The sequence below is a fragment of the Carica papaya genome, chromosome 6, assembly GCF_054855325.1.
Source record: "Carica papaya isolate Zhongbai chromosome 6, ASM5485532v1, whole genome shotgun sequence".
NCBI lineage: Eukaryota > Viridiplantae > Streptophyta > Magnoliopsida > Brassicales > Caricaceae > Carica > Carica papaya.
In genome coordinates, this window is record NC_142314.1 from 25,378,848 (window position 1) to 25,523,026 (window position 144,179).

Sequence of the window (144,179 nt, forward strand, 5' to 3'; positions counted from 1 at the left end):
GTCACATGTCTTCATCTCTTTTTACTCTCATTCCCTAGAAAGGAATTAAGAAAAAAATTATTAGTAAACAAAAAGAGAAAATGAAGAGAAAAAAAAAGGCAGAGAAACGTGAGGAAGAGGGAAAAAAAAATTAAGAAGAATTAGTAGTTTGAAAGAAGAGAATTTTAAAAAAATTATGGAAGAATTTTGGAGAGATATTTTTAGAGATACTTTGAAAAGAATAAGAATTATGACATAAGAAGGAAAGAATGAAGATATCCCAGATCAAATAGTAAAAAAAATAAGATTAAATCAGAAGAGTTTGGCAGGTACAAGTTTTAAAATTTTTATAAATTATGAAGTTTTAATTTTAGAATTAATTTGAGAATATAATTAAAATATAATTAGAATATTATTTAAATAATAAATGTATATATAAAATAATTTGAGATTTTGTTTAAAATTATGAATAAAAATAGAAAAAATGATTGGGGGTTAAATTTTCAGATTTAGAATGGAATCGTGCTACGTTTGAGGTAAGAGCGGTAATACTCCCTTGTACACTCTTGATGTCATTTTTAGATGCATTTAAAAAATAAATTTTATTGCTAAAATGTAAGCGTGTTATTTTAATCAAATATAGACTGTGTGTGCGCGCGCGCGCATGAGGTTTGCTGAAATTTATGAACGTTTTTCTTAATTGATCTTGTTAATTGATGTTGTTATATATGTTGATGTTTTTTTTTTTTTTTGTAATTTAATATTAGATTTTGGATTTAACCATCACAAATGAGGAAAATGAATTTTATCAAAATTAATTATAAATAATCTAATTTAGGGGGAAAGGAAATTTAGAAAGAAATAAAACAAAAGAAATAAGTTAGGTAAATTGGAATATCTAAAGAGAAGAAACAATAGAATTAAACTAGGCCTAAAAAAATATATAATAACATCTAAATTAAATAAAATAGGTTAAAAACATACAAAAGGAAGTTTAGAAATAAGAAAGAAAAATAAAAATAAACAAAATATAGAAATGAAATTTTAGATAAAAATAAATTAAAGGTAAAATTACTTTAGATAGAACTGGAATAAAATACCGTAGGAAACAGGAAACTAAAACAAATAACAAATTAATAAAAGAAATTGGTTGAGATAAATAAATTAATTATCATTAGAAATTTAAATGGAAAATTTAGAGAAGAATTTAATTGAACTAAAATATAATATTATGGAAATTAAATATTAATAAAATAGGTTAAAATCACCTAAATAAATTTAGGGTCAATTGAAAAGGATTTTTGTTATTTATGTTGTCATAATTTTATGTACATTGTTTGTGTTAATTGAATTGAAAGATTATTCTTGTTAAAAGATTGAAATGGAAATGGAATGCATGAATTGTAACAGAAAATTGTAAAGTAATTTTCAATGATACGGTGAGAGATAGCTACGTTATGGAAAAAATATGAGAAGGAAAAAATGGAGAAAATAGTAGAGTTAAGTTGAATTAGATTTATGATATGTAACGACCCCGAAAATTTGAAAGAAAATATATATATTAAAAATTTTAGGTGCGGAAGCGAAATAAAAATTCTAATTAACATCTCTTACACAATAACCAAAAACGTATTCAACGTGTGAAGGAATAAACTAACTAAGGTAAATACTAGTAATGAATGCTATAAATAAAACTATGAAATCCTTAGGCGTCTACTCGCCGTCTTCCTGCGGGACGGGCTCAGGAACCAAATCCTCCTGATCTGAAATAGTTAAATAAGGAATAAGCTACACTAGCCCAGTAAAAACATCACACTATCTCACTGTCACAGAAGTAAAGGTTGGTAGAAAACAAAAACAACCAATGGAGCATAATTTATGATAAATTCATTTATCAATGATAAAACCCTTTACTGTCCACTTACCTCGGTGAGCTTCATGAAAACAACATAAGAAAATAATAACATTATAATACCATGGAATCAGACACGCTTTATAACATAACACATATCATACATTTGCATTTCAATCATCAGACAACAGATTTTCCTCTTTTATCAGCCTACTAGTATCCATTGAGATCCATAGGGGTCCCCGCTACACGTGAACCATTCATATTGATAACTTGATTCAGGGCCGTCCCCATACCCCGTCCGGTATGGGCGCCAAAGACCATAAACCTCAATACCCCGTCCGGTATGAGGGTGAAACGGGTCGTCCCCACACCCTGTCCGGTATGGGCGCCAAAACACATAAGGTCTCCATACCCATCCGATATTAGAGACCACATTCCCGGTAGGGTTTCCTACGGACCTGGTCCGTCCACCATCTCCCAGGATATCTAGTTAGGCTGTCGAATTATTCATTTATCAATTCACATACCTTTTTTCATTTTTTCTCGGCCTCAATTTTTCAATCAAATATAAACACGTAAACCAGCAATGAACACCAAACAAGACAACAACGGATTCCCAATCATTCAAACCATAATAAACAAAACCGTGATTCATGCATACGAAACCATAAAATAAATATATCAGATACCATGCTGCATTCTAAACTGTAAAATAAATCAAACAACAACTGACCGAAAAATACATCAAATTCGGGCTCCATTAGCAACCTTAATTAGTTATACACAATTCATGAAATACCGTTTTATCATTTATTGAGCTTTAATACTATGATAGAAAATATGGTGAGAAATCCTTACTTGTTTCGGGGTCTGAAATCGGGTTCTCACTGCGCCTACGGGCTGTCCCTAAATTTCCTAAATTTTTTTTGAAAAACTGAAACACACTTCCGATACCTACACGTGTCCCAAAAAATCCCAAATCAGACCCAGACCCCTTTTCGGCCAATATCGAAATTCCGGCACAGCGGCTCCGCCGCGCTCCGGTGACGACATCGCCACCCGCGGCGGCGATCTACCTCAGGTTAGCTGTTTTTTTGCCATTTTTGACCAAATTCGGCCAAACTTGCATTGGTTCCTGCGATAAAACAACCCTAGGGCCCTCGGTGGGCCAAGAAATCACGAAAAACTGAGACTAACCGGTGACGGAGCTCTCGAGTGCGCCTGCTTCTCCGGCGCGAGTCACGATTTGATGTTTTTACTCCAGTCAACTTGTAGAAAAAAGGACAGTGTTCACAATGATGTAAAAATTGCATCGAACGGGAACCGGGAAGGGCCTCATCGGAGGCAAAAATCGAGGGAAGCCGCAGCGGCGTCGCTGGACTTCGGCGGTATTTTTCGGGTGATTGGCCGGTGGTTTGACTTCAATTTGGCCATAGGCGAATTCAGCATCGAAAAACAAGCCAAGGGGAGAAAATTTACCTCGTTTGGCGGTCGAAAAATCCTCAAGTGCGACGGCGGGTGGCGGCGGTCGGCTCCTCAGGTGACTAGTTCTTCTTCTCCAGTGAGGGTACTGGCGGCTAGGGTTTGGGGTTGGGTGTGGGTGAGGTTATTTATAACCTTCCCTTTTTAATCTCAGCCGTCCATCACGATTTAATCTAGGTCGTCCGATCGCGATTAAAATGGGAATAAATCTGGGCCGTCCATCGCGATACGATCTGGGTCGTCCGTGCATGAATCAATCTGGACCGTCCGTACGCGTGAGATATGAGCCATCCGTGCGCATGAGATCTGGGCCATCTGTACGCATGAGATCTGGACCGTTTGATCACGTGCACGTGGATCGAACACGTGGCTCCATCCCGCGTGGCCTCCCGCGTCAGCTTCCTTGCCACGCGGTGTGTTCTGGTTGGTCGGGGCTGCAGACTGGGCTGCTGACGTGGCTGCTGATGTGGCACAACTTTCTAAATTGCGTTTTGACCCCCAGTTTTTAATTTTTTTTTCAAAAATATCCCCAGAATCTAAATTTTCACCCCTTTTTCCCAAAATCAATTTTAATTAAATCCCAAAAATAATTTTACCCTATTTGATTATTATTTTTATTTTTATTTCTATTAAATTAAATTAAATTAAATTAAAACCTTATAAATTAAATATTAAAATAGAATAAAATTAAACAAAAATTCTAATAAAAATTAAAATAAATTAAATAATAAAAATACAAATTTTTGGTGTTACAACTCTCTTCCCTTTAAAGAAATTTGGTCCCCCAAATTTGCCTCTTACTCTTGGTCGAATAAATGGGAATACTGGGCTCTAAAGTCTGATTCTAGCTCCCAGGTAGCCTCCCTTGGCATGTGGTTCTGCCACACGACCTTTACAAATTATATTTTCCGGTTGCAGAGTATCCTGCTCTTTCGGTCTGTGATACCGACTGGTACTTCTTCATAAGATAAGTTCTCTTGGAGTGGAAGCGGTTCATGAGTCAAGACATGAGAGGGGTCCGGGCTGTACTTACTTAGTATGGATAAGTGGAACACATTGTGGACCTTGGAGAGCTCTGGAGGCAGCGCTAGTCTGTAGGCAGCAGTACCAATCCTGTCTAAGATTTCAAAAGGTCCAATAAATCGGGGGTCCAGTTTTTTCCTCCTCCCGAACCTACTAATTCCCTTGAAATGAGTGACCTTAAGGAACACCCGATCGCCTTTCTCAAACACTAGATCTCTCTTCCGGGTGTCCGCATAACTCTTCTGCCTACTCTGAGCCGTCTGAATGTTCTTTATGATTTTAACTATTTTAGACGTGGTCTCCTCTACCAACTCCGGGCCGAACAATCTTCTATCGCCCACTTCTTCCCAACAAATCGGTGATGTGCATGGGCGCCCATATAATGCCTCATATAAAGCCATGCCAATGCTCGTTTAGTAGCTGTTGTTGTAGGCAAATTTGACTATGTCTCTCTTCATCCCATTCCACCAAAACTGAGGTCGTATGCTTTGGTACATTTTGGTGCTTCCGAGATGCATGACAAACTTCGAGCTGTGGGACTCTATCATGATGTCTCTCTTCAACTCACTGTCGTCTGGAACACACACTCTGTCTTGGAACCGGAGTAACCCATCGACAGATACTCAAAATTCTGAGCTCGCTCCCTATTCTGTATCAATCTTGCGGGCTACTAGGACGGGGTCGACTGACTGGGCTTCTCTTATTCTCTAGATTAACTCGGGCTGGACTGTCAGGCGGCCCAAACATGGGACTCTCCTCAGGTCTTGAAGTCAAACCTGTTGTGTGGCCCCAATTTACCTGCATTCTGAAACCATCAAATGGGTTAAGATACCTGCACTTTTCCTGCTGAGAGCGTCTGCTACCACGTTGCCCTTATCCGGATGGTATAAGATATCATAATCATAGTCTTTAAGGAGTTCCATCTACCTTCTCTAACGCATATTAATATTCTTCTGAGTGAATATGTGTTTCAAACTCTTATGATCGGTATATATCTGAAAGGTCTCTCCGTATAAGTAATGGCGTCAGGTTTTCAAGGTGTGTATGATTGCGGCGAGCTCCAAGTCATGGGTGGGATAATTCTTCTAATGATTCTTTAACTGTCTGGATCCATATGCTATGACTTTCCCATGCTGCATCAGGACACAACCTAAGCCTAGATAGGAGGCATCACTATAAACTGTATATCCCCCCAATCTACTTGGTGAAGCCAGCACAGCTGCAGTCGTCAGCCGCTTCTTTAATTCTGAAAAACTTCTTTCACAGTCCTCATTTCACTCAAACTTGGCATTCTTCTTTTTGAGTTGGGTTAGAGGAGCTGCTAGACTGGAGAATCCTTCAACGAACCTGCAGTAATAACCTGTCATCCCCAGAAAGCTCCGGATTTCCTTAACTGATGTCAACTTCTCCCAGCCAAGTACCGCTTCAACCTTTTTGGGATTCACTGATACTCCTTCCTTCGATATGATGTGTCCTAGGAAGGCGGTCTGCTCAAGCCAGAATCCACACTTACTCAACTTTGCATATAACTTCTTTTTTTCTGAAGACCTGTAAAACTTAGGCAAGATGGTGAGCATGTTCTTCTCTGCTTTTTGAGTAGACTAAGATATCATCGATGAACACGATAACAAATTGATCCAAGAACTCTCTGAAGACCCCGTTCATCATATCCATAAAGATTGTCGGGGCGTTGGTTAGCCCAAATGGCATGACCAGGAACTTATAGTGTCCGTACCTGATTCGAAAGTCCGTCTTGGGGATGTCTTCTATTCTTATCTTCACCTGATGGTAACCTGATCGCAGGTCTATTTTAGAGAAGACCGGTGGACCCTGCAGCTGATCGAAGAGGTCATCAATCCTGGGAAGGGGATATTTGTTCTTAATTGTAACCTTGTTCAATCCTCTGTAATCAATACACAATCTCAATGTTCCATCTCCCTTTCTAGCAAAAGTAACTCCGGCACCCCAAGGGGACACACTGTGTCTAATAAAACCACTGTCTTACAATTCAATGATCTGTTTCCTCAGCTCTTCCATCTCAATGCGGCTCATGCAGTAAGGAGCAACCGAAATGGGCTGGGTGTCTGGCTGTAGGTCTATAGTGAACTCGATTTTTCTGTCCACTAGCAGTCTAGGTAGTTCGTCCAGAAACACATCTGGAAAGTCTCGGACTACCAGAATCTCTTGAATACAAATTTCTTTCTTGGGCTTGCCTAATTAGAGAAAACAGCAAGATTAAGGTACTAGAAAATTAAGGAAACTTGTCATCAAGGAATAAGTACTAAATGATTTTATTAATTTTTAAATGGTTCCTCATTGGGAGGATTAAATACAACCTTTTTGTTAAAGCAATCTATGGTGGCGTGATGCGCTGCTAGCCAATCCATTCCTAAGATTACATCACAATCCCCCGTGTCTAACCCTATCAGGTCTATACTTAGTTTCCTATTTGCTATCTCCACGGCACAAGCCCTATAGAAAACTTCCCCTAATAGTGTTTCACCCCCAGCAATAGACACAAATAATATTGAATCAAGTTTATCAGGTGATACATTAAGTTTGGATGCAAAAACATGTGAAACAAATGAATGCGATGCACCAGTGTCAAATAAAACATGAGTAATATGGTCACAGATAGTGTACATACCATGTACCACGTCCGGGTCGACGTTGGCATCCTGCTGGGTGAGGTTGTAAACCCTGCCCTGAAAAGGAGGTCTTCATTGGTTCTGGTTCATCGAGCACTCTCTCGCATAGTCCTGGGCACTACCACATATGCGACAGGTGTTGTTGAGGCGGTAGCATGGTCGGTCCCCGTGATCCCTGTCACAGCGCTGGCAGATCTTTACACGTGCTGCCCCTAGAGCCTGATGAGGGGCCTGGATCACTAGTCTGGGCCTCTTATTTGGTTGGACTGGTGCAGTAGGTGCTGGTCTGCGGAGTGGAACTGAGGGTCGGTGACTCCCTGCTGACTGAGGACAGGTGTTGAAAATCCTCTCCACAATCTGTGCCTTTGCTAGAACGGTTGAGTATGTCTTGAGCTCCAGTACCAATACGTGTTGCTTGATCTCTAGGCGGAGGCCCCACTGGAATCTCCTGGCTTTCCTGCTCTTATCCATCAATGTCTCTGGGGAGTATCGGCCCAGCTCTAGGAACTTACTAGCATATTCCGATACCATCATGTTTTCCTGGACCAACTGAACAAACTCCATCTCCTTCAGGTATCGGATGTGCTCAGGGAGATACTCCGCATGGAATGCCGGTAAGAACTGCTCCCAAGTGGCTGGTGTAGGCAGGGTGGTCTGCTTGAGCTCCCACCAACAACCTGCTTCCCCTACCAGCATGTAAGAAGCAAGGGCAACTCTCTACTCGGGAACCACTCCCAAGGTCTTGAAGGCTCTCTCAGTCTCCGCCAACTAGTACTGGCATCTTCGAAAGAGGATCCCCCTGCAAAAGTGGAAGGGTTCAGTCTCCTGTACCTCTCTATGTAGCCTGGGTTGATCAAGGAATGAGCTAGGTCCCATGGAAGAGGGACTGGGTCTGGCTGGGGATAGACTGGGGGTCCCTGTGGTGGCACCTGATGATATAGTGGGGGCACCGGATTGTACTGTGGTCGTGTCGGGCAGTACGGTGGCTGGGGCACCGGTTCACACTGCGGCAGTGGTGCCGGGTGGTACTGTGGTGGAGCAGGCTCATGCTGGGGTGGCTGGGATCCGCTTGCTGTAGCGGTGGCTCAACCTGTGGTAGTGGGGGAGGTTCGGGTAACTCCCTTCTCTCCTCTCAACCTTGCTGGGCGACCATGATCCTTTCCAGTATCTCAAATATTTTGTCCACATCTTCCTGAAGCGAATCATCCCGGGCTGCTCTGTTTAGTGGGAGTCTTCCTCTCCTCATTTCTCTGTACCTGCATTTCACAAGAAAGAGTTGAGTAACGATTTATCGGTGGGTATTTCTCTAAGTATTATTGTGTAAGGGATGAGTCTGAGGAACGCGGCTCTGATACCAACTATAACGATCCCAAAAATTTAAAAAAAATGTATGTATTAAAAATTCTAGATGCGGAAGAGAAATAAAAATTATGATTAACATGCCTTACACAATAACCAAAAACGTATTCAACGTGTGAAAGAATAAACTAACTAAGGTAAATACTAGTAATGAATGCTATAAATAAAACTATGAAATCCTTAGGTGTCTACTCGCCGTCTTCCTGCGGGACGGACTTAGGAACCAAATCCTCCTTATCTGAAATAGTTAAATAAGGAATGAGCTACACTAGCCTAGTAAAGACATCACACTATCTCACTATCACAGAAGTAAAGGTTAGTAGAAAATAAAAACAACCAATAGAGCATAATTCATGATAAATTCATTTATCAATGATAAAATCCTTTACTGTCCACTTACCTTGGTGAGCTTCGTGAAAACAACATAAGAAAACAATAACATTATAATACCATGAAATCATACACACTTTATAACATAACACATATCATACTTTTGCATTTCAATCATCAGACAACAGATTTTCCTCTTTTATCAGCCTACTAGTATCCATGGGGATCCATAGGGGTCCCCGCTACACGTGAACCATTCACATTGATAACTTGATTCAAGGCCGTCTCCATACCCCGTCCGGTATGGGCGCAAAAAACCATAAACATCAATACCCCGTCCGGTATGAGGGTGAAACGGGCCGTTCCCACACCCCGTCCGGTATGGGCACCAAAACACATAAGGTCTCCATACCCCGTCCGTTATGAGAGACCACGTTCCCGGTAGGGTTCCCTACGGACCCGATCTGCCCTCCATCTCCCAGGATATCTAGTTAGGCTGTCGATACCATCCATTTATCAATTGACATACCTTTTTTCCATTTTTTCTCGGTCTCAATTTTCAAATCAAACATAAATACATAAACCAGTAATGAACACCAAACAAGACAACAACGGGTTCCCAATGATTCAAACCATAATAAACAAAACTGTGATTCATGCATACAAAACCATAAAATAAATACATCAGATACCATGCTGCATTCTAAACTGTAAAATAGATCAAACAACAACTGACCGAAAAATACATCAGATTCGGGCTCCATTAGCAACCTTAATTAATTATACTTAATTCATAAAATACTGTTTTATCATTTATTAAGCTTTAATACCGTGATAGAAAATAGAGTGAGAAATCTTTACTTATTTTGGGGTCTAAAATCGGGTTCTCACTGCACCTATGGGCTGTCCCTAAATTCCCTAAATTTTTTTCGGCAAACTGAAACACACTTCCAGTACCTACACGTATCCCAAAAAACTCCAAATCAGACCCAGGCCCCTTTTATGCCAATATCAGAATTTCGGGATGGCAGCTCCGCAGTGCTCCGATACGGCACCGCCGCCCGCGGCGACGATCTGCCTCGGGTTGGCCGTTTTCGGCCGAATTCGGTCAAATTTGTATTGGTTCCTGCAATAAAACAACCCTAAGGCCCTCGGTGGGCCAAAAAATTGCGAAAAACTAAGACTTACTGGTGGCGGAGCTCTCGGGTGCGGTGGCTTCTTCGACGCGAGTCGCGATTTGATGTTTTGCTCCGGTCAACCTGTAGAGAAAAGGACGGTGATCACAGTGGTGTAAAAACTGCATCGAACGGAAACCGGAAAGGGCCTCATCGGAGGCAAAAATCGAGGGAAGCCACGGCGGCGCCGCTGGACTTTGGCAGTATTTTTCGGCTGATTAGCCGGTGGTTTGGCTCAGATTTGGCCATAGGCGGATTCAGCATCGAAAAACGAGTCAATTGGAGAAAATTTACCTCGTTTGGCGATCAAAAAATCCTCCGGTGCGGCGGCGGGTGGTGGCGGCCGACTCCTCCGGTGACTGGTTCTTCTTCTACGGCGAGGGTACTGGCGGCTAGGGTTTGGGGTTAGGTGTGGGTGAGGTTATTTATAACCTTCCCCTTTTAATCTTAGTCGTCCATCACGATTTAATCTGGACCGTCCGATTGTAATTAAAATAGGAATAAATCTGGGTCGTCCACCGCGATGCGATCTGGGCCGTCCGTGCGTGATTCAATCTGTGATGTCCGCACGCGTGAGATCTAGGTCGTCCGTGCGCGTGAGATCTGGGCCGTCCGTACGCGTGAGATCTGGACCGTTCGATCGCATGTATGCGGATCGCCCACGTGGCTCCATCCCGCGTGGCCTCCGCGTTAGCTTCCTTTCCACGCGGCGTGTTCTGGTTGGTCGAGGCTGCTGACGTGGCACAACTTTTTTAAATTGCGTTTTGACCCCCAGAATCCAAATTTTTACCCCTTTTTCCCAAAATCAATTTCAATTAAATCCCAAAAATAATTTTACCTTATCTTATTATTATTATTATTATTATTTCTATTAAATTAAATTAAATTAAATTGAAACCTTATAAATTAAATATTAAAATAGAATAAAATTAAACAAAAATTCTAATAAAAATTAAAATAAATTAAATAATAAAAATACAAATTTTGGATGTTACAGGATAGCATTGGGGATTGTCTAAAAAGAAAACGAGTCAAATGTCTAATAAAACTTAATTCACCAAGTTGTCTATACTAAATCTGATTCGTTGATTTTCTTAAAGGGATATTGAGGTTAATAAGGGAGCCACCGGACTTTAGGTGCTGGTCATTAGGTTCAAGTTATGGGACCAGGTTCAGTAGTTGATGATTCTGAAATGATTGATATCCATTGTTCTAGGACCCAAGGACATGGATGATGGTGACCGGTGTAAAAATTGTCTGATGATGTCAGGAGAGAATAAAGTGATTGCATGTTTTACGAGTAATATATTGTTATTGTTATTGATTACGTACCCACCCTTAGTTAGTTGGTGTCCTGGCGCCCTTTTGAAAATAGTGTAAGCGGCTGCACGCATAGGGTTGTAAATAGTGAAATCTAAAATAAGATAATAAATTTGTATTAAAACTATGTTAGAAGAAGAGTCAGCGTCAATCCCTGGTGCATGTGTTAGAGAATTTCATGTGATGTGCTATATTTGTTTGGAATGATATGACTTATTGATTTATGGTAATAGTTATTAGTAAAGGAGTGAAAAGAATGAATATGGAATTAATAATTGAGAATTGTATGTATTGGTAATCTTTTTACAAAGGTTTTTTTAAAAAATATTGTATTCTATTCATTAAAAATGTTTTTTTTCTGAATACATTAAAAAAGACTTTTAAAATTGTGAGACGCTAGTACTGCTCTTCTTACTGAGTTGACTGGAACTCACCCCAATCCAGACTTTCTTTTTAAGTTAGAGAACCCAAATAGGGTCAGCAGCTAGATCAGGTGTGAGGAGAGTTCCTTAGCCTTGGGTAGAACTGAAGTGGTAGATGTTAATATAAGTTTTATTCTAAATTTTTTAGTTTATAATTCTCTCATGTAATATGTTTTCACTTGTGATTTTATTTCAAGGGATGTAGTCCGCTGCATTTGTTAATATTTTCTTGGTCGCTTTGTTGTGATATGAATGGTTGGTACCTTACCCCTTGGTACCGTCACAATTGGTACCACAACATTAAGATGTAGGAACATCCCTTGTACATAAGACCTAGGACTCCTAGACTCTCTAAAATTTTAGGAAAATTAGGACATCCATTTGAGGAATTGAGAGTATCAATCAAAGTTGTTTTTAGAACTGTTTATCCATATCACCTAGGAAGAGTAAAAACTTAGATTTCTGTTTAAGCCATAGGATCATGTAATCTCTATTACAGGTAATAGGAGGGATGAGTTTTGTTATGAAGGTGGTTGGATTTCGTCTCGAAACCAATTAACCTTGATATATAATCGATATTCGTAACTTCCCTTAGCAAATGCTAAGAGAAAAACCCTTGGAGAAAACCTTTTCGAGTGAGAAATTGCTTGATCCTCTCTAGTCCGTTGTGTTCCACATTAATACTTCCTAAGTTTAGCTAAGAATAAAAGGAAATGTAAAATCTAAACAGACAGGTTAGAAGTGTAACCTGGCTTTGATAGGATCCCTTACAAGATGAAATTTCACTATTTGTCCACTAGTAGCCTAATCGAACCCATTAAATCTTCAAATATGCTTATTCAATAGGGAAATGTTACGATATTAGTGATTTTCCTGAAAAATATTAATCGTAATTATCTTCATTATAGGGAAACTCTCATCTGAATAGAAATTTGGGTGGTAATCTTTGAATCCTTAGTTAATGAAATTTGGAAGACTAAATTTCTTAAGGTGGGGAGATTATAATATCCTGATTTTTCTAAGCATTATTTAATTTATTAAATTAGGAGATAAAAAATAAAACAGAAAATATAATAATGAAAATATTAACATACGTAAAAACATAAACAAACCCAGTTAGGGTTTCTGGACAGGGGAAAGATGCTCGACCAAAGGAAAGAGAGAGAGAGAGGGAACCGAGCCATCGCTCGAAAGTAAGAGAGAGGGAGGTTGTCAATTAAAATAAAAAATTGGGGTTAGTAGGAAATCTTAAATCCCCCCGATTGAGGGATAAAGTAATCTTTTAAGTTTAAAGTGCCTCTGATCCATTCGTTGGAACCAAAAGTTCGAAATTTCAAAGATTTTTAGTTAATAATAAAAATAGAAAATGATGGAAAGAAAAAAATATTTTAAATTAATTATACCATAAATTATATAATAAAATATTATTATATATAGGTATATATATTTAATTAATAAAATGATAATTATATATATATTGTTCTAAATTAATTAAATTTATACTAAGATTATAATATATACTTATGGATACGAGGGAAAAGAAAAGAAAGCCACATGAATAATTATGTGAATTAATCAATATTTTAAATATAAAGTATTAATTAATATTAATTAATAGATTAATAAGAATATTAATTGTTGTGAATAATTGATTAACAAAATTAATCAATCTTATAATTAATGTATGAATTAGTTAATTATACATACATATATAAAAGAAGAGAAATAAGTGGCCATTATTTACTGTACGTATTTATATTATTTATTGTCATGTAATATATATATATATATATATATGTATAAGTACATGGTCTAAGTAGGGGATGTACTTGTTTGAGTACAAAATATAAAATTATATGTTATTTTTGTAGATAAATTACTTTAGGTTATTTAATATACATATATATATGTATAAAGAAATGTATTACCATAGCTAGGAAATAAAATAATAGGATGAAGTGGGACATGATGTGTGTAACACCCAACATTTATTTATTTTATATATATATATATATATATAATTATTTGTTAATTGAATTTAATTTGGTTTATTTTATTTTAATTTAATTTAATGAAATAATAATAATAATAATAATAATAAAGAGTAAAAATTAGTTGAGGATTTAATTGAAAATAATTTTGAAAAAATTGGGTGAAAATTTGGGTTATGGGGGTATTTTTGAAAGAAAAATTAAAAATCGGGGGTAAAAACGTAATTTAGAAAAATTTCGCCACGTCAAATGCCCGGTCAGCAGCCCCGACCAACCAGGATGTGCCAGGTGGGAGAGGCGCTGACGCAGAAGGCCACACGGGGGGGAGCCATGTGGGTGATTCGCATGCGCACGATTGAACGGCTGAGATTCGTTCCCGCGCGTACGGATGGCCCAGATTGAATCGTGCACGGACGACCCAAATTGAATTGCGTACGGACGGCCCAGATTGAATCGTGATAAATGATCCAGATTCATACCCTATTTAATCGTGATCGGACGGTCCAGATCAAAAGCGATGGGCGGCCCAAATCAAAAGTGGATGGGTATAAATAACCTCATATGCACCCAAACCCTAGCCGTTAAAGCCCTTCACCGGAGAAGATAGCTCAGCCACCAGGGAGCCGACTGCCGTCACCCGCCGCCGCACCGGAGCAATTTCCAACCGCCAAACGAGGTAAAAATTTCCCCTCTTGCATGAAATTCAATTTTAAACCCACCCCTAGCCAAATCAGAGTGAAAGAACCGGCCAATTGCCCAAAAAATACCGTCGAAGTTCGGCGGCGTCGCTGCGGGGTGTTTCAAAAAGTGCCTCTGATGAGACCCTTCCCGATTCTCGTTCGATGTGATTTTTTCACCGTTGTGATCACCGTTTCCTTCTTTACAGGTTGACTGGAGCAAAACACCCAACCGCAATGTGAGCCGAAGGAGCCGCCGCACCAGAGAGCCCCACCGCCGGTGAGTTTCAGTTTTCTACATTTTTTCAGCCCATCGAAAACCCTAAGTGTGTTTTTTTGCACGAACCGATGCAAATTTGGCTGAATTCGACCGAAAACGGTCAAAAATAACCACCCGAGGCAGATCGTCGGCGCGGGCAGCGGCACCAACGCCGGAGCACGGTGGATCGCCGGTGCGGGCGGTGGCACTGTCGCTGGAGGATGGCAGATCGCCAGCGTGGACAGCGGCACCGCCGCCGGAGCATGGCGGAACCGCCGTGCCAAATTTTTAAAATTGGCCGACTAGGCCCTGGGTCTAATTTTTGGGTTATTTGGGACATTTGTAAGTATTGTAAGTGCGTTTCAGTTCCCGAAGAAAAATTCAAGGAACCTAGGGACCGCCCATAGGCGCAGTAAGCCATTTAGCTTTTCAGCGTCAAATCAAGTAAGGACCCCTCACCCTATTTCCTATTATAGAATTGAAGTTCAAATAAATAATAATACGGTCTTTTGTACAAATTAAATAGTTATGCATAATTAATTACGGATTGCTAATGGAGCCCGAACCAGACATTGTTATCTTTTGATTTCTGTTGATTTATTTTACAGTTTAAAAGCATGATGATATCTGGTTTAGGATTTTAAATGCATGTATTACTGTCTTACTTGACCACTGTGTGATTTTAGAATTTAAGATATGATTGCATTACCGGGTGCATGTTCATTGTTTATGTAATTGTGTTTGATTTGATAACGGAGACTAATAAAAAATAGGAAAGGGGTGTGATCTAATAAACAGGTAAGTTGACAGTCTCACTAGATATCTTAGGAGATGGTGGACGGATCGGGTTCATAGAGAACCCTATCGTGAACATTGTCTCATATCAGATAGGGTATGGAGACTTGGTAATTTGGTGTTCATACCGGACGGGGTATGAGGATGGCTCTGTAATTAAGATTGTCAAAGGAAATGGTTCACGTCTAGTGGGACATCCCTATGGATCCCCATGGATACTAGTAGGCTGGTGAAACAAGAAACGGTTACGAGTTCGTCTATTGTTAATGGATATGGATTTATAATATGTACCGTGATGGTTGATTATGCATGAAATTATGATCTGTATGGTATTATTAATTCTATAATTTGTTTTCATGAATTCACCAATTGTAAGTAAAAGGGTAAATTGTTTTATTTTAAATAAATTTATTAGTTTAAATCTACTGCTCCATTGGTTATTTTGATTTTCTACCAACCTTTACTTCTGTGACAGTGATATAGTGTAATGTCCTTACTGGACCAGTGTAGTTCATTCTTTATTTAACTATTTCAGATCAAGATGAACTAATTTTCGATCCCGATCTGCAAGAAGACTGCGAGTAGATGTTAGATACTTTATATTTTTCTTTGTTTTTCTCATTTCTCGTGTTTCTTTTAAAGCATTCATTCCGTGATGTTTGTTCAGTACTTTTAAGTTATTGTGTAAGGGATGTAAACCTTAACTTTTTATTTCACTTCCGCACTTAAATTATTATATATTTCCATTTGGATTTTCGGAGCTATTATAGTACGTATCAGAGCTTATTTCCTCGGACCCATCCCATACACAATAAATCTTAGAGAAACATCAAACCAATAAATTATAACTCAACCATTCCTTGTGAAATGCAGGTACAGAGAGATGAGAAGAGGAAGACCCCCACTAAACCGAACAGCCCGGGATGGTTCACTTAGTGAAGACGTTGACAGGATATTTGAGATGTTAGAGAGACTCATTGCTGCCCAGCAGGGCCGAGAGGATAGGAGGGAGCTACTTGACCCTCCCCCGCTGCCACAAGTTGAGCCACCACTGTAGCGAGAGGATCCCAAGCCACCCCGGTACGACCCTGTTCCTCCATAGTACCACCTGGCACCACCGCAGTATGATCCGATGCCCCAGCCACAGTACCGTTCGACACCGCCATAGTATAATCTAGTGCCCCCACCCTATCAGCAAGTACCACCACAGGGCTCCCCAGTCTACCCTCAGCCTGGCCCAGTCCCTTTTCCACGGGACCCAGTTCCTCCCACGATTGACTCGGGCTACATAGAGAGGTACAAGAGACTAAACCCATTCACTTTTGCAGGGAGATCCTTTTTTAAAGATGTCGAGTACTAGTTGACAGAGACAAAGAAGGCCTTCAAGACCTTAGGGGTGACTTCTGAGCAGAAGGTCACTCTTGCTACCTACATGCTAGTGGGAAAAGCAGACCGCTGGTGGAAACTCAAATAGACCACCCTGCTTGTTCTCATTACTTAAGAATAGTTCCTAGCAGTCTTTCATGTAGAGTACCTCTCAGAGCATCTCCGACATCTGAAGGAGATGGAGTTCGTCCACTTGGTCCAGGGGAACATGACTGTGTCAGAATATGCTCGTAGGTTCCTAGAGTTGAGCCGATAGTCTCTTGAGAGGTTGTTAGATGAGGGCAGGAAGGCTAGGAGGTTCTAGCGGGGCCTCCGCCCAGAGATCAGGCAGCATTTGTTCGCTGGAGCTCAATACCTATTCGGCAGTTCTGGCCAAGGCACAGTTGGTGGAGAGGAGCTTCTACACCCTCCCTCAGGAAGCAGGAAACCTCATACCCTCAGCTCCACCCCGCAGACCAGCACCTACTATGTTTGTCCAACAAAACAAGAGGCCCAAGCCAGTGATCCAGGCTCCCGCTCAGGCTCCAGTGGTAGGACGTGGTAAGATCTGTCAGCATTGTGACAGGGATCATGGGGACCGACCCTGCTATCACCTCAACAACACCTATCGCATATGTGGTAGTGCTCAGCATTATGCGAGAGAATGCCCAAGGAACCAGAATCAGGGCAGACCTCCTATCCAGGACAAGGCTTACAACCTCACCCAGTAGGATGCCGAAGCCGACCCGAACGTAGTACAGGGTATGTACACTATCTGTAACTATCTTGCTCATGTTTTGATTGACACTGGTGCATCGCATTCATTTGTTTCACTTGTTTTTGCATCCAAATTTAATGTATTACCTTATAAACTTGATTCTATGTTGTTTGTGTCTACTGCTGGGAGTATGACACTATTGAGAGAAGTTGTCCACAGGGCTTGTATCATAGAGATAGCAGATAGGAAATTGAGTATCAACCTAATAGAATTAGACACGGGGGATTTCGATGTAATTTTAGGAATGAATTGGCTAGCGGTGTATCACACCACCATAGATTATTTTAGTAAGAAGGTTATATTCAATCCTTCTAATGAGGAGCCATTTAAAAATTAATAAAATCATTTAGTACTTATTCCTTGATGACAAGTTTTCTTACTCATCGAGTATTTTAACCCTACTATTTTCTCTAACTAGGCAAACCCAAGAAAGAGAATTGTATTCAAGAGATTCTGAGAGTCTGAAACTTCCCAGATGTATTTCCGGATGAACTACCCGGACTGCCAGTGGATAAGGAAGTCGAATTCACTATAGACCTACAGCCAGGCACCCAGCCTATTTCGGTTACTCCTTACCACATGAGCCGCGTCGAGATGGAGGAACTAAGGAAACAAATCACTGAATTGCAAGACAATGGTTTTATCAGACATAGTGTGTCCCCTTGAGGTGCCAGAGTCACTTTTGTCAGAAAGGGAGATGGAATATTGACACTATGTATTGATTACAGATGATTGAACAGAGTCACAATTAAGAACAAGTATCCCCTTCCCAGAATTGATGACCTCTTCGATCAGTTGCAGGGTGCGCAGGTCTTCTCTAAAATAGACCTACGTTCATGTTACCATCAGGTGAAAATCAGGACAGAAGACATCCCCAAGACAGCTTTTCGAACCAAGTACAAACACTATGAGTTCCTGGTCATGCCATTTAGGCTAACTAATGCACCAGCCATCTTTATGGATCTGATGAACAGGGTCTTCAGACAATTCTTAGATCAATTTGTTATCATGTTCATCGATAACATCCTAGTTTATTCAAAAAGTATAGAAGAACATACTCACCATCTAGCTCAGGTTTTGCAGGTTCTTAGAAGAAAGAAGTTGTATGCAAAGTTGAGTAAGTGTGGATTTTGACTTGAGCAAACCACCTTCCTGGGACACATCATATCTAAGGATGGAGTATCAGTGAACCCTGAAAAGATTGAAGTGGTACTCGGCTGGGAGAAATTGACATCAATTAAAGAGATCCATAGTTTTTTGGGAATGGTGGGCTATTACCGCAAGTTTGTTGAAGGATTTTTTAGTCTAGCTGCTCCCCTGACCTGGCTCATAAAAAAGAATGTCAAGTTTGAGTGGAATAAAGACTGTAAAAGAAATTTTTCAGAACTAAAGAAGCGGCTGGCTACTGTACCTGTGCTGACCTTACCGAGTGGATCGGGGGGATATACAATTTATAGTGATGCCTCATATCTAGGTCTGGGTTATGTTTTAATGCAGCATGGAAAGGTCATAGCATATGGGTTCAGACAGTTAAAGAGTCATGAGAAAAACTATCCCACCCATGACTTAGAGCTTGCCGCAATCATACACGCCTTGAAGACTTGGTGCCATTATTTATATAGAGAGACCTTTCAGATCTATACTGATCACAAAAGTTTGAAACACATATTCACTCAAAAAGATATCAACATGCATAAGAGAAGGTAGATAGAACTTCTTAAGGACTATGATTGTGACATCTTGTATCATCCGGGTAAGGGCAACGTGGTAGCTGATACACTCAGCAGAAAAAGTACAGGTATATTAGCCCATTTGATGCTTTCAAAATGTAGCAGATTGAGGCCACACAACAGGTTCGGCTTCAGGACTTGAGAAGAGTCACATGTTTGGGCCATCTGACCGTTTAGCCTGAGTTAATCCAGAGAATAAGAGAAACTCAGTCAGCCGATCCTGCCCTAGTGGCCATCAAGAAAGATGCAGAATAGGGAGTTAGCTCAGAATTCTGAGTCTCCGCCGATGAGTTGCTCCGATTCTAGGACAGGGTGTGTGTTCCAGGTGATAGTGAGTTAAAGAGAGACATCATGACAGAGGTCCATAGCTCAAAGTTTTCATGCATCTCGGAAGCACTAAAATGTACCAAAGTATGCGACCCCGATTTTGGTGAAATAAAATGAAAAAAGATATAGCAGATTTTGTCTCTAAGTGTTTGGTATGTTAGTAGGTAAGAGCATTAATGTCCAAGCGGGCTACTTCAGCCATTACCGATCCTATAATGGAAGTGGGAACATATCACCATGGACTTCGTGACAGGATTACCTAAGGCACCCACAAGACATGATGCCAACTGGGTAATTATCGACCAGTTTACCAAGTCTTCTCACTTCTTTACCATCAGAGTGACTGATCCCTTGGACAAGTTGGCAAAAATGTATATCCGGGAAGTAGTCAGATTACATGGAGTCCCAGTGACAGTGGTATCCGACAGGGACCCTAGGTTCACTTCTCAGTTTTGTAGTAGCTTTCAGCAAGCCATGGGAACGAAGTTATCCCTCAGTATTGCATTCCAGCCTCAGACTGATGGACAGTCAGAAAGGACAATCTGTACATTTGAAGATATGCTCCGAGCTTGTGTCCTTGACTCTGGGGGCCATTGGGACAACCATATGCCCCTAATAGAATTTTCCTATAACAACAGCTACCAAGCGAGTATTGGCATGGCTCCGTATGAGGCGTTATATGGGCGTCCATGCAGATCACTGATTTATTGAGAAGAAGTGGGCGATAGAAAATTGTTCGGTCCAGAGTTGCTACAGGAGACTACATCCAAAATAGTTAATATCAAGAAGAACATTCAAATGGCTCATAGTAGGCAAAAGAGTTATGCAGACACTCGGAGGAGAAATTTAGAATTTAAGGAAGGCGACCGAGTATTACTCAATGTCACTCATTTTAAGGGAATTAGTAGGTTCGGCAGGAAGGGAAAACTGAAATCCCAATTTATTGGACCATGTGAAGTCTTAGACATGATTGGTACCGCCACCTACAGACTAGCACTGCCTCCGAAACTTTTTAAGGTCCACAATGTGTTTCATGTGTCCATGCTACCGCAAGTACAACCCTGATCCCTCTCATGTCCTGGCCCACGAGCCTCTTCCACTCTAGGAGGATTTGTCCTACGAGGAAAAATCAGTCGGCATTTTGGATCGAAAGAGCATATTACTCTGCAACCGGAAAATATCCTTTGTAAAGGTCATATGACAGAACCACAAACCAAGGGAGGCTACATGGGAGCTAGAATCAGACTTTAAAGCCTAGTATCCCCAGTTGTTCGATCGAGAGTAAGAGACAAATTTGAGGGACCAAATTTTTTTTAAGGGGGGAGAGTTACAACATCCAACATTTATTTTATATATATAATTATTTATTTGAATTTAATTTGATTTATTTTATTTTATTTTAATTTAATAAAATAATAATAATAATAATAATAAAAAGAGTAAAAATTAGTTGAGGATTTAATTGAAAATAATTTTGTGAAAAAGGAGTGAAAATTTGGGTTCTAGAGGTATTTTTGAAAGAAAAATCAGAAACCAAGAGTCAAAACGTAATTTAAAAAAATTTTACCACGTCAAATGCCCGATCAGCAGCCCCGATCAACCAGGACGCGCCAGGTAGTAGAGACACTGACACGGTAGGCCACGCAGGGGGAGCCATGTGGGTGATCCACGTGTGCGCGATCGAAGGGCTGAGATCCATTCCCGCACGCACAGACAGCCCAGATTGAGTCGCGCACGGACAGTCCAGATTGAATCGCGATGAACAGTCCAGATTCACTTCCTATTTAATCGCGATCGAACGGTCCAGATCAAAAATGATGGATGGCTCAAATCAAAAGCGGATGGGTATAAATAACCTCATCCGCACCCAAACCCTAACCCTAGCTGCCAAAGCCCCTCGCCGGAGAAGACAGCTCAACTGCTAGGGAGCCGGCCGCCACCACCCGCCGCCGTAACAGAGCAATTTTCGACCGCCAAACGAGGTAAAAAAATTTTCTCTTACACGAACTTTAATTTTAAACCCAACTATGGCCAAATCGAAGTGAAAGAACCGGCCAATTGGCCGAAAAATACCGCCGAAGCTCGGCACCGCCGCCGCGGGGTGTTTCAAAAAATGCCTCCGATGAGACCCTTCCCGATTCCAATTCATGTGATTTTTCCACTATTGTGATCATCGTTTCCTTCTCTACAGGTTGACCAGAATAAAACACCCAACCGCAACGTGAGCCGGAGGAGCTGCCACACTGGAGAGCCCCATCGCCGGTGAATTTTAATTTTCTACATTTTTTTGGCCCACCAAGGGCTCTAAGTGTGCTTTCTCGCAAGAACCGATGCAAATTTGGCTAAATTCAGTCAAAAACAGCCGAAAACAGCCAACCCAAGGAGAATCACCTCTGTCGTTGCCGGAGCACGGCGAAACCGCCATCGCCGGAGCACGGCGGAACCGCTATGCCAGTTTATTAAATTGGCTGAGTAGGCCCTGGGTCTAATTTTTGGGTTATTTGGGACATTTGTAGGTGCCGTGAGCGCATTTTAGTTCCTGAAAAATAATTCAAGGAACCTAGGGACCGCCCATAGGCGCAGTAAGCCATTTAGTTTTTCAGTGTCAAATCAAGTAAGGACCCATCACCCTATTTTCTGTTATAGAATTGAAGTTCAAATAAATAATAATACGGTCTTTTGTACAAATTAAATAGTTATGCATAATTAATTACGGATTGCTAATGGAGCCCGAACCGGACATTGTTATCTGTTGATTTCCGTTGATTTATTTTACAGTTTAAACGCATGATGGTATCTGGTTTAGGGTTTTAAATGCATGTATTACTGTCTTACTTAACCACTGTGTGATTTTGGGATTTAAGATATGATTGCATTACCGGGTTCATGTTCATTATTTATGTGATTGTGTTTGATTTGGTAACGGAGACTAAAGAAAAGGGGTGTGATCTAATAAACAGGTAAGTTGACAGTCTCACTAGATATCCTGAGAGATGGTTGACGGACCGGGTTCATAGTGAACCCTATCGTGAACGTTGTCTCATACCGGACGGGGTATGGAGACTTGGTAATTTGGCACTCATACCGGACGGGGTATGGGGACGGCTCTGTAATTAAGATTGTTAAGAAAAATAGTTCATGTGTAGCGGGGACACCCCTATGGATCTCTATGGATACTAGTAGGCTGGTGAAACGAGAAACGATTACGAGTTCGTCTATTGTTAATGGATATGGATTTATAATATGCACCGTGATGGTTGATTATGCATGAAATTATGATCTATATGGTATTATTGCTTATATAATTTGTTTTCATGAATTTTCCAATGGTAAGTAAAAGGGTAAATGGTTTTATTTTAAATAAATGTATTGGTTTAAATCTACTGTTCCATTTGTTGTTTTTATTTTCTACCAACTTTACTCCTGTAACAGTGATATAGTATGATGTTCTTATTGGGGTAGTGTAACTCATTCTTTATTTAACTATTTCAGATCAAGAGGACCTGATTCCCGAGCCCGATCAGCAAGAAAACTGCGAGTAGATACTAGATACTTTATATTTTTTTTTTATTTTTCTCATTTCTCGTATTTCTTTCAGAAAATTCATTCCGTAATATTTGTTTAGTACTTTTAAATTATTGTATAAGGGATGTAAACCTTAAGTTTTTATTTTGTTTCTGCACTTAAATTATTATATATTTTTATTTGGATTTCTGGAGCTGTTACAATGTGACACTAAATTAATAATAATTATATAATATAAAAAATTAATAAAACAAGGTATTATATATATTATATAAATTAAGATTATATAATATATACACATAAACACGTAGATATGCACGGAGAGGGAAGGAAGGGCCATGAACGAAAAATAGATAAGGATGAAATGAAGCATGAGGTGGCGCGTACATGGCCATGTGGTGTGAGTGAGAGGAAGTGGTTGAGGGAGGTGGCGGAAGGGAGCAGAAAATTATGATGTTGGCAAAGAGTCCGCCGCATGTCTCAATCTCTTTTGCTCATTCCCAACAAATAAGGGAAGGTAATAAAGAGAAAAATCATTGGTAAAAAGAAAGAGAAAATGAGGAGAAAAAAAAGAAAGAGAAACGTGAGGAAGAGCGAAAAAAAAAAAAAAAGAAGAAGAATTAGTGTTTTGAAAGAAGAAAATTTTGAGAAAATTATGCCAGAATTTTGGAGAGATTTTTCTAGAGATACTTTGAAAAGAATAAGAATTATGACATAAGAAAGAAAGAATGGAGATATCAAGGATCAAATAGCAAAGAAAACAAGATTAAATCAGAGGAGTTTCACAGGCATAATTTTTCGAATTTTTGTAAATTATGAAGTTTTAGTTTTAAAATTAATTTGAGAATATAATTAAAATATAATTAGAATATTATTTGAATGATAAATGTATACATTAAATAATTCAAAATTTTACCTAAAATTAGAGACTGCAATGAAAGAAAATAATTCGTGTTAAATCTTTGAATTTAGAATGAAACCGCACTACGGTTGAAATAAGAGCGGCAATATTTCCTTGTATACTCTTGATGCATCTCTAGATGCATTTAGAAAACAAATTTTATTGCAAAAATGTAAAAATATTTTTTAAACCAAATATAGAGTGTGTACGTGTCCACGAGGTTTTCTGAAAATTTATGAACATTTTTCTTAATTTTTTTGTAATTTAATATATTAGATTTTGGATTTAAGCATCACATATAATTAATTTAGGGAAAATTTAAAAAGAAATAAGTTAGGTAATTAAAATAATTGATATTAGAATATCTAGATAGAAAAAACAATAGAATTAAACTAGATCTAAAAAAACATATAATACTATGTAAATTAAATAAAATAGGTTAAAAACATACAAAAGGAAGTTTAGAAATAAGAAGGAAAAATAAAAATAAACAAAACATAGAAATGAAATTTTAGATAAAGATAAATTAAAGGTAAAATTACTTTAGAGAGAATTGGAATAAAATACCTTAGGAAATAGGAAACTAAAACAAATAGCAAATTAATAAAAGAAATTGGTTGAGATAAACAAATTAATTATCATTAGAAATTTAAATGAAAATTTTATAGAAAAATTTAATTAAATTAAAATATAGTGTTATGGAAATTAAATACTAATAAAATAGGTTAAAATCACCTAAATAAATTTAGGATCATTTGAAAAAGATTTTTATTATTTATATTGTTATAATTTGATTTACATCGTTTATGTTAATTGAATTGAAATGCTATTACTATTAAGGGGTTAAAATGGAAATGGAATGCATGAATTGTAAGGGAAAATGTGACATCCCAAATGTCATTCAAGGTAAATGGATGTCAGATATAGAAACAGAAGAATGAGTGCATGATACAAATTTATGCAACAAAACTAATTAATACAAATCTCTTACAAATATATATGAGTTACAATTATTTACATATACTGAGGTTAGAAGTGGCTACAATTACAAAATCAAAACACAAAAGAATGCAACTTCTTTCATTATGCTATTGGACTCATCAGAGTACGAAAAAAGTCATACACTTAAGTTTTGTGTATCCATGGGATCCTCATAGACTTTCAGGGGTAAGTCAGCCTACGGTTCCTTATTTTCTTCCTCATCTAGGGGGGAGGGGCATAGAAAAAGTGAGTTACATATGCTCAATAAGAAAAACAGTATTAAAATAACATCGTAAGATTTTAAAGGTGAATTATTCTAGCATAAATACTTACCATTTGGCTACTTCGTAGATTTATCTTATATTATGAAAAAAAAAGTATTCATTAGAAAAATAGTACGTTAATATAATCAAGCAAACATATATTATACTAAATAATAAAGAAAATTAAATAAATCATGAAATGTTTAGATTTTCGTATCATGCTTCACGAAATCATTACAACTTCTATTGTTGAAGGCAGATATAGATTTTCAACTACCCATATGAAATGATCAGATCAGATAAAGATAACGGTAATTTGCTCATGCACAATTCCAACTGGCCAAACCATTGTATGATTTACGACCACGACCATACCAACCATAGTGGTCCTATCAGATATCTACAGTCACGATAGTACTTAGCCAAATGTGACTCCTAACAGATATTCGAGTCACCACTCTCGTCAGAGAAAACGTTGTCATCCATAGGGAGTGGTCCTCTTACATTTTTCTACACCAGATGTGGGAGAGGGACATAGATACCCTGGATGGGGTTAGGAAAACAGATATTCTTCAAAGATAAAAAGGCTAATAAGACACTTGATGTATTATGCATGTCAGTACAGATATATACTTCAGATCATTCATGCTTCATTCTACTTTTTCTCTTTTTTTGTTTCTTTTATCTTTTCAGATGACAATATCGAGTTCATATTAATTTTTATTACATGCAAAACATCAAGTGTTTATAAATCACATAGCATGCTTGAAAACAAGAACAATTTCACTTATAAGACCTACAAACACATAAGCATGTAAAACGGACAAAGTCATAATTATCATAATTTAATAATTTTTCTAAAAATACTCCTTAAGACGTCAAAAGAAATACTAAATTCCTTATCAAAATCCTGATATTTTTTCCTTCACCGTTCTTATTTTCTTTCTATCCTTCTCTCTCTAAATCACTCTCTCTTTCTTTCTCTCTCTCTAAATCATTCTCTCTTTCTTTCTCTCTCTCTCTAAGTCTTCAAAAATGGAAGAATGAAAGTGTGGGAAAGAGTGGTAAGGGAAGACCTATTTATAAAAATTTAGAACTGTTATATTCATACAAACTAGTGAAATTCGGTGAAGAGAGAGAAAAAAAAGATGCTCCACACGAAAAATGAGGGAGGAAGGCCTCCTCTGTCGCCAGTAGTGGCACATCGCTCGAGGGAATGATGGCACACTACCCTAAGTGGTAGTGGCCCGTCTGGCATGCTGCAGGCTAGCGTGCAGGCGCACAAGCCACCTATCGCACGCACAGGCCTACTATGCACAGGCCTCAGGCGCACAGGGGCCTATCCACTCAGGCCTGGTGCATGGACGGCGTGCACACAGTGTTCGACACCTGTTTGCGTGCGAGGTGATGCATAGATGGGCTACCTGCACGTCGCACGTAGGGTTTGACCCCATGCCGCGCACGCGGATGTGATGTGTGCGTTGTGCGCACATCCTGCGCTTGCTCTGCGTGCGTGTGCAAGCACATAGTGTGCGGCATCCTATACGGGCTGCTGTCCTTCCTCGCGGGATTTTTTCCGTTTCGCCATTTTTTCGAATTTCTAATTTTTTTCTAAATAACATAAATAAAATTAAATTAAAAATAAACAAAAAAAATTAAAATTAAATAAAATCAAAATAATTAAAAATCGAAAAGATTTATGATTTACGATAAATAACATGCGGAGTAAATTAAATAAGTTCAATGTGGCCTAAAGGTTCAAATAAATAAGGTTTTTCAAATTAATTAAGCACAACGATGGGCGGGGTGTCACATCCTCCCCACCTTAGAAAAATTTAGTTGCCAAATTTTTCTCGAATAGGTCTGGATATTTCTTCATCTCACTTTTCAACTCCCACGTTGCTTCTTCCTATGTATGATGCTGCCATCTCACCTTCACCATAGAAATCGTCTTGTTGTGTAAGACCTTATCGGTTCACTCAAGAATCTCCATGAGAACCGCCTCATAAGTCATGTCGGTTTGTACCTGTACCTCATCGCGAGAAATAATATGAGAAGGGTCAGGGTGGTACCTCTCTAGTATCGAGACATGAAAGACGTCATGTAGACCCGTAAATTCTCGGGATAGAGCGAGGTGGTATGTCGCGAGTCCAATGTGCTCAATGATCTGAAAAGGTCTCATGTATCGAGGGCTTAACTTCCCTCTTTTCCCAAACCACATCTTTCCCTTGTAGGAAAAAATCTTGAGGAAAACCTAGTATGCCACGATAAATTCCAAGGGTCGCCTATGATTATCAGCGTAGCTCTTCTGATGGCTCTAGGTAGTGGCCAAGTTCTTGCAGATGGTTGGATCTTCTCAATGGTTTTCTGAATGAAGTCTAGTCACAAATGGCATTGTTTCTCAACTTCACTCCAACAAGTGGGAGAATGACAAGGCCTTCCATGCAGTGCTTCATACGGAGCCATGTCAATGTTAGAATGATAACTATTATTGTAAGAAAATCCACATAGGGGAAGGTACTCATACCAGTTATCGCCAAAGTCAATAACACAAGCACGTAACATGTCTTCCAATGTCTAAATCGTGCAATCCGACTTACCATCCATTTGGGAATGATAAGCGGTACTGAAATACAATCCAAACCCCAGAGCCTCTTAAAAGTCGTCCTAGAAGTGAGAGGTGAATCGAGGATCACGGTCAAACATAATTGATAAGGGAACACCATGAAGTCGAATAATCTCATCAACATATAAGCGGACTAATTTATTGGTGGAATCAATGGTTCTAATAGCCAAAAAGTGGGCGGTCTTGGTTACTCTGTTAACGATGACTCAGATAGCATTTTGACTAGAATAGGTTCTGGGCAATTTTGGGACGAAATCCATAGTTATATACTCCCATTTCCATTAAAGAATCGGAAGACCATGTAACAAACCACTGGGTCTCTGATGTTTTACCTTAACCCTCTAACAAGTAAGGCATCGGGAGACATAATTGGTTATATCCTTCTTCATTTCCAGCCGTCAGTACTAACGCTTCAAGTCTCGGTACATCTTGGTACTCCCGGTATGGATGGATAGCTTAGAAAGATGGGCGGTCTTAAAAACATCCGCCTTAACAACGAAGGGAACCCAAATTCAGTTTTAAAATCTAAATAGTCCATCATCTGAAATTCTGAAATCAGGAGATTCGTCAGAAGTGAACTTACCTAGATTCTTGGTGAGTTTCGGGTTTGTGGACTGAGCTTCCTAGATTTTCATGAAAAGATTTGGCAGGGCTCAGATATGAGCAAGATAGGTGTCTTTGCCATAGTAGCTAAAGCGGAGAGACTGTATAGCATCCATCAATCTCGAACTAGAGGCCATAGTTTGAGCCAACACTGCGAACTCATGTCGGCTTAGTGCATCAATGATTACATTTCCTCTACTGGGGTGATAAATAATCTGGCAGTCATAGTCCTTCAGGAGATCCATCCAGCATCTATGTCTCATATTTAGCTCCCTCTGCAAAAAGATATACTTTAAACTTTTGTGATCGATGTAAATCTCAAAAGTCTGGTCAAACAGGTAGTGGCACCATATTTCAGAGCAAAGATAATGGTTGTTAACTTTAGGTCGCAGGTAGGGTAGTTCTGCTCATAAGGCTTCAGCTGTCGGGACCCATAAGTGACTACTTTACCATGCTGCATTAAGACACACCCCAAGCTAATATGAGATGCATCACAGTAGATCTAAAACCTTTTTGTATTGTTAGGGAGTATCAACACAAGAGCAGATGTAAGATGACGCTTCAATTCCATGAAGCTCTTACTACATTCATAGTTCCAGATAAATGGTACGCCCTTCCTAGTGAGTCGGGTCAATGGAGCAACAATCTTTGTAAATTCATCAATAAATTGCTGGTTACTGTATCCTGCCAAGCCAAAGAAATTACGTACTTCAGCCACATTGGTAGGCAGATTCAAGTTGACTACTGTTTTAACTTTGGACGGATCCATGAAAACTCCTTTACTCAAAATAACATGATCGAGAAAATAAATTCAATTTAACCAGAAGGAGCATTTGCTAAGTTTAGCATATAGTTGGTTCCGACAAAGGGTCTCCAACACTTCAGTTAAGTGCACTATATGTTCCCCCAAACTCTTGAAGTACACTAAGATATTATCAATAAATATGATGACGTATTGATCTAATATATGCCGAAAAACTCTGTTCATGAGGTCCATGAATGATGCAAGAGCATTGGTTAACTCGAACATCATTACCCTGAACTCGTACAAACTGTACCTACATTGGAATGCATTCTTCAAAATATCTTATTATTTGACTCTAAGCTGGTGATATCCTATCTTGAGGTTAATCTTAGAGAAGACCGTGGCTCCTTGTAATTGATCAAAGAGGTCATCGGTCCTAGATAAGGGGTACTTGCTTTTAATTGTTATTCGGTTGAGTTTTCAGTAATCCACATAGAGTATGAGAGAACCATCTTTCTTTTTTACGAACAACACTAGAGCGCTCCAAGAAGAATAACTAGGGCGGATAAACTTCTGGGTAATAAGTTCAGAAAGCTGATGTTCCAGCACTGTTAGCTCAGCTCGACTCATACGATAAACAGACTTCAAAATTGGCTGGGTTTCGGGCAACAACTCAATTAAGAACTCTACTTCTCGTGGGGGAGGCAGACTAGGAAGTTCAATGGGAAAGACATCTAGAAAGTTGCAAACAATTGGTATGGAATACATAGCAAGATTAGCACCCATATGTTTGTTTATTCAGTTGTTAGAAAAAATAATAACAATAATTTTATTCCTTTTTTCGGGGACTGTAAATTTATAATTTTACTTTCACAATCGATTATTACTCTGTACTTCTCTAATCAGTCCATTCCTAATATCACATGAAATCCTACAAAATCTAACAACATTAGATTCACAAATACTTCTATTTCTGAAGCTTTTATTTTACAAGCTATATATACAGTGAACTTTTAATAATCCCCTATAGGGAGTTTGTACTGTCAATGTTTCTGTTAAAGGTTCTGACTTAAAATCAAGATTACCAACAAATACACAGGAAATAAAAGAGTGAGTAGCATCTGTATCGATCAAAGTCTTAACAAAAGTATCGTAGATAGAAAGCATTCCCTGGATGAGAACAAGAGTGAGGAGAGCACCAGGTTCATATAGGTGGTACAGCAACCCTGAGCTACAGGCCTAGCCACATCTTTCGATCGCTAGGGGGCAGTCTTTTATAAGATGTTGGGTGCTTCCACACTGATAGCAAGCATGATTGATACGTTGATAAGGCAGGTCACCATGCAAGCGACCACAATGTTGACAGGATTGGTTAGGTCGTGCCAGTTGAACTGTAGGTGGAGGCAAGGTAGGGGGATGAGTAACTCTATTTCATTTATTGGGGTGGCTGCTTACTAGATCATAAAATCTTCTTCTAAGCTGTTGGGGTTGTTGTTAATTACAGACTCGAGCAATACGTTGGTGTTTAGCCGAGATGAGGTCGTTAGCCAACTGGGCATGTTCTAACATCTCCACATATGAGCTAGGTCTCAACATCGCAATCTAATCATAGATGTTGACACAAAGGCCTTTAGAAACTTCATACCTTTTAGGCTTTTAGGAGTGACCATTTGAGGGGCAAACCTAGATAGTTGGACAAAATGGGCTGCATACCGGGCAATTGTTAGAGTACTTTGGCATAGGTACTAAAATTCCTCATCCTTTTTTTTTCGGACATAGGCAGGGAAGAAGTTATCAAAAAATGCATTCATGAAAACTTTTCAGATGGTAGGGATATGTAGGACTTCCTTCTTAAGTCGTCACCAGTGTTCGGCTTCATCGTTTAATATATAACCTACTAGGAGAATTTTTTGTTCCTCTGTCAAATCTAGGACAGAGAAAAGATTCTCTATCTATAAGATCTAAGCTTCGGTTACTAAGGGGTCAAGGCCACCTTCAAAATATGGCAGGTTGAGTTTCTTAAACTTCTTTATGTTGTGGGAAATGGACCTCTCGACTGTTTGGTATTCGAGGGTATGAGGTGAAAAAAGGTTGGTTTGATTTTATCCTACAGCCGCAGTCAATCCTTAGACGACTCAAAAGAGTTCGATAAATTCAACCTTGTTTGGGTGATCTAGGGCTTCAAGTCGCTCAGTACACTCTACAGATGGTCTTCCTTGCGTCATTCCTACAAAAAAAAGGAAGACACGAGTTGGTGGTATAAAATTTTTTATAAGAGGACTTATTCTTCCTTGTTACTTTTAAGGGTCTTTCTACCTAAGCCTCAATGTAAGGGATTTATTTGGCGTAATTCAAGGTAAATGGTTGTCATATACAAAAATAAAAGAACGAATGCATGATCAAAATTTATGCAGCAGAACCAATTAGTACAAATTCCTTACAAATATATGAGTTCTAGTTACATACATATATTGAGGTTAGAAGTGGCTACAATTACAAAATCAAAACACAAAAGAATGCCACTTTTTTCACTATGTTATTGGACTCATCAGAGTGCGGAAATAATCATGCACTTAAGTTTTATGGATCCACGAAATCCTCATAGACTTCCAGGGGTATGTCAACTTGCGGTTCCTCATTTTTTTTCTTATCTGGGAGAGAACATGAAAAGAGTGAGTTCGATGTGCTCAGTAAGAAAAATAGTATTTAAATAACATTGTAAGGTCTTAAAAGTGAATTATTCTAGCGTAAATACTTACTATTTGGCTCTTCATAAACTTATCTTACATTATGAAAATAATTTATTCATTAGGAAAACAGTATGTTAATATAATTAAACAAACATACATCATGCTAGATAATAGAGAAAATCAAATAAATCATGAAATGCTCAGATTTTCATATCATACTTCACAAAGTCATAATAACTTCTATCTTTGAAGGCAGATATAGATTTCTAACTACCCATGTGGAATGACCAGATCGGATATAGATAACGACAATTTGTTCAGACATAATTTAAGTTGGTCAAACCATGGTATGATCTATAACTACGATCGTACTAACCATAGTGGTTCTATAAGATATCTACAGTCACAAAAGTACTTAGCAAAAGATGATCCTTAAGAGATATTCGCATCACCACTCTCGTTAGAGGGTACACCGTCATCCACAAGGAGCGGTCCTCTTATGTCTTTTTAGACCAGATGGGGGAGGGGGACACAGATACCCTAGATGGGGATAGGGGAACAGATACCCCTCAGAGATAAAAAGACTAACGAGACACTTGATGCATTATGCATGTTAGTACAGATACATACTATGGATCATTCATGCTTCATTCCACTTTTTGTTTTATTTCTTTTATCTTTTCATATAACAATACTGAGTTCATATTAATTTTTATTACATGTAAAACATCAAATGTCTATAAATCATATATCATGCTTAAAAACAAAAACAGTTCACCTTATAAGACCTATAAACACACAATCATGCAAAACGGACAAAGTTTTAATTATTATAATTTAATTATTTTTCTAAAAATACTCCTTAAGATGTCAAAAAAATACTAAATTTCTTACTGAAACCTTGATATTTCGTCCTTAAACGTTCTTCTTTTCTTTCCCTCCTTCTCTCTCTAAATCACTCTCTCTCTAAGTCTTAAAAAATAGAAAAAAATAGAAGTGTGGGAAAAAGTGGGAAGGGAAGACCTATTTATAAAAATTTAAAACCGTTGAATTCGTGCCAAATGGCAAAATCCAGTAAAGAGAGAAAAGAAAAAGATGCTCGGCACGAAAAATGAAGAAGGAAGGCCTCCTCTACCGGCGGCGACAATATGTCACCCGAGGCGATGGCAGCGCACTACGCAAAGTGGCAGTGGCTCTCCCGGTGCTCTACAGACTAGCCTGCAGGCGCATAAGCAACCTGCCGCACTTGCAGGGCCTAGGGACACTAGGCGCTTTGCATGTAGGCCCCAGGCACATAGGGGTCTATCCGTGCAGGCTTGCTGCACGAACGGTGCGTGCACAGTGTGCAGTACCTGTTCGTGTATGAGGTGACGTGCGGATGTCCCGCCTGCACGCGACAGGTCGTGCATAGGGTTTGACCTCGCACCGCGCAGGCTTTGCGCACGTCTCGTACTAGCTATGCACGTGTGTGTGCGCGCACAGTGCAAGGCATCCCACATGGTCTATTATCCTTCCTCATGGGATTTTTTCTGTTTTGCCGTTTTTCTAAATTTTTAATTTTTTTTTCTAAATAAATAAATATCAAAAATGAAACTAAAGTAGAAATAAACAAAAATAATTAAAAATTAAATAAAATTAAATAGAATCAAAATAATTAAAAATCGACAAGATTCACGATTTACGATAAATAACATGAGAAGTAAATTAAATAAGTTCAATGCAGCCTAAATGCCCGAATAAATAATGTTTTCCAAATTAATTAAGCACAACGATGGACGAGATGTTGCAGAAAATGGTAAAGGGATTAGTAGTGATATAGTGAGAGACATGTATGTTATGGAAAGAGTATGAGAAGGGTAAAATGGAAAAATAGTAGATTTAAGTTGAATTAAGTCTAGGATAGTATTGGGGATTGTGTCTAAAAAGAAAACGAGTCAAATGTCCAATAAAACTTAACTCATCAAGTTGTCTAGTGTAAATTCAGTTCATTGATTTCTTTGGAGGGATAGTGAGGTTAATAGGGGAGCCAATAGGCTTTAGGCAGTGGTCATTGGGTTCCAGTTATGGGAGCAGGTTTAGTAGTCGATGATATGAACTTACTGCTATCCATTGTTCTAGGGCTCAAAGACATGATTGATGACGATCAGAGTGAAAATTATCTGGTGATGTCGAGAGAGAACAAAGTGATTGTATGTTTTACAAGTAATATATTGTTATTATTATTGATTGCACACCCACTCTTAGCTAGTTGGTGTCCTGGTACTCTCTTTTAAAATAGTGTAAGCGGCTGCGCAAGTAAGTTTATAAACAGTAAAACTAAAAATAAAATAATAAATTTGTATTAAAACTGTGTCAGAAGAAGAATCAGAGTCAATTCTCAGTTGCGTATTAAAGAATTTGATGTAATGTGATATATTTGTTTGGAATGATATGACTTATTGATTTATGGTAATGGTTATTTGTAAAGGAGTGAAAAGAATAAGTATAAAGTTAATAATTGAGAACTGTATGGTATTGGTAATTTTATTATAAAGGTTTTTTAAAATAGGATTGTATTATATTTATTAAGAATATTTTTCACCGAATGCATTAAAAAGAACTTCAAAGCGTTGATTGTCACAAAGCGTTGATTGTCACATGCTAGTACTGCTCTTCTTATTGAGTCAACTGAAACTCACCACAATCTAGACTTTCTTTTCAGGTTAGGGGACTCAAATAGGGTTAGTAGTCAAATGAGGTGTGAGGACAGTTCCTTAGCCTTGGGTAGAATTAAAGTGGTAGATGTTAATGTAAGTTTTGTAACATCCCAAAAAAAAGGTAAATAAAAAGGGTTAAATCAAAGAAATTTTTAAAGAGAGGAGCAATAGGTAAATAAATGGAAACTACATTATAAGGATTTTAAATAGGGAAGGAAAACTTGGTAATTTTAAAATGATATAAAAAATTAAAATTAATTAGTTAATCAACAGTCTAGATCTATTGTTGGGATCGAACAGCCCCATGACCCCATAGAAATTCCTCTTTTGGTTTTTTTAAAACAGAAGGAACCCTCGAAAGACAAAGGGGCAGCGTGAAAGAGAGGGTGATGAGAAAGAAAGGCCAAGTGAGAGAGTGATAGTGGAAAGGTCGAGCAAAGAAAAGATGGACAGCACGAGTTGAGGAGGATTAGAAGGAAGGATCCTCATCTAGAGTCCGTGGGGATGAGAAGAGTCCGAAGAAGGACCATTGCCGTGGACGAACATTCATTCGGAAGTAAGAGGTAAGACTAATTTGAGTTCTAAACCACTCCAAAATTGAGATTCGTATCTTTGAGTGATTAGTGTGAATATGTTTTTATGCTTCTGTTGGGAGGTTAAAGAGTAGAACGAGTTGAGGTTCCAACGAAGAATGAGCAGTTGTACAATATTAATTAACAGAATGTAGAGATCTTAGGAAACGGGTAAGTCTTAGCCGAATCCCATTTGGGGAAATCATAAAGAGCGAATTCTAGGAGAGGAGAAAATCTACTTGAGTGGAGTGAAAAGTTAGGCAGGGATGGGCCTTCGAAAAGAGACGATCCCGAGGAATAACCTGGGGTTTCCAGTTTAAGTGGAGGGTGAGGTTTTTGAGAACGAAGCAAAAGATAAACTGAGTGAGATGGCTGGCAGGGACATGGGTTATTGGGTCTGATCAGAGGGACCCAGGAGTGCCTTCAGAATTCTAAAGTATCGAATATTTTATAAAATCTAACCTGATGATAGTGTGTGTGCGTGGCCAGTGGGTGGTCGAATATTGCATGATTATTGTGTGCATCCATTTTATATCTTCTTGAATTTCTTTCGTTGGATTTCTGCATATGTTCTCTTATATGACCCACTGATTCGGGTCGAATGAGGTATGACTGTCACTATGGATAGCGGTGAAATAGATGGGTCTATGGGATGACGTTCTCTGGTACGGCCCACTGATTCGGGTCGAATGAGATATGACTGTCACTATGGAGAGCGGTGAAATAGATGGGTCTATGGATGATGTTCATTGTTTTAGTTTCCTTGCCGTGCATCTGTCTGGTCACTTGAGCAAGAATTGAGTGAGAATTTTATTGACGGAGGCTAAGGTGAAGCAAGAGAATCTATGGGATGATGTTTCTGTTTTATTTTTCTTTATTTGCATCTACTTGGGACACTTGAACAATAAATGAATCAGAGTGCTGTTTGGGGAATTAATTAGAAGCAGGTGAATACGTGGCATGATGCTTTGCAATTTCTTTTCATTTTCATTTAATTGATTGATGGGTTGCTTGAACAATGGCTGAATGAGAGTGGTATTGGGTGAGCTAATAGGAGACAGGAAATATATCACATAATGGTATTTTGGGTTCTGTTGAATAATAGCTGAATGGGAGTACCTTTACCTTGGGTAACTAAATTGGAAGCAGGGAGGAAAATCTTGGTAGAATTGATCTAAATTGTACCCAAGGATTTTCAAACGGAGAGAGAGGATATATATATATGTTGGTGAAAACGAAAAAATGCGTACAGGTAATGATGGAAAGGAGAGAGGGAACAACCGGTAGTGTATTAAACAGAGATTTTGGTAGAAGAGAAAACTGATATGGGTAGAGAAGTTAGAGACAAAAAAGAATGGTAGAGGCAGGCTGACGACTGTAGGGATTGTAGTCTTGAGTAGGAGCTGATGAAAAATGTTGGTTAGTGGTCAATTGGGAAAAGAAATATCCTGGATTTGAGGAGACCATAGGGGCCACTACGAAAACAAGGATAATTAAAACAGAGGGTATGAATGAATACAAGAAACTAAGGTAGTAATGGATAGCTTGATGGGAAGTGTTGTGGGTAGATGGGGCTATCTGAGTGAAATAGAAAGGGTGAAGTAGTGGAAATGAGAGCAAGCTGTAAAGAGATGAGCATAGGCGGGTATGAGGGAAAATTTGGAGATGTGGCCTATTTATTTCAATTTGCATGGTTTTAAATTTAAATTTGCTTTACTGGACTCGTGCAATTCATTATTGTTTTATTTCAGATCTGGTGAAGTAGGAACAAGAACAAGACCAAGATGTGCAAGGAAAAGAATCCAATTCCTAGGAGCACCCAAATGAAAATAGTTGGTCTAATTCAGTTGTAGAAATATTACACACACAGAATCATAGATTTATCTGCTGTATATTCACATTTGCATCATTATGTTTATTTTTTTTTTCGGGATGACCAAACTTGAATGTGGAACATTGTAAAGGAATGGCATACGCATATATATGTGCAACGAACAGCTAATCATATATACATGAATACTTATTGTGAGTTGGGATTTTCTCGTCTAGGACTTTAGAAAGGATATTGTATGTGTTGTGTTAGAACTAGAATGGGCGAAGTATGACGCTCTACCCCTTCTGGGCCACGGGGCGTTACAAGTTTTGTTTTAAATTTTTGTAGTTTATAATTGTCTCATGTAATATGATTTCACTTGTTATTTAATTTCAAGGGATGTAGTTCACTGTATTTGTCAATATTTTCCTGATTGCTTTGTTGTGAAAAATGGTTGGTGGCTTACCCCTTGGTACCAGGGTTGGGATGTCACAGCTCAATATCATATTCAATCATAACCTGCACAATTTAATAATGTCAATGGCAATCAATATGATATTGAATCACCTAATGCACGCACACCGGATTAGATTTTATTTTTGAGTTTTATTATATTTATTAAGATTTAATTTAATTACATTGTTTATAATCTCATGCACGTGGCCATTTATATTTATTTTTCAAGGAGGCAATATGAACGTTGACCAAAGTAACGAGTGAGGACGTCAATCAATCAATAAATATATTAATAGGCGTCAAATAATTACAGTTGCTAAACCACTTCGATCGTCATCACTCTGTCTTACTCGATCACCATAACATGAATTCAATGATTTAGTTTTCTATCTTAACGAACATAGGTCCCAAACTTGGAATTCAAGAAGCAGCACCCGCACTCTGATTGAGTTCAAAAATAATACAATCAAACCTTTCAAGCGAAATTAAACAAATCAAATTTTACTAGATTCTGTGTAAATTAAGTCATGAACTCTTAATTTTATATTTCTCTTGATTCTTAATTCTAATCTTAATTTCTAACTTTTAAATTTTAAATAATTTTTTTTCTCCTAAGTTTTATTTAAAGTGTTAATTTTAATAATGTTATTAATTTAATTCATTTTATTAATTTTAATTAATTATTTAAATTTTAGGAAATTTTATTTATTTATTGAATTTTAGTTTTAATTTTAATTTTTAATTATTTATTTGACTTCCCCTGAATCTCAATAATTCCCCAGTTTCTCCATTTTATCCAAAATTCCATTTCTCATTCCGGTTTTACCCAATTTCCCAATTTCCCCAACTTTCCCATTTTCTTGCATTCAAAACACTGTTAGCAATTTCTCTTATTTTTGTACCACAGTGATGCATTTATATTCAAGTAGGTATGTTAGTAAACATTTTACTTCATTCATTAAACATAAAAACACAATTTTAAACGCTAAAGACATGCATGCACACATTCACTCTTCTGCTTTAATTAAAACAGCAAGCATAGCCTTTTTTCACATACTTTTTACCCTCTTTATGCATCTATAAAACCCTAAATTTGTATAAACTAGATTACCGTCCTTCTTACCTCACTAACTTATGAAGCATAATTCAAAACGTACGAATGGAAGATATTTGCAACAAGAAAAATAGTCCGCAACTCGTCTGTGCGGTGGTGCGCAGTCAATAACGATTTTCAGTCGAATTCGTGGGTTCTGGGGTGTTTCTATCATGGGAAATTAATTTATAATCATCTTAAGGCATCATTTTAACTAATCTAGAACTTGAAAATTGCTAGGAATTGAAGCACTAAGTTGCCGTCAAGAAAATAGACACTCACCCAAGCTGCAATGCATGCAGGTGCAGCAGAGGAAGAATGCTTCTGTTTTGGAGTTGTTCCACTATTCTGGGCATCTAAAATGGTTACAGAAGATGATAAGAAGCTGGGGAAGATAGATACGAATCACGAGAAGGGAAATAAACTCACATAGACGTGGAAAAAAGCTGGGTTCTCTTGGCAGAGACGTACGTAACTCACCCTCTATTTTTTTTTTCGTTTTTTCTAGTTCTCTCTCTCTCTTGTTTCACGCTAAGTTGGGCTCTCTCTCTTAGACGAAGTAGGGAAGAGGAAGAACAAATGGGGAAGCCTTTTAAATGGCAATCCCCATCCATTTTCTTCTTTCAGCTCACACGCACATTGTGCGTGTCCTTACTGCCATGGGAGCAGCTAGTTGAAGGAGAAAGACTGGTTGACTGAACAGCTGGCTAGCAAGCTAGCTGCAGCAGCCCTCATTGCCTGGGTTTCCCCCCCAAACGGTGGGATCAGCTTCCACCTCTTCACTCTTAGGAATTTTTTTATTATTTTCAATTGCTTTCCTTTTTTTTTTTTTAAATTAATTTACACATGATTAGTTAAATTAAAATACAATTTAAATTAGAATAAAATAAAATATACAAAATATCTCATTTTTATTAATTTATACAAAATTAATTTACTTAAGTAGATATTACATAATATTATTAATTAAATAGTTAGCGTAATTTTTAATTTTAAAAAAATTCAATTACACAATTAATGCACAAATACAACATATTAATAAAGTGTCATCATTACAAAATAAATTGAAGCAAATATGGTTTGTGGTATTCGATGAATCACTCCTTCATCATCGTAAATATATATAAAAAAAAAAAATTTAAGGCAAATTCATAATTGATAAGTGAGATAAAAAGTACATATTTATGAAACATTTGAAAGTTCCGTTATATTAGGATTTGTTAAAACTCATACCTATTGTAACCTATATACCTTTTATATGAATGCTTGAACTTTTGTAAATTTAATAGAAGATTAAAAATGTACGAGTTTTTATATGATTTGTTAACTTTCTATAAAAAAAATTAACATTAACATTAGGAGATTGTGTAAAATTATGTATATTACGTGTTTTTGTTAGAAGATGTTATTATTATTAGTATGTATGTATCTTACAATATATTAAAATCTGTTAAAAATAAAAAATAAGTTTTTCCTCCTAAAAATTCTGTATTTGCACTTTTTTTTAATATATAAGAAGGTACATTATTAGTTGACTTGATGGTAAATTTAACTAGTGAGACATATGATTAAAATACAAATTTAGCCTATTATTTTTGTTTGACTTGCAATTTGCTTCAATTTATATTAAGTTAGTACCTATACTTCAAAAAAAATATTTGAATAGGTCATTCCCTAATATTAATTTCTAACACCCGTAATACTTGATGCCACGTGTAACCAATAATGACATGTAACATCTTTTGGTTGAACGCTAATTCATGACATGTGCCACGTTAGATGTTTTGTTAATAACATAAATCTTCAGTGTTTTATAAGGAAACAGTAGTGCACGGGTAAAGTTCTTCCTTTGATAATAAGGGAAGAGAGATAAGGGTTCAAAAATTGGGAGTTGAGATTGGTCAAATTATATTTTGTTTTTTTTATTATTTTTAAAATATAAGATTGATATTTATATATAATTTTTTTCACATTAAATATTACGAAATATATAATATATATCAGTGTTCTATAAAATAATATTCCGTATCAAATTAACAATGTTAGAATTAATAATGAAAAGATACTTTCAAATATTTTTAAAAATACAAAAAATAATTTAATACAAAATCAAGAGAAACATTAAATCAAATAAAAATAAATTGCTGATGTGCTAAAATAAATTCACCATATTATCACCATTTGCATGTGCAATTATTAATTTATTATCCACAAATAAAATAAATGCATATTCAATTTCCATTTCTAAGTATGAATTTTGAGCCATAAATATTAAAATATTATATTCTCTATCGGAGTTTCTAGGCAAGCAGGCTGCGATGGTGGGTCCGGCTGGTGCGCGTGCGTCTTTGACCCGCTTCCCTTCTCGACTGCTTTCTACCGTTTTTGCTCGTCTGCCAATCTCACAAAACCAACCCCGTTGAAGAAATTTCTTCTTCCAATACCTGTCTTGTTTAATTTTTAACCTGAATTCTTCTTCCCTGATTTCCTATTTTTGTAGCACAATCTATCTTTGCTTGAATTCCCCTTTGCATTATAGAAAGTCAAATAAATTATTTTCTGGTTTTTAATATCAATCGGTCATCTTGCGAGGGCTTCCGTTTCATTTGCGATTCGGTCAATGGGAAATACACTTCTGGGCTTTCTTTCCTGTTTTCCTGTTTGGATGAGTCCTTGACTGGAAACTCTCTTCACTTGATTTTGTTGTTTCGGGCGGCAATGAAGTAAACTGGGTTTTAGCTAGCAAAAGAAAGGACAAATGATGCAGCGAATGATGTCGGCTTTTTTGTGGTTAGTTTTGGTGTTCGATTTAGCTATGAGAGTCGCTGGTAATGTAGAAGGTACTCACTAATTTTTTCCTCCACTGTATAACAAGTATTTGCCTTATAGTTTTGGCGGTTTGGCTGTGTTGACTTCGAAATCGGAATCAGGTTTCTAAATGGTTTCATGGGGTTACTTTATTTAGGATTAAATGTGCATGAATTTATTCATTCTGTTTGGTATCCGATGTGATATTATTCATATTTCTTATCTTTTTTTTTGGTATGTTTAGAGCTTGTATAGTGCTGTAATTATTGTGTTTATATGAATAATATATTTGAATGGTTGAAGCTACTCGTCTTCCGGGACTCTGGTTAAGGCTTTTGACTCGCCCTTTTACTTAGTTATCAGTCTTGTTTTGTTTTGATTTTCTTTTGTATAGAAAGTGGGAATTTGTTCATTCGATAGTCGAGTATGCCTCCCATTGAGAACCAATGTTTGTGCCTCTTAATGCAATGCAATATAGTTAGCCTCCAAAATCTCAATTCACTCACATGTGAAGGAAAGTCTATAGTTGGTTATCTCATTCTTTCTGTTGTCAATTATGAATGGACATTCTTATTTTGCCCTGGGAAAGAATCTGCATTTCTGATCTTATTTGACCTGCTGTTTCAATTGGTTGGATTATCTGCTGAATGATTGTCAATGCCTATTTATTAAGATAACATACTCTAGTGACCGGTTCAACTGGAGTTTTCTGGACCGGGTGATGGAACGAAAGGGATTTGGATATTGGTGGAAAAAATGGATTACTGGATGTTTGTTTTCATGTTCTTTTACAGTGATAGTCAATGGGAAACCCTGAGATTGGTTTAGAGTCTCAAGAGGACTAAGATAGGCCCTTCCTCTTTACTCTCATCGTGGACATATTAACTAGGATGTTGTCAAGGGCTGCAGAGTGGAACCTAGTAAAGGGTCTTAAAATGGGCATGGAGAATTTGGAGATTTACCACCTTCTACTTGTGGAGAACATGATTCTATTCTTGAAAAAAGATAGTAAATCCATGTCTAATGCTCTTGCCATCCTCCATATGTTTGAACACAACTCTGGACTGAAACAACTCAGAGAAAACAAGACTCATTGGGATTAATGTAGGAGACCAATAACCATCTTGTGGAGTGAATAGATTGTAAGAAATTAGTATGGACCATTGCATATCTTGGAGTTCCATTAGCTGGCAACTGGTGGAGTAGGATTTTCTGGGAAGGGGTAAAAATAAGGTGACTAGGCATCTAGCAAGTTGGAAGGGTGGACTTTTATTACTTGGGGGTAGGGTAATCTTAATCAAAGCTTGTTTGTTTGGTATACCTCTTTACTATCTCTCTCTATTTAGAATTCCTGTAAGGGTGGCAAAAAGGATCGAAGATACGATGAAAAGATTCCTATTGAATGGAGTAGATGAGGAGAGGAGAGATCACCTAGTTAGATTGGTGGTTTGTTGTCAATCTAAACATTTGGGGGTTTGGGCATTGGAATCTCAAATAGGAAGAACTTATCTTTACTCTCAAAATGGCTATGGTACTTTCCTCGTGAACCAACCTCTCTAGGGCACAATGTGATTAGAAGTATCCATGGAGGACAGCAGTGCGGTGAATGTCCTTGCTGGATGATCCACGAATTGCTATAGTCCTTTGAAATCCATTTCCCAAGTCCACCTTTTGTTTTTACCCCCCTCTCCCCCTCACTTGAGTACCTATAGGAAATGGATCTAGAGTTTTGTTTGAGAGGATACATGGTTAGAGGGATCAACCGCTTGCAACAAATTCAATTGGCTTTACCAGTTATCCACCAAATATAAGACCTATGTCTGTAGCTTTCTTGTTAATTCTGGTGGAGGACTATCTTGGAACTTTCACTTTAGAATTCCTGTAAGGGTGGCAAAAAGGATCATTTTTATGGCTTCCCTTTGGGTAGAAACGCATGGCCACTACCCGAGCATAAGTACCTTAGGGCTATACGGTAATTGGGACATTATCATCCACAGGTAAAGGAGACATTTTTTTTTATATTGTTTTCAACTTTTCATTCTTTATTATTTATTTATTTTTTTCTCCTGAGGAGAATGACTTATTCTCCAACTTTGTAATTGTTTCTCTCTATCTATTCTTTTAATTAAGCTTCTTCTTTAATCTTAAAAGAAAAAATTCTAATGCCTCCAGGACGAGACTGTACAGTTAGAGTATGGATTTTGTAAGCTTTAGAGTCTACTCTTGTCGGTCCTTTTTTACTTAGCTCACCCAGCTTGCCACTATAGTAATGTAGCATTGACTAACTTTTGGAAGGTGAAACCTACACTAAGGTCAATGTTCATTTGGACTGCTGTTCTCCATTGAATCATCATAAAATGATCTTTTTTAAGCATACAGACCTAATAGCTTTGTATGTTTGGCTGTTTATATTTTTGGTCTCATGAGTCCAGTCTCATAGTCACTTGTACTATTGTGATACTGCTTGGAGGTGTTGGGCTGGGCTTTTAACTTCTTTGGTATGAGTTGAGTTTACTCTCCTTCCCAGATATTTTCATTTCTTTTTTCTGCATGGTATCTCTTTAGCTATTTCAAAAAACATTGGGTTGTTCGCTTGTTTTGAATTTTTTCTGTTGTTGAGGATCTCTTATCCTCATATATTTTCTTTTTTTCTTATTAATACTTATTATATTATTAAAAAAATTAGGAATGCATACTGATGCCTAATGTCTCTTTATCTTGATAGTTGTTAGATACCTATCTTTGTGGATAAATTTCAATTATTGTTTTCTCAAGACAGGTGATGCATTGAATTCTTTGAAGTCCAAGTTAAATGACCCTGACAATGTGCTACAAAGTTGGGATGCTACCCTTGTCAATCCATGTACATGGTTTCATGTTACATGCAGTGCTGAAAATAGTGTAACACGAGTGTAAGTTTCTCTACTTGAATTACTTCCTGTAGGTGATCTTCCTTTCTATTTGATGTACTATGTATCTTTCTGATGGCAATAAACTTCCATTTATTTCACCTAGTGATCTTGGAAATGCAAATCTATCTGGTCAACTAGTTCCAGACCTTGGGCGGCTTCAAAATTTGCAGTATTTGTAAGTCATTATTTTATTAGGAGTTGTTTGATCTATATGTTTTTTTGCAATTATGGGGATTGTTATATTGAGTTTTTAACTTCTGTGCTTCATCCTCCATTGGTTTGAAGGAGTGAATGCCTTGAACTCATCTTTTTGCTTTGCACTAGTAGTGGCTGAATTAATTCCTCTAACTTTTGGTGAGCTATAAACTCAATTAAAGTGAAAAAATATCTGTAAATAAATGTCCAATACGAAGATGTTTCATTATTAGCATTTCTATGCCCTACATTAAAATGACTTGCGACTCCTAGTATTCACTTTATTCTTTGGTATATGACTCCTAGTATCGACTTTGCTCTTTGGTTTACGACTGCAAATTTTTTAGCACAGTTGTGGGGATGTAGCTATTTTAGATGCCTTTTTAGTTTTATGGGAAATCTTGTAGCATGGAGAAATAATTTTCTTTTTTTTGTTTCTTCTTTCAAAAAAATGTACAATTTTGTTCTTTTTTTCTGTTATTTTGGATGTTAGGTAATAGTGCTGTTTATTGTCGAGATTGCAGGAATTAATATAAATGTAATGAAGGATGAGCCTCTTTAAACTCTTAACATTGTCAACTGGGCTAAGCCTTGATACTAAACTAAGTGTGATCATCTACTAAAAAAATATAGGTTCTCTTTTCTATGGCTATCAAACCTGTTGAAGTAGACTCAACTGGATGTCATTCGATTTTGTCTGCAGAGAATCCTTAATAATTAAGTGGCTCCTGTATTTATTGTAATGCTTCTAAAGAGATATTTTTGTACCTTTTCCAGGAATGTCAGACATAACATCTTCCTCTTCTCCCCAATTATCTTGTAATTGGTTAAATTATGTGCTCGGGGCATCTCTCCTTATTTTAGTTTTTGTCTGTTTTATCATTGCAGTTACTTTAATATCTACCCAAGATATTATTACTAAAATGTTCTGGTTGCATTTGAAGCTATCCCATTAAAGGCTTAAGAACATGTTTTGTAACATTCCAATTGTTTTCTTTTCCACCAAAAAAAAAGCCCTAGGAGCTTAGGACCAACCAGTAGAACTGTGGCAATTGCGGCATCCTTTTGCAGCTATAGTTAATAAGAGCTGTTAGTGGATGAATCACCCTTGGTTAATTTTAGATCACTAGTCTAATATATTTTTTTTTGGAAATTATACAAACACACTGAGGGGTTGCAACCCTTGTACAAAAGCTTTACAAATCTATCAAAATGTCGATCAAATCCCACTAATCCTCACTTGTATAAAATGAATGATTTTTAATTAAAAACTTAGTGTCTAAAACCAAGTGTCATGATTTAATTAGCTAGGGCTATTAGAAGGCTACTCAATTTCTATTAGTTATTTTCCGTTGGTTATTTGTTCTCTTTTGATTTGTATCCTGGATATGCTAGAATATTCATAAGGCCAGTTGGTGTCTGACTGTATCGTATGTTGCCCTTTTCTTACCAATTATTGATTCTATTAGTAGGTAGTTATGCAGCAGTATGGAAATGAGATTTATCGAGAATCCTAAATTTTCTCTCCACTGTGTCCTCTGCTCTTCTCTCTCTTCTGCAATTCTCTGCTTTTCTTCTTTCTCCCTCATTCCTTCTTCTATTCTACTCTCTTACTTTCCATACCCAATCCTCGTAATCCCTAATGAGTCAGGCTCCTAACGCCAAGTATCCTTGATCCTATCAAAAAGAGCATTTTATGCCCTCAAAAGCCCTTCTAGAGACCATTCTATGCCTCAAAACTCTCGTGTCAAAAAGATCACTAGTTTAATATGTGTATATATATATATATATGTTGCTCACCTCCTTCACAGTAAAATCCTATATTAAGTACTGGAAAAGGAACTTGTGTTAGCCTCTTTGTTGTCATTATTAATAGATTGTGTCTTGCTTCTCAGTCCCATGTATTCTTTTACTGTATTTATGTAGCTGAACCTTCGTAGCATTACCTGAGTCAAAATATAAATAGTTTGTCGATGTGTATTTTTAATATTTTCCTTCATATCATCCCATAATACCATCTAATTATTTAAGATTATGAGCAGTGATAGTTTCCATACTATGTCAAACTATAAGCAGTTTGTCCATGTGAAATTTTAATAGTTTCTTTTGTATTTTCTTTCATATTATCCCATAATACCATCTAAATATTTTTAAGATTATGAGCAGCCATAATTTCCATATTATGTCAAAGTATAAGCAGTTTGTCCATGTGAAATTTTGTAGTTTCCTTCACATTATCGGTTGATGCCATCTAAATCTTTAAGATTTTGTGCAATGATGATTTCAATAATAATGTTTTTGAGTTGGAATATGCTTTAATTGAATACTTTTTCAGTCTACAGTATTGAATCAAGGCTTATGACAGGGAACTTTATAGCAATAACATAATTGGAGAAATTCCAGAGGAGCTTGGCAATTTGTCCGAGTTGGTCAGCTTGGATCTTTACTTGAACAAGTTAAATGGTCATATCCCTCCAACTTTGGGAAAGCTTACAAAACTACGCTTCTTGTATGAGCACGTATCTCTTAATTATATTGCTTAATTTTTAGTAATATAACTATTTCTTTTGTTCATCTTGTCCCTTTTTTATTATATAATTTGAAGTTTTATATTCTAGAATGAAGATTTTTGAAGAAAATATTTGCTTTTTATTTTTTGATACACTTTATATTGTTATATTTGGGGTATATATAGAGATTTCCTACCTATAGATAAAGAAATTATTATTTTAGTAGGATTCTAATTAATTACATCATCTCGACTAATTAAGTAACGAAATATTTTAGTCAACATTTCCTCTCAAATTGGTATAAAGATATTACACATGTTCAACTTGTATATCAAGTTTTGAAGATATCTGTTGCAAAATCCTTTAGTTAAGATATGTATCACCTGATCGCTAGAAGGCACATGATATAAATATAAGGAACCATCAGCCACTTTCTCTTTTATGAAATATCGATCAATATTAATGTGTTTTGTTCGGTCATGTTGAAGTAGATTATGGGTAATGCTAATGGCTATTTTGTTGTCACAAAACAATGATAGACTCTCTTCTTTAAACAGTTTTAATTCTCTAATTAGTTTTTGTAATCATAATAATTCACATATTTCTTGACCCATTGTTCTATATTTTGCTTTAGTACTGAAGCAAGTAATTACATTCTGTTTCTTTCTTTTTCATGTAACCAAGTTGCTTCTTATGAGTATGCAGTAACCAGTAGTTGACATTTTATTATCCGGAGATTCAGTTTAATTGGCATTTATAAATACTTCTATCTTAAGGTGGGCATTTTTGGAGAAGAACAAAACTTTTCCTAAAATAGATTTTAGATGTCGTAATATGCGGAAGACAACATGTAAATGAGTCTCGCGAGAATCATGTATGTACTGATTGAACAGGCTAACTGCATATGCTATATCAGGTTTGGTATGTGAGAGATAGATGAGTCTTCCAACCAATCTCTGATTTTTTCTAAGTTAACCGATGTATCATTACCTTTTTGTAGTTTGTGATTGTTTTCAATGGAAAATATAATCGGCTTGCAACTCATCATACTAGTCTCTTCTATTAAGTTTATGAAATACTTTTTTTGAAAAATGAAGATTTTTTTGTTAAATTTGACAACTTTAATTCCCAAAAAATACTGCAGTTTTTCTAAATCTTTTATTTCAAACTCTCGGATAAGAAGTTCTTTCAATCAAGTCATCTCTTTTGTATCATCTTTAGTCACCATAATATTATCTACCTAAACAATGAGAAGAGTGACCCCACTCTCTCAATGCTTGATGATTAGGGTATGATCAACACTATTTTGTTGATATTCAAAAGAGATCATAACTATTTTAAACTTTTCAAACTATACTCTTGAAGACTGTTTCAATTCATGTAAGACTTTCTTTAATTTGCAAAACTTTTCTTGCGTTCTTTTATCTTCAAATTCTTGAGCAATTTCCATATATACCTCTCCCTTTAAGTTTCTATGGAGGAAGAGATTTTTGACATCAAAATATTGTAAGTTCTAATTAAGATTAATTGCACAAAATTATAATATTTTGATTGTGTTCATCTTTGCGACAGAGACAATGTCTCCTAATAGTCAACTCCATAGGTATGAGTAAACTTTTTAGCCACTAGTTTGGATTTATACCTTTCAATCGACTTGTTTGTTTTGTATTTCACAGTAAACACTCATTTGCAACCAACCATCTTCTTTTCCCGTGGAGGTGAAATAAGTTCTCATATTTCCTTTGTTGCCAAAGCTTTCATTTCTTCAATCATGACTTCCTTCTATTTGGGATCTCTTAAAATTTCTCTTCAATCCATTGGAATAGACATAGAATAAACAAACAAGACAAGTGCTCTATAAGAGGGAGATAAAGAGTCATAGGAAACAAAGTTAGACATAAAGTGTTTAGTACAAGCGCTCATTTCTTTTCTAAAAGCAGTGAGTTTATTAGATAAATTACAACATAAAGGTAACTTACCAGTATCTTCGGGAACTGAAGAAGATTATTGACATGGGACAGACTGTATGATGACTTTTTCTGTCTTAACTCTCATTGAATATTTCTTCAAGTCCGATCTATTTAAACATCCAATATTGTCTCTTTGAATAAGATCTTCTAAAATAAAACTCTCCTCTGAATATGACTGTCAATAGTTAACAAGTTGGCATAAGCTCTTCCTTCTCACTCTCTCCTTGAAGAGATGTTGGGTTTGAATTGAAATAAAATTCAAATTCCCTACCAATAACATCCATAGTTATAAAGTATCTTGTAGACGGATGATGATAATACTTGTAATCTTTTTGAGTTGGGAAATATCCAACAAATATACACTTAAGAGTCCTAAGTTCCAACTTGCCCACATTTCTAGCATGGATAAAACAAATACGTCCAAACACTTTTGGGGAAATGGTATATGAATTTTTACCTTGCAAACCCTTTAAAGGACTTTTAAAGTCAAGAGTTTTCGAAAATATTCTGTTGATAAGATAATAAATTAAAAGAACTGTATCTCCCTAGTAACTTTTCAGTAGATTCACGATGAATATAAAAAACTGAGTTACCTTCAATATGTATCTGTTTTTTCTTTCAACGATACCATTTTGTTCACTAGTGTAAACACAACTCATTTGATGGATTATCGCATTAGACTCCAAGTAGGCACAGAATCCACCATCTATATTTTCTATCCTGTTATTCATTATTAAAATCTTAAGTTTAATATCAAAATGTGTACATATCATTTTATGAAATGACTGAAAACATGATGACACATTACTTTTTGCTTTCAACAAATAACTCTATGTTAATCTAATACAACAGTCAATAAAAGTGACAAACTATATATGAACAGATAAATAAGTATTCTGAGTAGGTTTTCAAACATTAGAGTGAATAGTCATTATAGGAGTAAGACTTCTGTGGTTACTCACATGATAGGAACTCTTATGTTTGGTTAGTTAACATGTATCACAAAATAAAGAATTCATAAACATTCTTTTAAACAAGATGGGATATAATTTTTCTAAAATAAAGAATGAAGGATGTCCCAACCGTTGATGCAACTATCGGATTTCCTGATTGACTTCGGTATTCCCAAAGGTGGCTTGATTCCAAATTACTTTTTGACTCTATGTAAGACATAAATCATTCTACAGTTTACAAGTGCTAATCATCTTTCTTGTTTGAAGATCCTGAAGGATACAATGAGGAAAAAATTCACTTTTACAGTTAAAATCTCTAGTAATAACACTGATGGATAAAAGATTGTTAACAAAAGTAGGCACATGAAGGAGTAAAGAAAGAGTAATGGTGAGAGCACAATTATGAAATCTATTCCAGATACAGGAATATATGATCCATCTGCTATACGGACATTTTCACTTTTAGTACAAGGAAAATAGGTTAGGAAGTCTTTCAAAGAGCCTATTATGTTCATAATTTATAATTCAAGTATCATAATTGAAAGTAGCAAGGAGAGGAGCAATACTTGACTATACCATTTTTGGCGTACCTATAGTTAATGAATGGTTAAATTGAGATATGAGACGCTTCAAGATTTGAATTTTCTCATTTGAAAAAGCTCCAATAGTTGATGAAGGGTTACCTGAAATAGGAATACCCAGTTTTTTAGCTTCTGTCATGGTTTAAAGTAAAGAAGGAAAATAACACCTAATAGCTAATCTCACAGGATATGACAAAATTTCTAATCAGCACCGATGGAGCTAGAAACAACAGGATTAGGCCAGAAAGAGAAATATGTTGCGAGTTTGGAGTCAATGATTGGAAACAGACAGGTCCGGCGGCAGGTGCAGCGACACTTAGAAAAATGGAACCAGAGAACTTCAGGCGGCTCGACGTGTAGAGGAAACAGATTTGAACGGTTTTGTGCGTGGTGGGACGTTCAGCAGGGCAGAACGGCGGAATGTTGCCAACTATGTGAATGTAGGTCCAGAGAGGTGGGATTTAAGCCAGTTTGCATGTGACCAGGTCGGATTCGTGTAGATCGGACTTTTCTGGCAGCAATGCAACACAATTCGGGCTGGATCCGTCCGATTCCAGCAGCACGTGTGGCTTACACGCTTATGCTATGGTGGCTTGTGTGGCTCACGCGCTCTGGAGATGGTCACCTGAGTCAGGGGGCAGGTTGGTGGTGAGGCTGCAACTTCGTCTGGGGTAGTAGTGAGATTAGATCTTGATAAGTGAGTACTAATTCAGCCTATTTTGCATTTTTAGAGGTTAAAAAACTCTAAAATTAGAACACTAAGATAGTCTTATTTTGACTATGATATTGTGAAGATTTTTGGAGAAAATGTTTACTTTTTATTTTCTGATACACTTTATGTTGTTACACTTGAAGTATATATAGAGAATTCTTACCTATAGATAAAGAAATTAATATTTTAGTAGAATTTTAATTAATTATATTATCTCAACTAATTAATTAACAAAATATTCTAATCAACATAGAATATACTAAAAATGGTATAAACAAGGCCCCAAGATGGTACTACCTATTTATAAAATAGTTGCTACAAGTTAGTTGGAATATCATGTGCTTAAATCCTTCTCATGGGACAGGGGATGACACTTAACCAAAAACAGTGAGTTTGGAGCCAATGATTCTAATCCTATCAAAAGAGAGTATAGAACCTCAAAAGCTCGTGTTCCTTTCTTTTCAAGTAATGCTAAAATAGCATACAAATGAAGCAATTGGTTTCTTCCGCTTGATAGCCTTAATAACATGTCATGCATAATCCATTGGACTCTCAATCACTCACCTCAAAGTTCCAAAATGTTATAGCAGCATTCCATTTTTTGTAGCATAGATCACCACCAGAGCAGATGATTGGTAGACTTTGCCTCTTTTGTACAAAAAGAAGCCGCTGATAATAGTACCTCACCCTTTTTCTTGGGTCTTCTGTCATTAAAATTTATTTCTTTTGTTAAAATGTGATTTGAGTGGTAACATTTGTTTTCTAAATGTCTCTCTAAGAGAAGAAACCTTTTGTTTTCCAAATGTCTCTCTAAGAAAAGACTCTCTGAATTCAAGAATGGCCACCTTGAGGAAAGAGGACTTAACACTAAAAGTTCGATTTTCTACCCATAATTCATTTTGGTTGACTATCTAGTGAAGCGGATAGTTTGCCTTTAGATAGACGTACTCATAACAAAACTAATCAGTTTGAAATCCTTTTTTTTTTGCTTCTTGATCTTTAGGGATAGGACAGTAAAAGTTGAAATTTAGGCAGGCTACAAATTTTATTGATGAGTAAAATTCCCCGAAAACATCAATATGTATGAGTTTTTCAAATCTCTACATGCTTTGAAAATTTCGATGGAGTAATTATCCAACTTGGGGCCTTTATCCCTACTAAAGTCATTGAGGTCAAGCGTATCTCTCGTTGTAGAAGTTATTTCTACCACAGCCTCCCACACCTTCTCCACTTGATCAAAAGAATCAAAAGTAACAACTTCTTGCTCGGATTTGCATCCAAGTAGTTCCATATAATTCCTATAAAACCCCATAGTTGCCTCAAATTACTCCTTTTACTGTGGTTTATTAAGTTGTTAAGAAACCTAGTATTTTGTTTATCTACATCCAAGGAGCCCTAGATCGTTGTTTCCAGGGAATCTTCTCTATTAGAAGCATGTGAGCCAATAAGCTCTAAACGGGTCCTTTTGATACTTTCATTGTCAATATGTCATAATACCATCTAAATATTTGGGGACCTTTTTCTTATTCTTATTGATATACAAGTACTTTGTATATGGGTTGGCACCCCTTTGGTGTTTGTGGATTAATGATACATATATAATTTTTATTTCAAAAAAATATTTGTCATGAAAAGATATTATAGTATTTAACTTAAAATAAACTATTATGTAGTCAGGAAACATAAGTTAGCTCTAAACTTAAATTTATTCGAACTATTATTTAGTTATTCTTATTTTAAGAAATTATAGTTATATTTAGTTTAGCAATATATTTTTCTAACTAAATAAATTATGAATTTCTCAACTAATTATATTCTCGAATTAATTTTGTAGTTTTACTCTTTATAGACAAAATTTAAATATTAAATATGATAAGAATATGTAATATTAATTAAACATATATGATTTAAAACTATTTATAACTTTAACTTTCACTATTGATTGTCCTTTTAATACACCATAAGAGTATTTGTAATCTTTTAAATATTAAATATTATTTTGTGTTAATAGAACGATATTTGATGTTATGTACATAAACACCATATGTATTGCCATGCGTCAAAATTTACAAACTCCTATAATCCTATGTGGTATTCTTATTTAAAGGTTCCAACCAAACCTTTTATATAGATAGATAGATATCACCAAAGACCTCAGTATTGCAGACTTCCAATTCATCTTCATTAATTTGAGCATCTTCATGAATTTATTAAAGCAAAGCAAGATCACTGTGCTCTGACTTGAAACCAGGCAACTCCAGATGAGAGGCCTGAGGTGACCATCGTGGCTAGTGTCTAGTGGTTTTTTAATATAAGTTTTAGGAAAAGTAAGTGGTGGATTCACATGAAAAAGTGAGTGATAGGGTCCCGGTCTTTGGATGTGGTCAAAAGGCCCACAGGTATGAAATCCTGGAGCAAGCAACCTGCTCGCTTCCTAGTTTTCCAGTGTTGCTTGCTTATGGTGAGACTTGTCTTAGAGAACCTCTGATCCCTTAGAGATAAACTCTTTGGGTTAATAGCTGGATATAATTTTATTTATGATAGGTGTATTTATAGGGAAGCTAACTGAATTACATTCCTATACAATTTTAGGAATCATAATCCTAATTTTATTCCAATCCTAATCTATTTAATTATAGTTCTAGGAATCATAATCTTAGTTTTGTTCCAATTTCATAATCTAAATCTAAATCTAAATAATTAATATAAATCTGTAAAGAATTCCAACTCTTAATAGTTTGATAAAGAAGCCAACTTCCTACTAGACTTAAACTCCTTCCTTTTGCTGCTTCCAAATGGGTCCCACACCCTATTATTTTCTGTGTTGTAGCAGGGAGAGGCATGTTCCCTTAACAACTAGCCTTGGAAGGTTTAATGTTTTAAAGTACCATTACTGGTTCAAAGGTAATATCAGGTTTTGTGAATGTAGTGAAGCGGACCAACCACTTGTGTCAAATATGGTACTACTTTTTCAAATTTAAGACAAGAAACCAGTTGGCTTTTGGTATTCATTCCATATCTTTCCTCCAAACTAAGCTTGCTTAGCTGGGGTTTATGAAGTTTCTGGTCTTAGGAGATGAAACTAAGACCAGATTAGCTTTCTCTTTGGACATGGTGGATGATGGCAAGTGCAATAGTATGTTCCAGTATTTGTGTCGAAAAGGAGGTGAATTATGGACAAAAGATGGATGTAGATAGGACATGAGGTCAACACACTATTGGGGCTTTTCAAAGTAGTGTTTTTCCTACTCTATTTTCGGAAAACTTGATGATATTTTTCTTGTAGGTAGGAACGTAAAAACTAAACGAGAATACAGAAAACCAATGATGATAAGACCATATGATATAATACATTTTTCTTCTAACCATGGTTACAAGTTCATCTTGATAATCAGCGTGATGTTCACCTGCTCTACTTATACTGTGTAAATGCCGATGTTGCTAGCTGTCCTTTTTAAACTTTTGTTTTTCTATCAAGTGTTTCTGATTATCTATTGATGAAGTCTTAATTGATTGTATGAGAATTATTGATGTGGTGCAGTGAACTCACTATGGATTATTGGTGTGTTACCTACCAATTTTATTGATCAGTAATCTGCATATTAATTAGTACTACTTCAACATTGTATGCAACAATATGAAATATGGCGTTTTGTTTCCCGTGACAGGCGTCTCAATAACAACACGTTATCGGGCATTATTCCTGGGTCTTTGACTACTGTTACATCCCTACAAGTCCTGTGAGTTCTTTCTTGATATCAGTTTCCCACTGTTATTATTTGTTTGTCATATCTTTATTTTGCAGAGTGTTATATGTGATAGATAACATATTGTCATGTTAAATTCAGGGATCTCTCAAACAATAATCTCACAGGAGATATTCCTGTCAATGGTTCTTTTTCACTATTTACTCCTATCAGGTTTGCTTCCAGTTTTTCCCCCTCCCATTTCTTTGTTGATCTTGGTTGGAACTTTGGATCTACCAGCGTTTTCTAATTGTTTTATCTTCCCTTTGCAGTTTTGCAAACAATAAACTCAATGCTCTTCCAGCTTCCCCACCTCCTCCTATCTCACCTACTCCATCTTCTTCAGGTGTGTTGTTTGGTGGATCCATGTTATTGGTGTAGGAAGTTTTTATTTTCTGCTGCAACTAATAAATTTGACCTATTTTTCTTTTCCCTTTAGTTTAACTTTTCTTATTACCACTCAATAAAAATACACTTTTCTTTTGCATTTTCTGTGTAAATATATTGTTCATATACAATAATATAGAAAATTGTAAGTTATTATCATAGTTAAACATGCTGCCTCATGCCAAAGGGAGAGTTTAGTTAAGCACATCAATACAAAAACAAAAGGATGTGCAAATCTAACACAACTATGGGCTTCCAGTGAAACTCAGTTGTGGGTTCTCACTGTTTATATGCCGAATCTCTACTCTGATGTCATTTTAAATAAGTTGTTTGCTTGTCAGAATAATAAAATTTTAGACTGATAAAAATGGCGTGATTATATCATCTTATATCCAAATGTTAGCTACTGATGATAGCTTCTTCGGTCCTGTTTTATCTATGCTGAATCAAGAGGTCAACCAATCTTCCTAGGTCTTTAATGTGCGAAGAACATATTTGGTTTGCCAAACTTTCAATGGCGCTATTGTGTGGTGTGACAAGCACAAGCTCCCCCAAAGTTCAAGTGCACAACTATTTTTTGTAAGCAACAATGTAATTGAGATGGCATCTGGTATCTAAATGCTCGAACAACTTTATAGTATTCCTAGTGTTTCACAAAAATAAAAATCACAAATATAAAAACCCACGTTGCCCCCCTCCCCCTCCTCTTCTGTTTGCTTTTTAGCTCTGATCATTTAACACCATTATGATCTAGGTTTCTTGTCTTCTTTTTTGTTCTTCCTATTTCTTCTCCTTTTTTTCCTACCACTATATCGAAATAATCCCGACTAAGATCCAATGTAGTCTCAACTTGCATGTTAATGATTAGAACCTTTTTTTTATAAAAAAGACATTTATTAAGATCAGGGAAGAAAATTTTCAAAAAGAACAGCAGATAAAATATCAAGTTGGAACAAAAGGAATTCAAAACAAAAATATAAACAAAAAGCACTGAGAAAAAAATAAATCATGTTGTAGCAACCCAGCTCCTATGAAGGACAGTTAGGGAAATGTTAGACTATTTCCTATGAGCTTTAGACCAAAGGGTAGCCAGAAATGTCATCTTTTTCCAGATGGGGTCGTCTTGACTGTCACACTAAAGCCACCAAAATTTGTCTTGATGAAACAATCGAAAGGAGTAACTTGTACTAGGTTAAAAGTGTCAAAGAGCTTGCCTGATAATTTCCATGCCACTTCGCAATGTAAAAAGAGATAGAATGTGTTTTCCCACCCTTATGGAACATAAGACACATGTTAGAAGACAAATATTGGTTAGGCCTATGAATTTGCAGCAACTCGTTAAAGTTAGTCGGTTCAGAGTAATCCACACAAAAACTTTCACTTTCAAAAAAAAATCTTGACTTGCCAAAAATTGTTGCTAAAGATATTTTTCTGGGTTCTTTGTTACATGGTTGGAAAAAAATTTACAAGTATATGTATCCGATGAGCCAAGGGTCCATTCCGATAATCAGGTTGCTAGGAAGGTTGAAATGACTGTAACAAGCTTAATATGGTAAGGAGTTAATCGGTTTCTCTATCATCCAAGCTTACAGAACTCCAAGCTTACAGAACAAATAAGTTTCAAGATAGAGAACTACTGGAAAGATAAAAGAACTAGTTGATTGTGGTATTATGGCGGGAAGATATGCGAAAAACACGTGGGAACTGGATAGCCAAGAGACAACATCCCCTCCAAAGATCCTCCCCAAAAAGGATGTTGGAACCGTCCCCCACTTTATACTTGGTAAGAGGCTTATAGATGTTAAAAAAACTTGAAATGGCCTTCCATCGACTTTTCTGATGGTGGATCTCATGGCTATAGCATGCCAACCATTCCACTAATTCCCATGAACGCTTTTAATTACTTTATGCCACAAAGAACTAGGTTATTGCAGAAAACACCATAGCTACTTAACCAATGATGACTAGTTTCCAAGATTTACAATTCCCTATGCCTATCCTAGACCCTACTAATTCCCATGAATGCTTTTAATTACTTTATGCCACAAAGAATTAGGTTATTGCAGAAAACACCATAGCTACTTAACCAATGATGACTAGTTCCCAAGATTTAAATTCCCTATGCCTATCCTCCAAAGGGTCTAGGCCTATAGCATTCTCCCACTTAACTAGATGATCTCTCCTATCCTGGCACCCATAAACAGTTTATTATTGCATCATTTAATCGCTCAATCACACTGGTAAGTACCTTAAATAAGGATATGCAGTAGATAGGTAGAGTAGATAGACATGTTGGTGTAATACTCGGGTTCAGAATTTATACTGGGATTAATTTTAAAGTTTTAAAAAAATATATAAAAATATAATTTTTAAATTTATAAATTTTGTTTATTGTAAAATTAGGAAAAAAAATAGGTTGAGAATGAAATTGAAAACAATTTTGGAAAAAATGGTTAAAAATTTGAGTTCAGATGGTATTTTTGAAAGAAAAATTAGAAACTGGGGATAAAAACACAATTAAGAAAAATTGCGCTGCGTAGGATCGTCTAACCAACAACCTTAACGAACCGGAGTGCGCCGCATTGTAAGGTACGTTGACTCGATGCCACGCGGGTGGCCATGTTGGCAATCCGTGTGCCTGCAATCGGACGGCCCGGATGCATTCCCGCATGCATTGACGGTCTGGATCCGTTCTCTCCTCAGGCGCGATCGGACGGTCGTGATTAAACGCGATAAACGGTTTAGATTCGTTTCTTTTTTAAACGCGATTGTATGATCGAGATCAAACCGCGATGAACGGTTCAGATTCATTTGCTCTTTAAACGCGATCGGACAGTCGAGATCAAACGCGATGAACGACCGAGATTTAAGGGAGACGGACATAAATATCTTGTATCACACCGAACCCTAACTTTAGTCGCCAATCTCCCGCTGGAGAAGAATTAGTCGCCGAAGAAGGAAGCCAACCACCAACTGCCGCCGTGCTGGAGTCACCTCTGACTGCCAAAAAAGATAAAAAATTCTTTTATCCGCTCGTAATTTGATTCCGAACACTTCCATGGCCAAATTCCGGATCCGGATATTACACCGGGACAAAAGTAACGTTACCACCCAGTGAAAAAGGACCATTTTTCCAATTGTCAAAATATGTATACACATTACTAACTTGATGTAGAATGGGCTAGCACTAGATTTCCTAAATAAATTAGAAATTGTAAAACAATTATACTATCTAGGAGTCTATAATTATATCATTTAGGAGTATTATTATAGTTAGTAATTTAGGATTTTTATTCTTATTAATATTCATAAAATTGTTAGTATAAATTTCTTATTCTTACTATGATTAGTGCTACTAGTTTTGTAATGGTCTCAGAAATTTAAAAAGAAAATGTATATAAGAATATAAGTGCGGAAGTGAAATAAAAGATTTTGGTTAATATTCCTTACACAATAATTTAAACGTAATAACAATATCGAAAATAAGTTTTCTAAAAAAAAATAATGGAAATGAAAGAATATAAGAGAAACTAATAAATATCTAGGTAACTACTCGCCGTCTTCTTGTAGATCAGGCTCGGGAACCAAGTTCTCCTGATCTAAAATGGTTAAGTAAGGAATGAGTTATACTAGTCCAGTAAAGACATCACATTATATCACTGTCACAGAAGTAAAGGTTGGTAAAAAACCAAAAACAACCAATGGAGCACAAGTTTTAAGTAAATTTATTTATCAATAATTAAACCATTTACCGTCCACTTACCTCAGTGGGATTTATAAAAACGATCCATGAAAACAATAACATCATAAATATCATGAATTCATACATAATCTGTATCATAATACATGTCATACTTTTATATTTCAATCATCAAACAACAGTTACCTTCTTTTTATCAGCCTATTAGTATCTGTGAGGATCCATAGGGGTCCCCGTTACACGTGAACCATTCCTTTAACAAACTTAATTCCCAGGGTCGTCCCCGTACCCCGTCCGTTATGGGCGCCAAATAATAAAAACTTCAATACCCCGTCCGGCATGAGGGTGAAGCGGGCCATCCCCATACCCCGTCCGATATGAGCGCCAAAACATTGAAAGCCTCCATACCTCGTCCGGTATGAGACAACGTTCCCGGTAGGGTTCTTCATGGACCCAGTCCGTCCACCATCTCCTAGGATATCTAGTGAGGCTGTCAACTTATCCATTTATCAATTCACATACCTTTTCTATTTTTTTCCCTTAGTTTTCCGTTTCCTATATAAACATGAATACTTAAACAAGTAACGAGCATTCAACAAGGCAAACATATCATCGAATTCACAAAATCAAGCCATAATGAAGTAAACAGTGATTCATGCATTCAAAACCATAGAATAAATAAATCAGATACCATACTGCATTTATACTGTAAAATAAATCAAACAGGAACTGACAGAGAAATGTGTCCGGTTCGGGCTCCATTAACAACCGTAATAATTATATATATCTATTTAATTCATACAAATACAGTTTTATTATTTATTAGACTTTAACCCCGTGATAGGAAATAGGGTGAGGGGTCCTTACCTGATTCGAAGTCGAAAATCGGATTTTTTTCACTGGGCCTACGGGCAGTTCCTGAGTTCTCTGAATTTTCTCTCGAGAACTGAAACGCACTTACGGTATCTACACATATTCCAAATAACTCAAAAATCAGACCCGAGGCCTATTTGGCAATTTCAGAATTCCGGCAAGGCGGCTCCACCGTGCTCCGACGACGGCGGCTGGGCTGTCTTCTTCGGCGAGGGCTCTGGCGGCTAGGGTTAGGGTTTGGGTGTAGATGAGATTATTTATAACCTTCTACTTTTAATCTGAGCCGTCGATTGCGATTTAATCTGGACCATCCGATCGCGATTAAAAAAGAAATGAATTTGGGCCGTTCATCGCGATGCAATCTGAGCCGTCCGTGCGTCCTTTTGACCTAGGTTGTTCGTGCGCGTAAGAACGGATCTCAGCCTTTCGATCGCGCGCACGCGGATCGCCCACGTGGCTCCCTTCCGCGTGGCCTTCTGCGTCAGTGTCTCTGCCACGCGGCGCATTTTGGTTGGCCGGGGCTGCTGACCGGGCAGCTGACGTGGTGCAATTTTTCTAAATTGCGTTTTGACCTCCGGTTTTCAAATTTTCTTTCAAAAATACCTCCATAACTCAAATTTTCACCCATTTTTTCCAAAATTGCTTTCAATTAAATTTTTAAAATAATTTTATCCCTTTTTATTATTATTATTATTATTTCTATTTAATTAAATTAAACTAAATTAAAACCATATAAAAATTCATATATTCATATAAAAATTACACACAAAAAAAATCAAAATAAAATAATACTAATAATAATAATAATAATTAGGGTGTTACAAGTTCTACTAGTTTACTATTTTTAATTTTAATTCTATTTGAGAAATATTGTTTAAAATATTAATAAATAGCTTGTAATTTCACATATCGGGGCATGCAAGTGTGAATATATTTTGAGAGTACATTCATTTTTCTAGTTGTGTGTTGCAATCAAATCCTTAGTTGTGATACTTAAGACTTCTTAGATGTTATGTCTAAAAAATCTTAGATGTGATGTTTAGGTTTTTCTCAATTTCTTAGTAAGCAAATTAATCCTAGTTTGTCCTACATCAATTTAGTATAGAATTAAAAGAATTCTACATCCTGGTTCCCCCAACTCTACACCCAAACAGCCCCAAACCCATTTGAAAAGAAAAAAAGGTAAAAAAACCTAAAATAGCAGCCAGCACTGTTCATCAATCATCTGCTGGAGGTAGTCGATACTGTCACCAGCACCAGCTCCAGGAAAGCCTGATCGACCGACCCCTGAAGGCCCGCAAAACTCCACCAAAACCGCCACACTTGCCAATGGAAACTCCCACAGCTGCTGCCTCTTGCAAACCTGCACTTTTGCAATGTCGACGATGGAAGTTCTCGGTTTAGCCAGACTTTTCTAAAGAAAAATTGAGCTTAAAAAATGATCACCTAAACTAAATGCTAAATTTGAGGCATATGAGAAAACCACAAATACCGTATTAGAAGCAGTGCAAAACATTATCAAAGCTATCTTAGGAGAATTGAGACACTCACTCATAGCACAAGTATGTCCACCAATTCAAAGTGTACAAGTTGAACAAGTTGCTGATAGAAAGCATAGTGAAGATATGTTGGAGATATTATCAAGAGAGTAAAGGTTGAAGCTCCTAATTTTGATGGAAGAAGAGATGTCTTAATTCAATGAAAGAATACTTCAACTGGTATGGCATGTTAGATGCTCGAAGAGTTTGATTTGCCCAGATGAAGTTGGTTGGACTTGCAAAAATATGGTGGTACACTATTGATGAAAAGATAATAAGGACATAACCAACAATTGAAACATGGGATAAGATGAAAACTATTCTTTGTGAAAAGTATCTACCTCCTAACTAATTGACAAATTCCATGACCGAGCTTACACTTTAGTCCAGGATAACATGTCATTAATTGAGTGCTCGTATATGTTTGAAGAATTAAAGATTCACAGTCAATTAATTGAAGATGATAGTCAAGCAACATCACGATTCAAGGTAGGATTAAGAGGTCATACTAAAAAAGAGTTGATTTGACAACCTCCTGCAACTATACTACAAACTTACCAAGCGACCCTTGATGTGGAAGAATATTTGAAAGACCCAATTCCAAGAAACATTGTGGAATCTGCTCCTAAAGATAAAATTAAATCAAAAGGTGAGCTGAAGAATGAATTAACATCAAAATTTAAAACTCGTGAAGGTAAGGAAGTTGTGTACTTTAGATGTGGACAAAGTGAGCACATAAGTTCTGAATGCCCAATTAAGAATCTTGCACGTTGAAATAAAAGAAAAGGAGGTGCAAGAAAGAGATGACGTGTATGTATCTCATGATAGTGATGATTTAGCTCCTTGTGAACAAGTACCTGTTTTTTGTTAAGGTGCATATTGTTAGACCCCAAATGAAAGAGCAAGAAGGTTCACTATGTCTTCCTATTGCTCAAGATCTTTCCCAAGAGTCAAACTCTATGCATGGGCTAGAAGAACCGTTATGTCTTTTTATTGCTCAATATCTTTCCCAAGAGTCAACTCTATGCATGGGCAAGAAGAATCGTTATGTCATTCTATTGCTCAATATCTTTCCCAAGAGTCAACTATATGAAAGTTCCATGCAATAAAGGATTTAGCATACCATTTGGTCAATATGTTGATTTCATCCTCCCTCCAAGATTTTAAACTCCTAAACAATGTGTGTTTCTACTATTTTAGGTATTAGCAAGGACAACAAAACGCAAAGATTGCTAAGTTTTCATGGAGAAGCTCGAAGGTCAAGGTTTGCATCATTTGCCATTTCAAAACTCATATACGAGTTTTCTCCAATTAGAGGAGAATGATGCATAATAAAATAACACTAGATTTCCTGAATAAATTAGAAATTATATTTATATTAAATGTAAAACATTTATAGTATTTAGAAGTCTATTATTATATTATTTACAAGTATTATTATATTTTTAGTAATTTAAGATTTCTTTTATTATTAGTGTTCATAATAATATTAGTATTAGTATTAGTATTAGTTTCTTAATCTTGTTAGGTTTAATATTCTTAATTTTCTTAGTGTACTATTTTTTATTTTAATCATATTTATGAAAGATTACTTAGAAATTATTATGAATAACATATAATTTCATTTATTGGGGCATTCAAGTATTCAATAATAGTATTTTGAGAGTTTCTCCCTTTTTTTGATTGTATGATGCAATTAAACCATTAATTTGATGCTTAAGACTTCTAGATGTGATGTCTAAGAAATTTTAGGTGTAATGTTTATATTTTTCCTCAATTTTTTAGTAGATAAATTAACCCTAACTTGTCCTACATCTTGACCATTCTGTCCCGAAACGACTTACACCTAGGGTTATTGCCAAACGGATGCCAAGATATGAAATAGAGCAAGAGTTGGTATTAATAATAACCAGCCCACATTTTGCTATCTTAATGTGAAGCTCGAGCATTAGTTGAGCACCTTGACCGACGCAAGTGCAATAGAGATAGATCTATTGTCATGAGATATAAAAAGGATTATGTCGGCTGCAAATTGGAGGTGGGACACTCTATCATTCCCAACAGTAAACCTTTCAATTTCTCCTTTTACAGATCCTCTTGTAAGTATCCTACTTAAACCATCCACTATGAAAGTGTAGGGAAAAGGAGATAATGAATCACCTATTCTAATCTCCTGAGTACTCGAAAACAACTGCTGGATTTTTCCATTCATTAACACCACAAGAGAGACAGAGGAGATTCACTCTCTCATCCATGTTCTCCATTTACGTCAAAAACCCATGCAGTCCATCACTGAGTCCAGAAAGCACCAATTCGTACTATCATAAGCTTTTTCAAAATCTAATTTTAGGACTAAACCTTCTTGCTTTGCCGTTTGCAAATATTCCATAGATTCATTAGCAATAAGGGATTTGTGTGATATTTGTCTCTCACCCACAAAGACATTCTGATATGGTGAAATAGTATCATGCAAAACTTCAGTAATGCATAAAGATGACACTTTTAGTTACGATTTTTTCGACATGAGTAACTGCACTGATAGGGCATAACTAGATATCGTTGATGGTCAAAACCCTTGATTGCATGAATTGTCCTACCTACCAATTAAATAGTTCTCAAGTTGCTCTCTTGTTCTCACCCTCTCCCCCAGTTTTTATTCATATGTTTAATCTCTTTCTTACCAAACCAGTCTCTAGTGATGCTGGTCTAGATCCAACTACAACTTGCTGTTTGTCACTATTCTATCTCCTTTCAGTTCTTTAGTTTTTCCAACCAAACAAGATGATAGGATAACCAAATACAATTCAGAAAAAATGAGGGAAATGTATATTTGTTCTATTGATAAGTTAGGTAGCAATAATTCTCTTTAATCTGCATAAGAGATTTTGTAAAAGGTTGTTGGAGAAATGTCCTGGGTAAAGGGGAATCAAGAGAGATCACAAGTGGTTTTCAATGTGGAAAGAAAAGCATTTACAATCTGGAGAGGCGATGAATTGGGGAATATGACAATTCCAGAGCAGTGGAACAGAGACAAGTTGATACTTCACGTTGGGTTGCAAGAGACAGAATGCCTGCGAAATTGCCTTGTATCTTTAGCTAAAGGCCTCATATACAGTCTGGTCTGCAGGACTGATTGGGGGATGGTTTTGAGAGGGGGGTGGGGGGGGAAACACGCAGATGGAGATCATACAGTTTAAAGGGGAGGCTTTATCTTCTAAAATTTGCATCTCGGAGGTCATGTCATGGACAAGGTGGTTGAAAACATATGAGGCACTTCTCGCAGTGGTCACAGGTAATCAAGGAGAACTCTAGTCACAACAAGACAATTCGACAACTAACTTGTATAAAAAAACATGAAGGAATATCCCACGGAAATATCTCCTGAAATACTTGCAAATGAGACCTATCAGTGATAAGGATACAGAACAGAGGGTTGATGACAACACAACACAGAAGAGGTTCGACAGCATGCAGGATTCAATTTTCAAAAGGGCTAAAATCGTGTCACATAATCTGCTGTGTCGCTGTAATTGCTCGGATTTGATGACGGAGGAAATTGAGGAGATAAAAACATGGCAATTGAAGAATACCTGTTATGCATAATGGTGGACAAGCAGGGAAATTGCTGGGTGAAGTTGAGCTTTAAGCAGCTCAGCAACATACTCCTAATGTAACTACAGAGACAATTTCTTGGGGCCTGGGCCCTCAATCCAGCCCAGCTGTGTGGGGACTAACCTAAACTCACCTCACCAGGGCCTATTATTCAAGGCTCGGTAAACGATTGAACAGACGGAGGCCCAGAAACATTAGCTTCAACACTAGCTCGTCAATAAAGCTTCAAACAGAGGCTGATGCTAGGTCCTGAGTTGCTGACCCCGACTAATAGCACGAACAGAGAGACTTCGGTGCCAAACAGAGGATACCAGCGAGTTGAAGTCCACTATTGTGTGGGACCAGAAGAACCTGCAGGCTAAAGTAGATCCCTCTCTGTTAAACCTGATGGAGAGATGATGGAGAATGCAAATAAAACCCGATCAAACAAAGAGATAAGTAAATTAAGGAACTGGGTGGAAGAACAGATTAATGAGTTGAAGGTAGCGTGTAATCAGAAACGAACAGATGCACTTACCTTTGGAGGTATACATTAATACATCCACAAAGGGGATCATGACGAGGAGGAAAGCGATTGATCATCTTTTTGACTCCATTTGGGTTGTTGAAGAAGAAACTTTTGACCAGCTCTCTGATAATGAAGAATGTTGTGTGAAAATCCTGAATGAGGTAAGGAAGGAACAACAATTCTTGCTCAGTGACAATGTTAAGAAAGAACAAGGTAAGGAGCGGAGCAGATCCAAGTCTTGGGTGACATGCAGGAGGGTGACAGTATAAGCAAAGGGAAATCGCTGATGAGGGAAAAGGAATTGGACAGAAACTCTATTGGGAATCCTATAAAACTTCCTGCTAAAAACTCCCATCCTATCCCAGACCTCTAAACTCACTGTTTTTCTTTGTGATGCAAGGAAGAAGGTGAACAGCATACATTCTGGCAGAGGTATTTTAAGCCTTCCTGACCAAACTATAGATGTGAGAAATCTTGATATACCAAAGAAGAATGGGATAACAAAAGAAAAAGCCATTGCCATCAACCCAATAATGATAGGCAATAAACAGGAAACCCCATTCACCCTCATGGATAAACTAGATGTCAGAGTTGCTGAGGAGAGTGGAGAGGAATTAAGATTAGTATTATCATCAAAAACTCATGTTCATAGGAAAAAAAGCTACTGAACCAGGGATTAGAAAAGTGACCCAGAAAACATGTAATAGGGAGGGAACAATCAAGAGGGAAGGAGAGAATAATAAATGAAGATAATCTCCTGGAATGTTAATGTGTTAGGAAGCAAGACTAAAAGGAAGAAGATTAAAGAGATGCTAGGGACTGCTAACATGGTTTTGGTAATGATTCAAGAAACTAAAGTGTTTTCTATCTACTAGATTTAGCGAGACACTTCACCTCACTATTTCCAGTGATTAGAGTGCTTTTGTGGGTGGCTGACAAATTTTAGATGTCTCTTTAGTAGCCAATGAAGTAGTGGAATGTACAAAGAGGACAAAAGACAAAGGTTTGGTTCTTAGGCTTACGATCAAGTGAATTGGAGATTCTTAGGTAGAATTTTGAAGAAAAAGGGATTTGGGACTAGGTGGAGAAGGTGGATACGATGATGCTTGTCTTCTAGTTGGTTTACTGTGATTGTGTTTATAGGAAACCACAAGATTGTATTAAGTCTTCTAGGGGCTTGAGGCAAGGAGACCCATTTTTCCTTTTCTATTTACATTAGTTGTGGATGTACTGAGTAGAATGATATTGCAGCCAGAGAGCAGGGGATGCGTGAAGGGCTTAAAGGTCGGCAAGGTATGTATAGAAGTTTCATATCTCCAATTTATTGATGATACCAATCCTATTCCTAGACCATGATAATCAGTCTCTTCTTGGTGTTTTAACTCTAATCCAGGTTTTTGAGATTAGATAGTGAGAGAGATTGGTTGCTACAAATTAGAGCGACCTATTATCTATCTTGGAATTTCCTTTGGTGATAACCCAAAGAGTATTTCTTTTTGGGAAAAGGTAGAGAGCAACATAGTTAAGAGGCTTGAGAGTTGAAAGGGGGATCTTTTCACCTTGGGGATATACCTTAATCCAGGCTTGCCTTTCTAGCATTCTATTATACTATTTAACTCTGTTTAGGATTCCTGTTAGGGTGGTAGAGAGGATTGAGGGACACATGAGAAGGTTTCTTTGGTCTAGGGTAGGTGAGGATGACAAGGATCATTTAGTTAATTGGAAGGTATGTTATAAATCTAAGAATTCAAGAGGGCTGGGGATAGAGAATCTTTGGTTAAAAAATCTATCATTATTGGCTATATGGCTTTAGCGATTTCAAAGGAAATTGGACTTTGTGGGACAGGGTGATCAGAAATGATACAAACCAGGGGTATATTAAACGTGAGACCTAATATCTTTACGCTTGGAAGCAAATCCTTGGAAAGATAAATCAGATTTACCAAGTTCTTAATCCAATTCAATTCGTGAAAGAGAACTTTGGAATAAGTCCGCAACCCAAATTCAACCCTTGAAAAGAACCTTGAAATAAACTACTCACAAAATAACTAACTTTGGTCGTAGGAACCCTTATTCAAATAAGAATCAGAACAAGAGAAAAACTTCTCTTAAGAAACCTTGCATTAAACAAATTCATATATTAACTTGTTTGCCTTTATAAAAGAAAATACTACCTATTTATAGTCGGAACAATCTTGCAAAATAAGTTTTAAGATTTTTAAGAGTCACAACTCTTCATATTACTAAGTAAATGTTTCTATTTAATAAGAAAAGTAAAAGTTTAGATGCAATCAATGAAGACAATTAGATCCAATGTATTTAAGTCAGAATTCGTTTTGAAATTTACGAACCAATTATCTATTTGATAAAATCCAAATTTGAACTGGGTTTTTCAAAAAAGTTGTAGGCGCAAATGTGGAGGTAAGTTTAGACTTTTGAATTACTTAATTTGGACATCAGAAGCCCAAATTATGGCCCATCCAAGCAAACTAATTCATATTGGGCTGGTGTAACTTCCACTTGAGTTAACGTGACCAAGTTTTGATCTATGTTATTCAGCCCAAGCCCGATACATGCTTCCTTGTTGCATTCTTGAATTTTTTCAATGTCATTCCACAAGTCTTGTATTATCCCGTTTAATGCGTTCTTGAATTTCTTCAACCTCGCTCTTGTAATTGGATCATTAGGTAGCTGAATTGGATCAATATTCTTCTATCCTGCCTTATTTGCATCAAGGAACATCCATGGGAGCTTGGGGGATGTTTAGAATGTCTATACTAGAACGTAATGTTTCTTGTTATCATAGCCTTTGGAAACAATACCACAAGTTTACCCTATTTTTCTTCCTGTGCATGCTTTCAAGTTGGAAATGGTTCTGCTCTGAAAATCTGGGAGGATCAATGGTTAAACAGTCAACCATTATCCATCTAATTGCTCAGATTGTACAACCTTTCCTCTATACATCAAGCCCCAGTTTCTCAATTTTTGACTCACAATGGGAACGAAACAGCATGAAACTTCCACTTTCCCCTTAACCTCTCTGATGGGGAGACTCTAGATATGTTATCCTTATTGGACGTGTTGACACCTATTACTCCATCCTCACAACCTAATGGTAGACTTTGGAAATTGGAATCTTCCGATTTTTTGATTTGTAAATTCCTTTTTGATCATCTCACCACTCCATCTACACAGCCCTCTCCCAACAATACCTCCCCCTCTGCACATAAGGATTATATTGCCAAGGGTTTTTGAGACATTTTTGTTCCTTCTAAGGTGAAGCTCCTTGTTTGCATTGCTACTTATCGAAAGCTCAACACCAATAATCTCTTTCAAATCCACCATCTTTTTTGTTTCCTTTCTTCGGATATTCATGTGATGTGTTTTAATGGTGGAGAAACACATGAACATTTGTTTCTCCACTGTCAGGTGGCTTGGAAACTGTGGACTGATATTTTTAATATGTTTTGCCTTGTTTGGTGGTGCCCCCTACTGTGGAGAGTTTCTTTCTACCTTTTTGGATGGGAATGGACTGATGAAGAATGCCCAATGCTTGTGTCAGGGAGTCTTACTTGCTGGCTTATGGTGTATTTGGCTCGCTGGCAATTCAAGAATCTTCAAGAACAGAATTACCGACTTTTCTGAGCTATGCGTTAGGGCAATTTTTTTTGCATCTTTATTGACTAAAAGGTACGAATGCTACCAGCGACTTTCTATCTCTGATCTTCGACAAAAGTGGGAGATCATCATTCACAATAGTCAGATTTTTCTTTTGCTGTTTTCTTCTTCTTGCTGCTTTTTTTTTTTTTTTTGGTCTGTTGGGTTTTCTTCTTTGTTTTTTCCTTTCTTTGGGGAGGATGTCTTATTCTTCTTTCTTGTACTTCCATCTTTGGTCTTAATGAATTTTTATTTTATCAAGAAAAAAAAAAAGAAAAAGCAACATGTGGATGTCTTATATCCCTTACAAGATCAAGATATTTGCATGGACTGCAGCTCTCAACTGGCTTAATACCAATTGGATGTCACAAATCCGTAGACCAAATGATGCTCTTTCTCTAGATGCATGCCTTATTATAGATGCAATGCCAAGACAAAATCGTGCTTTTCTACGTATGACACTGCATGGAAGTTGTCAACTCTAGTGTTTGCATGGAAGTGAGTTACTCCACCTTTTGTGGAGAGTTTTTTGAGTTTCCACTTACGGGGAGATGGAGCCCGTGCAGTTGTGCTGTCACACCCTATATGACAAGGAGCTATTTTGTTAGGGTTATCCACATTGTGGTTGGAGAGGAACCGTCACATCTTTGAGGATCACATTTCAATATACTTGGATATGTAGGAGAGGGTGACATTTTTGAGATTCTAGAAGGATCATTGGTTAGAGGGTTCCCTATCTCAGCAATTTTCTGACCATTTTTACTTAGCTTAGAATACGGAGATATTTGTTATGGATTTCTTCATGGGATGAATGTTTGTGTCCTCTCACTTTCCTCTCTCAAGTGGTGGTTTCTGTGGTAAAGATGAACCAATATAGAGCCTCGGTTCCAGGAACATCTTTCTGATTAAATTATTCCATTTGCACTTGACTGAATTGAGGTAGTTAGCGAAAATTTCCCGTCATGACTGATCAGGGGAGTAAACGTGACTCCTAGAATGCCTTTTTTTGCATGGAGGCTGCATGGAACCCATTCTTGGGTGTTATCTGTTTAAGGAGAATGTGGAGCTACGAAACTTAATGCTCCTATGGTGTCCATATGCTCATTGCCTTTGCTCTTTTGTTTTCAGCCTTCTAGGCCTGAGTTGGGCAGTAGCTGCCAGTGGTTGGGAGGAGCTTTAGGCGCTAACAAAGTGATAGAAAGCTCTATGGCTTATTCATTTGGCTACTTTATGGGTAATTTCAGAATAGAGAAACAGGAGAGCTTTTGAAGGAACAAAGTTCTCTTTTGACTGAAGATATTCTTGGTTAGAGGTCCTTAGTTTTTTATCAAGGGCCACCTGCTATTCTGACAAGGACTTGAGGGACTTAATTTATATTTTGGTTGAGCTGTAAGTAATTTTGTATACAAGTTGCTCCCTCTTGGTGCCCTTTTATACATATATTTCACTTCTATCTTCCTAGAAAAAGCACTTGGATTCAGCAAGTGTTGCAACACTTTTGATATATGTCGATGACATAATGTGATGGATAATGATTAAAAAAAAAGAGAAGGAAGCCTTGAGAGTAAGAAAATTTGAGAAAAAAGAACTTGGAGATTAATGTACTTTCTAGAAATTCAAGTAGCTCATTCTAGGGAAGGCATCTTTATTTCACAACAAGAATATGTGTTCGATCTTCTAAGGGCGATAGGAAAGTTAGCTGTAGATCTGTTTTGAAACCAATTGAGAAAAATCACAAGCTGATAAAGACAAATGAGGATCCAACTGTAGATAGAGAAATGTATCAGATCCTGGTAGAAATGTTTATATATCTTGCCCATACAAGGCTGGATGTTACATATGCCGTGAAGATAGTTTACCAATTTATGCACAGCATGAGAGAGGTTCACCTTCATGCAATTTGTAGGATAATATATTATCTAATGGCCATCCTGACAAATGAGATCTATTCAAAAAGAACATTGGATTAGCTGTTGAAGCATACATTTTCATAGATTATGTAGGCTCACCAATTGATATGCAGCCTACTATGTGTTATCATAATTTCCTTGTAGGCAATCTTATGACTTGAAGGAGTAAAAAGCAATCTTGTGACTTGAAGGAGTAAAAAGCTGAATATGGTTTGCTAGATCAAGTGCAGAGGCAGACATTGGGTGCCCGATGGCACGGTGAGTGTGGTTATTATGGCTGAAGATAATTTTTGAAGATTTATGGATTAAATGGGAAAAAACCAATGAGATTATTGTGCAACAAGTCTATCATTAACACTTCTCACAATTCTGTGCAGTATGACAGAACAAAGTATATTGAAGTAAATACAAACTTCATAAAGGAGAAGTTAGATATAGATTAGCTTGTACTCCATTGAACAATCCCTTTGAATCTTATATAAATATTCATCAATAATGTGATTATCCCAAGTAATTTTATATGCTTTAAGTTTATATTGTGCTGACTCAAGTAGATGGAGTGCCACCATGAATTTATTTAGAATCTGATAGTGGTTAGGGATGGGTGGCAGTAGCTTCACTGAGGGCTAGTACATTGTTTTCCTACAATCACTTTCAGAAACAAAAGTCTTTTATCTCACCAATTCTTGAGGAGTTACTTAAAAAGGACTCGTTAACTTGTATTGTCAAATGAGATCTGACTTTTTGGAGAAATATAATTCATTATGCTCAAATAACAAGTCGTTTTTATTACTGATTGATGCTTCCAGCTTGAAATTTAATTGTTCTGCACATAGACAACACAGATAAGCTTTATGTTTTCATATTTCCCAAATCTTATACTTGCAGGTAGCAGTACAACTGGAGCTATTGCTGGGGGAGTTGCCGCAGGTGCTGCATTGCTGTTTGCTGCCCCTGCTATTGCTCTTGCTTGGTGGCGAAGAAGGAAACCGCAAGATCATTTCTTTGATGTACCTGGTTAGTGAAATATCTAAAGGTGGTTTAAATCAAGGATCATTTTTCAATATGGGATCCTTTTCATTATGTTACATTTATATGCAGCTGAAGAGGACCCAGAAGTTCATTTGGGGCAACTCAAGAGGTTTTCTCTGCGTGAACTGCAAGTTGCAACAGATAATTTTAGCAACAGAAATATTCTGGGTAGAGGTGGATTCGGCAAGGTTTACAAAGGACGCCTAGCTGATGGTTCTCTGGTTGCAGTGAAAAGATTGAAAGAGGAGCGTACTCAAGGTGGAGAGCTGCAGTTCCAAACAGAGGTAGAAATGATCAGCATGGCAGTTCATCGGAATCTGCTTCGTCTACGTGGCTTTTGCATGACCCCTACAGAGCGGTTGCTAGTCTACCCCTTTATGGTTAATGGAAGTGTAGCATCATGTTTAAGAGGTATTGCAATATTACCATCTCAATTGCAATTTATGTTTCTTATTTATTTTACAAGATAACACACTCCGACTTATGGGATTTCATTTGCAAATTATTTTTCTTATTTATTTTAAAACATAACGTAGGTCTGCCATATGGTACTTCATTTGTTTTTTTTCTTCTGTTGGAGAAGACATGGTGTTTTATTTGTTTGATCAGTGAATATTTATTACAATAAGCCAGATTTTGATAGAACTTGTGAACCTGGAATTCAGTGTGAACGAATATGGTAAATTTCATTAAACATCAAAAGTTAATTTTGAGATCCCTCTCGCACTTGTGAAAGTGCAGCTTGTCTGATGGTCTTTTTGATGCATAATATAGAACGTCCAGAATCACAACCACCGCTCAGTTGGCCAATACGGAAGCGAATTGCATTGGGATCTGCAAGGGGGCTTGCATATTTGCATGATCATTGTGACCCAAAGATTATTCATCGTGATGTGAAAGCTGCAAACATATTGTTAGATGAAGAATTTGAAGCTGTTGTTGGAGATTTCGGGCTTGCTAAACTCATGGACTACAAAGACACCCATGTAACCACAGCAGTACGTGGAACAATTGGTCATATAGCTCCTGAGTACCTCTCAACTGGAAAATCATCTGAGAAAACTGATGTTTTTGGGTATGGGGTCATGCTTCTTGAACTGATCACGGGACAGAGGGCTTTTGATCTTGCTCGGCTTGCTAATGATGATGATGTGATGTTGCTTGATTGGGTGGGTATTGAATGTTACCTGATCATTGTTTTGTCTTTTGATAATTTCTTACCATTTATTTGAAGGCTTGTTTTCTTCTGTAGTTTTTTTTTTTAAATTTTGGCCTATATTGAAGTGTGCATTATGTGTAAAAAATACACCTTAAGATTATGTAGTATTTTAAATGGTGTATGGTACAAGATCAGTTGGTCAAATTTCTAGAAGTATTCCCCATTAATATGTGAACTGATTTGAACTAAATTTTCAACCTGTGTGGTAGCTTTGCATATTAGCATTTCTTTAGGGTTAGTTGGGAGTTACTGTAAAAAAATGTTTTTTCATAACTACATTAGATTTCTTGTGCATTTAAAAACCTGGCTTCATTTTTCTTTTAATATTTTTCATTTCTCTTTCGGGCATTCCTTATGAAGATTACTTTCGAATTTCAGGTAAAAGGACTACTGAAAGATAAGAAATTGGAAACACTAGTTGATCATGATCTGCAAGGTAATTATGATGAACATGAGGTCGAGCAACTCATCCAAGTGGCTCTGTTGTGTACTCAAGGCTCTCCGATGGAACGACCCAAGATGTCAGAGGTGGTCAGAATGCTGGAAGGTGATGGGTTGGCCGAAAGATGGGAAGAATGGCAGAAGGAGGAGATGTTCCGGCAAGAATTTAACCACACTCACCACCATCCAAGTACGGCTTGGATTGTTGCTGACTCGACTTCTCATATTGCTGCAGACGAATTATCTGGTCCTAGATGACCAATTTCTTGGTTCGTAGTGGGCATTTTGTATTTGGAATGCTGCCTGTGAAAATATGTCTCATTTCTTTTGCTTGGTTTTCCCATAATGTGTAGTTTTTTATACATAATGAATGGAGACATTTCAATTAAATGATATAATTTTCATAGGTCTGGGTTGGGGAAATGAAACTTTAGGTGCTAAAAGAGGAAAATCGGAGAGCACCTAGGTCATCATTTATGTATTAGAAATTATACAAGAATGAAAAATATGTACATTCATTTTCTTAGTCGGTATGCTCTCTTGTTCGAAGGAGTCATGGTCAGTAGTCTTCTGTTTCCTATATTTCTACATGCGAAGTTTAGATAAAAGATTAAATCGAGTTTCGCATAATGTTACATTGTAAATTTTTCAGCATACAAGGTTATATAGTATTTTACAATATTATTCAAATTACCTTATATAATTAAAAGTTTCAAGGTAAGGAACTACTACGAAATTTGTGCGCTCTGGTTTATAAAACTGCTGAATTAATAACATTGCTTATACACTCATTTGTTCTTCTATTTACTTCTCTATTTATCTATATATGTAAAAGAATACCTATAAATGAGAAGATGAGTGGCATCATAATATAAAATTAACGATAATCATTTGAGATTTTTTGAAAATTAAATCTGCATTTAAAAAAGATAAAATTATGTTATTTAAAAATATATAATTTTGTATGTAATGCGCTCTTGTAGATGTTAGTTACCTTAAAACTAAGTTATCTATTTAAATTTACATAATTTTTTACTTGATTTGTAAAAATCACATTTATTTAATCAAATTCAACCTTAATAAAAATTGTCTAAAAGAAAATAGTGTAGTGTAATTCATGATATGATTTGAAGAAATCATAATTTTTTATATACTTAACGTTAATAAATATTCAAAACTGAAAATTTATTAGCATTATTTTGGATTCAGATATAGAGATTATTTTATCAAATGAGTTTAATTTATTTGAGTTTTGAAGTATCCTCATTTTGAAGTATTCATTAATTATTTAAAATTTGGGCCTATTTTGGCTTAGTTTAATATTGTTCAAAGTTTTTCCCATTTATGGATTTTTATTCATAAATGCGCAATATTATAATGTACTTACTTTTGAATTTAGGATGTTATAGTGACCATCACCCATCTTTCAATTGTCTATCTTAATAAGTAATACATGTTTAAATACGTTTTATTATATCTGATAGGCTAATTGAAGAAGGTCTACCATGTCAATAATCTCTTTGTAAGAAAAGTACTTGACAACTTAATCTCATAGGTTAGTACTCTAAGTTATTAAGTATGCATCTCAATTTTATAAGGAGCGCCTTATTTTAAGCAATTACATCGTGCATTCCTAATTCCCCAACATTCTTAAGAGAATATCAATAACTATATAATTAAACGGTTGGTGTGCTCCTTTTTTTCAAACATTCATCGAATCAAGTTAGATTGTATTTATATATATATATTTTTATTTATAAATTAAAAATAAATGTATAAACTTACTAAAAAAAAACATATTTAAGAGAGCAATCAATATCCAATATGACCAAGTTCAATTGAGGTATCCAATGAGTTTGTTAAGCTACTATAGATAAATGGAAAATATTCTTACCCACAAGTTTCTTCTTGTCTCGATCAAGGTAGAATGTAAATCACCTACAAAAATCTTATAACGCCTCAATTTCTAGGCTGGACATGGATGCCTGTGTTGGAGTGAGGCGTTGTATTTGAATTTGGGTTCACGTGCAACTAAACGTGATCAAACGAATATCAATTTGGGTTCGCTTGCAACTAACCCTATATTTGGATCATAGTGAATGGTAGAATTTTAATGTATGGTATTTCACGGGCGTGAAAAAATCGTGTTTGTTTCAATTTCTAATGGTAACAAATGGTATTTGACTGATAAATTTTGGGATGAATTTTTAAACCACCGAATTGGTGGTATATGACCGGCATGCTATTTTTTTCACTTATACCCCAATCTAATTTAATTAATTCTATTTTTATCCTGACAATTAGAAATTCTATTTTCTCTTCTTCCTCAATCAAACCGCACGCAGGGAGGACGAACAACTCCAATCTTCTTCTTCTCGGATCGATATTTGCTTGTTCTTCTTTTTTGATTGCTTCCAAATGTTGGTTCATTGATTCTACTTCTGATTTGTGTTCTTCACCTTCTCGATCGGTATGTATTTTTGAATTTTTTTCTTTGATTTTTTCAGCATCAATTTTTTTCATTTTTTCTTTGATTTACATGTATTTCTTTCATTTTTTTCTTTGATTTGCATGTATTTTTTTCTGTAATAGCCTAGATCTGTGAGGGAAGGTGAGATGAACAGTTAGGATGAGATGGGTGAAATCAACGGTTGTGATGTGGAGATAGGATAGGTATAAAAGGGGGTGTCGAGCAGAGAGAAGGAGGGAGGAGGAGAAAGAAAAGAGAGGGAAAACAGAGAGTGCAGAGTGAGAGACAGAGATGATTACGAGAGTGGCAGTAATCGGAGGCGAGTGTGGAAGGAGAACTGCTCGGAAGTGCGGGAAAAAGGTGAGGTCGCAGTAGTTTTAGGAGATAGAGAAGGATGGAAGCAAGAGGTAAGAGAAATTTGGAATTTCTAAACTAATTTAGGGCAAACCTCGGTGAGATTGTGTGTGCAGGTTAATGGCGGTGCTCCTCGTCAAGGAGATCGAAGTCAAGGCGTGATATTAGCTGAGGAAGTGCAAGAGTGGTCGAGGTTTGAGAAATGAGAGGGAGTAAGCTGTAAAGAGGGTTATACGTATGGCAGTCAGTTATGTGAGGGAGAGGAGTAAACGGGAGGTGACATGAGGACGGGAACAGAGCTTGTGGATGATGAGTTGTGTGTAACTGAGGGGTGAGATAACTGTGAGGGTGGGATGCGTTGTTGTATAGGTATAAGTATAGGCGACGGGTGATTGGTGGCGAGTGTAGGTTTAGTTGTGTGTGTGTAGGGCTACTTGCTGAGGGCGACACCTTCTGTTATGCGAGGATGGTGGCTCGTGGGTCGTATGTGTGAAGCTGTAGATGGAGTGGGCTTTACGTGATACAGTGGGGACATTGGGCATTATGTGGTGCGTGTATGTATAGGTATTTAGGTGTGGGAGGCCTCTTGGCTGGTGTTTGTGGATTCTGGTATACTAGTGTAGAAATCAGTGGCACATTGTGTGTGCATGTGTGTGAGTTATGTGTGTGTAAGGCTTTTGGCCGATGCTTGTAGACATGGATGTGCCGATATGATAAGTAGTGGCATGTTGTATTTATGGCCACTCAGTGGTCGATGTGGCACTCCCTTGGTCAGGTGTGTGGGAGGCTGTTTAGCCGACGTTGGTGGAGTTTGGTGGGGCCATTCAGTGATCGTTGTCGCAGGAATAACGGTGTGTATTTGACGTTGTGGTGCGGTAGTGCACAGGGCCGCATGGGGCCATGTAAGAGTCGATGGGAATATTATGTTTGCTATTGGGGCGAGGGCCCGGGAGGCAGTGAGGGTGTGCATGTAACACCCAAAATTTTTATTTTATTTTTATTTTTATTGAATTTTTTTTTAATTTTATTCTATTTTAATATTTAATTTATAAAGTTTTAATTTAATTTAATTTAATTTAATAGAAATAATAATAATAATAATAAAATATGATAAAATTATTTTTGAGATTTAATTGAAATTGATTTTGGAAAAAATGGGTAAAAATTTGGATTATGAAGGTGTTTTTGAAAAGAAAATCGAAAATCGGAGGTCAAAACGTAATTTAAAAAAATACTGCTACGTCAGCAGCCCAGTCAGCAGCTCCGGCCAACTAGAACACGCAGCGTGGCAGGGACGCTGACGCGGGAAGCCACGCGGGACGGAGACACGTGTGCGCACAGACGGCCCAGATCGCATCGCGATGGACGGCCTAATTTATTTCTAATTTAATCATGATCGGACGGCCCATATTAAATCATGATGGACGGTTCAGATTAAAAGGAGAGAGTTATAAATAATCGCATCCACACCCAACCCCAAATCCTAGCTGCCAGAACCCTCGTCGGAGAAGACGACCCAGCCACCGGAGGAACCCGCCGCCGCCACCCGTCGCCGCACCGATGGATTTTCCGGCAGTCAAACGAGGTAAAATTTCTTTTCTTGGCTCATTTTTCGATGCTGAACCTCCCTGTGGCCAAATTGGAGCCAAACCACCGGCCAATTGGCCGAAAAACACCGTTGAAGCCCAGCGGCGGCGCCGCAGGTTTCCTCGATTTTTACCTCCGATGAGGCCCTTCCCGGTTCCCGTTCGATATAATTTTTATACCACCATGACCATCGTCCTTTTCTTTACAGGTTGACCGGAGCAAAACACCAAACCGCAACTCGCGCCGAAGGAGCCACCGCACCCGAGAGCCCCACTGCCGGTAAGCCTCGATATTCTGTAATTTTTTGGCCCACTGAGAGCCTTAGGGGTGTTTTATCATAGGAACCAATGCAAGTTTGGCCGAATTCAGCCGAAAACGGCTGGAAACAGCCAACCCGAAGCGGATCGCCGCCGCGGGCGGCGGTGCTGTCACCGGAGCACGACGGAGCTGCCGTGCCAGAATTTCGAAATTGGCTGAAAGGGCCCTGGGTCTGATTTGGAATTTTTTGGGGACATGTGCAGGTACCGGAAGTGTGTTTCAGTTTCCGGAAAAAAATTCAGAGAATCTAGGGACTGCCCGTAGGCGCAGTAAGAATTCGATTTCAGACTCCGAAACAAGTGAGGATCTCTCACCCTATTTCCTATTACGGCAATAAAGCTTAATAAATGATAAAACGGTATTTATGAATTAATATATATGTATAATTAATTAAGGTTGCTAATGGAGCCCGAATCTAATGTATTTTTCGGTCAGGTGTTGTTTGATTTATTTTACAGTTTTAAATGCAGTATGGTGCCTGATGTGTTTATTCTATGATTTCGTATGCATGAATCACGGTTTTATTTATTATGGTTTGAATTATTATGAACTCGATGTTGTGTTGCCTTATTTGGTGTCCATTACTGGTTTACATGTTTATGATTGATTGGATAATTGAGATTAAAAAAAGAATGGAAAATTGTATGTGAATTGATAAATGAATAATTTCGACAGCCTGACTAGATATTCTGGGAGATGGTGGACGGATCGGGTCCATAGGGAACCCTACCAGGAATGTGGTCTCTCATATCGGACGGGGTATGAAGACTTTATGTGTTTTGGCGCCCATACTCGATGGGGTATGGGGACGGCCCGTTTTACCCTCATACCAGATGGGGTATTGAGGTTTATGGTTTTAGCACCCATACCGAACGGGGTATGGGGACGGCCTTGGAATTAAGTTATTAATGTGAATGGTTCACGTGTAGCGGGGACCCCTGATGGATCCCCATGGATACTAGTAGGCTGATAAAAGATGAAATTTGTTACCTGATGATTGAAATACAAAAGCATGATAAGTGTTATGTTATAGAGTGTGCGTGATCTTATGATATTTATGATGTAATTATTTCCATATGTCGTTTTTATAAATCTCACCGAGGTAGGTGGACAGTAAAGAGTTTTATTATCGATAAATGAGTTTGTTATAAATTATGCTCCATTAGTCGTTTTTGTTTTCTACCAACTTTTACTTCTGTGACAGTGAGATAGTGTGATATCTTTACTGGGCTAGTGTAGCTCATTCCTTACTTAACCATTTCATATCAGGAGGACTTGGTTCCCGAGCCCGTCCCGCAGGAAGACAGCGAGTAGAAGCCAAATAATTTATTAGTTTTCCTTATAGCATTCATTCATAGTATTTTCTTTAAGTTAGATTATTCTTTCATATGTTTAATTCGTTTTGGTTATTGTGTAAGGGATGTTAATCATAATCTATTTTATTTCACTTCCGCACTTAGAATAAATATGTACATTTCTTTTTAATTTCTGGGGCCGTTATAGTTGGTATCAGAGCCGCGTTCCTCGGACCCGTCCCTTACACAATAATACTTAGAGGAATACCAAACTGAGAATTATTACTCAACCCTTCCTTGTGAAATACAGGTGCAGAGAGATGAGGAGAGGGAGACCCCCACTAAACCGAGCAGCCCGGGATGATTCGCTTCAGGAGGATGTTGATAGAATATTTGAGATGCTCGAAAGGATCATTGCTGCTCAACAAGGTCGAGAGGAGTGAAGGGAATTACCCGACCCTCCCCCACTACCACAGTTTGAGCCACCGCTGCAACGAGTGGATCCCGAGCCACCCCAGCAAGAGCCTGCTCCTCCACAGTACCACCCAGCACCACCTCCGCAGTATAATCCGGTGCCTCATCCACAATATTGCATGGCACCGCCACAGTATGATCTGGTGCCCCTACTATATCAGCAGGTGCCACCACAGGGCCCCCCAGTCTATCCTCAGCCCGGCCCAGTCCCTCTTCCACGGGACCCAACTCCTTCCTTGATTGACCCGGACTATGTAGAGAGGTATATGAGACTAAACCCTTCAACTTTTGCAGGGGAGTCCTCTTTCGAAGATGCCCAGTACTGGTTGGTGGAGACAAAGAAGGCTTTCAAAACCTTAGGAGTGGTTCCTGAGCAGAGGGTTACTCTTACTTCTTACATGCTGGTGGGGGAAGAGATCGTTGGTGGGAGCTCAAACAGACCACCCTGCCCACGCTTGTCACTTGGGAGCAGTTCCTAGCAACCTTTCATGCTGAGTACCTCCTCGAGCACATCCGACATTTAAAGGAGACAGAGTTTGTTCAACTAGTCTAGGAAAACATGACAGTGTTGGAGTTTGCTTGTAAGTTCCTAGAGCTGGGCCGATACTCCCCTGAATCATTAATGGATGAGGGCAGAAAGGCCAGGAGGTTCCAGTGGGGCCTACGCCCAGAGATCAAGCGGAACTTATTGGTATTAGAGCTCAAGACATATTCAGCTGTTATAGCAAAGACGCAGATCGTAGAGAGGAGTTTCAACACCCTTTCCCAGTCATCAAGGAGTCACAGACCCTCAGTTCCACCCTGCAGACCAGCACCTACTGCGCCTGTCCAATAAAATAAGAGGCCCAGACCGGCGATCCAGGCTCCAGGGGCAGCACGTGGCAAGATCTGTCAGTACTGCGGCAGGGATCACGGGGACCGACCATGCTATCGCCTCAACAACACTTATCGCATATGTGGTAGTGCCTAGCACTATGCGAGAGAGTGCCCGAGGAACTAGAACCAAGGAAGAATCTTTACTGGGCTAGTGTAGCTCATTCCTTACTTAACCATTTCAGATCATGAGGACTTGGTTCCCGAGCCCATCCCGTAGGAAGACGGCGAGTAGAAACCAAAGAATTTATTAGTTTTCCTTATAACATTCATTCATAGTATTTCCTTTAAGTTAGTTTATTCTTTCATATGTTTAATTCGTTTTGATTATTGTGTAAGGGATGTTAATCATAATCTATTTTATTTCACTTTCGCACTTAGAATAAATATATACATTTTCTTTTAATTTTCGGGGCCGTTACAGTGCGTGTGTGGTCTTGGTGGACCGATGTTTGTTGAAAGGGTGTATGGGTGTGGTGTAGGGACTACCGGAATGGTGTCGAGTTGGTAAAGTGCTGTGGTTAAAACAAAAGGGGTAGAGTGCGAGTCTATTATATAGTTGGGAGAGTGAGGAGCTAACGGTAAGGAGTTAGGTGGGATTAGGAGGGAGTAGTGTTGTTATTTAATAGTTATCAAGGGAGGAACACCAAATGAGAGAAATAACGGAAATGATAGTAAGGAGGGAGGTCATTTAATTGTCATTCATTAGTTTTAGTTCCAAATTTCATCTTATTGGTTATGCATACTCATTACTCTCATTTCAGATGCTTTGAGGCGGCAACCGAAAATGGGGAGCTTAGCAACGGAGCACCGGGCTTCAGAGTAGCAAGATGTTATTAATCACGAAGAGATGAAGTAGTACACTTACAGTATTAGAATAGTGTTGGAACTTTTATGTGTAGGGTGATAGTTGAATAGTTTCTTTGACTATAGAGTTATTTATTATACGAGAATTGAATTCTTTTTGAACTAATGGATAGGTATGATTTGGTTGGAGAATTATAAATATCTTGTTTATAGTGGAAGAATAAATAGTGTATAATCCTATAGTAGAAACCGTTTACGGGTGTCACACTTTCGTTCTTCACTTTCCAATCTCCTCTGAACAATGTTCTTCTTGGTTATGGTAAACTTCCTATGTTTATTTTATTTTTTTTCAAAGCTTGAATCTGTGGTGGAAGAGGAGTTGTTACCCATTGTTACTTTTGCAAGTTCATATGTTTTTTGTTTGAGAACTTAGCATTTTAAGAACTTTTACTAGAAATTCTTGCATGAGCATACTCCATTCTTGAAATGATCACTTAAGTTAGTCAATCCGGCCCTAAACACTTTCATTGATAAAATTGCCGTAGAAATAGAGATCTTTCTTAGAAGGTTAGAGCATCTAAAGCTGAGTTGGAGAATATTCAATGCCTACTTTAAAATTATCCTAGAAATGACTCTCTTGTTGCAGAAGAGAAAAGGCTAGTTGTGAAGTATAGAGAACTCAGTACAGTTGAAGAAGCTTTTTTCAAGCAAAAGTCAAGAATTTCTTAGATATAATTAGGAGATCATAAGACTAGCGCCTACTAAAATAGTAAGCTCCAAAAGATTAAAAAAAAAAGTATATTAGGAACTCTTTATAGCATAGCTCTGATGGCAGAATGAGGAGTTCAAATTTAGAATGAGACTGTGGCTTAATGTCAGAACAGAACCTGGTAGGGAAGTTACTCAGGATGAGGCTCTTGGGCTTGGTGAGTAGCCCTCCATCTGCAACTTCTCAATGATTTTCTCCAGCATCATGTGAATTTCCTTCACTTGTGGGTGCAATCCATCAACCATTTTAAATTCATGAATGATGCCATCTAAGTCAGTCATGCTAATTCCCGGTGTTGTTCTGATACCCCTTCCCTTCATCAAATTTCTCAACTTTTCGAAATCCTCCCATCTCCTATCCTTTGCATAATGCTTCCAATTCTTTCACCAAATTTAGAGGGTCCACCTCAAGCAAGATTTTTTTAATTCTTTCACCAAGTTCAACATTTTTATGTATCTTGCAAGCACCCAAAAATGCTCCCCAAATAGTTGTTTTGGGCTTCATTACCATTGAGGCAATAAGCTCCTTTGTCTCTTACGATAACCCTACTCTTCCTAGCAGATCAATGACACAACCATAATGCTCCATTTTTGGCTCAACACCATAAATCTTTTGTATTGAATTAAATATCTTTAGACCTTTATGAACCCATCCTGCATGAGCACAAGCATTTAAAATACAGACAAGAGTAATCCCATTTGGTCTCAATACCCTCTCCCTCTGTATTTTGAAGAAGAGCTCATTTAAAAAAAATAAAAGTTTGAAACTAATAAAAAAAATATTATTGTACACGTAGAATTTGATGGTTAATTTTTTAAATAATATTAATTAATAAATTAAGTTATGATATATTATTTTAAATATATTTTAATTTTTTATTTATTAAAATAATTTTAAATTTAATATAATAATATCTAATTATAATAATTTATTATTAATATATAAATAATTTTATTTTTATTAAAATTAAATTAATATAATAATGTAAATAATTATTATTTATTTTATTAAATATAAAATTTTAATTTAATTATATATAATAATTATTTATTTAAATATAAATATAATTATATTAATAAATATTTTTTATTACATGCTTTTTATATTATTTATTATTATATATAATAAATATAAATAAATTAATAATTTATTTAAAAATATAATTATATAATTTTATTATCTAAATAAATATATATCATTAATATACAAACATTTAAAATCATTCAAATTTTATGTTAATGACTGTCATTTCTATATATTAATTAACCATCCTTCAGATTGATCTGAATGATGGCTTCACTGTCTTCCGATCCCACCGCCATAACCAACCTCGTGCTGTCCCCCTTCACAACCCCACAAACCCTAACCCAAGTCCTCCTCTCCTCCTCCATCCAGTGGACTCCCAACGTCGTCGACGCCGTTCTCAAGCGCCTTTGGAACCACGGCCCCAAAGCTCTACACTTCTTCAACCACTTATACCTCCATCACCCTTCCTATCTTCACTCTTCTTCCTCCTTTGACCATGCCATAGACATCGCCGCTCGCCTCCGTGACTACAGAACCGTCTGGACCCTCGTCCATCGTATGCGCTCTCTCCGCCTCGGCCCTTCACCCAAGACATTTGCTATCATTACTGAGAGGTATGTTGCTGCCGGCAAGCCCGATAGAGCCGTTAAGGTTTTCTTGTATATGCGTCAACATGGTTGTGTCCAAGATTTGAACTCTTTTAATACTTTGCTTGATGTGTTGTGCAAAGCCAAACGAGTAGAGAAGGCTTATAACTTGTTTAAGGTCTTTCGCAGTAGGTTCAGGGCTGATGTAGTTAGTTATAATGTGATTGCAAATGGGTGGTGCTTGGTTAAACGGACGCCTAAGGCTCTGGAGGTGCTGAGGGAGATGGTGGAGAGGGGGTTGACCCCCAATTTGACCACTTATAATATATTACTTAAAGGGTATTTTAGAGCTGGTCAGATTAAGGAAGCTTGGGAGTTCTTTTTGGAGATGAAGAAGCGGAATTTTGAGATAGATGTTATTACTTATACCACTGTTATTCATGGATTTGGTGTTGCAGGGGAGATTAAGAGGGCTAGGAAGGTGTTCAACGAGATGGTTAAGGAAGGAGTGCTTCCTTCTGTTGCCACTTACAATGTTTTGATTCAAGTTTTGTGTAAGAAAGATAGTGTAGAGAATGCTGTATTGGTGTTTGAAGAAATGGTGGGCAAGGGTTATGTGCCCAATTCCATAACGTATAATTTGATGATCAGAGGATTGTGTCACGCAGAGAAAATGGATAGAGCAATAGAGTTGTTGGAAAGAATGAAGCAAGATGGGTGTGAACCAAATGTCCAGACCTACAATATTCTGATTAGGTACTTTTGTGATGCTGGCGAGATGGAGAAAGGGTTGGATGTATTTGAGAAGATGGGTGTTGGGGATTACTTGCCAAACTTAGATACTTACAATATTTTGATTAATGCAATGTTTGTGAGGAAGAGATCAGATGATATGTTGGTGGCTGGAAAGCTGTTAGTTGAGATGATTGATAGGGGATTTATGCCTAGGAGACTGAGTTTCAATCGAGTTTTGGATGGGCTTTTGCTTACAGGCCATCAAAGTTTTGCGAAAGAGATTTTGAGACTGCAGAGTAGATGTGGACGTGTTCCGCAGCAGTTCAAACTATGAAGTATCTGGTTATTTTGATTTAAACTGGAAGGAATAAGGAAATGCCTGGATCTTATTCTTTGTTTATGACAGAGCCTTTCGAACCCTTTTAAGATCCAGAAATGTTGATACAACAAAATACTAGTATGGAGGAGGTGTGGCATATGATTCAAGGGCTCTGGTAAATTCAAAGATAATGTTTTTTGAACATGCTTCTTGTTATGTATTATTGAAAAGAATCAATACACACGAACATGATGCACTGCATGGAACTGATGAGATCTCTGAGCATCAAGTCAAAAAAGTGCAGGACCTCTAGAGCCGGTAATGCAAAGGAGACAAGATCGAGTAATGAAACTTGAGAATTAATCCATGGAAGTCTTTTTTATGAGTGATCTTGCAACAGCTAGGTCTTTTATCATTCTCCGAAGTACCTGGCTCTTCTCTTGGAGGTAGTATGCTCGATCGACTCTCTGAGAGTAGGTTCCTCTACATCTTCTTGACAAACAAGATATATGGCATCTCTCTGGCAGTCTCCAACTTCTTGGTATGTTCTTCAAGCTCAGAACATCAAAGGATGAAATCCTTTACCCACTACCACCAAGACTTGGATCATCAATTCTTTTTTATATCTTAGTGATAGGATACATATAATTTAGTTATAATTTATATAGCTAATATATAACTGACTTAGATTTGTACATTTTCTCAATTCTAGAACTATGAATTTTTCAAATTAAAAAAAAAAATTATGAATTTGTGTTTCCATTTGTGAATTGATTGAAATAATTTACCTTGTCAATGTCAAAATCAATGATCCTTTCTCACCAAACTCACATTAGATGAGATGAGTTGATTAAGTCTCCTCTTCAACTTTACGTGCCTCATTGAGGCCATCCAAAAAAACAAATCATTTCTTCTGCTAAGATACAAGTAAACAGCTCTAAGTAATATTGAGTTTTTTTATCTCTCTAAATTATAGAAAAATAGAGGAAAAAGTACTTAAAAAATTTTGTGATAAATTTAATTTTTTTTACTTTCTAATTTGGCAGTCTATTAGTAAATAGTACTGTTGGCTATTTCTTATTAATAATCTTTTCATTGTTTATAAAGTTAAACCAAATAAATTATTTTTAGTTTTTAAATATTTGAAATATTTAATTGTGCAAACAAAAAGAACTTAAAAACCACTATTTTATGCAATTTTCTCTCTTTTTCTTTACTAACTTTTTAGTCCATTTCTTTTCTACTATATTCATTTAGTTATTTCAACTAGTTAATACTGCATAATAAAGGTTACACAATATAAATATAAAATATTCAAAATAAAGGAAATGAAATTCTAATAGTATTATTACATTCAAGTGAAAAAAGTTAAGCCAACCCCAAGAAATTAGTCCAATGTTGCATAAACATATATTTGCATACCAGGTTCACAGTTTGATTCTTCTAAGATGAAGTAAGAAAATGTTACTTCTAACGTGAATGATTTGTTTTTTACTTAACTAAGTAAAGATTTACTAATGGTGTGTAAAAATTAATTCAAACACATAACCTTAAAGAAAAAATAATAATAGTAATTTAAGCCACTTTTCATATAATAGCTACAAAAATACTTTCCAAAAAAACTATGAAGATAATATTAATAAAGAAGATTAAGAAAGCTATTGACAATGATGAGATGCAAATCCTTTGGAGATTAAGAAAGTTATTCATAATCATGAGATGCAAATTCTTGGAATAATGTTTAATATATTGGATTGATTAGAATAATAGATGGATAATGCATTTTACTCTACTCTATTCAAGTAGTAAATTCTTTTATGGCTATCCATTTAGCCAATGTTCAATCTAATAGAAATGAATCTTCATAATTTTTTTTATCTTTATCTATCTTTTAAAAAAATTCTATAACTGTCACCTCATAACTATTACTACTACCTTGGCGTCGTCACCATTCTCATTGTTGCTATCTTTTTCGATCATCATCACTACTATTCTATTATTATAGTTATTATAACTACATTTATCGCTATTATCACTGTCATTATCATTACTGTCATAATTACTTCGTTACCACCAACCTTACTATTATCACAATTGCCATAATACTATATTATTTATGGTTATTGTCGCTTTCACCACTACCCTTGTCATAACTTACCATCATCCACACAGATATTGCATGCACCATCACAATGACCATTTTCTCCATAACTATTACTATCATTCTTAAAACCAATATTATTACTACTCTTAGCATCATTGCCATAATTACAACCATCAACCTAAAATTGCTTTATTATTGTTGTTATTGTTGGTACTACTAACATTACCACAATTATTATAATTACCCATTATTGTTACTTTTAATATTTGTAATGTCAATATATTGAAGTCATTACGATCACTGATTAACAATATGAACTGAGAAAATAATAAGATGATGGCTCCATTATATTACTTGTTTGCTTCTTCAATCATCCTAAACATACAGTTCCATTAAAATTTTACCTTGTGGTAACTAATCCTATCCTAGGTAACTTTCTTTTCATACTTTACCTATTACTTTGATAGAACTTGCAACCTTTTGATCTAATCGATTTGGAATGAAAATATTCCCCTATAATTTATGGAAGGAAAGATTATTTTGATAAACAGAGAAAACAATTTCAATCAACATATCTAATGTCCTCTGAATAAGAAAGTGACATGTAATTTGTTTGTTACCAAATTACAATTTTAACATGCCAATTCAAAAGGAGCTAGCATATTGACTCTGGTTGGAGGAGATAAATGTTTATAAAACCTCCAAATAATGGTACAGCTCCCCTTTAATAAAGATCACTGTGCAAAATCTAAATGCTCCATCTTAAGATCACAACTGGGTTAAATTGTTTCAGATCAATTTCTGCTAAGAGATACCTGCATAGTGAAAAGAACTTGTTTTGCTAAAAAGATTGTTTTAAGGATATTTTAATCAGTTAGTCCAATGATAAGGATATTTGAATGCAGGCGCTGAATGTTAATTGCTTATTAGTATGCATCTTGTATAAATGATACACTGAAAGACAATATTTGCCTTCTAAACTGCCAAAATAACAAGTAAATATACATATACACATACATGAATGCAGCTTTTTCTCAAGGAAACAAAAAAAAAAAGATCTGCCAAATGCAGCCTATATTCAAACTTCCAGAACTAATCACCAGACACTTGTTCACCTTTGATGCCTTTTTGGTGATGAAGAAATCTGTCAAAAGCCTTCTCCCAGGGGTAGGAAAGAGATGCTTCCAACACAGTCGAACCCTAGAACGTACAATAACCAAATAACATCACTTAACACTCAGAAAGTGGATCCAACTTCATATGAAAGAGTAGGATACTTTCAGGATTAAAAATCAAACCAACTAGTCACATAGTAAGACTTCCAGATTGTTAGACTTATGTATCATAGATTAAGCTCACTTCTCTATTAGTTTTTTTTCTCTCTTTTGGGGTGGGGCGGGGGCAAAGAGAAACACTTGTTTGTATGTTCGAATTAGGGATCGAAAAAAAATCCATGACTTGCCAAAACTGCCCCCTCCATTAGAAACAATAGCAGGTTTAAACTGAAACCAAACCAAGCTGCATCTGGTTGGAGTGGGTTTTTTAATCTATCTAATTAGTGCGGAGCAAGATTGTTCGAACTCCAACACAACTTTGTTTATTAATTCAAAAATAAAAATATATATAATATTAAAAATATATAAACAAAATTTAAAAATCCTAACACTTCACTGCTCGTGTAATCTAGACTCTTCTCTTCTCTCCTTGACAGCTGGAAATTAGAAGACATACAGGCAGAGGCAAAGCAGGAGGAATGGCAACTCTAGTTCGTTTGTCTGCAGGGTTACTTACTGGGTCAGACAATCTCCTTCTGAATTATTGGGGTTGTTATTGAGTACGAACTCGGACAATGCGTTGGTGCTTGGCCGAGATAAAGTTTTTGACCAACTGGGCATGTTCGAGCACCTCCGCATATAAGCTGGGTCTCAACATCGCAACTCGATCATAAATGTTGGCACGAAGGCTTTTGAAAAACTTCTTAACTTTTTGGCTTTCAATGGTGACCATCAAAGGGACAAACCTAAACAGTTGAACAAAATGGGCTGCAGACTGGGCAACAACTTCCTTGACGAAGGTCGTGAAATTCCTCCTCTTTCTTTTCCCGAACATAGGCAGGAAAAAAGTTATAAAAAAAAACATCCATGAAAACTTCCCAAGTGGTAGGGATAGGCAGGAATTCCTTCTTAAGTCGCTATCAGTGTTCTGCTTCATCGTTTAACATGAAAACTGCAAGGAAAACCTTTTGTTCTTCGGTCAAATCTAGGACAAAGAAGAGCTTCTCTATCTGTAAGATCCAGACTTCGACTACTAAAGGATCAGGACCACCTTCAAAGTGTGGGGGGGTTACGTTTCCTAAATTCCGCTATATTGTGGAAGATGGACCGATATGTGTTCCGATATTCAAAGGCAAGGGGTGGACAAGGGTTGATCTGATTTATTCCTACGGTTGCAGTTAATCCTTCGATGGCTCTGAAAAATTCTACAAATTTAACCTTGGTCGAATGATCCAAGACTTTATGTCGCTCAGTATGCTCAACGTATGATCTTCCTCGCGTCATTCCTACAAAAGAGAGAAAGACACGAGTTGGTGGTCTAATCTTGAAAAAAAAATTTATTTCTTTCCTAAGTAATCTAAAAGATTCATCGACTTAAGGGCTCAGTGCAAGGGATTTAATCCGCAAAATTTTGCTCTGATACCATCTGTGATATTTCAAGTGCTATTTAAAGTAAATGAGTGTCAAATACAGATACAAAATAACGAGCGTATGATAAAATTTATATAGTGGAACAAAATTATTACAAATCTCTTACAAATACATATTAGTTCTAATACATACATATATTGAGACTAAAAGTGGCTGCAAAATACAAATCAAAACATAAAGGTCACTCATTTCATTATGTTATCGGACTCATCAGAATATAAGAACAATCATGCATTCAAACTTGTGGATCTACAGATCCTCATAGACTTCCTAGGGTAGGTCAGTCTGCGGTTCCTCACGTTTTTCCTCATCTTCAGCGAGACATGGAAAGAGTGAATTTTATATGCTCAGTAAGAAAAACAGTATTAAATTAACATCGTAAGGTTTCAAAAACTAATTATTTTGACTTAAGAACTTACTATTTAACATTCTCGTTTACCTATCTCAAATTATGAAAATAATCTATTTATTAAGAAAACAATATACTAATACAGACAATCAAACATATATCATGTCAGATAATAGAAAAAATCAAATAAATCATGAAATGCTCAGATTTCGTATCATGCTTCGCGAATTTGTTACAACTTTCATCTCTAATAGCAGATACAAATTTCCAACTATTCAAATGGAATGATCAGATCATGTACAGATACGGCAATTTGCTCAGGCTCATTTCTGGCTGGCCAAACTATGGTACGATCTACTATCATGGTCATACCAGCCATAGTGGCCCTAACAAATATCTACAGTCACGACATTACTTATCCAAGAATAAACCCTACAGATAGTGTTATACCACTCTCGTCAGAGGGTACGCCGCCATCCACTAGGAGTAGTCTTACATATTTCTAGACCAGATATGAGAGGAGAAAACAAATACCCCGAAGGACAAGGGGAATAGATACTCCTCAGAGATAAAAAGTATAACAAAACACTTGATGCAATATACATATCAATACAGATACACTTCGGACTATACAAACTTTATTCCACTTTTCTCTTTTTACTTTCTTTTGTACTTTTTTTTCATCAAGCAATTATACCGATTTATTACATGCAATTCATCAAGTGTCTTCAGTTCACAAAGCATGCTTGAAAACAAAAACAATTCGACTCCTCTAAATACAGAGACATATAAAACAGGTAAAATCACAATCATATTAAATTAGTTTATCTAAAAAAATATTTCTTAAAACGTCGAAAGAAATACTAAATTTCCTACCAAAATCTTAATGTTTTCTCCTTCACCATTCTCCATTCTTTCTCTTCTTCTCTCACTAGACTACTATCTCTCTCTCTTTCTAAATTTTGAAAATTTGAAGAATGGAAGTGTGGGGAGAAATGGAAGGGGAAAGACAATTTATAAAATTTTGAAACCGTCGGATTCGTGCCAAGTGACGAAATCCGATGAAGAGAGAGGAGAAAAAGATGCTCAGTACAAAAATTGAGGGAAGAGGGCCTCCTCCACTGGCGGAGGCTGAGCGCCGCCCGAGGCAACGTCGACGCACTGCCGAAAATGGCAGTGCCGTGGCCGGCGCACTACAGGCTAGCTTGCAGGCACACAGGCCTCCTATCACGCTCGTAGGGCCTAGGCGCGTTGGGTGCAGCACACACAGTGTGCAGCACCTATCCGCACACGCAGGCCTGACCTCGCGCTATGCGCACGTCCCGCAGCTGCTGTGCGCGCATGCGCGCACGCACAATGCCCAGCACCCGCGTGGGCAATCTGCTTTCCTGCGGGATTTTTCCCGCAAGATTTCTTCCCATTTCGCCATTTTTTCCTATTTTTCTTAATTTTCTATAATTGATTTGAATAAGTTAAACGCAAATTAAATAATAAAATTTAAAATTAAATAAATTTAAATAAAAGCAAAATAAATAAAAATTAACCAGATTTACGAATCACGATAAATATTAAGTAGAGTAAATTAATTAAGTTTAATGTGGCTAAAAACCCGAATAAATAGAGTTTTCTAAATCATTTAAGCACAGTGATAGACGGGGTGTTACACAGCACCAGCTGAGTCACTTCCTTCACCTTCTTCCTTCTTATTGGCATCTTCTTCCGTCATCTCATCATCTGCATCTTCTTTGGCTTCACAAATTGCAGCTTCACACTCGACCCTCCAGCTGTCCAGCACCTCTCAGCATGCCTTCACAGCATCTTCGCAGCCATTGTGGCTTGCCAAAGAGACTTCCATCTTCAGCTTTGCAGCTTGCCAAATTACATAAGATCTGTTTAATTTTGTTTTCATTCTTCAGCAGCAAGATGCTCACTCAACTATCCTTGTTTTTTGGGTCCTCTATGACACTTGTCTTCTCTTCTGGTGAATGATTTTAGTTTATAAGAGTCAAAATTTTTGAATAATTAATGGGTAAGCTAAAGTGAAGGATCTAGGCTTCTCTTTTTCTAAATATTGTCTTTTTACTCGTATAAATTTGGGGGGTTTTGCAGCTACTTAATTTTCTATGCATGGTGGATTTGGCTTTGCTTTTCATAAGGCAAGAGAAAAGGACCGAAGTAGACATTTTTAAACAAATAAATTTACTCAGGACGGGATGGCATGAGTTTCACTGTTAAACCCCCAGGTGCAAAAAAAAAAAAAAAAAAAAAATTTAAAACCTACCCTAAATTTGGAATGGTTCCAGGACAACACCTTCTTTACCTGGGAAGGGTTTGGTTATGGCAAAACTAATTCCAAAACCCAATCCGTGGCAATCCCTGGTTTGGATTCGTACTAAAGAGACAAAGAAATGATGACCCAATATATCTAAACTTATTGCAAGGCACGGAGATTATGTAGATATATATTTGTTTTGTGTACCTATTAGAAACATATCTGCAAACATATTCATTTTTATTAACATAAGAGAACTTCAACCCCCAAATCAGTCACCCTCTCCTCTGAGCAGTGGAGTCTTTGGTATTGCACTTGTTTGGCACTTAGCACTGCCAGAACCACCTCTTCAATTACATGTCTTATAAATTTGCAATAAATCTGTCATATAGATAGCTAGCACCTAAAAATCTCACAAAACTGCCTTAAATTAAATAATGAAGTAAATGAGATTAAAAGAGTTTCATTGAAAGTATTTAGCAACTAAACAGAGTTGCTCAAAAATACAATTGTTACGGAGTTCAGAATTAGGTGGATCTATTATGAACATACAGGTGCAGAGATAGCAATCAATTCTTCACAAGTTATTCTTTTTAAAAAAAAATACCTGACAAGTTATTTGTTCATCAAACAACTCTCAAGAACATTGGCATATACGCTGTTATACTGACATTAGAGTTCGGATGATCCTAATTTCAAAGTGTATATCTATCTAATATAATGCAGATCGTTCTAGAGAGCACCTAAATGCGGAAACAATTTAAAGGAAAGACATCAAATAATAAGTACCTTGTCAAGAAACACTTTGCTCCACATATTCACTTTTGATAGTAATTTGAGGTTGAAGGCAACAAATAAAATGTTGCTACAACAAATTTCTCGGCCTGTAGGAAAGGAATCATTCCCTGTTATATCCCAGCAATATTGCATTTTCACATAAGAGAGCAAGATATAGGCAAGATATATTTTCTATCCAGAATAAATTTTCTTCTTCAAATCTTCCCAAACTTGAGGTCCTCTAGGATGACGCTTTACATAGTGTCTCAAAAAATATTTATCTGAGCATGCAATTACAGTACTCAAGGACAAGGGGGAATTTATTTTTCCTTGATCTTTGAGCCAATTATGCATTGATAACCTAAGCCGCACCCTCTCAATTGTATAGGAAAGATATGATGGGAAAGCCACTAAAGTTGATATGGGATAACCCAGTTCATTTACCAGAAAATCAATCTTTGTCTCAAGGACACCTGTTGATTGATTAAGAATTTGAGGTGATACTATGACCATTTCAGAAACATCCTTCCTGTCCAAGCCAGCTTTCACAAGACAATCAAATCTCTCTTGAATTTCTGTTCCTTTGCCTCGGAAAACCTTCAATGCTTCGTTCAACTTATTTGAGCTCTCTGCGTAACCCAAATCCAATAGGAACCTGGTCTTCATGCTTTTTGATTGGTGATCCTCTCTTGGTAATGGTTCAACTTTTGTTCCCAAAACCCATTTCTTCAATTCTTGTGGATTTTCTTGGATGAATTCACAAAGACGCTTTTTCCCAACATTCAAATTGGCGAGCAAGCTATTAGTTTTCTTCAAACTACATGTACCCAGCAATGGGAAATGAGAGCGAATAATCTTCCCAATCTCATAGCCAGTCATTTCAATCTCGTGTAGCAAATGAAAGCAATTCCTCAAATTCAATATGAATTTTCCCACTTCAATTTGTGGGAATTGCTGAAAAATTGGGCATATTTCATTCATGGACAATCCAAATTTTATCAGAAAACCAATCAGTGTAAGTGTTCTGTCTCCTGAACTTTCAAACAGGAGTCCTGGATACTGGCTGATTAATCCACCTAACTCCTTTTTACCATAACCCTCCACGCTAAATAAGCTTAAAACTTCAAGCATTATACTCCAGTTATAGGAATTCTGCTCTGACAAATGCTCATCAACCCAACTGATCTCCATTCCCATACTTCTCAGTAACTCTAACACCTTAGGAAAGTCCATGTTCACATTCCCAATCAACAGGGTAGGACTACAAACAAAAACTTTACACATAAATGACCGGCTAAACCCCAGTTCCTCATAAGCTTGAAGCTTTGATGCCAAAACCCCAAAATCATAAGTAAAAACTTGTATAGCTTGTCTATAAATCTTCCCTATCTTATTATGTGGAATTCCATAATGACATAAAACATGATAATTTTCTAATAACAACTCATCATCACTCAAGAAGATCAAATCGCGAGGCAGCAGAGGAGTAAATTCAGAAGGTTCCAAACCCAAACTCTCAAAGAAAGGCTCAAACTCATTGATAGGGTGATAACGTAAAAAACGGCTAACAGATCGCCCAACATCAGCCCCGATATCAATCTTCTTTAGAAGCTTTTCAAGGAAACAAGGTGCGTTTTTGCTTATATACTCGGCATCCATAAACTGTAAGCTCCTAGTACTATAAAAGTATTCTAGCAATGCATGTTGGGCTTGTTTTTTAACATCACGAGATATTCGGATACTCTTATCACCATCAACATTTGAAGTTCTGACAACAATTTCATTTGAAACTCCAACAACAATTTCAGACTTCTCAGTTCTCTCCGAATTCTCTGTTCCATAGAACCTGGGGTTTGGGGCAATGTAGACTGACCAGTTTGGCCAAAATGAGAATTTTGATGATTTAAGGCGGGTTTCCACAAAATTTGAAGTGACCCACTTGAGAATGGATGCTACTCTAACTTTTTGTACAAGAGCCATGACTTGTGCGGATGGTACATGCAGTAAAAAGCAGTTGATAAAGAATGAAGCAAAGGCAATAACAAGTTTGGTAGTTTGATGTTCCAGTAGAAAAAAAGAAGAAATTAGATCGATTCTGTCTCTTACCTGCAATCTGATGTTTCTGTTGCGAGTACTTTATGCTTGCTAAGACTTCTAAGGAACAAGTGACAACCTTCATCCATGATTGGAGCTTTGCGGAGGAATAGTCATTGTTTCTGCACAGGGTTTTTCGAGGGGCTTTGGTCGGGAAGCGTACTTTGGTCACTTACTGATAATCCAGTTCTTTTCTTATTATCTTATTGAAGTTTTGTTTGGCCAGACTAAACTTGGAACCCTAGTTCATCTTGGAAGTTCCAAGTGTATCCAATGGCGGGCTTGTAAACCTGTTGCAGAGATTAAATCACAATTAGAGAAAATACTTTAAAAAGTTCAGAACTTTGATCTTGTTATTAATTAATAGTTACCCTTTTAATCTTCTCAAAGAAAATATTTTTCCTTTTGATTATAATAATAAAAACTTTGCAAAATATCAAATCACAACCTTATTAAGATCAAAATTAGCAAAATTTATAAGTGATATTTTCATTCCTTATTTCTTCAATAAATTTTCTAAGTGATTTAATTAGAGAAAAATTGTGGTAGTTATAAAATCTGAATTTTTTAAATTTAAAATAAAGAGGTAAACACAAAAAGAAAAAAAATATAATAAACAAAAGTAAAATATGAAATTCTTTTAATTTAAATTAGTTGTAACAAAGAAGAGACATATGACCGAATATTTCATAAAATGTTTAAGGTATAAATGATCACAATAAAAAATAAGTGATAAGGAGTTGTATGAGTAGATAGAACTCTCACGTCATATATTTGTATAAAATGATTATGAAGATCATTTTAATAGGGATTATTCAGAGTTTGTGGAAGGAGGAAGTTAGATGGAAAAAACTACCAATAATAAGAGCATATCCAGACATCCTATTAATATGGAAAGAGGGTTTTGATGAATGTATGGACATGCTGGAGGGTGAATGTTCAATGTCTTGTTTGATTATATTGCATAATGTTAGGACCACCCATAACAGCCACAAAGGGAGTTATGGACAATTCCATTTACGATCTAACTCCCTATTTTTAAGAAATGTGCATCAGTAAAAAACTAACTTTTTGTGAGTCTATAAGATGAGAAATTATTTATGTTTATCAATATGAAAATTATACCTAGTAAAATAAAATATTATTCTTTCATCTCTCACATTGAGTCAAGTCATCAATAGATTTAGGTTTTAGAGTGTGAATATTATCTAGTGCTCTAGTAGCATCCGAGAAAAGACAAAAGCACTCAAGAGCTTCAACAAGGGAGAATCGTTTTTTGTGGGCAATAAGCGAGCATCTGGACTTATTTCTTATGTTTTAAAGTTAATCCAAATTACCTACAGTGGAATTAGAGTGTAGTTACTTGCTTCTGACCTCATAATAATCATGCTCCAATTTAGATTAAGTTCGTTGTTTTTTTTTATATTAATTTGATGATAATGAATCCAGAAAACATGTTTTGACTCATGTATATTTGTGCACAATATTCTGTTAATTACATGTAAATCTAAGTAATTTCATTTCATCTCTCAATTTTTTCTTATGTGTGGAATACTAAATGGGCCTAATTTGTGAAGCCCAAAAATCCCAAATACCTTGGTAAACTGAGTTTGTCAAGACGAAGTGACGAGTGACAATATGCACGGTTGTGACATCCCCAACACTAGTCATAAAATAATAGTGTTAAATATCAATACAGAATACAAGTGCATTAGATATAATATATGTAGCGAAAAAATTTTTGCATTATAAAATCTCTTACAAAATATATGAGTTTCTAATTACATTTACAACTGAGGCTATAAGTTGCAACAAAATACAAAATACAAAATACAAAATACAAAATACAAAATACAAAAAGATACACTTCTATCATTATGTAAATAGACTCATTAGAGTGCAGAACAAAACATGCACTCGTTAACGATCATTGATATACGGGATCCAGGTAAGTTTCAATGATTAACTCAGACAACTCATTGCAAACATCATCTTCAACGTCATATGGGAGGGCCCAGCATAGAAAGGGTGAGTTCTATGGAACTCAGTAAGGCATGCAATATTAAAATGACATAATTAAGAAATTTTATAAAATTAAAAGCATTTAAGAAGTACTTTTTTCTTTCTGCTTACCATTTTTTAACGATCCATTGATGTAAGAAAAGCATTTAATATCAAGATCATCAAATAATGTAAAGATAACTCATCAAAAGATAAAATCAAATAAATCAAACAAATATTGTTATTAAGTTTTTTACCATATTTCGCACGAAACTCGTTATGATTTTTTATTTATTGGCTATACAGACTTCCAACTACCATTGTGATGACTCTAATAGCAACTTATTTGTGGCTCGCCATACCATAGCACGATTTATAACCACGGCTGTGCCAACCACTGTGGTAATAAAGACTATAACCACGGTCATACTTTGCTATAATGGTCCTAAGATGTCCTATGCACTTTCACGTTATCATTAAAAGGGAGTGATCATCTTACGTCTTTTTAGACAAGATAGGGACAACAAAAGTATATAAAATAGACTAACAGACTAATTTATGTTTTATATACCATGCCGTGTCAGCAATTTCATATAACCCATTCTTGCTTCAATTTCATTTCAATTTATTCATAACAATGTAAGCATTTTCAATACATGCATATAAATGACGTTATAAGAAGTAACTCATCACACCCTCAAAATCATGCCACAATTATGCTAAAAATCAACATTCATTTCTTTAAAAATTATGTCACAATCATGCAATAAAACTAACATTCATTTCTTTATTTTCTAAAAATACATCTTAAAATATGCAAGAAAATATTGAATCCCTTATCGATGCCGACAACTCTTTGTAAGCTAGTCTATCTTCTCTTCAAACCTTTTTTCTCTCTCTAACTCTCTTCCTCTCTCAAGAATTTGGCTTTTGAAGGTGAAAATGGGTGAGGAAGAGTTGAGGAGGATGTCTTATTTATAAAGAGAGAGAATTGTTGTATTTGTGACACGTGTCGCGAATTCATGAGGAGAAAGAAAATGATGACGGCTCCCAAGGCGATGGTGGCGGGGTAGGGCAATGGTAGGTCGGTGGCTCGAGGCCCAATGGGCTGCTCGGTCCAAGTCTGTCGTGTGCCCACACTACTCGCTGATACGCGGGCAGGGCTAGGCCCTCGAACACGCAGGCATCTTGCACCTGTCACGTCGTACAAATGCGCACCTGACACAACAATGCTGCATGTGGGATCTGCACATGGGATCTGTAAGCAGATAGCGCACAGTGCGGCACCCAAGCAGAGGGGTCATGCGCCTCACGCACACGCCCAGCCAGCCTTGCCCATGTGCACGCGGGGCACTCCTGCATGGATGTACGGGCATGCTCGCACGACTTGGGGAATTTTTCCCTCGTAACATTTTTCATTTTTTTCTTTTTTTCTTTTTTTTCCTTTTTTTGTTCTTTTTAATTTGAAACCTTAAAATTTTGAAAACAAAATAAATAAAATCAAAATAAAATAACGACATGAAAATTTAAAATAAATTTTGATAACGGCAAAAATTCAAAATAAAATAAAATAAAATAGAAAATATTACAATACATAAATTTAAAAGGCCAAAGACTCGAATAAAATGGAGTCTTAATACCAAATGAAGCATAAAGGTGTGGGGCGTCACATTTCCCCCACCTTTAAAAATTTTGGTCCTCCAAAATTGTTTTAAATAGGCGCAAAAATTTCTTCTACATTTTATCTTCCAATTCCCATGTAGCCTCCTCTGGTGTGATGCTACCATCAAACCTTTACCATCGGGATCCTCTTATTGCGTAACACCTTTTCGGTTATCTTAATATCTTAGTCAGGTACTTCGCGTACGCCAGGTTGAAGTTGACAGGAGTTTCCTGAATTGGAATAATCTGATAAGAGTTAAGGTGGTACTTATTTAACATAGAGAGATGGAAGACATTATGCATACTGGTGAACTCTCAAAGTAGAGTGATGTAGTATGCCACAGGGCCAACACATTCCAAAATCTTTATAGGGCCAACATATCAAGGGATCAACTTTTCTTTCTTCCCAAATCTCATAGCTCCGTTAAAGGGAAAGACCTTAATGAACACCTGGTCGCCAACAGCGATCTCCAAAGGTCTCCTATGGTTGTCAACATAACTCTTCTGACAACTTTGAGTAGTAAAGAGGTTCTTCTGAATAAGATCCACTTTATCAATAGTCTCTTGGATGAAGTCAAGTCCCTGTGTACTTTCGGTTCCCAATTTCATTCCAACAGGTAGGGGATCGACATGACCTACCGTAAAGAGCTTCAAACATAGTCATACATATGATGGAGTGGTAACTATTTTTATAGCCAAATTCACAAAGAGGGAGGTGTTTGCTCCAATTATTCCTAAAATCCAAAATACAAGCACACAACATATCCTCCAAGATATGGATAGTGCATTCTGATTACCCATTGGTCTGAAGATGATAGGCAGTATTAAAATGTAAGTTGGTACCTAGAGCCTCCTAAAAATTATCCTAGAAGCGGGAAATATATCGGGGATCTCCATCCGATACAATAGAGAAGGGTACACCATGAAGTTGAACAATTTCGTTCACATGCAAATGAACTAATTTACTTACAGAGTCAATGGTTTTGATAGCAAGGAAGTGAGTTGTCTTAGTTAATCCATCCACAATGATCCAAATGGCATCACAACCATTAGTGGTCCTGGATAGACCAATGATGAAGTTAATGGTCACGTATTCCTACTTCTATTCCAAAATGAAAATGTTGTGCAACAATCCATTGAGCCTCTGATATTTAGCCAAAAAGAACAATTACCAAACTTGACATAGATATGGTGCTCACGAAGGGTGATCATGACATGGGTCAAGTGTTCAGCATGCTCCTCCGAACTCTTTGAGTACACTAGGATGTCATTGATGAAGATGATGATGTATTGATCCAATGCATGGCGAAATACTCTATTCATTAAGTCCATAAAGGTTGCAGGGGCATTGGTCAATTCAAATAATATAACTCTAAACTCAAATTAGTCATTCCTATAGTAAAAAACTGTCTTAGGAATGTCTTCTTCCTTCACTCACAACTGATAGTAGCTGGACCGGAGATCAATCTTCAAAAACACCAAAGTACCTTGTAACTAGTTAAACAAATCATCTATGTAGGGCAGAGGGTACTTACTCTTTATGGTTACTTGACTGAGTTCGTAGTAATCGATACACATACGGAGGGATCTGTCCTTCTTGGTAAATAAAATAGGCCAAAGAGAATGATTGGGACAGATGAATATCAGTTATTACAGTTCAAAAATGTGGTGTTCTAATTTCGCAAATTCTGCACAACTCATGCGATAAGGAATTTTTAAAATTGGCTGGGTACCTGGAATCAGTTCAATCGAAAACTCTATCTCCTGTTCAGGAGGTAGATTTGGTAGTTTCTCTAAAAGACGTTCAAAAAATTGCATATAACGAGGATTGAAGAAATTGCTGGGTCGAAATCCATGTTCCTGTCTAACACAAGGTGAGCAAAACAGAAAAAATTCTTAAAAGGTAGCATTATTTATTTATTTAATATAATTTGTACAAAATAAGACAAATTTACTCCCTAGGTGAACATAGTTTTACAATTTTTATTTCACAATCAATAATTGCTCTATATTTTTCTAGGCAACCCATACCTAGGATGATATCATACCCTGAAAAGTTTAATAATATTAAATCTCTTGTGAGTTCTTTTTTTGAGGCTCTTACTTTATAATTTTTATATACATAAAAGGCTTTTAATAGCCTCTTAAAGGATGTCTCTACAGCTAAAATCTTTCCTAAGGGTTCTAGCCTAAGGTTTAATTTACAAGTAAATTTACAAGATATGAATGAATGAGAGACACCTATATAAATCAAAACACGTGTGGTAGTATTATGAACAGAAAACATACTCTAAATAATAGCAGAGGTAAGAGGAACATCTTGCTCATCCAAGTGGTAAACACGTCCCTGGGCAACAAGTCTCCTTTTTCATTTTGTAGGAAATGACATGGGGGAAACCATCAATAAACGAAATTGAGGCCTAGGACACACCGACCAGGGCCGAGTTTATTGAGCTATTTCGAACGATTCAAGGCTTGACAATAGCTTTTGTGCATAATTAGGCCAATAATTATCAATCTCCTCTTCCTCCTGAGTGTTGTCCCATTGACCATCCTATCTCTCAGCATATCACATAATTTAAAAGACTGAACCCTCCACACTCCGATTGTAGCACCCGGAAAGGAAAAAAAAAAAAAAAAAAAGGGGGCGGCCACGTCAGCAGCCACGTCAGCAGGCCCGGTCAGCAGTCCCGGCCAACCAGGGCCTGCCACGTGGCAAGACCGCGTCACTCCAAAAGGAGCCACGTTGGCGATCCGCGTGGGTGCGATCCGACGGCCCAGATCAATCGCGCGATCAGACGGCCCAGATTCAATCGCACGGACGGCCCAGATTCAATCAAAAACGAACGGCCCAGATTAAAACGAAATGAACGGCTGTGATCAAAAGGCAAGGGGTTATAAATAGAACCCCCACACCAGACCACAAACCCTAGCCGCCAGCCGCTCGCTGGAGAAGACGAACCAGAGGCCGACCGCCGCCACCCGCCGCCACTCGCCGCCGCACCGGGGAAATTTTCGACCGCCGATCGAGGTAAATTTCATACCCCCGACTCGTTTTTCCCCACTGATTCCTCCTATGGCCAAATCGAAGCTGAAATCCCGGCCAAACGGTCGGAATACGCGGCCGAAGCCCAGCGGCGCCGCCGCGCCCCCTCTCGATTTTTGCCTCCGACGAGGCCCTTCCCGGCCTCCGTTCGATGCAATTTTTATATCACCGTGATCACCATTCTTTTCTCTACAGGTTGACCGGAGCCGAATCACCAAAACATGAACCTCGCCGGAGAGCCGCCGCACCCGAGAGCGCCGCCGCCGGTAAGCTCCGTTTTTCCGTGATTTTTTGGCCCCCCGAGGGCCCTAGGGTTGTTTTCTGACAAGGACCAATGCGAGTGTGGCCGAATTCGGCCGAAAACGGCCAAAAACAGCCAACCCGAGGCGACTCGCCGCCGCCAGCGGCGGCGCCGTCGCCGGAGCACGGCGGAGCCGCCGTGCCGGAGTTGCGATTTGGGCCGAAAGAGGCCCTGGGCCTAATTTGGATTTTTTTTGGAACACGTGCAGGTACTGTTAGTGTGTTTCAGTTTCCCGGAAAAAAAAAATTCAGGGAAAATTAGGGACGGCCTGCAGGCGCACTGTGAATCGTATTCGGATCTCGAAAACAAGTAAGGACCCCTCACCCTATTTCCTATCACGGTATTAAAGTTCAAAATGATAAAACGGTATTTCTTGAATTAACGAATGTATGAAATTGCTTAAGGTAGCTAATGGAGCCCGAGTCTAGTGTGATTGGTGATTTACTGTTATTTGGCCTGTTTACAGCTTTAAATGCAAAATGAGGTTTGATGTGTTCATTTTACAGATTTGTGTGCATATACTACGTTTTTATTAATCATGGGTTGAATGACTGAAAAACTGATACTGTATGTTGTCTGTTTGGCATGAATTACTGTTTGCTTGTTTGTATGTTAATTGATGATGCTGATTGAGGAAAAGGAAAATGAAAGATTGTGTAGACTGATAATTGTATTATGGGGGTCAGCCTGACTAGATATCCTGGGAGATGGTGGACGGACCGGGTCCGTAGGGAACCCTACCGGGATTGTGGTCTCACATGCCGGACGGGGTATGGAGATCTTACGGTTTTGGCGCCCATACCGGACGGGGTATGGAGACGGCCCGTTTCACCCTCATACCGGACGGGGTATTGAGGTTTATGGTTTTGGCGCTCATACCGGACGGGGTATGGGGACGGCCCGTTTCACCCTCATACCGGACGGGGTATTGAGGTTCATGGTTTTGGCGTCCATACCGGACGGGGTATGGGGACGGCCCTGGAAACTGATTATGAATGTTAAAGGTTAACGGGTAGCGGAACCCCTATGGACCCCCACGGATACTAGTAGGCTGGTAAATGAGAAAAGAGATATGTTGTACAATGATTGAATTACAAGAGGCGTGATAAGTGTTATGTTTTACAGCTTATATTATTCAATGATTATGATAATGTTATTGTTTTTCTTATATTGTTTTCATAAATTCCACCCAGGTAAGTGGATGGTAAAGGTTTTCATGTTAATAAACGAGTTTGTTGTAAATTATGCTCCATTGGTCTTTTTGTGTTTTTCTACCCACCTTTATCTCCGTGACGGTGAGATATCGTGATGTTCTTACTGGGCTAGTGTAGCTCACTCCTTAATTAACCATTTCAGATCAGGAAGACATGGTTCCCGAGCCCGTTCCGCAGGAGGACGACGAAGGGGATGCCTAGAGACTCTGTAGTCATACGCATAGTTTTATTTTCGAGTTTCTTTCTTAGTTAGTTTAATCTTTTATATTTTAAGTACGTTTTTTTTTTATTTTTCGTGTAAGGGATGTTAACTGAAATTTTGATCTCGCTTCCGCATTCGATATATTTAAATACTCATTTCTTTTTAATATTTCCGGGGCCGTTACACCGATAGCGGTCCCGATCCCATGGTCGTCGAAGGCTGGATCCAAGAAGTGGCAACAAAATACAAAATATAAAAAGATACAAAAGAGAGTCACTTATATCATTATATAAATGGACTCATCAAAGTGCAGAACAAGACATGCACTCGTCAATGATCATGTATCCATGGGATCCAGGCAAGCTTCAAAGGGTAACATAGACAACTCATCAAACATCATCTTCAATGCCATATGGGAGGGCCCAACATAGAAAGGGTGAGTTCTATGAAACTCAGTAAGACATATAATATTAAAATGACATAATTAAAAAATTTTATAAAATTAAAAGCATTTAAGAAGTATCTCTTTTTTGCTTACCATTTTTCAACAATCCATTGATGTAAGAAAAATTTTTAATATCAAGATCATCAAATAATTTAAAGATAATGCATCAAAAGAGAAAATCAAACAAATAAGACAAATACTGATATTAAGTATTTTACTATACTTTGCGTGAAGCCTGCTAAGACTTTTTATCTATTGGCTAATACAGACTCGTAACTACCACTGTGGTGACTCTAACAGTAACTTACAACTTACTCAACCACAACAGATTTGCGACTCGGCACACCATAACATGATTTATGATCACGACTATGCCAACCACTATGGTCTTAAAGACTATGACCACGACTGTACTTCGCTATATTAGTCCTAGGATATCATACACACTTTCAACCATCATCCACAGGGAGTGGTCATCTCACGTCTTTTTAGATAAGATGGGGACAACAGAAGTATATAAAATAGAATAATAGGTTAATTCATGTTTTATGCACCACGCCATGTCAACAATTTCATTTTAATTTGTTCATAATAATGTAAGCATTTTAATTACATACATTTAAACGACGTTCTAAGAAATAACTCATTATACCCTGAAAACCATGCCACAATCACGCTAAAAATCAACATTCATTTCTTTGAAAATCATACCATAATAATCCAATAAAACCAATATTCATTTCTTTATTTTCTAAAAATACATCTTAGACTGTGCAAGAAATATTAAATCCCTTACTAATACCCACGACTCTTTGAAAGCTGGTCCATGCCCCTTCTATTCAAACCTTCCTTATCTCCCTAACTCTTTTTCTCTCTCTAGAATTTGGTATTTGAAGGTGAAAATGGGTGAGGAAGAGTGGGGGGAGAGGTCTTATTTATAAAAGGAGAGAACTATTGAATTTGCAACACGTGACGTGAATCCGTGAGGAGAGAAAAATAATAATATCATTGTGATGTCATCATAGCATAATTAGTGTCAATTGATCAAGGAGAGAATGGCTCCCAAGACAATGGTGGCGGCAACGGTACGGAGCTCGAGGCGGCGACGGTGGTGGGGACAGCAGTGATAAGCGGCGGTAGGCAACAGTAGGCCAGCGACCAGGGCTTAACGGGCCACACGTGGTCTAAGTTTGTCGTGCGTAGGGCTAGGCCCTCATGTGCACAGGCATCCTAGACCTATCGCATCGCGTAGGCACATGCGAAGCTGCGCAGCTGACGCCATAGCACTGCGCGCAATATTCGTGAGCGGGATATGCGTGTACTGAGCTGCGTGCCTGACATGCACAAGTGCGCACAAGATTTGCACGTAGACAGCGTGCAATATGACACCCAGGCGGAGGGGTCGTGCACCTCGTGCGCATGCCCAGGCGGAGGGGTCATGCGCCTCGTGCACACATGCCCAACTAGACACGCGCAGGCATGCCCGCGTGGGCTGGGGGATTTTTCCCCACGACATTTTCCTTTTTCTTCTTCTTTTTAATTTGAAACCTTAAAATTTTAAAAACAAAATAAATAAAACTAAAATAAAATAAAGACATGAAAATTTAAAATAAATTTTGATAACGACAGAAATTTAAAATAAAATAAATAAAATGCAAAATATTACAATACATAAATTTAAATGGTCAAAGGCCCGTATAAAATGGAGTCTTAATACAACATGAAACACAAAGGTGCGAGACGTCATAGTGGCCTTCGTGGTTGTGTGTGAGCTTTATTTTTTCTCTCTAGCACCTTTCTTTAAGTTAATCTATGTGATGACATCAAAAAGGCTGCCTCCCATAGCCAAATGATGGTGTGTGTAGTCACACACCACTACCTGAGTGGTGTATTGGAGCATAAACCACTTCCTCTGACTTGCCTCTAGACGATCTACGTATTGGCGGTGGCTATGGTCGTCGGCAATAAAAGATCTGCGCACCTTGGTTTCCTAGAGAGGCAAAAAAAAAAGAGGAAAGTGTGTTGGGGTGGGGGGTTTGTGCGAGGGCAAGGGCGAAATAAAAAAATTAGATGGTGGGACGAGAGAAAATAAAAGGCAGGGAGATGTTTATGTTCTTACGCATTTTATTTGGACGACAATGTGGGCATTTTTAATAGTACAATATGTTTTTTATTAAAATATTCTATATATACATAATTTTTTCATTTAGACAGCAATTTTAGTATTTTATTATGTTTTTTTTTGTACTAATTTGTATTAATTAGTTTATGTACATTAGTTGTTATAACTCTTTTGTTAAGTAGAGGTAACTACATATATCTATGTGATATTTGATTTCTTTTAATGCTAATTAGTTTGGCAAAATTAAAGGGTTACATGAATATGTTCCATTTAATTTTTAGTTATGATAATTATATTATAATATTTCTAATTTGTGTCATATGTGATGTTTATGAGTTTAATAAAAATTTTGAACATGAGATATAAATAATAAAATTTTGATAATTTAATTATAAAAAATTATACCTAATGTCTATTTTTTTATACTTATAGAAATGGCAACTAAGAACATAATTACTACTCTATCACTAATAAAAGGTTGGATGGAATAAATTATGATATATAGCATAGGAAAATTCAATATTTTCTTAATGAGTGCAAGGTTTTGATATATTGCTCTAACTTCAGCAGCATGTCAAGCAATATGGTTGCAAAAAATTTTAGAAGACATAAAGCAAAAACAAGAAGCAACTATGATTTATTGTAACAATTAGTCCACCATTTTCATGACGAAGAATCTCATTTATCATAGTTGCACAAGACATATTGAGACTCAGACATCATTTTAATAGAGAATTAATGGCAAAAGGAAGCATTCATATTGCATATTATAGTACAAATGATCAGCTAGCTGATATGTTTACAAAAATCTCTTCCTTTTGCAAAGTTTGAATATTTTAGAAAAATGATTAGTTTTATAAATTTCTGAGTGTCAAAGATAATATAGAAATTAATAAGTCACACATTTTCCTTATTAGTCACATATTTTTTCCCATTTTTAATTATTTTTATAAATCAATTATTTGTTTATTGTCACTATTTAATTATTTCGTTGTGTATTAATTTTATGGGTGAGAATAATAAAATTATATCAGTTGTTGAGCATTTTGTTTTTGCTCATGGCCTATTTGATAAAAGTCTGGAGTGAATATTTAATTTGTCGCTCTACCTCTCTTGATTTTACACAGTCAATAAGAGAAGTTTCTTGTTTATTCATAACTAAATATTGAAGTAAGCAGTTGTGCAAGCCTTCTAATTCCTTTCTCCATCTTGTCATTAGTTTTTCTCAATCTACACCTGTTTGCCATCATCACATCACCTATTCCTCTGCTGCTTCTTTCATCATTTTTCCTATTTTATTTTAACAACCCTATCCCTCTCTTCTCTCTCTTATTCGATCAATGCTAGATGAAGAAGATGAAAGTGTCAAAACAACCCCATTTAATTAAATGGAGGGAGCGGGGTTGGATTAGGTTTGGGTGGAATGGGCTTCGTTGGGCCTTTTCCTCTTTGTTTTTAGGTCTTATAATTGGGTTGTGTGAACGGGCCAAACTTAAAAGTTTAGGCCAGACTAAAATCTGGTTTTAAAGAGTGGAATAAGTATCTTAAAAGTTTAAATGGACTTCGAATTCCAAAGAGTTTGGGTTTTAAAATTTTAGGGCTTTTCTTTCTTCATCATTTTTTTTTTTTAATTTTTTATTCATTTTACTGTCTTAATTTTCTTTTTTTTTTTTTCCTTTTTAATCATTTTTCTCATTCTCTCTTTTTTTCTTTTATATGATAATAATAACAACAACACAAATTAACAATGATGAATATTTATCTTCTTTTTGCTTTATTTTTAGTATAAATTAATGACTAATACGAATACTTGAGAGGATAGTGCATTAAAATAAGAGTGTATTCTATTTTATTTCTCTTTTTTTTTTTTTATTTACAATCGAAATTATTCATTAAATTTAGGTATGACAAAACTTGAGTGAGATATCTAACATTCTTTACTTATGCTTTGATAAAAGACGAATTAAAAATTGATTCTGTGTACAACGATCAAAAAAAATTTTTCTCCTTTCTCCTCCTTTTGTAATGGTGAAAATATGTAAAATGGAAGCATTTCTTTTTCTATAAATTAAAGAAAGACGTAAGATGATTGTCACCTTACTTTTTAGGCATTAAAGGTTAAAGCAAATTGATGAATAGTACTTAAACCAATATTAGGTGAATGCATAATGAAAGTCACTATACCTTTTTAGGCATTAAATGCAAATTCATAAATAAATGACGCCTTAAATTTTAGGTACTAAAGGCAGATATATGATTAAAAAGTAACATTGCATTTTTAGGCATTAAAGGTGAAAGAATATCATATTGTCTTTATTAGGCATTAAATGTGAAAGAATAAATAAAATATGACATTACCTTATTTGGCATTAAAAGTAAAAGTATAAATGAAAAAATATTTTACCTTTTTACACGTAAAAGGTAAATTGTATAATGAAATAATAGCTCATTCGGAAATTAAAAAAAATAATTGAACGAACTTACCTTTTCAAAGTGGAACATTAATCAATAATTGTTCTTTTTGAAAAGTGAGGTCTTATATTTCTTTAATTTCTAGCACATTTCTGTCAGTAAATAATGACATATAAATAACATGAGAAACAATCATTTTTGTTTCCCTTTTTTAGGGTTAATCCTTAACTCATCTCCTTTGTTCTAATTGCATCTATAAATCATTTTTAACCCATAATTCTAAATTATGAACAAAAGAAATAGGTTAGGGTATCATTTTCTCATAATTTCTCTATTTCTTTTCTTTTCCATTCTTTCCTTTCTTTTAATCTCTCGGGTCACTTACCCACTCATTTTGAAGAGCACCCAAAATAGTATCATTTTTAAAAATGTTGTGGTGGGACTTTATGAGCTACCATGGGTTCAAGGATCAAGTCAAAATTTTAAAAGGAAAGGCTCGGGCTTCTCTATAGATGTAGGAGGGATTTTTTATTGTATTGGATCAATAATTAGATTGAGTTTGGACTTGGGTTTGAATTAACAAACAATGACGTTTCTATTTGGACTTTTTTAATTTGAAGTTGAGCTGGGCTCTGGGTTTTCATGATTTTATAATGTAGGGTAAAAAACATGAGTAAGGAAATGTTAGTTTGAGATAAAGAAGGGCTCCACGTAAAGGGTTGGCTTTTCGGCTATAAAATAAATAGAATAGATTTTAATTTTTATGAAATATAAAAATAAAAATTAATTAGGATAAAATTAGAGAATTATACTCTTATATCTACTCTCTAGATATTGGAACCACGTGTAAATAATAAGCTAAGGAAATGTTTTCTCATTTATATAATACAGGATATCTGAGAATATTCATGGATAAGCTGCCAAACATTCCCAAATTCCAATACTTTTTAGTGTTTTTAATGGTTCCGTAAAGCCAAAAAATTAAAATTTACTCCCACAGATGCAAGAAATTATGAAAATATTCTGTTAATTCCAGGATCAACTTCATTATATGCTCAAAACTGAAGACGTAAAGGAAAAAAAAAATAAACACCTTCCTTTTGCATCTCATAACTGCAAGCAATCAACTCAGTCAAAAGAATCACCAACACTACAACTTCATTCAACTCTACAACTCTATAACCCATAAAAAGAGAGCACAAGAAAATGGTTTTGTACACGAATGTGCAAATTTTAGTATCAAACTTTTTATACATTTAACTTCACTGAAACAACAATATTCATATCAAGAAATCCCTATTTGGAATTTATCCTGAAAATTAAAATTGTAAAAATGCTGCAACTCCAGCTCCTTACTTCCCCAGTTTTAGACATCTAGAGTCTGACAGCTAACCAGTTCCGTCGATCCAGCACTCCTTGTGGCAATTACCTTCCAAAGATTGGTTTCCGATTCTGTTGCCAATTCAGTGCGTTCACGCGGTGAGTAATATATTGAATCTGACACTTCAGCCATAGAAATAAAATGGTTTTGCACGTCAGCCTGCAGAACAGAAATATTGTTGTTTGCATCCTTTGTAATCACATGAAGCTTTCCAAGTAAACCAGCAAGCAAATAGGGAGACTCTGAATCAGTGAAGTCATGAATGGGAACATCACCAACCACAACTTTCCAGGTATCATCTTGGTAATCATAGACCTTGATCCTAGCACTATCAAGGGAACTAGAAGGATCCAGTGCATACAACTCTCCGTCGACAGTCACACTTAATTTTGTTCCTGCTTGTCTTGCAGGCCAACCCTCGCCCATTCCAGCAGGCATTTCAACCCAAGAATTCACTTCGGGATCATAAACTTCTCCTCCAACATCAACAAAAAAGGGCCAGCAATAGAAACTCTGGGGCACAAATAACTTTCCCCTGTATGATGTCATCCCAGTTGCAATGGGCTTGAGCAAATCAGCCAAAAAAGCTGTAGGCAGTGCCTGAGCTTTTGAAAAAGGCATGCTTGGTATCGTAGACCAAAGACCTGTAAAAGGATCAAACACTTCAGCAGATTGAAGTGGGCTCAATCCACCACGACCTCGGGTAACACCTCCAGCAACATAAAGTTTGTTATTTAAAATGCCTGTCTTGCTATAGGCTCTACCAATTTCCATTGGACTCACCTCACTCCATGCATTCACAGTAGGATCATACCGCCAGACGCACCTCAATGCAGAAGCTCTAGAGAACCCCCCCAGTACATAAAGACAGCCATCAACAGCCGCAATGGCACACCCGCAAAACGGTGTTCGATCCAATGAATCCTTTTTCCCAAGCCAGACCCTAATAACATCTGCAATCTTTATACTTGAGCCCACAACATTCCACATGCTACGGCCAGCTAAACCTTTCTTTGCCTCATCTTCAAACACAATGCTGGGCATTGGTGGCAGCCTCTGCCAGCTTCTTGATAAAGGGTCCAAAGCATACCACAAATGCCTGCTGTCTTCAACTTTTGTCAATATATAAAGCCATTCCTCAGTTGTTCCAAGTTCTTTTCTCAGACGAAATAATTCAGGACTTATGACAGCCGCTTTCCAGGAGTGAGAAACTAACTTTGCCTTCAAGTAGTAAATCCTGGGAAGCCTAGCTAGAATCTGATATGATATCTCATCAGGAAGGCTAGGAATCACTCTTGTATTCTCCTCAGAGAAGCTTACTAACAATCTCCGCCTCTTGCATGTCTTAGAGTTTGAAGCCTCAGATAGCTCATTTTCTCCAGTCCTGGAACCATTTGCACTCAATATGGCACCCATTAATATTTTCCCCCTCTATTGAGATAGATTTAAATGACCACCAAAAGGATCTTTTTTTTTTTAAATAAACCACCAAAAGGATCTTGATGGCGAAACATTCCAGATCAGCCCTTGCAGTTGACAAACATCTTTTTTAGGAAAGCAATTTGATTTTCCAACATTAACTTGCCAAAAACCTAGAAAGCTGTTTCACATCTGAGATTTAAAGCAAATGGGTAAGAAAGAAAAATGACATTGTAAATTGTCAAAGGCTACTGCAAAAAGATATTGACAATATTCCCACTTCTTTCATGAAAAAACACAAAACAAATCACATTTAGATCACACAATAATCTGAGAAATTGTTCTAGTTACTTATTAAATCACACAGTAATGACACGACAACATACTTATTGCCAATGGTCATGAGGACCTGAGCCTGGCAAAGGTTCCAGCCTGTGCATAATGAGCATACAGCCTACCCATGCTGCAAGGCGATAGTATACATTGAAAGAATGTAACGTTACTAATAGAAAAAAAAAATAATTTCACCAAGAATATAATTTATAGGAAGACTGTAACCTAGCATGTAACAATTGGTTAAAGAAAGTGTTGCTGGCCAAACAGAACATTATAATAATAGCACTAGTCAGAAGAATACCAAATGCTGGAAGAATTAAAAGAAGGATAAAAAGAAGTAAGTTTTCTGGTTCACCAACTAATTTTCCATGAGACTATTTTTATCCTACTGATCGGAAGAACCTTAATATATTCCAACCAGTTATCTTGTAATCACATCAAGTCCCTGCATGGATACTTGACAAGATCTAACAATATGTTCAACAAGAACCTGAGAACGTGATTTAATCAAGAGGATTTTAAGTTTTAGCCTTGCAAGAATATGTGAAATCTGAACAGAGAACGTTCCAAAACAAACGATTAAAACACTATGACAGTAACCGAATAATATTTGAGCAGATATTCAAAAACTTTCTTTCCTCTTCTAAATCCGAGGACATTCCAACTTAAATTCCCGACACAAAGCTAGACAAACTTGGAGGATAAATCATATGGGTTTTCTCTATTATCACAGGAATCCCAAAATTCAACTGAGAAAACTAAAAATATATAGGGGAAATATGAATCCGAACGTTTTCTACAATTATCACAATTCTAACATAATAAAGAAATGAGGAAATGAAAATATTACAACAAGAAAGCAACTCGGTTGAAGAGAATTAGGCACTATACCAATTATCTGTTTGGCTCGAGGGAAACATCCTTTCTGGAGACTGGAAACTGATTTCTCTCACAAAACCAAGGGAAAGAGAGCTAAAGAGACGAGAATCCTCCATTAGTATGCAGCCATGAAAAAGATCAGAATTGAAACCTCTTTCTGGTGAAATCAAAGAATCGAACAAGATGAAATGGGATCGCCGTTTCTGAGCTTGGCACGCTGCGTTTTGGGTTTTTGCGTAAACATCTGTTTTCTCCTTTGATTATTCTTAATTTAATTTAATTTAATTTTTTCATTAACCTCTTTTAAATAATCAGTCGACGTCAGCCTACGGACGTCAACAATAATTTATGAGTTGACGTAGGATGGCATCTGTTATTTTTTTTTTATGGTTACATGAAATTGTAGATGGATCGAGTCATAACCCGCTACCATTTATAGATGGTTCGGGTCATAACCCGCTACGGTTATTGATTGAATAAAATTCCCATCCGTTTTAACCAACTTCGGTGATTTATAAATTTATTTATATGATTTATTTTTGCTCAATTATTGAGATGTGTAGAATAAATTGGGCAATTTAGTGAGTAATTCGACTGTTTTCTATCTACATATGTTATATTTAAAACTGAATCATTTATTGCAATGAGCATGATTTAATTTCTAATTAGTTTAAAATGTTTAATATTTAGTTTGTATAATTTAATATTATTTTAAATTATATTTTATTTTAATTTATATTTAATTAATTATTTAAATATTTTAAGTTTTAAATTAAAAAAATTAAATAGAGTGGGTGAAGAAATGGATTTATACAGATAATTGGGGCAAGCAACGTTTAAAAGTTCTCACACGTGGGGCTGGTGTGAGTTGAAATCCTTCTATGGGTATAAAGTGGATATATAATATATATTTTAGTTAATTTATCATTTTTATATTATGTTTTTTTATTGTTTCATCTTGGGAAAAAGGAAGTTCTATTTAAAATTAACTTCTGTAAATTTATTTTATAGCATATTATTATTTTGAGTTTTAATAATTAAAAAAATGCTAAAATAACAAAGTTCACTATTTACTATTGAGAAATGGTAAAATTTTACATTTGATTTTTTCTTTATTTAAACTTCATTTTCTAATTTTAAATTTTTGTTAAATTTACCATCTTTGTTAATTATCACATAAATTATTTATGTTTGACCATATATGATCATGCACTTTAGTGACGATAACATTTCGTGTGGATGTCATTATCAACGTTATATGATATCCACGATCTAAGTATATTAAATGGGCATGATTTCTTCATCCCATAGCCTCCATCTCCCCCTATAAAACTCTATTTTTTGGATAATCTTTGTGTCTCTAATATTATCTACGTATTAGTTTAATAAAATATTTAGGGTGATTGTAATTTGTAATATTAGTTTTAAAAATAATATTAAAATCATTATTAATTAAAAATATAAAAAAATAATTGTAATATATTTACAATATATAATGAAAAATATCAAATAATTCAATATAATTTATTTATATTTCAAAATTATATTATGGGTTAAAAATTAAATTTAATATATATTTGATAACGAATTCTCAAATTAAAATTATTTGAAAATACGAAAACTTTATATGTATTCACATCAAGATTGACTTTCTATAATTAACTATTTAATTAACGAAACTCACGAATAAATTGAATAATATTTATGTTAAAATTTTCTCACAAAATTTTAACAAACTAAAAGAACAAAATTCTCTCAAAATTTCCTCTTATTTTAGGGTGTGGTTTTTTTTTTCGTTGGCAGACTTTTTATCGGCATTTGAAGGTGTGCGATCACACGTTTTATCAACGATTTACTTTTTAGCAGTGCCTTTTTTCAGCGCTTTTGAATATGCGGCGGCACTTTTTACCAGGGACTTTGGATGTGCGGTAGCATTTTTAATTAAGGCCTACAATCTGCGGCTGTAGCTTTTATCAGTAGCTGTGGATGCGACTGCACTATCTACCAGCACTTATTAAAGTGCAGCTGCACTATTTACCAGCCTTTTCTTTCATTTCTTTTTAGCCCCCACTTTATATGTAACACCAAAAAAAAAATATTATTTTTTTATTTATTTTATTTATTTTAATTTATATTAGAATTTTAGTTTAATTTTGTATATATTTAATTTATAAAGTTTTAATTTAATTTAATTTAATGAAAATAAAAATAATGATAATGATAAAATAGGGTAAAATTTATTTTTAGATTTAATTGAAATTGATTTTGGAAAAAAGGGGTGAAATTTTGAATTCTGTGGGTGTTTTTGAAAAGAAAATTGAAAATCGGAGGTCAAAACGCAATTTAAAAAAGTTGTGCCACGTCAGCAGCCACGTCAGCAGCCCAGTCAGCAGCCCCACCCAACCAGGACACGCCGCGAGGCAAGGAACGCTGATGCGGGACGGGGCCACGTAGGCGATCCACGTGCACGCGATCGGACGGTCCAGATCCATTCCCGCGCGCACGAACAGCTCAGATCAAATATGCGCACGGACGGCCCAAATCTCACGCGTACGGACGACCTAGATTCAATTAGGCACGAACGGTCCAGATCACATCGTGTTGAACGGTCCAGATTTAATCCTAAATAAATTGCGATTGGACGGTCCAGATTAAATCTTGATGGACGGTTGAGATTAAAAGGGGAAGGGTATAAATAACCTCACCCACACCCGACCACAAAACCGTAGCCGCCAGTGCCTCGCTGGAGAAGAAGAACCAGACGCTAGAGGAGCCGGCCGCCGCCACCCACCGCCGCACCGAAAAATTTTCTGACTGCCAAATCGGAGCCAAACCACCGGCCAATCGGCCGGAAAATACTGCTGAAGTCCAGCGGCGCCGCCGCGGCTTCTCTCTGTTTTTGCCTCCGATGAGGCCCTTCCCGGTCTCCGTTCGATACAATTTTTATATCACTGTGATCACTGTCCTTTTCTCTACAGGTTGACCGGAGCAAAACATCAAAAAGCGACTCGCGCTAGAGAAGCAGCAGCACTCGAGAGCACCACCGCTGTTAAGTCTTAGTTTTTCGTGATTTTTTGGCCCACCGAGGGCCCTAGGGTTATTTTATCGCAGGGACCAATGCAAGTTTGGCCGAATTCGGCCAAAAACGGCCAACCCGAGGCGGATCGCCGCTACAGGCGGCGGCGCCGAGGAGCCGCCGTGTCAGAATTTCGATATTGGTTGAAAGGGGCTCTAGGTCTGATTTGGGATTTTTTTTGGGACACGTGCAGGTACCGGTAGTGCGTTTCAGTTTCTTGGAAAAAATTCAGAGAATTTAGGGACAGCCCGTAGGCGCACTGTAGAGCCGATTTTATACCCCGAAACAAGTAAGGATCTCTCACCCTACCTCCTATCACGACATTAAAGCTTAATAAATAATTAAACGGTATTTTGTGACTTTATAGATATGTATAATTGATTGAGGTTGCCAATGGAGCCCGAATCTGATACATTGTTGGTCAGTTGTTGTTTGATCTATTTTTCAGTATTAAATGCAGTATGATATTTGATGTATTTATTTTATGGTCTCGTATGCATGAATCATGGTTTCTTTTATTATGGTTTGTATTATGGTGAACCCGATACTGTGTTGTCTTATTTGGTGTCAATTACTGGTTTACATGTTTGTGTATGATTGGATTATTGAGACCAAGAAAAAGGGCAAAAAGGTTATGTGAATCGATAAATGGATAATGTGGACAGCCTGACTAGATATCCTGGGAGATGTTAGACGGACCGGGTCCGTAGGGAACCCTACCGGGAATGTGGTATCTCATACCAGATGGGGTATGGAAACCTTATGTGTTTTGGCGTCCATACCGAACGGGGTATGGAGACGGCCCGTTTCACCCTCATAGCGGATGAGGTATTGAGGTTTATGGTTTTGGCGCCTATACCGGACGAGGTATGGGGATGGCCCTGGAATCAAGTTATTAATGTCAATGGTTCACGTGTAGCGGGGACCCCCCTATGGATCCCCATGGATACTAGTAGGCTGGTAAAAGATGAAATTTGTTGTCTGATTATTGAAGTGCAAAAGTATGACATGTATTCTCTTACAAAGTGTACATGATTTTATGATATTTATGATGTAATTATTTTAATAAGTTATTTTCATGAATCTCACCGAGATAAGTGGACAGTAAAAGTTTTTATGTTAATAAATGAGTTTGTTATAAATTATGCTCCATTGGTTGTTTTTGTTTTCTACCGACCTTTACTCTTGTGGCAGTGAGATAGTGTGATGTCTTTAATAGGCTAGTGTAGCTCATTCCTTACTTAACCATTTCAGATCAGGAAGACGGGGTTCCCGAGCACGTTCCGCAAGAAGACGACGAGTTAGACGCCTAAAGACTTTATAGTTCTATTTATAGTTTTTATTTCGAGTATCTCTTTTAATTAGCTTATTCTTTCATATTTTGAATATGTTTTTAGTTATTGTGTAAGGGATGTTAATCAAAATTTTTATTACGCTTTCACATTTAAGATTTTTAATACATACATCTTCATTTAAATTTCGGGGCCGTTATATTATATATATATATATAATGGTGGCCAGACAATTAGATTTATAGCCTAATTGTGCAATTACCTTTTATTATTATTATTATTTATTTTTTATTAATAAAATATTTTATAAATCAATTCAATTCTAAATTTAATTTTAAAATAATCTTTATTATAATGACTTACATATTATATTATTACATTAATAATATTATAATTAAAAAATATAAATATATTAATTTTTTATTTTTAAAATAAAAAAATTTAATTTATTTTTAATATTAATTATATTTTTAGTGTTAGTTAAAAAAATAATATTTTATTTAAATATTTTATTTATTTTATTAAATTAAATTTTCTAATTTTATTATTAAATAATTAAAATAATTAATTAATTTAATAAAAATCAGAACACTTATTAATATGCGATTTCATATATTTAATAGTAAATTAGTAGTAAATTGTTCAAATCAATTTACTAATTAAAATTGGTGTAACAATTTATAAAAATAAAAATATTTGATTTCATAATCTCATTTGGAAGAAATGGTGAATTGGAGATGTTTTTAAATTTAACAAAAACAAAAAGAATTTTTTTTAAAAAAGTAAATAAATAAAGTTTAAATCCAAAAATTAATGAAATTGGAGAGATGACCAAATTGAAAATAAAGTTGGAAGTCCAAGCATTCGGTAATTAAATAGGGACCGGAAATGAATAAAAATTACTTGATTTGGGGCCATTATGTAATTTTCACAAATCTGGCCACATCAGCAATCTAATCGAACGATCAAGATTGTTAATGGAAGATCAGACGAGCCATGATGCATATATAAATATTAACCCTAACTCTCTTTCTGGTAAAGGAGAGGATTGCTGCCACGCAAGAGAGAGAGAGGGGGAGAGAGAGAGACGATAGAAGAGTGAAAGGGAGAGAGAAAAAATAACTTCTCATTTCGGGGAACAGAAGAAGAGGATAGGCGAAACAACGAGGGAGAGCAAACTTAGAAGGAGGCCATGCGAGGAGAGGGTGAGTGAAATGCGGGGCGATAATACCATCGTTCCGAAACAAGGTAAGTCTAATTTTCCTTTCACAACACTGAATTAGCATACTGAATTAGCATCGTGTTGGAATTATGAGCTTGGTATTGAGTCGGTTCGAAAATGTTAGAAAGGGGACTCAATATAGAAATTTGAGAGGATAAACAGTTGGAGAGTGAGGATGACTGAAGCAATTACAAAGGGTCAGATCTGGGGTTTTCTCGGTGGAAAATTAGTGAAGCCTTGAGCGAAAGAAAGTAAAGGGGAAAGATGGAAGGGGTTAGAGACAGAATGGGACTAGAGATTAAATGGAGAAAAAAGTCGAGCAAACCGGGACGAGTCTCAATACGTGAGTGGAAGCAGAGATGCGACAGAATTTCCTAGGAATTTTACTGCATAGGAACATAGTATAGAATGAAGTTGAGGTTTGTGTTCTAGGGGGAGAAGTTGATGCCCGAGGGCTTCATTAAAAACTTATGTGTTTAGGGTTTATTTATATTCGTATAAATATATTTGTGCATTGCTGTGTTTTCCATTGGAGAAGTAAATGACATTATACTATGGCCCTTCTGCATAGGGTCAAGGGACAGAAGCCTCAACAGTTTGGCATGCTTGATTTTATTGTGTATCGTTGACTTTGAATATTTCATGAGATATCGGATATTTATAATCGAAATGGGATCCTTTGGGATCGTTGTGGGATTTTTGAAAATTTATATTGTGTGATTAATGTGAATATTGTCAGTTCTTGTGAAGAGTGATTCTGTGAATGACTTTGGCCCTTCTGCATAGGGTCCAGGGGTTGATGCCCGGATCTTGCTATTGGCATATTATATGCCATTAGAATGGTATGATTATGGTGATATTTGTTGTTCCTGTGAACCAGAATTGAGAAGAGGTGTGTTTTATTAAGGCCTAGCTGCTGGGCCAAGGGGTTGATGCCCCAGAAACCATTGTTTTAATCTTTATTTCAGTTTACATGTTTTGATTAAATATTGAGAAGTATGGAATTGGTGGGTATGTGAACATTTGAGTGTGGTGTATGAGTTGAATGTTGTAAGTATGCACAGGAGAGTGTTGAGTTGGTTGAGAGCACCATAATTGTGACTGGGAAAGTGAGCAGAAAACTTGGAAAATACATAAGGCGTGGGGTGTTACAGAGTGAGACAGGGAGTTTTTGCAGAGGGACTGGGAAGTTTGAGCTGAAACAAAGGGCTGTAGGATCTGGGAAGGTAAGGAAATACCAAGATTAAAGGAGAGGGTATGAGAAAGTGAGATTAAGCAGAGGGAGAGGCAGAAAGTCTAGAAAGTGTGAAAAATAGGGGAAAGCTGCAGATGTCTGGAAAATGGGATGAAGAAGGGGAGATTTACAGCAAGTATGAATGTGAGATTTGAAAAAAAATGAATAAAAAGTGGGCAAGAAATGTTCTATGACAGATTGGAATATAAATGGGTAGGAAGTGGAGGGCCAAGGGTCAGGGAAAGGGATAAACGGAATAATTAGATGTGGAGGGGGGGGGATAGAAGCCTAGGCTGAATAAATGCATGTATCCTCTAATTTGGTTGTAAACCTTTCTATTTGTTGGTGTGAGAGTCGAATTTTACTTATTGGGCACTGTAGCTCGTGTTGTGGTTATTTATAAACTAGGTTAAACAAGAGCAGAACCAGGAAGTCTAGGAAATATGCCTTTAGATTTAGAGATGCGTCGAGATGTATACTACCATATACTTGACATGCGAGGCTTACTTATGGTATTGAGTTGCTATCATCATACTCAAATACCTGACTTTGAGATGATTATTATTGTATTACGTGTATTACTTTCTGTTGTTTTTTTTTCCTTTCACGTGGTGCAGTATACCTGTAGTGGAGTTTTGAATGTGTAGGGGAAAGTCAGGATGGGTTGAGATGACAGCCAACCCTCATAGTGGATATATAGGTATGTATGCTTCACACATGAAATTGAGTTTCCCTTATGGATCTGCTCATTGTTATGTATCTCTATAAATGGTTAGATAGGGGAATGAGAAAGCTTTTGAATGACACCCTGCCTTTTCATAAGTTATTTGGATTGTGGTTTATTAATACATGGTATGATACTGAGATGGTTTCGCCTTGTTTGTAACCACTTTCAAATACATGATATGGTTTTTTGATTGTTCTTGCGTGGTTCTCCAAACCACCATTTTTTCCATTTTTGCAAACTACCGAATCGGTGGTTTTTGAGTGGTAAAAAATTTTGCTTCCATTTATACCCTCACAATCTTTTCTTAATTCCATATTTATCCTAGATTAACCAAAAAATTAATAGATAGCCATATCCTGTTCTCCTAAAATTTTTTTTCCTCTTCTCCCTGCAAATTTTCTCCTATTTTTCTTGAAAATTTTCTCCTCCTCTCGATTCTCTTGGTTATGCTCTTTGCCCCTTCCTTTCATCTTCGTTCTCCTCAACTCTCCTTTTTCTTTCAATCTTCATTCTCGCAGCCTATCTCACCTCCCATCTTCATTCTGCGAAGAAACACCCAAAATTAAATAGCATCTCACGAGTTCAGGAACAAGGAACCTGATTCATGTTAAAATTATAATCGTTTTGCGAGTTCATTTCTCCATGGAGTTGGGGATTTTAGTTCCTTTCAGCAGGTAACACCATTACTTAATCTGCATCCTCATTTTTCCTTTCTACTTCGGTTTATGCAATGCTGTTTGAGGTGTATTTTCAGAAAGGACTTTCTCACTTTTCAGGATATTAAAACACTCTAAACTTTCAAGAAATGATTCTTTCTTGCTTATGCATCCTAAATAATTTAATATGTCTTGGTTGAAGCTCAAAAAGCTCCAGGCCTTTCTGTTTGTTTACTCAATGGCTGCAATTTTCTAGTCAAAGCAGATTTGAAATTACTACTGGCCTTCACTGGCTAGTGGGGTAATTAAAAATCTCAACTGTTCATTTCATTTGTTTAAAGCTTTAACTGTAGTCTTTTTTAGCATTTAATGGCTTCTCATAAGACAACTCTAAGCAATGTGCTTCTTTATTTATTTATTTATTTATTTTGGGTTTTTGAGGTTAAAAAGTGCTTTTTTTGTACCAATCTTACATTTTTATTTAAAAAAGTTTATGCATTTTATTGAATTGAGTGGATTGTGTAGCATTTTATTGAATTTTCATACTTTTTGTGGTTTTTGATTAAATCTTAACCATATTTGTATATGTTTTCAGATGGATTATAGGAAACATGTAGCTTTTTTATTGGGGTACTTTGTCATGCTTATTACGATTTATGTTTAGAGAAGGAGAATAACTTAGGCTTACTCATGAATTAAAACTAGAGGTTGATAAACTTTGAAATAAGCTTATGAAAAGGTTGGTCTCAAATGAGTTTTGTCAGTACATCGTTAGGATGAGAACTCCAGCCTTTATGAATTTATGTCATTGTTTTGTTATAGATGATGGACTTAGGCCCATTTGTGTAACTGTGGAGGAACTAGTTGCCAAAACATTTTACTTATTAGGAACACAATGAGAGAAATCGAGTCCTGTCTTGACATTTTCGACGATCCGAATAGACGACAAGTCACTATTTTCATAATGTGCTACGATGTATAGTACAAATAGCAGATAAATTTCTTAATCAACTAGATGGATCACAAGTGCCTTCAGAAATAGCCAACAATCCTAGATTCTTTCTATTTTTTAAGGTGAATATATATGTTATTCAATTTATAATTGTTTTTTGTAATGTATAAGTTTAATTAATTTTTAAACTAAGTATAAGTTTAATTAATTAGTGAACAATTATTTTCAAGACTGTGTTGGTGTGATTGATGGAACACATATACGTGTGAAAGTGTCTACAATTGATGCTCCAAGATTTTGTGGGAAAAAGTATTTCCCCACACAAAATGTATTGCCAGCTTGTACATTTAATTTAAATACATCCTAGTTGGGTGAGAGGGGACTGCATCAAATTTAAGAATAATAAAACATGCATTAAACAGACTTGAAGATTCTTTAGTAATTCCTGAAGATCATTAAAATATATTGAATTTTAATATGTAATGTATAAGTTTCAAGAAAATGTTATAATTTAATTTATTCATTGTTTATAGATAAGTTCTACATTTTGGATGTTGGTTTCATGTTGTGGGGTGGATTAACTATCCATATAGGGGAGAATGTTACCATTTGAATGAATACTCAAGAAATCCACCACTCAATACTTGTGAGCTATTTAATATTCGTCATTCTTCTTTACGTAATGCGATTGAACGTACTTTTGGAATTCTTAAGAAATGTTTTCCAATTATTGCAAGGTCTAATGAATCTCATCATCGGCTCAAGGCTCTTAATGGCATTATATTTGTTTGTTGCATTTTGTACAACTATTTACAGGAAGATGATCCAAATTATGAACTTCTTACAGAGGTTGATGAAGAACTTCTAAACATTCTCTTAAGGAACGAAGTCCGTATAATCTTAGGGATAGTAATGAGGAAACAAGAAGAGGAGAAGCTATTAGAGATAACATAGCAATTGATATGCGGGTTGCTTATAATGTTTGATTATTTGTGGACTAATTGTGTTGCCTATGAATTTGTGTTGTTTATGATATTTGTGTGGTTTATAACATGTGTAACATTAATGTTTTAATTGAATACTATAATTTGAAATTTAGTTTGTTGTAATCATATTATATTTCGTTGCCTATTGTTTTTTTAAAAATGATTATATTTGTTGGTGTTATGTTGTAGTGTCTTAGAAAATGACGAAGAGGAACAAATTTGCAGATTGAGGGAGTAACACTGTCCATTGGACAGATTCTATGGATGATACCTTAGTAGATACATTTTACAGTCAACATTTGTTGGGTCGTAAATCTGGTGGGACATTCACTACACAAGCCATTGATTGTATTGTGACAGAAATGAGGAATGCATTTCCAAACACGCGAGTTGATGAAGAGCAAATCCACAAGCACATCAAAAATTTTAAAAAATAATTTTCCAAAAGGTATGACATTTTCAAAAATAGGTTGAGTGGTTTTGCCTGACATCTAGTAACAGAAAAATTTAAAGCAGAAGATGAGGTGTGGCAGCAACTAATAGAGGTAAATCGCCAAGTCTATCACATGTTATTTGTAATATTTTTATACAGTTTCAATATTAACATATTAATTCATCGTAGACTCACTCTGAAGCAGTTGAACTAAAGAACAAACGAGTGCAGAATTACGACAAAACGTTGAAAATGTATAGAAAGGATAGAACTGATGGGGCTGGTTGTGAGACGATATGTACTAATCAAAGGCAGAGGTAGAGGAATGTTAATGAAAATGCAATGAGCATTGAGGAGATTGACTGTATGGTTTCCTAAAATTAAGGTGGTAATTTCAGTTTTGATGGTGTGGATTCTTTGAATGATGCTTCAATGCCTAAAACACCTACTTCACAATTTTAATATAAAGCTCCAAGTTCTTCCAGGTTGAAGAAATCGAAACATTTGCCGGGTATCTTAGAGGATGATTATCTGTCTCAACAAATTGGAATGGTTGCAACTGCACTCAAGGAAATGGCAACAAACACACATGTTCCTATTCTAGCAAGCTAGTTATATGAAGAGGTTGGTCGTTTGGGTTTCGAGGCGGATCAAGAAACACAAGCTTATATAGTTCTTATGGGCAAACCAAACATGGCTATTCCTTTCAAGAATTGCCCTCCTAAACGGTAATTTGTTTCATTCACCAGGTAATGACTTATATTAACTCTCAAGTTCAAAGATAAAATTTTTTTAATTTGTAGTCTTTGATTTTATAATTTCTTTACATTTTCAGATATTGAAACCGGGGCTGTTGTTGCCGAAGTGCAAGACTGTAGTATGAATTTAAGGAAGTTGGAAAAATTATATGTATGTTGCTTCTTTATGTGTTCGATTGGTGTTTATCATAATTAATATATAATTAGTGAAGTAGATGAATTTTATTATTTTAATGGACTAATTTATTATTTAGAGTGATTAATCTATATTGATTTTGTAATTGAAGAAGTTTATCAGATGTTATATTTTTAAAGTTCTTATATTTATGGGATAATGTATTTTTTTAAAAAAAATTAATTAGGTATGTAATGCCCGGAAAGAGGGGGGGAAAAAAAAAAAACGCGCGCCACGTCAGCAGACCCAGTCAGCAGTCCTGGCCAACCAGGACCTACCACGTGGCAAAATCACGTCGACCGGGGACGAGCCACGTTGGCGATCCGCGTGCGCGCGATCAGACGGCCCAGATCAATCGCGCAAACGGACGACCCAGATGCAATCGCACGGACGACCCAGATTAAATAAAAAACGGACGGCCCAGATTAAAACAAAATGAACGGCTGAGATCAAAAGGCAAAAGGGTATAAATAGAACCCCCACACCAGACCACAAAACCCTAGCCGCCTGCCCTCGCTGGAGAAGACGAACCAGAAGCCGGCCGCCGCCGCACCGGGGAGATTTCCGACCGCCGATCGAGGTGAATTTCATACCCCCGACTCGTTTTTCCATGCTGATTTCCCCTGTGGCCAAATCGGAGCTAAAATCCCGACCAAACGGCCGAAAAACACGGCCGAAAGCCAGCGGCGCCGCCGCGCCCCTCCTCGATTTTTGCCTCCGATGAGGCCCTTCCCGGCCTCCGTTTGATGCAATTTTTATATCACATTCGTTTGAGTATTTCACCAAATTGCAAACAAAAATGAGAATAAGAGGAATATACATATATGTTATGTAGTATATATCCATCTATATTGAATTGCGAATACATAAATGATAGAATCATTTCTGATTAGACCAAATAAAATATGGGTCTCCAAAATACCAATAGACATGAAAGATGATAGACAAAAAATGAAACACTTTTCAATATAAGAATCGGTATCTATATCTAATGAATTCAAGGGTTTCGGCATAATAAAAGAAAAAGGGGGAAGGGCATCATAATGAGATGAGATCCCAATCTCAAAGCAAAACAAAAAAAGGGGGGATATGGCGAAATCGGTAGACGCTACGGACTTAATTGGATTGAGCCTTGGTATGGAAACCTACTAAGTGATAACTTTTAAATTCAGAGAAACCCTGGAATTAAAAATGGGCAATCCTGAGCCAAATCCTGTTTTACGAGAACAAACGAAACAAGAGTTCAGAAAGCGAGAAAAGGGGGATAGGTGCAGAGACTCAATGGAAGCTGTTCTAACAACCATTCTTTTCTTTACAGGTTGACCGGAGCCGAATCACCAAAAGACGAACCTCGCCGGAGAGCCGCCGCACCTGAGAGCACCGTCGCCGGTAAGCTTCGGTTTTCCATAATTTTTTGGCCCCCGGAGGGCCGTAGGTTTGTTTATTCACAGAAACCAATGCGAGTGTGGCCGAATTCGGCCGGAAACGGCCAACCCGAGGCGAACCGCCGCCGCAGGCGGCGGCGTCATCGCCGGAGCACGGCGGAGCCGCCGTGCCGGAGTTGCGATATTGGCCGAAAGGGGCCCTGGACCTAATTTGGAATTTTTCGGAACACGTGCAGGTACCAGTAGTGCATTTCAGTTCCTCGGAAAAAATTCAGGAAAAATTGGGGACAGCTTGTAGGCGCACTGTGAAGCCGTGTTCGGACCCCTAAACGAGTAAGGACCCCTCACCCTATTTCCTATCACGGTATTAAAGTTCAATAATGATAAAACAGTAGTTCTTGAATCAACGAATGTGTGAAATTGCTTAAGGTCGCTAATGGAACCCGAGTCTTGTGTGTTTGTTGGTTAACTGTTATTTGATATATTTTACAGTTTTAAATGCAGTATGAGGCCCGATGTTTTCATTTCTTTGTTTGTGTGCATATTTTACTGTTTTATTGATTATGAGTTGGATGACTGAGATACCGATGCTGTATGTTGTCTGTTTGGCATAAACTGCTGTTTGCTTGTTTAAATGTGAATTGATGATGCTGATTGAGGAAAAAGAAAATGAAAGATTGTGTAGATTGATAATGGTATGATGTGCTCAGCCTGACTAGATATCCTGGGAGATGGTGGACGGACCGGGTTCGTAGGGGACCCTACCGGGATTGTGGTCTCTCATCCCGGACGGGGTATGGAGATCTTATGTGTTTTGGCGCCCATACCGGACGGGGTAACGGGATGGTCCGTTTCACCCTCATACCGGACGGGGTATTGAGGTTTACAGTTTTGGCGTCCATACCGGACGGGGTATGAGGACGACATTGGAATCTGATTACAAGTATTAAGGGTAACGGGTAGCGGGACCCCTATGGATCCCCATGGATACTAGTAGGCTGGTGAATGAGGAAAAGTAATTGTGAAATGATTGAATTGCAAAGGCGTGATAAGTATTATGTTACACAGTTTATATGATTTCATGATGATGATAATGTTATTGCTTTCGTATATTGTTTTATGAATTTCACCGAGGTAAGTGAATGGTAAAATGTTTTATTACTGATAAATGAGTTTATTGTAAATTATGCTCCATTGGTCTTTTTGTGTTTTTTACCCACCTTTACCTCCGTGACGGTGAGATATCGTGATGTCCTTACTGGGCTAGTGTAGCTCATTCCTTATTTAATCATTTCAGATCAGGAAGACATTGTTTCCGAGCTCGTTCCGCAAGAAGACGACGAAGGGGACGCCTAAAAACTCCAAAGTCATATTCATAGCTTTACTTTCGAATTTCTCTTTTAGTTAGTTTGATCTTTTATATTTTGAGCACGTTTTTAGTTTTAGTGTAAGGGATGTTAATCGAATTTTGGCTTCGCTTCCGCATTGATATTTTTAATACACATATTTCATTTTAAATTTCTGGAGTCGTTACAAGGTACATATTAAAAAGATGATGTTGATTGAAATTAATAATAATGTATAATAGGAATATACAAAAATAATAGAAATATAAAAAAATTATGAAAATAATAGTTCATATATAAAAATTATTTGTATAATAGAAATGTATAAAAAATAATAAGGATAATATAAATATACAAAAATAATAGGAATAATATGAATATACAATATACAAAAATAATTTTCTTTTTTTCTTTAATTTCTTTTATTTAATTATATATATATATATGCATATATATATATATATGTGTGTAATATTGACACTTGATTTTCTTTTTTATTTTATTTATTTAATTATATATACACACATATATCTATATATATATTTTTGGCGCCTCTATATCTCTTTCTGGATATAAAGTCATATTTTTTAAAATTTATTATTACATAAAATAAAATATGGACAAAATAGGTAATTTGATTAAATATAGAGCTATACAATCCTATCAATCTAAATAAAAATAGTTGGTATTATCATACATTAATACACAATCTTCCCAAATATGGTATAACTTTACCATTACTATACTCTCCCATTACTATATAACATTATATATTAATGAACCATCTTGAAAGTCATCCAAACAGAGAGTTAGGGGTATGGGTTATTACAGTTGGCATTAGACCAACATTCCTAATGCATCCCTTAATTCATGAGGCTTCGAATTATATGAGGATTAGGATTATATAAAGTCTAGGAACTACAAACCTTAAGAAACATTTTAGAGAAGGGTAGGTTAAGAAGTAAAATGTATGTACACTTAAGAGATAGTGATAAGAAGATGGGAGAGTATGACATTTTAAATTCCTAAAGATAGGATATACACGGGGCACAATTCGATAAATATAAGATTTAAGGAATTATGGCTTCACTCCAAGGCCAATTAGAGATGATGAGTAAACAATGACCATAGACACACACAGAGAATCCCAATAGATATTAATGTTGTTATGAGGTATTATTGAAAGGATTGACCCGATAAGACGAAGGAGTAGGAAGTACAACTATGAGTTATAAGTTTTGCCTCGGGACAAAAAGCAAAAATGAGGCAAACCAAATTATAAAGGAGACAATGAGAAGAATTCTTAGATACCTAAATAATCTAGGTGAATCTCTGGAAGAATTCTTTCCCTTAAGTTCACCAGAGATTTGGAAAAACAACTATGAGTTATAAGTTTTGCCTCGGGATAAAAAGCAAAAATGAGGCAAACCAAATTATAAAGGAGATAATGAGAAGAATTCTTAGATACCTAAATAATCTAGGTGAATCTCTAGAAGAATTCTTTCCCCTAAGTTCACCAGAGATTAGGAAGAACAACTATGAGTTATAAGTTCTGCCTCGGGACAAAAAGTGGAAATGAGGCAAACCAAATTATAAAGGAGATGGTGAGAAGAATTCTTAAATACCTAAATAATCTAGGTGAATCTCTAGAGGAATTCTTTCTCCTAAGTTTTCCAGAGATTAGGAAGAAAAGAAATAAATATTTGAACAACTAGTTATACCTTTCGAGCTATTGTACTTTTAACCCCATTAGAGGCCGACCATTCCTCCTAATGATGGTGTTGACTATAATAGATCAAGTGTTACCCAATGACACTCGCTGAGAAGGTAAAAGTATATTTGATCCCGAAATGAAGGTGGAAGTAAGATAAATCCCAATTAAACCATTGTATGGTTATCTAGGGACTCTCAATCATAGAGTTCGCGATTCACAAAATATAGTTATAGGTTAGATTGAAACACCCAAAATGATTTAACTAGAATAGTAAATTTACTAGGATATCAAGCCAATTAGATAAGGTTGATTTGGGACGATATGGAGACTACTTTCTAAAGTTTACCCAATTAATTTTCGACAGCCAGAAACACCATTAATGCATCATACTTTTATTTTGGAGGAGTATAAGCATGAAAGTAATATTGAGGTTACTAAGGAAATTAGGGAGTTGTAATCTCATTTGGTGGAAATAAATTATCCATCCATTAAATGAATAGAGTGACCTTAATTGGATTTCTGCTAGTGTTCAAAAGAAACATTAATCTGTAAACTATTTTAAGAGAGAATAAATTTATGCCTAGGTGAAATTATCTAAGAAATAGATATTGAATTATAGTATTGGAATAATCTTTAGAGAGACTGCAACAAGAAGCACGTAGGATTTAATACCAAGTTACACAAAGACCTTTTTGTTGTTAAAGTCCTTCCGATAAATTATAACTTGAAAACTTGTATGGAGTCAGAACCTTACTATTGATGGATCTTTCTTTTTATATACGAGTATGGAAACAACAAATAATATAATATATATATATATATTTGCTATGGAGAATTTTAAAGTCATTGAAATGATGCTTATGTTTTGGTGGTAATTAAGGTTATATCCACTAGAGACTACGGAAAATACTTTCCAAATTATTCACATACTAATTTCCCAAAAAAAAAAAAATCAGAAAATAAATAGTTTTAATTACACATATGAATGTCAGAAAAGATGTAAACATAACATGGCATTAAGGCTCATTAGGTAATTAAGAATTTAATCTTGTGGTGAATAGAGAATGTTGTTATACTACTAAGAGGCTCTTCATGATGATAATCAAACAAAGATATAATATTTCCTGATAGTGTTTGATAGTGATGATAAATGCATTAATTATTATTGGAAAATATTAGGCTCTAATGAAGTTTGATGTTCAACATAATCTCGAATAATAGTCATTTGTGAAGATAAAAGATTTCTTTTAAGAGATCTATATTGAAGCACCATCAAACCTCCTTAGGTCCTAAAACCTCTGAAATTGGAAGGTCAATTCTTATAGAATATATATAAACCTTTACTTTTGGGAGATAAGAAAGGAGATATCACAATTTAAACCGATTCCATTGTTAAAAATACGATGACAACTCTATTATGTAAAAGAAATCACCTAGGAACCGAAGGAGGTAATGAAAGATGAATATCCGCATTTGTCATAATTTCCTGATAAGTACAAATTTGGATGACTAATTTTTTTTAAGGAGGCGAGATTGTAACATCCCGCATAAATAGAGACGCTTGATTTTAGAATCTCATTTAGAAGAATTAGTGAATTAGAGATGTTTTTGGAATTTAAGAAAAACAAAGAGAATTTTTTTAAAAGTAAATAAATAAAGTTTAAATTCAAAAATTAATGAGATTGGAAAGATGACCAAATTGAAAACAAAGTTGGAAGTCCAGGCATTCGGTAATTAAATGGGGACCCTAAATGAACAAACATACTTGATTTGGGGCCATTATGTAATTTTGACAAACTTGGCCACCCCAACAATCTAATTGAACGACCTATATTTTAAATGGAAGATCAGATGCCCTGTGATATCTCAAGTGCTAACTAAGGCAAATAGGTGTCAGATATAGATTTAGAGTAGCGAGTGCATAATAAAATTTATGCAGCGGCATAAAATCATTACAAATCCCTTACCAAATACATATGAGTTCCAATACATACATATTCTGAGACCAGAAGTGGCTGCAAAATACAACACAAATATAAAGGCTACTTTTTTCACTATGTTATTGGACTCATCAAAGTGCGGGAACAATCATACACTCAGACTTGTGGATCCACGGGATCTTCATATACTTATGAGGGTAGGTCAGCTTATGGTTCCTCGCTTTCATCCTCCTCTGGGGATGGAAGGCATGGAAAGCGTGAGTTCCATATGCTCAGTAAGGAAAACAATATTAAATTAATATCGTAAGATTTCAAAAGTTAGTTATTTTATCTTACCATTTAAATTCCTTTCTTACCTATCTCACATTATGGAAAACTATTTATTTGTTAAGAAAATGATACGTTAGTACAAACAATCAAACATACATCATAACAGATAATAGAGAAAATCAAATAAATAATGAAATATTCAAATTTTCATATCATTCTTCGCGAAGTCGTTACAACTTCAATATATGAGGGCATATATATATTTCTAACTACCCAAGTAGAATGACAAGATCAGATACAGATACGACAATTTGCGCAAGCCCATTTTCAGTTAGCTAAACCATGGTACGATCTATGACCACGGCCGTACCAGTCATAGTGGCCCTAACAAATATCTCTAGTCACGATATTAGTTAGTCACGGGTGACCCCTATACATAGTGCGACACCACTCTTGTCAGAGGGCACGCCGTCATCCATTAGGAGTAGTCCTCTTATGTCTTTTCAGACCATATAGGAGAGGAAAAAACAGATACCCGAAGGGTAAGGGGAACAAATACCCTTCAGAGATAAAAAGTCTAACGAGACACTTGATGCAATATGCATGTTAATACAGATACACTTCGGACCATACAGGCTTCATTCTACTTTTTTGTTTCTTTTTTTCTTTTCTTTTATACTTTTTACTTTTACCGATTATATATTATATTGATTACATACAAATTAATCAAGTGTCAGCAATTCACACAGCATGTTTGAAAATAAGAACAATTCGACTCTTCTGAACACAAAAGTATATAAAACAGAAAAAATAACAATCATATTAAATTAGTTTATCTAAAAATAATACTCCTTAAGACGTCAAAAGAAATACCAGATTCCTTATCGAAACCTTGATGTCTTCTCCCTCACTGTTCTTTTTTTTTTCTCTTTTTTTCCCACTAGACTACTATCTTTCTCTCTCTCTCTTTATAAACCTTTGTAAAATGAAAGTGTGAAGAGGAAGTGAAGGGAGAGAAAAATTTATAGAATTTTAAAATCGTTGGATTCACACTAAGTGGCAAAATTTGGTGAAGAGAGAGGAGAAAAAGATGCTAGGCATTAAAAAGGAGGGAGGAGGGCCTCCTCCATTGATGGTGGCGGTGCACCGCCCATGACAGTGGTGGTGCACTGTCTGAGGTGGTAGTGCTTTAGCCGGCGTGCTGCAGGCGCACAGGTCTCTTGTTGCGTGCGCAGGGCTTAGGCGCACTGGGTGCCATGCGTGTAGGGCCCAGGCACACAGGGCCTATCCGCGCAGGCCTATTGTGCGGATGGCGCACGCACAGTGTGCGGTGCCTCTTTGTGCGCAAGGTGATGCGCAAACAGCTGCCTGCGCGCGATAGGATGCACGCGCAGGTCCTGACTCCGCGTCGTACGCGCAGATGGGACATGCATGCTGTGTGCACGTCCTATGTGTGCACGTCCCGCAGCCATTGTGCATGAATGCATCGCGCACAATGCCCAGCACCCGCGCAGGCAACCAGCCTTTTCGCAGGATTTTTCCAGCGGGAATTTTTTTTCATGTTTCGCTGTTTTTTTAATTCTTTTCTAAATTTTCCATTTTTAATTTAATTTAGTTAAATTAAAATTATTTAAAATAAAATAAAATAAAATATAACTAAAATTAAATAAATAAAAATCAACTGAAATTACGAATCACGATAAATATTAAACAATATAAATTAATTAAGTTCAAAGCGACAAAGGCCCGAATAAACAGAGTTTCTAAATCATTTTACCACAATGATAGGTGAGGTATTACACAACCCATGATGCATATATAAATTTTAACCCTAACTCTCTTTTTAGGAAAGGAGAGGAAGTCGTTAACCATGAGAAAGGGGAAGGGAAGAAGGAAGATTGTTGCCATGCAGGAAAGAGAGAGAGAGACGACAGAAGAGTAGAAGGGAGAGAGAAAAGTTAACTTCTTATTTCGGGAAATAGAAAAATAGGACAGGTGAAACAACAGGGGAGAGCTAGCTTAGAAGGAGGCCATGCGATGAGAGGGTAAGTGAAATGTGGAGCAGTAATACCATCATTGTGAACCAAGGTAAGTCTAATTTTCCTTTCACAACACAATTAGAAATTACATACTGAATTAACATCATGTTGGAATTATGAGTTTGGTATTGAGTTGGTTCAAAAATGTTAGAAAGAGGACTCAATATAAAAAATTGAGAGGATAAACAATTGGAGAGTGAGGATGACTGAAGCAATTACAAAGGGTCAGATCTAGGGATTTCTCGATGGAAAATTAGTGAAGCCTTGAACGAAAGAAAGAAAAGGGGAAAGATGGAAGGGGTTAGAGATAAAATGAGACTAGAGATTAAACAAAAAGAAAAAAGAGAAAAAAATTGAGCAAATTGGGATGAGACTGAATACGTGAATAGAAAAAGAAATGCTATAGAATTTCCTAGGAATTATATTACATAAGAGCATATAATAGAATGAAGTTAAGGTTTATGTTCTAGGGGGGGAAGTTGATGCCTGAGGGCTTAATTGAAAACTTATATGTTTGGGATTTATTTATATTCGTATAAATATATGTGCGAATTGCTGTGTTTTCCATTGGAGAAGTAAATGACATTATACTATGGCCCTTCTACATAGGGTCAAGGGGCAGAAGCCCTAATAGTTTGGCATGCTTGGTTTTATTATGTATGGTTGATTTTAAATATTTCATGAGATATCAAATATTTATAATCAAAATGGGGTCCTTCGGGATCGTTGTGGGATTTTTAAAAATTTATATTGTGTGATTGATGTGAATATTGGCTAGATCTTATGAAGAGCGATTATGTGAATGACTTTAGCCCTTCTGCATAGGGTCGAGGGGTTGATGCCCCATAAACCATTATTTGAATCTTTATTTCACTTTACATGTTTTGATGGGTTTGTGAACATTTGAGTGTGGTGTATGAATTGAATGTTGGAAGTATGCGCATGAGTGTGTTGAGTTAGCTGAGAGCACCATAATTGGTGACTGGGAAAGTGAGTAAAAATGCAGAAGGCATAGGTTGTTGCAGAGTGAGACAAGTTTTTATAGAGGGACTAGGAAGTCTGAGTTAAAACAGAGGGCTGTAGGGATATTTGGGAAGGTGAGGAAATACCAAGATAAGAGGAGACAGTATTGGAAAGTGAGATTAAATAGAGGGAGAAGTAAAGAGTCTAAAAAGTGTGGAAAATGGGGGGAAGCTGCAGATGTTTGAAAAATGGGATGAAGAAGGGGAGATTTGTAGCAAGTTTGAATATGAGATTTGAAAAAAAATAAAAAGGGGGCAAGGAATGTTTTTTTGATAGATTGTAATACAAATGGGCAGGAATTGGAGAGCTGAGGGTCAGGGAAAGAGATATATTGAAAAATCAGAGGTGGGGGGGAGGGGGGACGAACAGAACTCTTGGCTGAATAAATGCATGTGTCCTCTAATTTGGTTGTAAACCTTTCTATTTATTGGTGTGAGAGTCAAATTTTACTTATTAGGCATTGTAGCTCATTATGTGGTTATTTATAGACTAGGTCAAACAAGAGTAGGACAAAGAAGTCCAAGAAACATGCCTTCAGATTTAGAGATGCGCTGATATGTACAATACCATAAACTTGACATGCTAGACTTACTCATGGTGTCTAGTATTTGTTAAAGAAAAGGAGAAAGAAAAGTGAGCATAAATAATCTATTCCTAGTCATCTGAATATGTGACCATTTGAGTAACTGAGTGCATTTATCACAAATGTTTACCTTCGTATCAAAATATTGGTGACAATTCAAGCCGAACGACCATGAGTAATGCTAGTAGCCACTTGAACCTGTGAGCAGCTGAGTAACTGGGTGCATTCGTCACAAATGTTCACCCTCACGTCAAAAAGTTGATAATGATTCAAGAAAGCAAAAGTGCTCAAGTTAGTCACAAATAAATTTATTATTTTTAGTATGAACCAATTGTATGAAATTCTTATTTCTAGATAGGTTTGGTGGCTGTTCTGCTCAGTATTAGCTGTTTCTCTCAATTAAAAACTTTAGTGCTGAAAAATTTTACAAAACTCTCATGTTGTGTTTAGATGTTGGTTAAATAGTTGTATGAAAATTAATGATTTGCATTATGAAGTGCTTGAGGGCAAGCACAAGATAAGTGTGGGGGGACATTGATAATGTGCAAAAACATCATCTTTATTGTCCATTTTTTAGTTTAATTGGAATAATCGCTATCTGATTTGAGTTATTCTATTCATTTTGATGCAGGACAAGAGATGAGAGCAAAATCAAAGAAAGCATCATAAAGAGGGATAAAATTCATGGAGAAGCTTTCAAACTAAGAATAAGCCTTGCCTAAGGCTTAGGCCTAGCAAGAAGCAGCAGACTGTGGTTTCCATTCTCTCATGCCTCGGGAAAGGCTAAGGCATCAGAGGAATTACAACTTGTGGATTTGTTCAAGTAAGCCTCGACCAAGGGTTATATCTCAACAAAATGAAGAGGTATAACTTATCCTTCGGCACAACTAACACTAAGGCAATAGGAAGTAGGCCTAATTCACACCCGACCAAACCTTGACTAAGGCTTAGAACATATGCAACTGCTGACTTAAAAAAAAAGGGCACACTCTTGAGATTCAAAAGAGAGAATCCCGCCACAACCGGGATATGCAACAAAAAATCAAGGGGAAGATGATTTTGGAAAGTAAGCTAAATGCTGAAACCATTAGGAAGAATCTTAAAAGGAAACTGTAACCTTTTGGCTATAAAAGAAGCCATTGGGAAAAAAAAAAGAAGACATCTTTTTCCTTGTGCCACATATTGCAATGTCTGTAACTTTTCTGCACTTTTCTTCTTCCTTTTTCCACTTAATTAAAAAGAAACTTTGGGTTGTAACAATCATGAGTGGCTAGACACTTTTACTTTTTCAGTTGATTGATTTAGTGAAATTCCAATCTATATTGTGAGATTGAACTGAGTTGAGTTTAATTTTATCTAAATACAAGTATTAGTTTATTTCTCTGCACATATACATATTTACTGTTGTTAATCATTTGAACAGAGACCATTGGACGTGTGACACAATAACATACGACCATCCTAGGCGGCTCAAACCTGTAATTGTTTGAGTCGAGACAAAATTAGTGGCGATTAGTTTTAGATTAAGGGAACAAACAACCTGGTTGACCGATTCATGCAGATGAATCTAGAAACCTGAATCAGGTCCTTCTAATTCTAATGTCGTTGACAAACTAAATTTCAGGGATTCTCCTGAGGTTGTTTGATCAATGAGAATCAGTTAGTGAACGTTTCTTGACTGGTTTAAAATTAAGGAAGGATTAGTTATCAGGACATTTCTGACAACTAGAATTGATTTGATGCATTTTGATAATATTGATTTTTGTATTAGTGATCAATTGTATGATTGGAGTGTGGCTAATTTGCCAATTGGGAATGCTTACATAATTAACTAAGTTATAATTTAATCCAACGATTTTATTTTTTTTAAGTCTAAACTCGTTTAGTTTAAATAATCTTTGTCATCTATTCCATTCAAAAGAGAAAAGTCCCTTATTTTAATTATGTTCAAACAGGTCACAAACAAGAAAAAGTAATCCTCAGTTCCCTGCGAAATCAATCTGTTGGATTTTTTTTCTAATATGTGGGCTCAATGTGGGACTTGGTATACGTATCAGGCTATCAATTTAATAGACTTATTTAAAAGTAATCAAATATGGTTAAACAATATTGAACCTTAATGCATCGGGTTTAAGTATGAACTTGTAATGTGCATATATCATTTTTATAATATTCTCATTTTATGATGGGCGAAATAGAAATTGTAAAAGTTTGTCGATATAAAAGAAAGTTATAGTCACCGAATCACAAAATTACCATTTTATTTTTCTGAAATCTGTCACCATAAAAAACTAGTTTCAAGGTGTCATGTTAATTCGAAAGATTCTACCGTCGGACGTGAATAATTCTTCTACGATAGATCCAGGTCTGCTTCTGCTTATATTTCTCATTAATTCAGTACGAAATTGTGTGTTTAATTTTACATATCTATAGATTTGAAAAGAATTTTTCAATTTTCAATAATTGGTATCAGAGTGTTTCTCGTATTGGATTTTTAAGAAAGTTTTTTTTTTTGTTTTGTAATTTTGGATTTTGAATTCAAAATTTTGGATTTTGGATTTTTTTTGTTAACTAAATTCATACATATATATATATGCAGAAATATATGCAAAATAAATATATACATGTATATATGTATATATATATATATATAAAGATTAGAAATATATATATATGAATATTAGAGATATATATATAGCAAATTAAAAATATATGTGTATATATTCAAAAGTTAAGTATTATATATGTACATATATGTATATTAAAGGACATTTCTGACAACTAGAATTGATTTGATGCATTTTAATAATATTGATTTTTGTATTAATGATCAATTGCATGATTAGAGTGCAGCTAATTTGCCAACTGGGAATGCTTACATAATTGATTAAGTTATAATTTAATTTAACAATTTTATTTTCTTAAGTCTAAACTCGTTTAGTTTAAATAATCTTTGTCATCTATTCCATTCAAAAGAGGAAAGTCCCTTATTTTAATTATATTCAAACATGTCACAAACAAGAAAAAGCAATCCTCAATTCCCTGCGGAATTGATCTGTTGGATTTTTTTCTAACGTGTGGGCTCAATGTGGGACTTGGTATGCGTATCAGGATATCAATTTAATGGACTCGTTTAAAAATAATCAAATATGGTTAAATAATATTGAAGTTTAATGCATTGAGTTTAAGTATAAACTTGTAATGTGCAGATATTATTTTTATAATATTCTCATTTTATGATGGGCGAAATAGAAATTACAAAAGTTTATCGATATAAAAGGAAGTTATGATCACCGAATCACAAAGTTATCATTTTATTTTTTTGAAATTCCGTCACCAGAAAAAACTAGTTTCAAGGTTGACATGTTGATTAGAAAAATTCTACCGTCGGATGCGAATAATTCTTCTGCGATAGATTCAGGTATGTTTCTGCTTATATTTTTTATTAATTTTGTACGATATTGTATGTTTAGTTTTACATACCTATGGATTTGAAAAGAATTTTTCATTCCAATAATTGGTATGAGTGTTTCTCGTATTGGATTTTTAAGAAAGTATTTTTTTTTTTTGTAATTTTGGATTTTGAATTCAAAATTTTGGATTTTGGATTTTTTTTGTTAGCTGAATTCATATATATATATATGCAGAAATATATGCAAAATAAATATATATATGTATATATACAGCAAATTAAATATATATATATGTATATATATTCAGAAGTTAAGTATTATATATGTATATTAAGGAAGTATATATATATATATAAAGTAGAAAAACAAGAAAGGAAAAGTAGTGGCCGACCGCCACTGCATGAGGAAGAAAGCCCGACGATTACACAACTGTTCGGCAGCCGTTTCGACTGCCGAATCTTGTGTGTAACAACAGGAAATTTCTAGTCGTTACTATAGCAAATTAAGAAGCAGCCGTTACAGGCTGCATGAGGAAAAAAGAGAGAGAAAAAAATGGTTTTAGGCTTATTGGGTTTCTTTTCTTTTGGGTTTTAATTTACTCAATGTGGGCTTGGTCCACAAGAAAAAATGAAAAGAAACAAAAGAAAGAAAAAGAATAAAAGAAGGAAAAAAAGGTGAGGCCCATTCCGCTAGCCCAAAACCCAGGAGTGTTTAAGCTGGACCAACCTTGCCACAACCCAACCCGGCGCAGACCCGACGGGTGTTGACATGACCAAGTCAACTGGTTGACCGGTCAACGATTAGTTTTTAACAAAAAAAATAGTTTTTTGAAGGGTATTTTTGGTCATTTTGTAATTGATTTTCTTTCTAATTCAGTTTAAATTTGATTTTAATTTTGAATTTTAATATTGGTATGTGCATATACACATTGAAATAAATAAATTTACACAGCATTCACCTAAGTTGTGATATCTAAAGTGCTAATTAAGGCAAATGGGTGTCAGATACAGATTCAGAATAACGAGTGCATGATAAAATTTATGCAACGAAATCAAATCATAACAAATTCCTTACAAATATATATAAGTACCAAATTCATACATAAACTAAGGCCAGATGTAACGGCCCCGAAAATTCAAAAGGAAATACATATAATAATCTGAGTGCGGAAGTAAAATAAAAGATTAAGGTTAACATCCCTTACACAATGACTTAAAAGTACTAAATAACATCACATAATAAGTTCTCTGAAAAAAATACTAGAAATGAGAATAATAAAGTAAACTATAAAGCATCTAGCATCTACTTGCAGTCTTCTTGTGGATTGGGCTCGGGAACTAGATCCTCCTGATATGAAATGGTTAAATAAGGAATGAGCTACACTAGTTCAGTAAGGACATCACACTATATCACCGTCACAGAAGCAAAGGTTGGTAGAAAATCAAAACAACTAATGAAACAATAGATTTAAACCAATACATTTATTTAAAATAAAATCATTTACCATTTTTCTTACCATTGAAAAATTTATGGAAAAAAATTATAGAAGAAATAATATCATACAGATCACAATTTCATGTATAATCAGTAACATAGAACATATCATAAATTCGTATTCATTAACAATAACTAATTATCACCGTTTTTCGTTTCACCAGCCTACTAGTATCCATGGGGATCCAAAGGGGTGTCCCCACTACACGTGAATCATTTCCCTTAACAATCTTGATTCCAGGGCCATCTTCATACCTCGTACGGTATGAGCGCCAAGACATTAAACCTCAATACCCCGTCCGGTATGAGGGTGAAGCGGGTCGTCCCCATACCCCGTCCGGCATGAGCACCAAATGACCAAGTCTCTATACTCCGTCCGGTATGAGACAACGTTCACGGTAGGGTTCCCTATGAACCCGGTCCGTCCATCATCTCTCAGGATATCTAGTGAGGCTGTCATCATATCCATTTATCAGATTACACCCCATTCCAGTTTGTCCTTAGTCTCCGTTACCAAATCAAACATAATCACATAAACAATGAACATGCACCCGGTAATACAATCATATCTTAAATCCCAAAATCACACAGTAGTCAAGTAAGACAGTGATACATGCATTTAAACCATACAATATATTAACCAGATATCATCATGCTTTTAGACTGTACAATAAACCAACACTAATTGACAGAAAATGATGTCCGATTTTGGCTTCATTAGCAATCCGTAATTAATCAAGCACATCCATTTAATTTGTACAAAAGATCGTATTATTATTTATTTGAACTTCAATTCCATGATAGGAAATAGTGTGAGGGATCTTTACTTGATTCGACCTCAAAAACTAAATTGTTATTGCGCCCACAGGCGATCCCTAGTTTTCTTGAATTTTTTCTCGGGAGCTGAAACGCGCTTACGGCACTTATACATGTCCCAAATAACCCAAAAATCAGACCCAAGGCCTACTCGACCAATTTTGAAATTTCAGCACAGCGGCTCAGTCGTGGTCCGACGTCGGCGCCGCCGCTCGCGGCGGCAATCCGCCTAGGGTTGGTTGTTTTTAGCCATTTTTGGCCGAATTCAGCAAAACTTGCATCGATTCCTGTGAGAAAGCACACTTAGGGCCTGGGCCGAAAAAACATAAAAAATTAAAACTCACCGACGGTGGGGCTCTCCGATGCGGCGGCTCTTCCGACTCATATTGCGGTTAGGTGTTTTACTCCGGTCAACCTGTAAAGGAGGAAATGGCGATCACAACGGTGAAAAAATCACATCGAAGGAGAATCAGGAAGGGCCTCATCGGAAGTGAAAATCAAAACACTTCGCGGCGGCGTCCCTGAGCTTCGGCGGCGTTTTTCGGCCAATTGGCCAATTCTTTCACTCTGATTTGGCCATAGGTGGGTTTGGAATCAAATTCTAAGCAAAGGATAGAATTTTTACCTCGTTTGGTGGCTGAAAATTACTCCGGTGCGGCGGCGGGTGGCGGCAGTCGGCTCCCCGGCAGCTGGGCTGTCTTCTCCGGTGAGGGGCTCTGGCGGCTAGGGTTAGGGTTTGGGTGCAGATGGGGTTTTTTATACCCATCCGCTTTTGATCTGGGCCGTCCACCGCATTTAATCTGGACTGTCCGATCGCGATTAAATAGAGAGTGAATCTGGACTGTTCATTGCAATTCAATCTGGGCCATCCGTGCGCAATTCAATCTGGACCGTCCGTGCGCGATGCAATCTGGGCCGTCTGTGCGCGCGGAAACAGATCTCAGCCATTCAATCGCGCGCACGCAGATCGCCCACGTGGCTCCCTCTCGCGTCAGTGTCTCTGCCACCTGGCACATCCTGGTTGGTCGGGGCTGCTGACCGGGCAGCTGACGTGGTGTAACTTTTTTAAATTACATTTTGACCCCCATTTTTTGATTTTTCTTTCAAAAATATTCTCAAAACCCAAATTTTCGCCCTTTTCAATTAAACTCTCAATTATTTTTTCACCATTTTTATTATTATTATTACTATTATTTTCATTTAATCAAATTAAAATAAAATAAAATAAATTCAATTCAATTAACACATATTTATATTTATAAAGAAATAATAAAATAACATAAAAATAAAATAAATAATAATAATTGGGTGTTACACCAAAAATGACTACAAAATATAAAACATAAAGGTCACTTCTTTCACTATCCTATTGGATTCATCAGAGTGCGGAAACAATCATGCACTCAGACTTGTGGATCCACAGGATCCTCATAGACTTTCGAGGGTAGGCCTGCCTACGGTTCCTCATTTTCTTTCTCATCTAGGAGGGCATGGAAAGAGTGAGTTTCATATACTCAGTAAAAAAAACAGTATTAAATTAACATCGTAAGATTTTAAAAGTTAATTATTTTATCTTACCGTTTAATTTCCTCGTTTACCTATCTTACATTATAAAAAATTATTTATTTGTTAAGAAAATGATACGTTAGCACAGAAAATTAAACATTTATCATGCCAGATAATAGAGAAAATTAAATAACTCATGAAATGCACAGATTTTCATATTATACTTTGCGAAGTCGTTACAACTTTCATCTCTGAGGGCAGATACAGATTTCCAATTACCCAAGTGGAATGATCAGATCAGATACAAATACATCAATTTGCTCATGCCCATTTTTGACTAGTCAAACCATGGTACAATCTATGACAACAGTCATACCAACCATAATGGCCCTAACAAATATCTATATTCACAACATTACTTAGCCATGGGTAATCCCTACAGATAGTGCAACACCACTCTCATAAGCCGTCATCCACTAGGAGCAATGCTCTTACATCTTTCCAGAACAAATAGGGGAGGGAGAAATAAATACCCTAAAGGGTAAAGGAAATAGATACCCCTCATAGATAAAAATCCTAACAAGACACTTGATGTAATACACATGTCAACAGAAATACACTTCGAACCATACAGGCTTCATTCCACTTTTTTCTTTTTCATTTCTTTTTACTTTGATTATTACTGATTACATATTATATTTATTACATACAAATTCATCAAGTGTCTGCAATTCACATAGCATACTTGAAAATCATAAAAATTCGATTCATTTGATCACAAAGATATATAAAACAGGCAAATTAACAATCATATTAAATTCACTTATCTAAAAATATTCCTTAAGACGTGGAAAGTAATGTTAGATTCCTTACCGAAACTTTGATGATTTCTTCTTTACGGTTCTCCTTTATTTCCTTTCTTCTCTCACTAAATTACTATCTCTCTCACTCTAAAGCTTTAAAAAATGGAAGAAATAGAAATGTGGAGAGGAAGGGAAGGGGAAGGGCAATTTATAGAATTTTATAACCGTTGGATTTGTGCCAAGTGGCAAAATCCAGGGAAGAGAGAGGAGAAAGAGATGTTCAGCATAAAAAACGAGGGAGGACCACCTCCTCTGCTAGTGATGGTAGCACACTGCGCAAGGCAGCAGCGACGCACTGCCCGAGGTACCAGTGCTCCAGCCGATGCACTGCAGGCTAGCCGGCAAACGCATAGGCCTACTACCTCGCGCGCAGGGCCTAGGAACGTTGAGTGCCGTGTGTACAGGCCTACTGTGCACAAGCCCGAGGCGCACGGGACCTATATGTGTAGGCTTGATGAGCAGACAAGGTGTACACAGTGTACAGCGCCTGTCTGCAATGCAAGGTGACGCGTGGATAACCCACCTGTGCGCGACAAGACGTGCACACAAGTCCTAACATCGCACCGCATGCGCGAATGGGATGTGCACGTTGTGCGCATGTCCCATGCGAGCGTGCGTGCGTGCGGAGGGGACGTGCGCATTGTGCGCACAGTGACCAGCACTCATGCAAGCAAACAGCCCTTTCGCGGGATTTTTCCTGAGAGAATTTTTTTTTGTTCCGCTGTTTTTTGATTTTTTTCTAAATTTTTATTTTTTAATTCAATTTAGTTAAAATAAAATAATTTAAAATAAAATAAAATAAAATTTAAATAAAAATAAATAAAAATCAATCAAAATTACGAATCACGATAAATATTAAACAACGTAAATTAATTAAGTTTAAAGCGGCCAAAGACCCGAATAAATAGAGGTTTCAAATTATTTTAGCACAGAGATGGGCGAGATGTTACAAAAGTGACCTCTTTTGTGGATAATTTATTTATTTCATAATGTAAACAGTTATATGGATACAATTTATGTGAATATTAATCGGCCCAAAGGAATGTTAATATTTAACATTATTGCATTCGATTTTTGTGGTAATGAATACGTAACAGTTATTTAGTATAATAAGTAAATTTTAAATCGATCCAAAGGAATGTTTATTATTTGATGTATTTCTATTGTTTGTATTTAATTACTATTACAGGGTATCACT

General features: G+C 36.4%; 4 protein-coding genes and 3 long non-coding RNA genes across 28 annotated transcripts; 5 read left to right on the forward strand and 2 right to left on the reverse strand.

Moving 5' to 3' along the window:
- The first annotated feature begins 34,773 nt into the window (after positions 1-34,773).
- LOC148253448 (uncharacterized) lies at positions 34,774-37,180 on the forward strand. The gene is made up of 2 exons (XR_015821819.1): positions 34,774-35,108; positions 36,869-37,180. It is a non-coding gene; the product is annotated as an uncharacterized LOC148253448 (long non-coding RNA).
- A 3,596-nt stretch (positions 37,181-40,776) lies between these two features.
- On the forward strand, positions 40,777-74,269 carry BAK1 (BRI1-associated receptor kinase). The gene is made up of 11 exons (XM_022031264.2): positions 40,777-41,319; positions 44,067-44,199; positions 44,303-44,374; positions 46,760-46,903; positions 54,789-54,860; positions 54,969-55,040; positions 55,139-55,212; positions 71,940-72,068; positions 72,153-72,494; positions 72,858-73,252; positions 73,681-74,269. The coding sequence occupies exons 1-11, from the start codon at positions 41,238-41,240 to the stop codon at positions 73,999-74,001; spliced, it is 1,836 nt and encodes a 611-aa protein (XP_021886956.2). The 5' UTR covers positions 40,777-41,237; the 3' UTR covers positions 74,002-74,269.
- Positions 74,270-83,947: 9,678 nt separating this feature from the next.
- On the forward strand, positions 83,948-86,153 carry OTP43 (Pentatricopeptide repeat (PPR) superfamily protein). The gene has a single exon (XM_022056141.2). It carries the CDS (start codon positions 83,978-83,980, stop codon positions 85,370-85,372), a length of 1,395 nt encoding a protein of 464 aa, XP_021911833.2. The 5' UTR covers positions 83,948-83,977; the 3' UTR covers positions 85,373-86,153.
- Positions 86,154-88,144: 1,991 nt separating this feature from the next.
- On the reverse strand, positions 88,145-96,044 carry LOC110825668 (transcription termination factor MTEF18, mitochondrial-like). 11 transcript variants are annotated; one of them, XM_088222794.1, is made up of 4 exons: positions 95,671-95,992; positions 94,009-95,546; positions 93,577-93,671; positions 88,145-88,276 (listed from the first exon to the last, which is right to left on the reverse strand). In XM_088222794.1, the coding sequence occupies exons 1-3, from the start codon at positions 95,741-95,743 to the stop codon at positions 93,606-93,608; spliced, it is 1,677 nt and encodes a 558-aa protein (XP_088078920.1). In that variant the 5' UTR covers positions 95,744-95,992; the 3' UTR covers positions 88,145-88,276; positions 93,577-93,605. The 11 variants fall into 11 exon arrangements, 7 of the variants coding, with proteins under 7 accessions (XP_088078920.1, XP_088078917.1, XP_088078918.1 ...); XR_015821618.1 differs by lacking the exon at positions 88,145-88,276 and adding exons at positions 88,371-88,661; positions 89,253-90,021 and having other exon boundaries at positions 93,577-95,546; positions 95,671-95,991; XM_088222791.1 differs by lacking the exon at positions 88,145-88,276 and adding an exon at positions 88,371-88,661.
- A 14,157-nt stretch (positions 96,045-110,201) lies between these two features.
- On the reverse strand, positions 110,202-113,346 carry LOC148253449 (Galactose oxidase/kelch repeat superfamily protein). Of its 4 annotated transcripts, none has more exons than XM_088223280.1 (3): positions 113,091-113,332; positions 112,250-112,326; positions 110,202-111,828 (listed from the first exon to the last, which is right to left on the reverse strand). In XM_088223280.1, the coding sequence occupies exons 2-3, from the start codon at positions 112,264-112,266 to the stop codon at positions 110,430-110,432; spliced, it is 1,416 nt and encodes a 471-aa protein (XP_088079406.1). In that variant the 5' UTR covers positions 112,267-112,326; positions 113,091-113,332; the 3' UTR covers positions 110,202-110,429. The 4 variants fall into 4 exon arrangements, with proteins under 4 accessions (XP_088079406.1, XP_088079405.1, XP_088079403.1 ...); XM_088223279.1 differs by having other exon boundaries at positions 110,202-112,055; positions 113,091-113,131; XM_088223277.1 differs by lacking the exon at positions 112,250-112,326 and having other exon boundaries at positions 113,091-113,346.
- Positions 113,347-118,467: 5,121 nt separating this feature from the next.
- On the forward strand, positions 118,468-127,492 carry LOC110815358 (uncharacterized). 9 transcript variants are annotated; one of them, XR_015821583.1, is made up of 6 exons: positions 118,468-118,694; positions 123,413-123,768; positions 123,846-124,405; positions 124,492-125,978; positions 126,211-126,307; positions 127,272-127,492. It is a non-coding gene; the product is annotated as an uncharacterized LOC110815358 (long non-coding RNA). The 9 variants fall into 9 exon arrangements; XR_015821582.1 differs by having other exon boundaries at positions 124,492-126,307; XR_015821587.1 differs by lacking the exons at positions 126,211-126,307; positions 127,272-127,492 and adding an exon at positions 120,520-120,602 and having other exon boundaries at positions 118,472-118,694; positions 124,492-124,681.
- A 7,047-nt stretch (positions 127,493-134,539) lies between these two features.
- Positions 134,540-136,270, forward strand: LOC148253450 (uncharacterized). Its single transcript, XR_015812831.1, has 2 exons — positions 134,540-135,180; positions 135,521-136,270. It is a non-coding gene; the product is annotated as an uncharacterized LOC148253450 (long non-coding RNA).
- The last annotated feature ends 7,909 nt before the right edge of the window (positions 136,271-144,179 follow it).

Excerpts from the sequence above, each read along its gene's own strand:
- LOC110825668 (XM_088222790.1), bottom strand. The coding sequence starts at position 95,743 with ATGAAGGTTGTCACTTGTTCCTTAGAAGTCTTAGCAAGCATAAAGTAC. Across the intron at positions 95,547-95,670 it reads ACAGAAACATCAGATTGCAG|TCATGGCTCTTGTACAAAAA; the intron begins GTAAGAGACAGA and ends CATCCGCACAAG.
- OTP43 (XM_022056141.2), top strand. The coding sequence starts at position 83,978 with ATGATGGCTTCACTGTCTTCCGATCCCACCGCCATAACCAACCTCGTG.
- LOC148253449 (XM_088223277.1), bottom strand. The coding sequence starts at position 113,194 with ATGGAGGATTCTCGTCTCTTTAGCTCTCTTTCCCTTGGTTTTGTGAGA. Across the intron at positions 111,829-113,090 it reads TCGAGCCAAACAGATAATTG|GACTGGAGAAAATGAGCTAT; the intron begins GTATAGTGCCTA and ends AAATGGTTCCAG.
- BAK1 (XM_022031264.2), top strand. The coding sequence starts at position 41,238 with ATGATGCAGCGAATGATGTCGGCTTTTTTGTGGTTAGTTTTGGTGTTC. Across the intron at positions 41,320-44,066 it reads AGTCGCTGGTAATGTAGAAG|GTGATGCATTGAATTCTTTG; the intron begins GTACTCACTAAT and ends TTCTCAAGACAG. Across the intron at positions 44,200-44,302 it reads GAAAATAGTGTAACACGAGT|TGATCTTGGAAATGCAAATC; the intron begins GTAAGTTTCTCT and ends TATTTCACCTAG.